The sequence below is a fragment of the Talpa europaea genome, assembly GCF_964194135.1.
Source record: "Talpa europaea genome assembly, chromosome: 4".
NCBI lineage: Eukaryota > Metazoa > Chordata > Mammalia > Eulipotyphla > Talpidae > Talpa > Talpa europaea.
The window spans coordinates 4,793,849-4,936,254 of NC_140070.1; the positions used below are offsets into that span (position 1 = coordinate 4,793,849).

General features: G+C 50.1%; 5 protein-coding genes and 1 pseudogene across 6 annotated transcripts; 2 read left to right on the forward strand and 4 right to left on the reverse strand.

The window, feature by feature from the left end:
* Positions 1 to 8,305: 8,305 nt before the first annotated feature.
* Positions 8,306 to 9,752, reverse strand: LOC311169833 (tripartite motif-containing protein 60-like; the record flags this gene model as incomplete). The annotated part of the gene is made up of 1 exon (XM_084232091.1): positions 8,306 to 9,752. One exon carries the CDS (start codon positions 9,750 to 9,752, stop codon positions 8,367 to 8,369), a length of 1,386 nt encoding a protein of 461 aa, XP_084088217.1. The 3' UTR covers positions 8,306 to 8,366.
* A 4,626-nt stretch (positions 9,753 to 14,378) lies between these two features.
* LOC311169834 (tripartite motif-containing protein 60-like) lies at positions 14,379 to 15,764 on the reverse strand (the record flags this gene model as incomplete). Its single annotated transcript, XM_084232092.1, has 1 exon — positions 14,379 to 15,764. The coding sequence occupies one exon, from the start codon at positions 15,762 to 15,764 to the stop codon at positions 14,379 to 14,381; it is 1,386 nt and encodes a 461-aa protein (XP_084088218.1).
* A 3,290-nt stretch (positions 15,765 to 19,054) lies between these two features.
* Positions 19,055 to 20,446, forward strand: LOC311169835 (tripartite motif-containing protein 60-like; the record flags this gene model as incomplete). Its single annotated transcript, XM_084232093.1, has 1 exon — positions 19,055 to 20,446. One exon carries the CDS (start codon positions 19,055 to 19,057, stop codon positions 20,444 to 20,446), a length of 1,392 nt encoding a protein of 463 aa, XP_084088219.1.
* A 7,313-nt stretch (positions 20,447 to 27,759) lies between these two features.
* LOC311169836 (tripartite motif-containing protein 60-like) lies at positions 27,760 to 29,228 on the reverse strand (the record flags this gene model as incomplete). The annotated part of the gene is made up of 1 exon (XM_084232094.1): positions 27,760 to 29,228. Exon 1 carries the CDS (start codon positions 29,155 to 29,157, stop codon positions 27,760 to 27,762), a length of 1,398 nt encoding a protein of 465 aa, XP_084088220.1. The 5' UTR covers positions 29,158 to 29,228.
* Positions 29,229 to 32,605: 3,377 nt separating this feature from the next.
* Positions 32,606 to 33,268, reverse strand: LOC311169837 (protein FAM204A-like; annotated as a pseudogene). The gene has a single exon. The product of its transcript is annotated as a protein FAM204A-like (transcript).
* Positions 33,269 to 39,453: 6,185 nt separating this feature from the next.
* On the forward strand, positions 39,454 to 114,042 carry ENPP6 (ectonucleotide pyrophosphatase/phosphodiesterase 6; the record flags this gene model as incomplete). The annotated part of the gene is made up of 8 exons (XM_084231228.1): positions 39,454 to 39,984; positions 76,137 to 76,316; positions 91,100 to 91,211; positions 96,894 to 97,035; positions 97,777 to 97,956; positions 101,712 to 101,849; positions 109,378 to 109,501; positions 113,837 to 114,042. Exons 1-8 carry the CDS (start codon positions 39,744 to 39,746, stop codon positions 114,040 to 114,042), a joined length of 1,323 nt encoding a protein of 440 aa, XP_084087354.1. The 5' UTR covers positions 39,454 to 39,743.
* Positions 114,043 to 142,406: the final 28,364 nt, after the last annotated feature.

Sequence of the window (142,406 nt, forward strand, 5' to 3'; positions counted from 1 at the left end):
GGGTGGAGTGAGGGTCCAAACTATCTCTGGAATGCAGTCTTTTCCCGGGACAGCAAGACCTGCAAGACCTGAAATTCTAAAATGGCAGTTACACACAAAATGACAAAGCAATGGCTAAGAATACTTATGCTTGGTTCCACATTCCCGCTTTTTTTTTTTTTTTTTTTTTTTGTAAAAACTGTTACAAAGCAAAGCTATTTGAATCATTAAGAGGGAGGGGAGCATATCGGGAGTGGAGGACCATGAGCTGAATGGTTTGCAATTATGTTTCTTTTAAGGAGATTTTTATTGATTTAAGGGCAGATACTGCTGCCTCAAAACACCATCAGCGGCCTTCAGGTACCCAGTCTATTCAGGCACAGCTGACTCGTTCACAGCATTCCTTACAGGTCTCAGTGGAACTTACTCAGTCTTACTCATCTGCAATGTCATCATCAGGGTATTTTTCTGTTATAGGGCAGCCCCGATATAAAACAGGTTGTCTTTTCCCCCTAACATTTCTACTACAGAAGTAAAAAGTTCCTCTAACATCAACTAAGATTCCCAGACCTTAAAATATTATTCCTCCTGTACAAACACTAAGCCATGCCAAACCTTTACATAACCAGAGTTCTGTAGTATCGGGCCAAGCACAAATTTATTCTATAACACAGCTACCAAGTCTTTTATCAGTAGGTCAGTCTCAAAATTATGGTTAAGTTCAGCCACACATAATGTGCTATCTATTGTTCATTTACAGCTTTATAAGTCCAGCAAAGTTGAAAAATTGTCATCTTTATACAAAACATTGACTTTTTTCTGGGTCGTCTCAGACCACGACCTCTGAAAATCAGACGCTAAACCATCTATCTAGTCAGCAAGAGGTATTATCTTCAGTTACAAATGAGAATTACTCTGCTCAAACAAGGGATTTCTCTTCAGTCAGCCAGTCACAGAGTTATTCATCTGGTCACTAAACATCAGCTACTGAATAAAACAGGCTGCCGCCACCAGTCTTAATACCAACCCCTTCTCATTTCCTCCTTGCATAGGTGAGTCTGCTGCTCTAATTAAAACACTCTCCGTTATCACTTGAAGGAAACCAAGGCCAACGTTAACACATTCCTTCAGTTGTTTTTATCTCTGAAGCCTTCCTAAACTCTTCAGAGGTTCCCTCCTGCACTGTCCCTAAAACTGCCTGATTACCCTAACTTGTCCTATGTCTTAGTCCTCCCCTTCTGCGAATGGAACCCTTAACTGCAGTCAGGGAAAGGGGCGTCGTTCTGATCAGTAACTGCTTCCTGCTGAAAGTGGGCGATGAGGGGAAACAGTCAGGGCTCCACCGCAGGGTGACGATCTTAGGGACCTCGAAAGGACAGTGGAAGAGTCATAGTTCGATGGTCTCCAGGCGAGAAATGACCTAAACGAAGGCATTGAGGATGTAAGGCCGAAGCAAGAGAAAAACAAAAACAAAAGATTTTAGCTCAAGAGTGATGAGGTTCAAGAGTAAGGAGGTCACAAATTTTTTAACTTTAGCCATTAATAGGTCTAGGGCTTTAGGGTTTTATACATACTTAATTTTACTGTAGTTATCAAAATGTGGCCCTTTAAATGTTAGTACATAAAATATTAAATTTTAACATAATAAGGTAATTCTTCAAGATGAAGACTTAGGACATCAAAACTTTGATTATTATTGCACCTATTTTTACAGAAAAATGGAAATTTTACATTATAATTTTTTTAAACGTGAACAGACAAGTTGCAAAATCACAGACTCACCGGTACCAACCAAAATTTACAATGAACAGTTCCTGTGCATCGATGCTCAACATCAATGCACGACGAGACCTGGCCAACCATGATCATGTAAACAAAATTTTTTTACAATTATATTTTTATGTTTTATAAAACGGTCTTAAAAATATACCTGTATAAACATTTCTGGTGCAATTTTGTCAATGACAAAAAATACAAAGCCATTTTGTATTTTATTTAACCACTGAAAATGTACAAACAAGTAGAACAAGGTAGTAGTGCTGTAAAGTGTCTTGGCTCAGTCTGGCCATTTGTACTAGTGAGGGGGACAATCGACCAGTAGGTCAATCCAAAGAATTGGAGTAAGGCAGAGCAAGTGGCCCCTTATTTACCAAAAAGATGATTTTTTTGTCTGCCACTTCTAGGGTCACCCGAGGCTTATTCATATAAACGGTAAACAGGGGAGCTTGTCTCACCTCTGGGCTTCTTCAGAGAAGGTCTTCTCCTGCACTGGGTTCTTCATCAGACGCAGCTGACTGTCAAGCCTGTCCTCCCATTCTGGCCCATGGTTTGGGCTGGCCCCCTCCCTCTCTGGAGAGTGGGACAGTCCCTCTTTTCAGTGCCCTGTATGATGGCACTGAAGGCATGGCCCTGGGGACAGCTTCTTGCAGCTGAGGTGTCCTGGTTGCTGCAGTGGAAGCAAGCTGGCAGCCCATGAGAGGTTGAGGTCCCGAATGCCCTAAGGCTCATGGGGCCTTGGGTGAATCTGAGGTGGCAGAGCACTGTGATGGCAACTGCCATCTACTGGGCCCTTTTCTTGCCTCTCTCCCTTTTTTTTTTTAGTCTAGCTAGTCTCCTTCATATTACTGTAGGCCTTGAAGGCCATATCCAATAAAAGTGTTAAAAGGATTTTTTTTTTTTTTAGGCCCTTAATTTAGTCTCCAGAGCCTGCACCTGATGTCAGAACAAGGCTGGCTAAAACATACATATTTTAATCATGCATTTTTATAGGTTTTATACAGTCTCTATAAAATAGAGACTAGAGACCACTTGGATATTAAGTGACACCAAAACAGTAAATAATATTTTTTTAATTCTGAACAATTAAACATTATAACATTTTTTTACACAGTGTGTACATATAATACTGCAGAGAAAAATACAGGAAATGCAAAAGTTATCATGCTGCCTCTCTTGTGAACAAGTTAACTAGTTTTCCACCATTTTTGTCATTAACTATAAAACAGGTGTTTGATATAAATTATTTCACTTTACCTTGTTCACCTGTCCTGTGTCTAAAATGCTACTATTTCCCACATACACACTTTTGCATATAACACCTCTTTGCCAGGGGCACATGGGATAAAAGAGTTGGTTTTTTTTTTTTTTTAACCAAGCAATGAATAGGCAATTGCCAAAATCCAGCAATGCATTACCAAAAAGGCAAGGGATTTCATAAAATACAAAACTGAAACTTTTAAATTTACTTAAGAAGCTAAAATTTTTATACTAATTTTTAACCAGAGTCCAGACTATTTAAAACAATCATTACATTATACAGTTTGTAGAGTCAAAGCCAAAATACAGAGATACAGGACTCCTGGGAAAAGAATTTAAAAAAAAACACACAATAGTATAAGGCACTACCTTTACTTTTACTTGTATTTAGAATTATTACATCCTGGTTTCTAATCTCTGCATTGTAAAACATCGTAATAGCTGTTTATTATCTCTTTAGACTGCACAACTTAGACATATTTTAAAATTTTTTTTTTTTTTTTTTTTCCTTTAGGCAAGCACTAGATACATTACAGGGCAGGGAAAGGAGCAGCCCAGACCCCGCAAACCTGCCTGTTTTAAATAGGTTTTGCCATCAGCTGCATCAACACAAAACATATGAGACTTTAATGGGAAGGAACTTTACTCCAATTAGGAAACAACATAGGAAAGACAAAGAATCTAGTTTCTAAATTATGCACCCAAAGTTACCGGTTCCTTCGTGGGTGAAACTCCGTCCAAATGGGATTGGCCCAGAGCAAGGCCCCAAATACTGCCACAAGTCTAAAGCATCTTCCAGTGGGGACCCACAGAAAAGGGTTAGAAACAACCAGACAAGCCCGGAAGGAAAAGAGCAAAATCAAAATCAAGATAAAAGTTGCCATTGTCTCCTCCCCACGGGTCTCACCCACATCTGTGTCACCCCGTCCACGACCAAAAGGCAAGTGCAGTTTCTTCACTTGTCTTTAGGCTCCATGCGCCTCCTTCAGGTCTCTTTTTGGATCTTCATCCTGCTTTCTTCTTCCTCCCTTGGGTGGGGTAGGGAACCTGGAACCTCCCCCTTTCCTGGGGACCACCCTGATACAGATAGATTGACAAAAGCAAGAAAGAAAAGAAAAAAATAGATACCTAATACCATGTACATTTTTCCAGTAACTTGTCCATATGGCTTTAGGTGTTACCTTGAATTTTGTAAAGAAACCTAGTCATTTACTGGGAGACTATATATTGTTTTCTCCAAGGGGAAAAGACAAGTAGATCAGTCTTCCTGGAACAAGATCTTATCAAGAGAAGTTTAGATAAAAGCCTAGAAGTAAGTTTATTTGTTAGCATAGGCCAGGTTAATTATTATTTTCCTCGTATAGCACAAGTAAACACATTTAAACAAAGCAAAGCACCAAAAATTTTTAACACTCAAACCTTAAGGCATATATGCTTTAAACCATTAAATTTTGAATTAGTTTTTTTTTTTTTTACCACAATTTTAGATCACGATTTCAAAATTTAGGATTTTCTATAGGCGCCATTTATAATTAATCCTCCGGAGGCAAAACGCAAGAACAAAGAGATCTTTTAATTCATTTAAAATTTTTGGCCGCGTGTAATTTTAAAGAAACAGTTATTTTTACCTATATTTGCAAAAACACTGAGAAACTACAATTTAGTAAACTCCAGTTCTTTAATAACAATTTTTTTAAAAAAGTTTGACACATCCATGTAGGCAAGTTTTAATATTTTTTTTTTTATCAAGCAGGTCTTTAATAACAGAAGTTAGAATTTTTTCATAGAACAAGTATTTAATTTTTAACCCTTATTTTAAAACCTAGAGTCCAACAAAGATCACAATTTCTAAGTTAAGCAGTTTGTACTAACTTTCTTAAATAAGAAAAACATTTTGAGTTTGTATTTTTAAGTAATTATTATTTGGCTTCACATTGTTTTAGTTCTGTCTCACTGAGACTAAGCACATTTTTAAAACAAAAGACAAATTTTTTTGTTGTTGTTGTTCAGACAAAGAAACTCCCTCCGCCCTATAAACTTTTTCCCGCCATATGCGGCTTCACTAACCCCCACCTTGGGTATGTGAGGTCTGCCTGGGGTGCAATAAATTTTTCTCTCCCTTGAGAAATTTAGCCTGGCTCTCCTTTTCTTTACCACACCAAACCTTTCAGTTAGCAAGTGCAAAGTAACACAACAGTTTGTTTTTTTTTTTAAAGGTGAACAAAGGGAGAGTCTAATTTCCCCACAGCTGGAAGGCAGCAGAGACATACCAATGATCTCAACACTGGAGAAAATGTCCAGGCAGCTGCTTATTGAGATTAGAGGCAGTTTTTTGTTTTTTTTTTCACCAGCCAGCTGTGGTGGACCCCTTTACTTATTAGTCCCCAGCATTTTACTTTTAGCCTTGACTGTGACCAAAGACAGTGGAGTAGGCATTGCCTGACCCATGATTACGAACACACAAACGCAACAAGGACAACAAACACCAGGAACAAAACCAGAGGTCCCTGGGTAAAGACAAACACCAAAGTTACAAGAAACGAACCAAAAACAAATTTTTTTAAACGGGCCCCTTACAGGTACTCAGTACAAACACAAATGCTACCCCAGTGCTGCCCCACAGGGGATAGCCAATCAGGTGGTCCGGGGACGTCTCCCACGGTCCACGCCAGAGGCTCCCTTTAGTGCATCCACCGAGCCTCTCCTGGCTACAGGTACTGAGCACAAACAGCTTCTAAACAATCAGGTGGTCCGGGGATGTCTCCCGCGGTCCACGCCGGAGGCTCTCATCAGTGCGTCCACCTGAGCCTTTTCCGGCTACTCCACAGGTACTCAATGCAAATACAGGTATGCAGACTAGAAACAAATCTTACCTGGGCGAGTATTGGCACCCACCCGTCGTGCACGCTTTAATGGCTCCCTTCAGCTGCTTGGTGGTTGGGTTCTGTGCTAGCCGATCCCGGACGAGCCCCCAAAATGTTGTGCCCAAGGTCAGCAGACTCGGCGAGCATAGCCTCCAAGAACCCAAAGACAGCTGATGCAAACACAAAAGGGAGTTTATTTCAGACTCGAGTCCGGGTTCAAGGCATCTACCAACGCAGTGGCAGATACCGAGAGCCCCGAACAAAGGAAGCAGGGGTCTTTTAATAAGGTTAAATTATTCTGGCAGTTACTCATTGGCTACAAGGATGAGTTCTCCAACTTTGCCAGGCTATCATTCTAAGCTGACTGGCCAGGCCAAGATGCAGCTCCAACCTGCAGCTCCAATTACAGCAAGTTCACCCTCATTGGTGACCAGAGAGTAAGGGTGGAGTGAGGGTCCAAACTATCTCTGGAATGCAGTCTTTTCCCGGGACAGCAAGACCTGCAAGACCTGAAATTCTAAAATGGCAGTTACACACAAAATGACAAAGCAATGGCTAAGAATACTTATGCTTGGTTCCACATTGAGAATGAGGACCTGTATCATTGAAAAAATCCCTGTTGAAGGGGCCTCTCAGTTCACACCTGTGTGGTTCGGGGGTCCACTGTGCTCCTATCTGACCGCCCCACACAGCGCCTCTGAGGCGGCCATGGGGGGCCTGTGTGTTTTTACTTTGTCAGAGCTTCTCGGGTGACTCTGTGACAAGGGTAGAAACTGCCCAGAGCAACTTCTTCTCAGACTCTGCCTCCTGGTGACGACCCGCAGGGCCTTCAGCATGTGAGGGCCTCAGAGTCCCCAAAGTAAAACTAAACCTTGAACCACAAAGGGGTCAGAGGTGCTGACATGTCTGCTTGTACCCCACGGAGACCACCACCCTGGGCGCTCAGTTCCCACATGGCCGACCCGTGAATGTGACCAGTGAATCCTCTCTGGACCCTTACATGGAAGGGGGTGTGACCCCGAAGCATATCACCCACAGCTGCTCAGGGCCCTGGCATTGCCCGGACCCGACCTCAGCTTTCCTCGGAGATTCAGCCAGGACCCCCGGCTCCACGCCCTGTTTTTGAGCTAGTTGTAGCCAGGCTGGATTGTAGCTGATACAGGGCCCCAGGCCAGGCATTGTTCTCTCCTTCTTCCCCAGCACATAGCCTGACCTTGGGGTGTTCGCTCCTATTTTTAACAGGCACTTAGCTTAAGCTCTGGCTTCTGTTAGTGTTCATTTGCTGTCTTAGTTTGAGTCCTGATGTGGAGGGTTGCAGTTGTTTTGAATATCCCAGCCTTGGCTTCGAGTGACAGCCTCTTCTGTGAGGAGACCAAGGTCATCTGGCCGGTCTCACCCTTGTCCTCAGTGATTGGCTCCAGCTGCTCTATATTGAGAGTCTCAGGCACAAGCCAGTGCCCCTCGGTGGGGATGCCGCCTCCTGTAGCTCCCCACGGTGAGCCCAGATTGTCCTGGGTGCCTGGTCTCAAGATTTCCAAGTTGGTGAGTCCCCTGAGTCAGCAGCTCCGCAGGGTTTCACACAGCACCTGCCCCTGTCTCACTGGTGTTTCCTACCCCTTTCTGCTGAGCTGTTGCTCCGAGTGTGAGCTGCGATTGTCTTTTTCTTGGTCGATTTTGGCTTGTTCCGTGGTGTAGTTGCGACATACAGAGGAGGTGAGCCCAGCTTCTTAACTCTGCTGCTCTATTGCTGGACCCTTGCTGTATTTATTTTGATTATTTGCCCATGTAAACCAGTCTATTCAATTGGTTTTCAATGTTCACTTCCATGGGAATGTGAAGAAAAATGGAAAATATCTGATAATTTTTTTAATGGGGCGTTCTAATTTTATTTTTTGTAACTATTAAAATTGCAGGGAATTTGTAATGGATTCTTATGTCTTCCTCAAGAGAATGGCATCGAGAAATACAAGGTTATAAATTCTGAAGACAAGTGAAAATTTTCTAAGAGTATTTGGGGGGGATAAAAAGGTGCTTCCTGGGATATTAGCATCCCCGAGTTCGTCTGAGATGATTCATATTCTGGTTACTGTTATGTTCACCCCACACAGGGAACATGCACCCCAGTCAATAGTTCTGGTGTCAGGGCTGCTGAGGCCACAGACACACCAGGAAGGGAGAGGTTTATTCCTCACTGTGGGGCTTTTTTGGGGGTGGAGGGAAGGGATGTGTTGGGCCAGAACGGAGAAGGTCACACAAGGTTAATGTGGTAGGGAGTTCTGGGGGGTGGAGGACTTCATAGAAAAGAACCCCTAAGCCTAAGGAGCATCAGGTTTCCTGACAGTTTGCCCAGATGGGGGCAGAGGGTGAGGCCACGGGGGAGCGGGGAAGACATGAGCACTCAGACACCAAGAATGGAATCAGACTCTTTATTTACAGAACATTCCATGCACAGAGGAAGGACCCGAACACAGACCCGTTTACAGGGGTTCAGCTCTCATCTGTGACTAGAGTCATGGAAAATGATAAAGAGGAGGGTCCAACAGAGAAATAGGGGATGAGCCTGACTGTGAACGTGTCCCTCAGCGTCCACAGATGGGATCTGTTATTCAAATTGTAAAAGGAAATCTCTCCCAACTCGTAGTCCAGGAAAACGCCAAGTCGAAGTTTCACCACTGGGGAGTGGAGGCGTGTCCCCGTGGACCGCTGAAACTGCCAGCAGCCATTGCGGGGGGAGGGAGGTGCCAGGGCATCCCTGGGGAAAGATTCCTTGCACACACCCAGGGACCACACACCCGCGCCTCGGATGTCCACCTGCCAAAAGTGCCTGCCGGCCTCGAACCCCTGGGCGCTCAGGACAGCCTCGCGGGAGGTAAACGCCCTGGGATGAGCAACGTCGTTCGGTGCCACCCTTTCGTAGGTAAAGATGGCGGATTTCCTGTCCTGTGAGATAATGAGGTTGTGGTGCGCGGTCTCGGGGTCTAGAGTCAAATCCACCTGAAACGTGTCCATGATATTTTGCAGACCAATGTAATGTGGGGGGAGACTACAAATCTGCTTCTTGAATTTGTATTTAAAGGCCGCTGGGATCCCCAGGTGAACACACCTGCTCCACCGGCGGTGGATGCTGCTGACCCCCCTCAGCAACTCCAGGTCTGTCTGCACACGCTGGGTGCTGATTGCACTGAGCAGACTCTTGAGTGTGGAGCCATAGTCTGACATCTGCTGTCTGCTTTCAGTGATTTTCTGTTGAGCCCGGGATACCCGGTTATCGGTGGCATCCTGGTCCTTTTCCAGGAAACACTTAAAATGTGCAAATTCAGAGTTTAATGCTTTCCTTCGAGTTTCTAGCTTCTCTCTTAGTTCCTGTGTTCTGAGGATATACATTTCTAACTGCCTTTGACCATCTTCCGCCTGCTTCCTGAGGGGCTCCAGGGAGCTCTTGAGCTTCTCCCTGTGCTGAGCAGCAGCTTGCTCCAGGGGTACCAGGGGGTGACCCCGGTGGGGGGAGGAGGCCCCGCACTGGGCACACAGCAGCTCCTGGTCCTCCTCACAGAAGAGGGCCAGGGCCTGGTGGTGCTGGGCACACAGGGTCTCTTCCTCCTGCCTCTTCCTCTTGTTCCTGGCAGGGGGCAGCTGCCTCAGGAGGTCAGTGAGGGCACACAGCTGGGGGTTCCTGAGGACCTCCCTGGAGGGGCAGTGGTGCTGGCAGACGGGGCAGGGGAGGACGTCCTGGAGGCCTTGCCAGCGCTGGCGGAGGCAGGGCCCACAGCAGTTGTGGCCGCAGTGGAGGGTGACCGGGTCTCGCAGGGGGTCCAGGCACACGGGGCAGCTGGCCTCTGCCTGCAGCTCAGCCAGGGAGGCGGCCAGGGCCATGGTGCTGGGGGCTTCTGTCTGAGGAGCCGCCTGAGGAAGGCCCGGCTCTGCAGGAGCGGGAGGAGAGGCGAGGCCTGGCAGCCTCCCCTGGGCTGCTCACAGGCTCCCAGGAGGGTCCAGGCGCTGCAGGGAATGAGGCCACTCAAGGGGCCGCTGCTCCTTCCTGTGACTCTGCAGCCCCAGCACCCTCTGCTCCTGGCCTGGCGCGCGGCCTGCTGGAAGCTTCTGTGGGTCTTCTCGGAACCTCAGGGCGCAAGCTGGACGGAACCTGAAAGACAGCGACCCCCCGTCAGGTCCAGGGCTGTTCTCACCCCACTCCCCCCGCGCAGGGACGGCGAGGGCTGGGGCCGGGCCTGGCTCCCCACGCGGCCCGGGCGGGGCTCCGGCTCCGGCGAGAACCCCCAGTCACAGCCCTTCCCCGGGCCTCCTGGCCGGGCGGGAGCGCGGAGCCCGAGCTGAGCCGGGCGGGCGCCCAGAGCGCCTGGCGGGCCGGAGCCGGCACCGGCAGGTCCGCCCGCCCGGCCCGGCACCATCGCGCCCCGCCCCGGCGTCCTGTCCCGCCGCGGCCCCCGACGTCCCTCTCGGGGCTCCCCGGACACTCGCCCTGCGCGGAGGCGCCGCCCCGCCGCGCGCAGCGGGGTCGCCCTCGCCTGTCGGGGTGCGCCCGCGACGCTCTGCTCGGGGCGGCTCGGGGCGGGGGGCGCGGGGTCCCGGCGGGGCGCCCGGGCTCCCCCCAGGCTGCCGAGCCGCAGCCGGCGCCCGCGCGGGCCGGGCGGGGGGCGCGTCGTGCCGGGGGGGCCGGGCCGCCTCGTCCGCCGCGGGCGGGTCTCCCGGGCCGGGATCCGCCCCAGGACCCTCCCGACGCCGCCCTCCCTGCGGGCGGGTCCCGGGCCGGGGCGCCCCGCCCTGCCCCACCCGCGCCGATCTCCGGGTGCAGCCCGGCCCGGCCGCGCCCTTGCGGGGGGTTCGGCTCCTCCCGGCCGCCAGCCCCGCCCGCGCCCCCCGGGGTCGGGGCCTTCTGTGTTCCCAGACTCTGTCCTGGTCTGTGTTTTCGGGGTTCACAAGCTCATTCAGCGCTCTCAGCCTCCACAGGCCTCAGAAGACCCGCCCTGGGCGCATTGCCCCCCCCCCCGGTCCCCCGTACCCCCTGTGCTGTCGCGGCGGGGAGCAGCCCCAGGGGTCAGGCCAGAGCAGTCGGGAGCCGCCTCCTGCCGAGTGCGGGGTTTCGGGTGCGGTGGAAGTAAACCCACCTGGTGCTTCTGACCCGGGGGAGACTCTTGGGAAACCGCACTCACCTCCAGGTCTGACCCCAGGGGCCTGTTCACGAAAAATGCAGCTGCATCCTGCGAGGCTGCAGCCCCGTCCCGGCCTGTCCCTTCCCTTCATCCTGGTTTCCTCCCGAACCTGCTGGGGCTGAGGAAGGGGAAGGTCCGGGAATCCCTTCTCAGAGGGATCCAGGCCCCTCCCCCGCCAACCTCCTCCTGTCCTTCCCCTTCACCTGCTCCTGCTCAGAAATACCTGTTGCACACATAGGGATCTTAGGTTTTTGCACAATAATCTTGCTCCCGTCGCCTTTGGCCTTTATAATTTCTGGATTCTTTGGCTTTCCTAGAACCCCAACAAGGTGACCCACGTTTTTAACAAGGGTAATAACCAAGCCCCGACTCCGCCCAGCAGGCAAGCTTGGGAGGTTGAGTGGATAAAGGAATCACTGGGTTGCTATGGGAACGGCCCTAAGACTGATAACCCTGACCTTGGCCTGCAGATCCCCAGGCACTGGACGGAGCAAGAGTCAGGACACACTGTGTGAAACATCAAAGCCCAAGACTAGACATCGCAGCAGACAACTGGGGCACACGGACACCCCAAGAGTATAAAAGGGGGCCTGAAGCCCTTATGGGGGCACAGACAACCTCTCCCGACTCACCTGCTGCCCTTTTCTGCAGTGAATTCAATAACTCTGCTTTCCTGGTCTCCACTCTTGTCTCTGGTGATTCACCCTGTGCCTCTGGCCTCCACCCCAATATTGCTACAACAAGCAACCAGCTCTTTCTAAATGGTTTTTGTCCTGCGTCAGCACGTACGTTTCCAAGTGTGTCCGGTGTTAATGAGCACAGGGCATGAAGGAGCCGAGTACCCTGCAGGCTGCCCCTGCTCCAGGGCCATGTACCCCGATGGGTGTGCCCATCTAATCGGCTCTCCGAACACAGCTGCGCAGAACAACGAGTAAGTCCGCAGCTCCTGATGAAGGCGATGGCCTTGGGATTATTGTGGGGTTCTGTTGTAACAGGGTGGTCCCCAGGAAAGGGGGAGGTTCCCTGCCCCACCCAAGGGAGGGTGGAGCTGAGCAGGAAGAGGAGAAGCTGAAGAAGAGACTGAGGAAGGAAGCAGGATGGAGCCAGGAGACCTGGAGGAGGCACATGGAGCCTAGAGACACGTGAAGAAACTGCGCTTGTCTTTTGGTCGTGGACTGGGTGACACAGATGTGGGTGAGACCCGTGGGGAGGTGACCATGGCAGCTTTTATCTTGATGTTGATTTTGCTCTTTTCCTTCCGGGCTTGTCCGGTTGTTTGTGACCCTTTTCTGTGGGTCCCCACTGGAAGATGCTTTAGACTTGTGGCAGGCCTTGGGGCCTTGCTCTGGGCCGATCCCATTTGGATGGACTTTTACCCACGAGGGGACGGGTCACTTTGGGTGCTTGATTTAGAAACTAGACTCTTTGCCTTACTTGTATTGTTTCCTAATTTTATTAAAGTTCCTTTTCATTAAAGTCTCCTATGTTTTGTGTTGATGCGGCGGATGGCAGAACCCATTTAGAATAGGCATGTTTGCGGGGTTTTGGGGTGCCCCTCTCCCCGTCCTATAACACCGTGACGGCACAGTGCACCCTGGAGAGGGCTGAACCTTTGCTGTCTTGCCTGTCGGGGGTGTGTGGTGTTCTTTGACATTCCTAATGGTTTCTTTACTCTCTTGCACTGTATGTTGATGATTTTCTTATACCCTTCCCAGTCACTTCACAGTTAGATGTGTTCCTAGTTATTTCATTTTTTTTCAGAGATGTATTTATTATGCATACAAGAACTGAGGTACAGGCCAGAGGTCCGGCGAGGGGGTTGAGAGGATTCACTAGAGACAGAGTGGGGAACAGACTGACAGACTGACTGAAATACACTGCTGAGGGGAGCAGCAGGGAGTCAGGAGAGGTCTCTGTGCCATGTGGGTCACTTCCCTGGCTGGGGATTGAACTCATGCTGCAGTGGCTGTGGATAGCTTCACAGTGCTGCGTCTTAACTCCTTGTGCCACCAGGGAGGTCCCTAGTCATTCCATTTTTTGCTGCAGGGTAAGAGTCACTTCAAATATTTCCTTTCCCTTTACCTGCTCACACACGGATATACTTATTTGTTGCACACATAGGGATATTAGGTTTTTGCACAATAATCTTGCTCCCGTCCCCTTTGGCCTTTATAATTTGTAGATTCTTTGGCTGTCCTAGAGGACAAGCGTATCTCTTACAGATAATGGTAGTTTGCTCCTCCCTTTCAGTGTTTATTTAGCCCTTTTAAGCCTAGATTTGTTGACTGGGTAGCATCTTGGTGGGGACAGTCACAATGAATTTCTCAGCCTGTCCCTACCCTAAGCCAGTGCTCAACCTTGGCATCACTGAAATGGAAGCAACTGGACATTGAGAGTAACCTTTTCAGATGCTCTGTGAATCCAGTCACCAGTGAACTATCATTACCAAACCCCTCTAAGATCGGGGTCCATTTGCCCAGTGACCTAAAGCCAGAAATTCAGAAAATAGGTTCATTTTAACAGACCAAGAACTTGACTGCCTGACAAGCAACAGAGAAGGGAGAACTTAGGTTCAAACAAAACTGGAAAAAAAGCAAATCATGAGCTTTGTCCCCGAGCTTCAGGGAGAGCCCCCGCTACTTAGAGGGCTGGTAGCTCATGAATTCACGGGCAGACTCCATGGTCGTGTGCAGAAGTTCTCCTCACACACTCAGCACTCTCCCCTTCCCAGGGGTCAGCCGCCAACTTAGGAATAACCAGCTGGGTCCTGCTCTGTGGTTGCCACTGTCCTGTCTCCACTCCTGAGAAAAGGCACAATGTGGTGCAAATATTTCACTTCCCAGCACAAAATCCCTCCTCTGTTTTATTGAAATATTCATTCTTTTTTTTAATATTGTGCATATACACACACACACACACACACACACACATATATATTTTAAGGATATATTTATTTATACAAGACTGGGGTACAGGCCACAGGTGTGGGAGGGTGAGACAATTCACCAGAGAGAGTGGGGAGTACACTGCTGAGGGGAGCAGTGGGTGAGACAGGAGAGGTCTGTGCGCCATGTGGGACTCTCCCTGGCCGGCCGGGAGTCCAACTGGCGCTACTGAGGCTGTGGACAGCTTCACAGCGCTGCGCTCAACCTGCGGAGCCACCAGGGAGGCCCTAGACGTTCATTCTTGAGGGGCATGGGTCAGAGGTTGAGACCTCTGACCGTGGGGAGGGGAGAGAGAACATGAAACTGAGACACCAAATGTGGACTCAGACTCTGTATTTCCAACACTTTCGTGAAGACAGGGGGAACATGGACGCGGTCACAAGGGCTCAGCCTTCATTGACTAGAGTCATGGAAAGTGATGAAGAAGTTCCAACAGAGAAATAGGGCACAAGCCTGTCTGTGAACGTGTCCCTCAGGATACACAGATGGGATCTGGTACTCAAATTGTAAAAGGAAATCTCTCCCAACTCGTAGTCCAGGAAAATGCCAACCTGTACTGTGCGGGGGGCAAGACGTGTCCCGGTGGACCGCTGAAACTGCCAGCAGCCATTGCGGGGGGAAGGAGCTGTGAGGCCATTCCTGGGGAAAGATTCCTTGCACACACCCAGGGACCACACACCCGCGCCTCGGATGTCCACCTGCCAAAAGTGCCTGCCGGCCTCGAACCCCTGAGCGCTCAGGACAGCCTCGCGGGAGGTAAACGCCTTGGGATGAGCAACGTCGATCGGTGCCACCCTTTCGTGGGTAAAGGTGGCGGATTTCCTGTCCTGTGAGATAATGAGGTTGTGATGCGCGGTCTCGGGGTCTAGAGTCAAATCCACCTGAAACTTGCTCATGCTGGTTTTCAGGCCAATGTAATGTGGAGGGAAACTAAAATCCCCCTTCTTGAAATCATATTTGAAGGCTGCTGGTGCCTTTAAATTAGTGTACCTGCTCCACTGGAGGTGGCTGCTTCTGACCCCCCTCAGTAACCCCAGGTCTGTCTGCACACACTGGGCGGTGATTTCCAGAAGCAGACTCTTGAGTGTGGCGCCGTAGTCTGACATCTGGTTTCTGCTTTCAGTGACTCTTCGATAAACACCTGACATTTCCCTCAGTAACTGAGTATCCATTTTAGCATGATCCCTTCCCAGTAATCTCTTCAAGAGCTCTAGGTCACAGTACAACTCACTCCTTCGAGCTTCCACTGAATCGCTTAGTTCCCTTATTTTGGAGACCTGTGTGGCTAAGCCCCTTTCGGCATCTTCCACCTGCTTCCTGAGGGGCTCCAGGGAGCTCTTGAGCTTCTCCCTGCGCTGAGCAGCAGCTTGCTCCAGGGGTACCAGAGGGTGACCCCGGTGGGGGGAGGAGGCCCTGCACTGGGCACACAGCAGCTCCTGGTCCTCCTCACAGAACAGGGCCAGGGCCTGGTGGTGCTGGGCACACAGGGCCTCTTCCTCCTGCCTCTTCCTCTTGTTCCTGGCGGGGGGCAGCTGCCTCAGTAGGTCCGTCAGGGCACACAGCTGGGAGTTCTTGTGGGCATCCCTGGAGGGGCAGTGGTGCTGGCAGACGGGGCAGGGGAGGACGTCCTGGAGGCCTTGCCAGCGCTGGCGGAGGCAGGGCCCACAGCAGTTGTGGCCGCAGTCCAGGGTGACCGGGTCTCGCAGGGGGTCCAGGCACACGGGGCAGCTGGCCTCTGCCTGTAGCTCAGCCAGGGAGGCGGCCAGGGCCATGGTGCTGGGGGCGTCTGTCTGAGGACCCGCCTAAGGAAGGCCCGGCTCTGCAGGAGCCGGTGGGAGATGCGAGGACTGGCAGCCTTCCCTCAGCTGCTCACAAGCTCCCAGGAGGGTCCAGGCGCTGCAGGGTGTGTGGGCCACTCAAGCTGCAGTCGCAGAGTCACAGGATATACAGGCCAAACATCCTCAGCTTAGTGTTATTGCACCTCGGGTGCTAGGGGTCCCTCTTCCAGAGACAGGCAGGTCCCTGGGGTTTGGGACAGAAGGCACAGGAGGTCTGTCTGCAAGGACTGTTCTGTGCAGAATGTGAGGGGCTCAGCTTTATATACCCTGTAGGGTGTGTCTTTCCCCACCCTCCTCCCCCATTGGCTAGAATGCAAATCCCATCAGTTTCCTGGGGAATTTTTGGCCCCAGGGCACTACCCATCATCCTCTCTGATGCATCTTCCTGCAGGGTGTGGTCACTCTCTCCTGTCCCCCGCCCCGCCCCCTTCTCACCCTGCACTGGTTCTCCTCTCTCTGAGCTCAGCAGTGATCTGGTTTCTGGCCACTGGGTAGTGAAATGGCCTCGTGTTCATCACAATGAAATGGCAGGACAGCCCTGACCTGAAGCTGTTGTTTTAATACCGTCTGACCCTTCAAGCAGGGGTGTCCAGCATGTGTGTGTCTTGGTTGTCTGATTCACAAGGTCATCTTGACCTCTCCGTCCCCCTTGGCTGTTGGAAACCAACTCTGAGATCTAGGGTGGATTCATTGGAGGACTCTCAGCATGGAAAGTTCTGGTCACAGATGCCTCATTTCAATCTTGCGGTGAGGACACCATTAGGCTAATCCAGAATGTGTGACATTAAGAAAGCAACAGGCCTGAGGGCCTCATAAAATTCAAGGTCATGAAAGCAAAAAGTGAAGTGACTCAAGAAAGCTCGGGGCCCAGTGGGGACAGGGTGGCGGAGCACGTGAAAGGCATTTTCTCGAGTTGTTCTCATGCTTTTTTACTCTGCTGGATACTTGCTCGTTCGGAGATTGCTGCCGAGTCTTTAGCAGGAAAGTGTTATGGGATCGGAAACCTTCAAATGATTTTGCAAAAGAAATGTATAGATTCTCTCTTGTGAAGGGGACGGAGGAGTCTTGGTCTCGGGAGCTGGGCTCCGCTGCGGGCCTCGGCGCTCGGCCCCGCGCCTGACCGCAGTTAGAAGGAGAGAGGACAGTCAGAGCAAAGCAGGCTGTGTGCAAGGACAGGCGAGCTCAGGCTGCCTTACACAGTGCCCAGCACTGCGACAGAGCCTGGTCTGAAGGCCGAGAGAAGCTGCCTGAGAAAGAGGGAAATTAAGCCCAAGGTTTACATGGAGGGGACGTCAGAACTCCCAGGAGAAAGCATCCCTTTGTCCCCTCTGGCCCTTGAAGCTGAAAGCTGATCCCTCAGTGAGAACCAAGCTCCCCCCAGCAGCTGGCGAGGAGCAGGTGCGCACAGGGTCTTAGAGGCAGAGGCCGTGACCAAAGGCCCGTGGCCGCGGGAGGGGTCCCGGCCCGCGGCCGCCTCGGGCAGCACTCTCCGTCCGTGCCTGTCTGTGCGCGTCTCTGGATGCTGGTAGCAGGAATTTTGAGAAAGGCCGTGTAGGTGGTCAAGCTGACCGACACCGCGCTGGGTTTCCTTGTTTGTTCTTCCCTCCGTGAAAGGACAAAGTGTTGCCAGCTGGCGGCCTCCTCTGCCCAGGAACTTGCCAACAAAGATTCTGTGTTTTGTCTTGATTGCATCTTTCATCGTGGACATGGAAACTTGTCTTGGACATTTTTACAGATTGTGTTACTCAGCAAGAGTGTCCCTGCACTTTTATCTTCCTCAGATGCACGGAAAGTGACAGACACAGGTTTCTGATCGCGGAGGCCCTTTGCCCTCAAGTGGAAGAGGGGCCGCCCTGGCCCTTCCAGTGCCTCTGCCTCTCCATGAAGCAATGTTTGCACAAAGGCCAGGGGTGGGAGCCTCAGGCCTTCCCTGGCCCCTTCCAGCAGACACATGTCCGCTGAGTAGACAAGGGCAGGTCAGCATGAGCGCACTGGTCTCTGGCCAGGACACTGCAGCTTGGTGAGAGCTTCTGCAGGGGAGCAGATGGCCCCTGGGGGGCTGGTTTGGGTGGGAGGCGCGGCTCCTCCTGAAGACAGAGGTGGAGCCGATTCCTCTAGGGCAGCACTCGCGAGCCCTGGACAGTTAGGGCAGAGCACACAGCTCCAGGGACAGTGCAGGTAGCAACTCCGGGGAGTTCATCAGGCTTCTGAGATAAGGACAGTAAATTCAAAGAAGTGCTCACCAAGATATACTCCAGAGATGAGGTCAGAGAGTCCAGGCGGACTAAACAAAGTCCAGAGCACAAGGAGCCTCTAAGGGGGCAGCATGCCAGGAATGGAGGTAGGGGCTCTGGGCCTGCCTGGTGGTGGGAGGTAAGTTCCTGTGTCTGAGGCCTGGGAAGGCCTAGGTCAGGTACCCAAGCAGAGACGACAAAGAAGATGGTGCCCAGGTCCTGACTGAATCTCTAAAGAGGTCGGGTCAGAGCAATGCCGGTCCTGACCAGCTGTGGGTGACAAGCTTCAGTGCCGCACCCCCTTCCATGTCAGGGTCCAGAGAGGATTCACTGGTCACATTCATGGGCCGACCATGTGGGAAGTGACACACAGATTCTGGACACCCCTGCTTGAAGGGTCAGACGGTATTAAAACAACAGCTTCAGGTCAGGGCTGTCCTGCCATTTCATCGTGATGAACACGAGGCCATTTCACTACCCAGTGGCCAGAAACCAGATCACTGCTGAGCTCAGGGAGAGGAGGCCCAGTGCAGGGTGAGAAGGGGGTGGGGCGGGGGACAGGAGAGAGTGACCACACCCTGCAGGAAGATGCATCAGAGAGGATGATGGGTAGTGCCCTGGGGCCAAAAATTCCCCAGGAAACTGATGGGATTTGCATTCTAGCCAATGGGGGAGGAGGGTGGGGAAAGACACACCCTACAGGGTATATAAAGCTGAGCCCTTCACATTCTGCACAGAACAGTCCTTGCAGACAGACCTCCTGTGCCTTCTGTCCCAAACCCCAGGGACCTGCCTGTCTCTGGAAGAGGGACCCCTAGCACCCGAGGTGCAATAACACCAAGCTGAGGATGATTGGCCTGTATGTCCCCTGACTCTGCGGCTGCAGCTTGAGTGGCCCACACTCCCTGCAGCGCCTGGACCCTCCTGGGAGCTTGTGAGCAGCAGAGGAAAGGCTGCCAGTCCTTGCCTCAGACAGAAGCCCCCAGCACCATGGCCCTGGCCGCCTCCCTGGCTGAGCTACAGGCAGAGGCCAGCTGCCCCGTGTGCCTGGACCCCCTGCGAGACCCGGTCACCCTCGACTGCGGCCACAACTGCTGTGGGCCCTGCCTCCGCCAGCGCTGGCAAGGCCTCCAGGACGTCCTCCCCTGCCCCGTCTGCCTGCACCACTGCCCCTCCAGGGATGCCCACAAGAACTCCCAGCTGTGTGCCCTGACGGACCTCCTGAGGCAGCTGCCCCCCGCCAGGAACAAGTGGAAGAAGCAGGAATTAGAGGCCCTGTGTGCCCAGCACCACCAGGCCCTGGCCCTGTTCTGTGAGGAGGACCAGGAGCTGCTGTGTGCCCAGTGCAGGGCCTCCTCCCCCCACCGGGGTCACCCCCTGGTACCCCTGGAGCAAGCTGCTGCTCAGCGCAGGGAGAAGCTCAAGAGCTCCCTGGAGCCCCTCAGGAAGCAGGTGGAAGATGCTGAGAGGGGCTTAGCCACGCAGGTCTCCAAAATGCATGAACTGAGAGAGAAGGTGGAAGCTGGAAAGAGTGAGCTGTACTCTGAATTTGCACATTTCAAGCGCTTCCTGCAAAGGGATCATGTTAGCCTTGATTCTGAGGTACTGAGGGAAATGTCAGGTATTTCTGAAAGAGTCACTGCAAGTAGAAACCAGATGTCAGACTATGGCGCCACACTCAAGAGTCTGCTTCGGGAAATCAGCACCCAGTGTGTGCAGACAGACCTGGGGTTACTGAGGGGGGTCAGAAGCAGCCACCTCCAGTGGAGCAGGTACACTAATTTAGAGGCCCCAGCAGCCTATTCATACAAGTTGGAGGAGGTGGTGTGCAGTATCCCGCCACATTACATTAGCCTGCAAAATGTCATCCACAAGTTTCAGGTGGATTTGACTCTAGACCCCGAGACCGCGCACCGCAATCTCATTATCTCACCAGACAGGAAATCCGCCATCTTTACCTACGAAAGGGTGGCACCAAACAACACTCATCCCAGGGCGTTTACCTCCCACGAGGCTGTCCTGAGCGCCCAGGGGTTCGAGGCCGGCAGGCACTTTTGGCAGATGGACATCCGAGGCGCGGGTGTGTGGTCCCTGGGTGTGTGCGAGGAATCTTTCCCCAGGGATGCCCTGGCACCTTCCCCCAGCAATGGCTGCTGGCAGTTTCAGCGGCCCACCGGGACAAACATTGACCCCTACACACTCTGCATTCGAGTTGGCGTTTTCCTGGACTACGAGTTGGGAGAGATTTCCTTTTACAATTTGAATAACAGATCCCATCTGTGGACGCTGACGGACACGTTCACAGACAGGCTCATCCCCTATTTCTCTGTTGGAGCCTCTCCTTTATCATTTTCCATGACTCTAGTCACAGATGAGAGCTGAACCCCTGTAAACAGGTCTGTGTTCGGGTCCTTCCTCTGTGCATGGAATGTTCTGTAAATAAAGAGTCTGATTCCATTCTTGGTGTCTGAGTGCTCGTGTCTTCCCCGCTCCCCCGTGGCCTCACCCTCTGCCCCCATCTGGGCAAACTGTCAGGAAACCTGTTGTTCCTTCACTGGCTTACGGGTTCTTTCTGTGAGGTTCACCCGCCCAGAACTCCCCACCACGTATGCCTGCTGTGACCTCCATTCTGGCCCAGCAGAGCCCCACAGTGAGGAATAAACCTCTCCCCTCCTGGTGTATCTGCAGCCCTGACAGCGGGACCAAGGTTGAGCAGGTGTATGTTCCCTATGGGGGGCAACCTTGACCTAGAATATGTGTCCTCTCAGAGGTCCCCCTCATTCTGGGGATATTCTGATCACAGGAGACATGGCATTTTTATTTTCCAAATACCGTAAGACAGACAGTTTTCAATTGTGTTCAAAAATTATCTGCACTATTGTGTTGTTGGTGCACATTTCTCTTGCTAGGGATGGAACTCCATCACAAATTCCTTGCAATTTTAATAATAAACAATTAAAATATTACATTCCTGGTTTATCAAAAATTTCTCCCCAAAATTATTTCCCTGTCTTGTTTTTGCCCAGGCAGAAGTCAATGTCTATAAACTGCAGGAGAAAGCGCTCGCACATTCAAACATCGAACATAGTTAAGTGGGTAAAAGCAAAGGACACAGCATGTTCACAGAGTGAAATACATGAGAGGTAAAACTTTCTCCACTCATATCATTATAGGACTAGAGTTTCCCAGAAAGACCCAGAAGGAACTTCAGGACGGTAAAGCTGGATCATAGCCTGGTCTGGGTGACATAATCTTTAGATATTGCTTTAAATGGTTGCGGGTGATGCTGGCGCTTGGGGCACCCTCTTGGGAGATGCTGTTCCTTGGGAAGTGCTGCTCTGGGGGTGGCCCCAGCTTTGAATGCGAGTGTGGGCGCTGGAGGAGGTCGCGGCGAGATTTGCCTCTGAGGTGTGGTGCGGAGGACGCACCTTGTCACCTTCACTGTGGCCTCTTGTCACCATGGCCCCGTCCTTCCACGGTGTCTGTGACCATCTGTCTGCGGCGCCCAGCGCGCTCGGCCTTCCACGGGCTCTCCCCCTCTCGTGGCTGGTGATTTTGATTTTCATTTCAATATTAAACCTTGACCGTTTTTCAAAATCAGAATGTCCTGATGGATTGGTTGTGTACAAAGCCGTGTAGTTTCCAGAGGACAGCGTCAGCCCTGGACGTGCGGTCCAGCTTCCCGCAGCACCCACCTGGCTCAATGCCCCATGGCTTTGAGGGCCTGGCTCAATGCCCCATGGCTTCCCGGGGCTGACAGCTGAAGGGCTGTTTGTGGCATTCCCCAGTTTGTTTGGGCTGCCACGCGTGCACCCCTCCGCTGCTGTTTTCGCTCCCGACTTACTCCACTTGGCTTCCCTGCTCCGTCCAGGTTGCCGCAAAAGGCAGCGTTCTGTCTTCTCCAGGAGCTGGGAACCCCAGGGTTCTGTACCCCGTCGTCCGCTTGTATATTTACATCGATCCAAGTCTGGCGTTCGTGAAACGATGCTGCCGTGAACCGGGGCGGGGCCTCTTCATTGTGGTGCTTTCCTGTCTTTAGACAAAGGCCTGGCGGGTTCGGCCTGTGCTCCGGGGGGTTCCGTTTCCAGCTTGTCAGGAACCCCCGAGCTGCCTTCCAGCCCCACCAGCAGCGAGCAAGGGCTCCCTCCCCACCCAAGTCTCTGTGATACTTGCTGCAGGCACAGGGGTGCCTGGAATCCCACTGAGAAACCTCACATTTTTGTGGGGAATATGTAAAGAATCGTTGAAATGGAAATATCATTAAAGCCCATGATTTTTGGTAGCACAGAGGATGTACTTCCTCATCACAAATTCTGGAATGAGAAACCAACCCCAAGGGATTCTTGCGGGAACTCATCCGACATCCTCAAATGGGCCCACGAAGGGGTGGGTGCCCGCGGGGCGGGCAGCTCGAGGCTGGGTGACGAACAAGGCGCAGAGGCCTCGAAGGTGGGAAAGAAGAAGCCCGCGAGGGAGTCCAGCCACGGCCTCAGCTCACTCTCCTCTAGGCGAAACCAAGCGCCTTCTCATCCTCAGCTGCAAAAGGCCAGTTGTAGCCACTGTTCCTGACAAACGGGGGGCCCATGGTAGGTATCCCCCCAAGATGGCCACATCCTAATCCCTGGCTCCATGATAAAAGGGAGTTGACGAACCAGGAGGCAGGGAAGCTGCCACGAGCTTCCCTGGGTGATCTGGGCGCCTCCCGCGGCACCCCGGGGTCCCAACACATGGAAGGGCAGGTCGGTGGGACTTGGGGTAGGGGGGCCTGAGCTTGCTGGCTTGGGGTGCTGGAACAGAGGCGGGCGTCGAGGCCAGGGCTGGGGGAGCCTCGAGGAAGAAGGGGAATCTCCCTGTGAGTCCTGGAATGACAGGGCCCTCGCCCCCCTGTCGGCCCCAGGGCCTGTCCTGAGCTCCGGCCTCCAGCGGTGAGAGACAGCACATTTGTGTTCAGCCATAGATTCGTGGTCACAGCAGCCGAAACAGGAAGTGGGGCCCTAAATGCTCCACTCGGAACCGTGAACACGCAGGCCTTGGCGTCCTCTCGTGTTCAGAGAGGCTGGTCCACGGCCGGGCAGACTCAGATGGAGGGAGACGCAGAGGGAGGAACAGGGACCTGGGGGAAGAGACGGCCGTGCCCTTCTCCCTGACCCGGCCTGGCAGGGCCCGAGGGTGAGCACGCGTCCTCTCCTGCAGAAGGGCAGGGCTGTGTCTCAACGCTCTGTCCCGCTGACCCCAGCCTCTGAGCCCCGCAGTCTGAGCATTTGGCTTCAGCAGCTCCACCTGCCCCATGAGGCGTCCATGCAGCCCCAGGGCTTCTGCAGAAGCCTTGTCAGACCTTTAGCTGGTGGGGGTGCAACCCTTAAGGCTGGAGAGGGAAGGGGGGAAACCAGGAGGTGGTTGCAAACCACCCAAGCCACCCCTCCAGGCAGCGCCTCCTCTGGGCTTCTGCAGGGCGAAAGCACTGCTCACAAGGTCACACCTGCGGGCCTGAGGGCAAGTGTGAGCAGACGTGCCCTCAGGGCCAGCAGGGAGGCGAGGCTGAGGTCCAGGGGCTGTGGCTCGTGGTCACTGCTCCGAGACGCCTCACTGCTGGCCTCCTTACTAGGTCTCCGAGAAACCCGAGCGTCACCCCTGCAGGGAGCGTGCCACTATTTCTTCCCCCAAGACCCCAGTCACCGCCCGGTGCTGATTGACGAAGCCCTTTCTTCTGGGAGGTAGTGTCTGGAATGAGCTACCACGACTCTGTCCCCAGGCCGGCTGCTCTGGCAGGCCCCATGCTGGTGGCCCCCGGGTGACAGTGGAGGCCCACCAACTTTGTGGGGATCCCTGCCCCACTGAGGCTATGCCTCTGAGTGCTTTGCCCTGGGTATAATCTGCACCTGGCCTGCGAGATTGGCAAATACGCTCTGTAGCCCTGACAAATACCCTCTGTGGCTGGGGAAGTTCACGTGGGCCTGACCCAAGCGCATCTTTTTGCATGGAGACCCAGGCTGCTCGCGGGTGGTAGGGGGACCCCAATTCTTATCCCTCCTTCCCGGCCAGCTCTCACTAAAGTGCACTTTTACCTGCTCCAGGTGTGGCATTGGCTATTTATTTATTTTTTTAATATTTATTTTTGCGTATAAGAACCAGGGTGTAGGCCAGAGGCGTGTGTGGGGTGAGAGGATTTACCAGAGGCAGAGTGGGGAGCAGAACAGGCAGACTGACTGAAACACACTGCTGAGGGGAACAGCGGGGAGACAGGGGAGGTCTGCTGTGCCATGTGGGTTGCTCCCTGGCCAGGGATGGAACTCAGGTAGTCACAGTGATAGGGCTGAGACTTACCTCCCATGCGCTGGCCATTTATGCTCTTGGCTTCTAGGCTTCACCTAAGAAGGTGAGTCACCTGAGATGAGATACCTGCCAGGGAGTAGGGGGAGGCGTGTCCCCCGAAGAGAGAGGAAGGAGCTGAGGGAACTTGCATCCTCTCTGGGATTTAGGATCTGCTCTGTGGTTTGATTGTCTTGCAAATCATTGATTTCTTGTCTACACCTGCGCGTTCCGGGTACAGGGCACCTGGCTGTCCACACGTGGGGACACTGAGGATAACATTAAAGTGCCCCACCCCCGAGCTACCCGCATGCCTGCCCTTTTCTAAGAGCTGCAGCTTCTCTGCTTCTCACAGCCGGGAGAAGACCGCCCTCCCCTGCCCGTCTCCGCGAGCCATCTGAGCATTTCCAAGGCCGAGTTTGTGTCGCGCTGGCTCAGGCGTCCTGGTGCAGGGGAGGAGTCCGGACGCAGGGGTGAGACCTGGCCCGAGGGAGCTAGACAGTCTCCTGAGTCTCCACATTCCTGGCTTAACAGGGACGGAGCCAGGGCTGGAGGACCTAAAGCACAGGATTGGGCATTAAGTACTAATTGAGCTTAATTCATTTATAGGAATGAAATAAGTTAAATCACGGGAGGGAATAATTGCAAACGACAACCGTGAGGGGGCTGTTCTGTGTCATCCCTCGCCTTGGACAGCAGAGGGTCCCTGAGACACCCCAGAGCTGCAGCGAGGGTCCCACGGGGGCCACAAGGGGGCAGCAGAGCGGGTGTCTGCGCTGGTCTGCGCTGTGAGGACCCAGGCCCCAGGGGCACTTGTGGAGATTAAAAAAATAAAATCACCAAAATGCAACCCCAAATCTTAATTTCTTCAGGCTATTCTTTTCAGTTATTTTAGAATTATTGTAGAGCAATGAATTATCTTCCAAATATTTCATTCCCAGATGGATGCCAGTTTTCAACTGAGGAAGTGGTGAGCCCAGCTCTAAGAACTATGGCTGGGCAGAATTTTGGGTTAAACCCACCCACTTCAGCATCTAGTTTCTAGCGCCCACCTGGAACACATTTCCATGTAAATCCCAACACACACCAGACAGACACAGGCATTGCCCTGACCCCGGGGTCTCCAGAGCTTTAGCAACAACCCCTGTGGTCTGGGGGCAGCTCAGGGGGCCAGCCCCCCAGGATGTTTGATTTCCAGAGGGAAGGGTGGGTGGGAGCAGGTAGCAACATGGAGGGGCAGACTAGTGTCTCTCCACGGACGCCGAGTGTGGGTCCTCGGCTGGCCACAGTCCCGGGGAGTCCCAAGACACCCAGGTGGCCGCCCAGGTGGCTCGTCAGGTCAGGGACATGAGAATTTTCATCGAGGGTGTGGGCCTGAGGCCCAGGTAGCAGGTGTTTGACTGTCGGGGAGGACCATGAAGTCGCTGTGGAGACCGGCGGGAGGCTGGGAGCAACACGGGACTCAGGTATGGACTTTGTGGGTTCATTTGAGAATGAGGACCTGTATGATTGAAAAAATCCCTGTTGAAGGGGCCTCTCAGTTCACACCTGTGTGGTTCGGGGGTCCACTGTGCTCCTATCTGACCGCCCCACACAGCGCCTCTGAGGCGGCCATGGGGGGCCTGTGTGTTTTCACTTTGTCAGAGCTTCTCGGGTGACTCTGACAAGGGTGGAAACTGCCCAGAGCAACTTCTTCTCAGACTCTGCCTCCTGGTGACGACCCGCAGGGCCTTCAGCATGTGAGGGCCTCAGAGTCCCCAAAGTAAAACTAAACCTTGAACCACAAAGGGGTGAGAGGTGCGGATATGTCTGCTTGTACCCCACGAGACCACCACCCTGGGCGCTCAGTTCCCACATGGCCGACCCGTGAATGTGACCAGTGAATCCTCTGGACCCTTACATGGAAGGGGGTGTGACCCCGAAGCATATCACCCACAGCTGCTCAGGGCCCTGGCATTGCCGGACCCGACCTCAGCTTTCCTCGGAGATTCAGCCAGGACCCCCGGCTCCACGCCCTGTTTTTGAGATACTTGTAGCCAGGCTGGATTGTAGCTGATACAGGGCCCCAGGCCAGGCATTGTTCTCTCCTTCTTCCCCAGCACATAGCCTGACCTTGGGGTGTTCGCTCCTATTTTTAACAGGCGCTTAGCTTAAGCTCTGGCTTCTGTTAGTGTTCATTTCCTGTCTTAGTTTGAGTCCTGATGTGGAGGGTTGCAGTTGTTTTGAATATCCCAGCCTTGGCTTCGAGTGACAGCCTCTTCTGTGAGGAGACCAAGGTCATCTGGCCGGTCTCACCCTTGTCCCCAGTGATTGGCTCCAGCTGCTCTATATTGAGAGTCTCAGGCACAAGCCAGTGCCCCTCGGTGGGGATGCCGCCTCCTGTAGCTCCCCACGGTGAGCCCAGCCTGTCCTGGGTGCCTGGTCTCAAGATTTCCAAGTTGGTGAGTCCCCTGAGTCAGCAGCTCCGCAGGGTTTCACACAGCACCTGCCCCTGTCTCACTGGTGTTTCCTACCCCTTTCTGCTGAGCTGTTGCTCCGAGTGTGAGCTGCGATTGTCTTTTTCTTGGTCGATTTTGGCTTGTTCTGTGGTGTAGTTGCGACATACAGAGGAGGTGAGCCCAGCTTCTTAACTCTGCTGCTCTATTGCTGGACCCTTGCTGTATTTATTTTTATTATTTGCCCATGTAAACCAGTCTGTTCAATTGGTTTTCAATGTTCACTTCCATGGGAATGTGAAGAAAAATGGAAAATATCTGATAATTTTTTTTAATGGGCTGTTCTAATTTTATTTTTTGTAACTATTAAAATTGCAGGGAATTTGTAATGGATTCTTATGTCTTCCTCAAGAGAATGGCATCGAGAAATACAAGGTTATAAATTCTGAAGACAAGTGAAAATTTTCTAAGAGTATTTGGGGTGGGAAAAAGGTGCTTCCTGGGATATTAGCATCCCCGAGTTCATCTGAGATGATTCATATTCTGGTTACTGTTATGTTCACCCCACACAGGGAACATGCACCCCAGTCAATAGTTCTGGTGTCAGGGCTGCTGAGGCCACAGACACACCAGGAAGGGAGAGGTTTATTTTTCACTGTGGGGCTTTTTTGGGGGTGGAGGGAAGGGATGTGTTGGGCCAGAACGGAGAAGGTCACACAAGGTTAATGTGGTAGGGAGTTCTGGGGGGTGGAGGACTTCATAGAAAAGAACCCCTAAGCCTAAGGAGCATCAGGTTTCCTGACAGTTTGCCCAGATGGGGGCAGAGGGTGAGGCCACGGGGGAGCGGGGAAGACATGAGCACTCAGACACCAAGAATGGAATCAGACTCTTTATTTACAGAACATTCCATGCACAGAGGAAGAACCCGAACACAGACCTGTTTACAGGGGTTCAGCTCTCATCTGTGACTAGAGTCATGGAAAATGATAAAGAGGAGGGTCCAACAGAGAAATAGGGGATGAGCCTGTCTGTGAACGTGTCCCTCAGCGTACACAGATGGCATCTGGTACTCAAGTTGTAAAAGGAAATCTCTCCCAACTCGTAGTCCAGGAAAACACCAACTCGAATGCATACTGTGTAGGGGTCAATGTTTGTCCCGGTGGACTGCAGAAATTGCCAGCAGCCATTGCTGGGGGATGGTGGTGTGAGGGCATTTGTGCGGAAAGATTCCTTGCACACACCCAGGGACCACACACCCGCGCCTCGGATGTCCATCTGCCAAAAGTGCCTGCCGGCCTCGAACCCCTGAGCGCTCAGGACAGCCTCGTGGGAGGTAAATGCCTTGGGATGAGCAACGTCGATCGGTGCCACCCTTTCGTGGGTAAAGGTGGCGGATTTCCTGTCTGGCGAGATAATGAGGTTGCGGTGCGCGGTCTCGGGGTCTAGAGTCAAATCCACCTGAAACTTGTCCAGGATGGTTTTCAGGCTACAGGAATGCGGGGCGAGACTGAACCTCTCTTTAAGTGATTTCCACGAATAGGCTGCTGGTGCCTCTAAAGTAGTGTATCTGCTCCACTGGAGGTGGCTGCTTCTGACCCCCCTCAGTAACCCCAGGTCTGTCTGCACACACTGGGTGCTGATTTCCCGAAGCAGACTCTTGAGTGTGGCGCCATGGTCTGACATCTGGTTTCTGCTTTCAGCGACTCTTTGGTAAACACCTGACATTTCCCACAGTACCCGATTATCGATGACATACTGCCCCTTTTCTAGGAAGTGCTTAAATTGTGCAAATTCAGTGTACAGCTCACTCCTTCGAGCTTCCACCTTCTCTCTCAGTTCATGCATTTTGGAGACCTGCGTGGCTAAGCCCCTTTCAGCATCTTCCACCTGCTTCCTGAGGGGCTCCAGGGAGCTCTTGAGCTTCTCCCTGCGCTGAGCAGCAGCTTGCTCCAGGGGTGTCAGGGGGTGGCCCTGGTGGAGGGAGGAGGCCCCGCACTGGGCACACAGCAGCTCCAGGTCCTCCTCACAGAACAGGGCCAGGGCCTGGTGGTGCTGGACACAAAAGGCCTCTTCCTCCTGCCTCTTCCTCTTGTTTCTGGCGGGGGGCAGCTGCCTCAGGAGGTCAGTCAGGGCACACAGCTGGGGGTTCCTGTGGACATCCCTGGAGGGGCAGTGGTGCTGGCAGACGGGGCAGGGGAGGACGTCCTGGAGGCCTTGCCAGCGCTGGCGGAGGCAGGGCCCACAGCAGTTGTGGCCGCAGTGGAGGGTGACCGGGTCTCGCAGGGGGTCCAGGCATACGGGGCAGCTGGCCTCTGCCTGCAGCTCATCCAGGGAGGCGGCCAGGGCCATGGTGCTGGGGGCTTCTGTCTGAGGCAAGGACTGGCAGCCTTCCCTCTGCTGCTCACAAGCTCCCAGGAGGGTCCAGGCACAGCAGGGAATACGGCCACTCAAGCTGCCTCTGTTCCTTCCATGACTCTGCAGCAGCAGCTGCTGGAGCTGCAGGCCCAACACCCTCTGCTTGTGGCCTCACTCAGTGGCCTGATGGAAGCTTCTATGTGGTCCTCTTCTTAGGAAAAAGTCCAGCACAAGTGTGAGTGATTTATACAGAGTAGGGAAACAGATGGAAAATGCAGCCGGCAGACAAGTGGATGGAAGATGCCTCAAGTTCCTGCAAGAAAACAAGGAAAGTGGGTGAGGAACAGTCACATTAGGAAGAAGATAATGGACGCCCCTGACCATACTTTTCCAGGGTTCTGTTTACCTGCAAATACACAAGTCTCCCCAGAAAGGTAACCGTGGGGCTGGAGGCGGATGAACTCAAAGGCTCAGCATCTCAAGGCTCCCCTGGGAAAGACACATTGCATGGTACCCACACCCCTCAGGATTTGCCTGCCAAGGTCGAGGGGCAGGAAGCGCGGGCCTGACTCGCTGGGCGTGCACATTGGGTGCCGGCAGCTGAACAGTGCAAAGAAGGGATAATAACATGGTAGCCACCCGGAAAGGCAGGTATCTGATGATAACCTAAAAAGGCTGTTTATTGTTTCAAGTAGCAATAACGGTGTTAGACAGCTTCATTTAAAAAACACCTCTTACATGCACAGCTTGTAGCTAATTCCCCCAACCGCCTCCTTGTCAGAACCCCCCGTACCGTCTACTCTGCCCACCAGGTTATCGCTGATGGCTCCAAGGGCCACACTTGTCACCTCTGAAATCCCCCAGACCATGCAAGGCGGCCAGTTCCCCACTGCTGCCTCACCTTACAATTGGGCACCCTGCCAGGTAACCCAGTTCCCGTAGGGGCCAGCATGCTCACCCAGTCACCTGTTTGCTGGGTGATGCACCCACGATGCTCTGCTCGGGGCCAGGCTTTGTGAAGGGGACACTGCCCAATTCTCAAGGTTGGGTTCTGGGGCCTCCTTGAGAACTTGGGACCAGGGAAGTCTGCTCTCCAGGGACTGTTCAGGGCAGTGTGAGGAGGGCGCATTTTATACATGCTGTTGGGCGTGTCCTTTCCACTCTCTCATTGGTTAGATTCCAAATCCCATCAGTTTCCTGGGAAATGATTGCCGTGAGGACACTACCCATCATCCTCTCTGATGCACATTCCTGCAGGTGTGGGCGTTTATCTCCTAGTCCCCCGCCCACCTTTCCTAGTCCTGCGCTCCTTAAGCTCATCAACGATTCAAATTTAGATGGTGGCCTGGGGTAGGGGCTGTGTGGGGCCCAAGTTTGTTGGGTGCTCTCATGGCGCTTTTGCATAGGTGCGCCGTGTGTGGTGGGAAGAAGGTGGAATCTTTGCGTCTGGAACAATGGTCTTTACCTGCCCGTGAGATCATCCCTTTCTATTATGCTTTTGGGATGGACACGCGTCTTTGGGGATCTTGAATGATTAACACGACATGGAAAGATGTTTCGGAATCTCCTTCCGTGGAGGTAGATTTTTCAGTTTCTGCCAGTTCTTTAATTTTGCTTCATTTATCTGGAGAATATATTGCAAGTTATTAGAAGATTAGAATTAATCCATTTTTCTGGTGAACTGAAACTTTTCACTATGCAGCCTCTCTAACTCTCATTGTTTTCTTATATTTTGTTTTGGCTGCTATTAACATCTCCACATCTTTCGACTCTTGTTTAGAACCCACACTTTACAGCTTTTCTTACCTTTTCATTTTCATCATTACTGTAGCCTCACATTTTAAATAATCTTATAAATGGCATATGGTTGAGTCTTCAAAATCCAATGAGAGAATCTTAGTCTTTAAACAGGAGACTTTAGTGCAATCATAGGTTGCAAATGACAATATCCCTGCATCTGTTTTTTTTCTTATCCTTTTTTCATTTTCCTATTATGCAACTTTTCTAGGTTTTTCTCTTCTTTTTGTGATATTTTGGGTTGGCTATTGTTTTCTCACATTTCCGACCCTCTGCTCATTTTACAGTCGTATATTTTAAATGCACACTTTTAAATTTGAATATGAAGTAGTCATTTAAAAAGAAAGCCAACGATGGCTTTAGCTCTTGTTCGGTTTATAAGGAATTGCTGGGGTGTATTTCCTTTTTTGACCATGCGAGAACCTGTTATCAGCTTTATGGTCTCTAGCCAGCACCTCTTGGGACTTAGCCCACGCTCACCATTTTATTTTTCCCTGATATTTCTTGCGTCTTAGACTTTCAGGCTCTGCTGACTTGCTTGTGTCTAAGGCACATCCTTTAGAATCTCCTTTGGTGAGGACCCATGGGGTAAACTTTAAAAATACTTTTATTTTACACTCATTCTTGAAAGTTCTTGCCTCTGATTCTAGGTTAATCATCAACACCTGAAGATGTTGATCTATTGACTTCTGTCTTCCACTCTAGCTGTGGAGGAGTAACCTGACTCTTTGGTTCTTGTTGGGTAATCTTTTACTCTGCAACTGCTTTTGAATATTTTTATTTTTGTCTTTGGAGTTCTGCAGTTTTACTATTATCTTTTTAGCTGAGTATTCCTTTTTTCCCTCAACTTTATTGAGGTATAATTAGAAATGTATCTATTTAGGGCATGATGTGATTATTTTAGGAGACTCAAAGTTATATTTTTTAAATTATACCCATAATATAATAATGTAAAAAATGACATGGCTGAGAGAGATATTTAGGAAGGCATAACCAGGCAGAGTTAATTTAAATAATCCTCCAGATAATACATTGTGTTTTGATTGTAGTATCTGAGGATATGCAAAAATTAATCAACTGTCTTACTTTGTGACTGAGATATCATCTCTACTGTTTCCTACAAAAAACCAGTACTTACTATTATAATATTAAGATGATTGAAGTAATTTGCAGACAATATCAATTGAGACTTTCTCACACTTATCTCAATATAAACAAATGCCAATGTAAAAACACAATTCCAAAATAAGTCATACTGAGTACAGATAAGAAAGTACAAGGAAATCATTGACTATTATACCACATGGATGAAAAGCAAAATTGATTTTATACTGATTTTACATTTATTTATGTAAATAGATACTTTTTTTCTAGTTGTCTGCTTAGATTTCTGGTAAAAATCACAGAATGCTTCATTCTAGTCACTTTAATAGGATGGGCACTATAGGAAAGAGCTGAAAAGATTTTATAGTCGACTCTGACATTTTATGCTTATGTTTTCGACTTCCAGCAATTTCCTGATGTATTTAATATTTAACATAAGCAGGAACATCTTTTCAGTAAATTGAGCAATTGAAGATTCAAGTGAAAAATCAAGTAAGGACTCAACTCTCGAGAGTTCTCGAAAGTCTTGAACTCTGGCAAATCATGTGACTTCCATGTTGCTTTTGCCATCCCAACTCTTCTTTGCTTCACACCCGCAAGCAAATTTCTTCTTTTTTCTAGCAACCTGTGACACTTCCACATCTATTTTGGCTTTTAACATTGTTGGGTGCTAGCACTTAGGTGATCTTTACACCAGACTCTTCAGTAGCTAACAGATGGCTGAGCTCCTCAGGCTTCTCCATGCCCACTCATCCAAGAACATCTTCTCAAATTTCTTCTTTCTAACAGGGGGATCAAACATATCAGTGATCCCAAAATACCAAATAAAGCTCCTTCCACTGGATTTCACTTGAGGACTGACTATGAGATTCTTCTTCACTCTTCAACTTCCTTTTCTAGAACATTTTCCCCTCTGAATCATGACCTTAAGGTTTTCTTCAAAATGTTTTTTATGCAATTCTTGAAATTTATTCCACACAATTAAGAGACTTCCAGAGATATATTCTTCAAAAACATTTACATTTCTTTCCAGTTCTTTTTTTAATGCCACCTGTAGGGAAAGCTGAGATGTCTGCCTTTCCAATGGCTCCATCTTCTCTGTCTTCCTGTAAGTTAAGCCCAAAGTTCTCTGATGTGATTTCATCTTTAGAATTCCACTCAGCATCATTTTCATTTAGCCCAGGAGGTAGCACTCACTCCACATATTTTCCTGGTCTGGAGCTTACCTCCCAGCAGCCGCAGTAAGACCCTGCCAACATTAGGGCTTCTCTGATATACACAAACATCGAGCAATCATTACCACAATCAAGTTAATTAACATATCATCATGTCACATAGTTGATCATTATTTTTTGATCGATTATTCACCCCACATAAATAGCAATCTGTTGTTTTCTTTGACCAGCAAATCCTTATTTCGTCCCACCCTCTAGCCATGGGAAACCACCATTATTTTCTCTTCTTTTATGACTTCAACTCCCCTCCACCCCTGTTTAGCAGACTGTCCTCCAGGTTCAGCTTGGGAATTTTGCTTCTTATTTATCCTATTTGGATAGGGCTTCTTGAATCAGAGGCCTGCTAATCTCTATCCCTTCGGCAAAATGCTTTTATCTTTTCGAGTATTACCCTGTCGCATTTTCTCCTCTATTTTATGAATTCTATTTAAATGTTTGCTCTGTCTTGCCCAGTCTAACCATTCCTCCATATTGTCTTTCTGTAGTCATAGAACTTGAATACATTATTCAAGTATTGAATACAGTATTTATTTGTTGTTGACTAATCCTTTATTAAAACTTCCTCCAGGTTTGAAGTTGAATTTATTTCACTTTTAAGTTCTCAGGTTTCTATTTGGTTAGTTTTCATATCTGCTTCTGTTTTGAATTATTTGTTACTCCTTGCTCTTAATTTCCACCCCTTCTTTTATTTCTTAAGCAGGTTGATCATATTTATTTTATATAATATAACTGATAATTCCAATTTCTGATTCTTCTGCTTGTTGCTTCTGATGCCAGTAAGCAAATAGCCTTGTTTCCTTATGTTGTGAGTGATTTTATGAGTGTGCATGTGTGTGTGTTAATCTAGGCTCCTAGTCCTTGCAATTTTATATGTGGGAATTTCCCGAGTCTCAAGTGCCAGGTGAATGACCTTCAGGAGGATTAACGTTTGCTTAGTCCAGGTACCAGTGAGCATGTTCAACAGGGGGGACTTACAGCCGAATTCTTCTCCAGACTTATTTGACCACATGAGAGCTTAAATTGGGGCTCAAAATCACCTTAGGGCTGGATTATGATTAAGAATTTTCATGGACTCTTTCTCCACTGGGCACCCAATTTTAAAGCAGTTTTCGTTTCTTCTTTTCTCAGTGATGGCCATGGTGATTCTCTCTCTCTTTCTCTCTCTCTCTCTCTCTCTCTCTAACAATTGTTAGGTTCCTATCTTCATGACTCTAGACTCTCTACCTGGTCTAGGATTTGTCTTTTACTCCAGGGGCCTGGAGTAAAGCTTCAAAAGGCCAATCTCTAAATCCCTGCAGTTTCACAAACGCACCAGTGGTGAGAACTGACCTCAGTGCTCTGATCACGCTGGTTTCTTGTGTTCACTTGGTTTGGGGGCCACAATTCTGCTCATTGTAAAGTGCATTTACAGATGTTCAAATAAATCATTGGCAGCTTACTTATTCTCAGCAGGCAGGTCCATTTTGATATCTAGTTTGTTGTGGTCCTAGAAATTACACTTCCAGCTCTTTAAGGGTTTTCTTAAATGATTTTTAAAATTACCCCTCAGTTGCAAGCAGTGGCCATTAACTTGGGTTGTACATTATGTATGTGTGTGTATGTGTGTATATGTGTGTATGCACATATGTGTGTGTGTGTATAAACTTTAAAGTCAGAAAAACAGCTCAATTTCCAAACATAGCTGCTTCGAAGAGTTTCAAATGAGGAATTCAATTCAACTGAGGGGTTATAGACCTGAACGGCTGAAAACTCATTCAGTCGTTGTAATAAAACATTTAATAAATATATCATGGGCCAAAAGGCGGGTGGGGTGAGAGGAGAGGCAGAATAAATAAAGTTGGAATCTAAGTGGAATCTTAAAAAGCATTCACATGGGAGGTGACACCTAGACTCTGTCATTACTTACCTCCATGTTCCCTCAGGGAATTTCCTTCACCCTTTGACACTCAGCTTTCTGGTCCCCTGAAGGAAGCAATCAAGATTGGATTATTTCCACACTCCCTTCCCTGTTTACAGTTCTAGAACACTGTGCTTCTAGTTCTTTTTTTCCAAGTATTTCCTCCCATCTGGAAGCAGCCAAGATGTGGCCATTCGTTGTCAAGATATTTTCATGTTCCTTCCATATATCATATTTTAAATAAAAACTAAACTATATCCCTTTGACTAACCATTTGTCTTAGGAGAAAAGGTCACCAAATGGTTTCTATTGTTTTTGAGTGAGCTTTTACATTCAGCGGTTGCGTAATTATTAAATAATCCATTTTGCCTCCCTCTGCATGTACATGATGATTTCTATTTATTCAGCAAAGACATAAAGGAAAAGCATTAGGTCATTTGGACAAGGGGCTTTGAGTCAGTGCTGAGATCACTTCCCTCCTTCTAGTTTGAAGATAAAGTTCCTTTGTTACCTGGGATCATGGTTTGAATTAGGGTAATGTGGGTCTTCTTTTCTGATTTATGTGATGAGGTGATTGCTTAAAGATGGCGATTCTGCAGCGCGGGTCTTGACAAATGGCCCCACTCTGTCAGCTGGGGTAGAGCCTTGGGAGTCTTCCAAAGCCCTTCCCTCTCCCTTGCCACCCACACTTTCCAGTCATCACCAAGACCTGCTGGATTTTTTCTTTTTAAATTATGTTTCTGTTTCTGGCTTACAGAAAATTCCAGAGCATGATATCGATGACCCACAGTGTGTGACATTGTAGCATTTTGTCAAATAGACGCACTTCAGGTTTTTGGTGCTTGTGTTTTGCTTTGTTTTCAATAAATAAGACATTACAACCTCCCAGTGGATCCCTCTCTGATTTCATCTTCCCTCTCCTTTTCTGGGCAACCTCAGTCTTGATTTTTGGTGTTTGTCATTTCCATGTGTCTGCACTATTATTATATATTGTGCTGCATGGTTTTTGCATTACTATTTTATGCTATATATCTCCATCTGCAACTTGTTTTTCACACTCAACAGTATTCTTGAGATTCATCCAAGAACTAGACATTCAAGTCTAGTTCATTCTTTGAACAGTTCAGTTCTATGAATATCGTCACATTGGATACTTAGATTGTTTCTGACTTTTTGCCATGACAAACACGGCTGTAGTTATTATCTATGTACCTATTTCCTTGCCAAGCAAATATAAGAAAACCTTGCTGGCGCACAGAGGATTATCCTTTAAGTGGGTATGAGTGTATCGAGATTCTATTCTCTACTGGTGAGGCAGGTGGGTGGACCTGAGTCACAGAAACATCTGGCTTTCCCTACTCTTCTTTGGAAGAAAGTCACTAGGTCTCCCTGCCTTGGGTGGGGAGAAGGTGGGGGTTAAGCCTCACCTCCTGGAGTGTGGGTATCTACCTATGTTACTTGGAATTATTTTGTAAGGAAGACTTGTGACTTCTCCCTTATTCATTCATTACTTCCATTATTTATTTATCTCGGTCTGGGCTCATATATTTCTCTTATCCTTTGGGTTAATAGTCATTACTGCAGGGTTTATTCTGTGATTCAAATTGTTTTGACTTTGGTCATTGGGAGCTCTTCCTGTTTGGCTCTTATGCCCCTGTGACACGCCCCAGCCTTTGGGTTTTTGGTTTTTTGGAACATGTTCTTGCTTTCTAGTTCTCTTGCTAATTTTAACATTCATCAGGGGATGTTGCCTGCACGAGGTATTTCTGAGTGTTAACATAGTCAACATGTGATCATTCTCACTCACACCTCTTTTTTTTTTTTTTTTGTCTTGTGCTTAGGTAAATATTTGGTCGGATATGGCCAGTCACAGCTTTCAGTTCAATCCCATCATTTTATTCCTTCATAGAAGCACTCCTACTTTGGATTCTAAGCCTTGAAACATACTTCATTTATTCGAACTGGGTTTGTCTCCATTTAAGACAAAACTCAATAAGAGTTTAAATAAGAGAGGTTCATTTCTCTCTCAAGTAAGAGACCCTGTGCTCAGTGGGCTGGCAGAGTGTCCGTAGTCAGAGGACTCAGTTCTTTCATTTTGACTGCCCATCATTTTTCAGTACATGGCTTTCTCTTCAAGGTCATCCCGGCACAACATGGCTGCCGGAGCTCCAGCCATCTTTTAAAAATTACACTCAAGGAGGAGAGGGAAGAAGAGCAGACCAGTTGTACCTCCAAGATGAATCAAAGCTGTTTAAACAGACTTTCTGGAACCACATCTGAGGACCTGCTCTTGTCTGATCCACCACTCTTGGTTTCTGGGAAGCCGGGATGTCATTTTGCCTTCTCCTTCCTTGAGGTCCCCAAAGGGTTGGGTGAGGCTCACCCATTCTAGTGAGGGTGGGTCTTCTTTACAAGGTATGCGGGTCTCTTCATACACAGACACGAGAGAGAGAGAGAGAGAGAGAGAGAGAGAGAGAGAGAGAGAGAGAGAGAGAGAGATCCATCGGCCCTGTCAACTTGACACGCAAAGTGAGCCATTGCGACACTCACAGTACACTACTGAATGCATCGTGTCTGCTTTCTGGGCTTATATCAATGAATTTTCCCTGATCCAACTTTATTCCACATCCTTATTATCCATTCCTGCAAAATCTCATCCCCATGGCAACAGGAGACAAGGGTTATCTTCATTTTCTTCTTGGTACAAAACACCTTGGTAAGTTGTTTTGTTTCTTAATTTGAAAACTTACATAATTGATTTTTATAACTTTCTTCTTTCACAATGTAATTTTTTAAAGTTTCAATTTCCCTCTAAACACTATTGCATACAACTAATGTCAATAGGTTATTATCATCCTGTTCAAAATAATTTCTAATTTTTCCTTTTTTACCAATGGATATTTAGAAATGTGTAGTTTAATTTTAACTCTCTGACATATTTTTCACTATAGTTGATTTTTTTATTCATATATAGACAACAGAAAGTTAAGCAAAGCTTCATTAACCTGTAATTAAAGGATCCTTGGTTGAACTTTTTTTTTTTTTTTGGTGAAGAAGAACTGGGGTGTAAGCCAGAGGTAAGGGGGTGAGATGATTCACCAGAGACAGAGTAGGGAGAAGAACAGGCAGATCTGCTGAAATCCACTGCTGAGGGGAGTAGTGAAGAGACAGGAGAGGTCTGCTGCGCCATATGGGTAGCTCCCTGCCGGGGGATCGATCTCAGGCCATGGTGATCATAGCACTGAGACTTAACCCCTAGGCCATTAGGGAGGTCCTTGTTTGGATCTTTTAACTAATGTTCCAGTGTGACACTAAAAGGATATGTCATCCTCTCCTTGTAGATATCATGTTGATTTTTAGAGTGATTTTTCACTCTGTTCCATTATAGTCAGAGAATACAGATTTCAATATTCTGAAATTACTGAGGCGTCTTAGACAGGAAGATGCTCTCTTTACCAGGCATTCCCCGGTTCTGACTATCATATTCCAGTCATTCTCTCCTATCCAGTACACTTAGACAGAAAATGTCTGCTGTTCTAGGGCATAGTATTCAATAAATATCAACTGGGTTGACCTGGGTGATAGTCTTGAAAAATGAAACAGGAAACATTGCATATAGAGGCATTAAAAAGAAAAAACCCAAAAACTAGTTGCTGAGATATGGACAGGTAATTTCTTTTTAAATACCATGCGGGGGTGGGGAGGGTGGTCTCCCTGGTGGTGCAGGGGTTGAGTCTCAGCAAGTGCTATCAAGCAATCACCAGCCACTGAAGCATTAGTTCGATCCCAGCCAGAGAGCGGACCCACAGGGCGCAGCAGACCTCTCCTGTCTCACCCGCTGCTCCCCTCAGCAGTGGATTTCAGTAGATCTGCTTGTTCTGCTCCTTACTCTGTCTCTGGTGAATCCTCTCACTCCCCTACCCTTGGCCTACATCCTAGTTCTTGTATGTATGAATAAATAAAAATAAATCTTTAATAAATCTTTAAATAAATAAATACATAAATACCATGGGGATGGAAGCACTGCTGGAAAGTTCCTGAATAGACCCATCTGGATGTATTGTCTCTACCGAGTTAGAGGTTCACCTGACCTGTCAGTGAAAAGACAGTGAGCATTTAAATCCGGTGAAGATGTGGGGTAACAGCAAATTAAGAGATCACCCTTTCCTTGGTCCCTCCCTGTGGTTAGGCCAACTGCACCGTCAGCCTTGACTTCTGTCATCTCTGAAAATTCCGCCTCTCTGTGGGTTCTTGTATTTCTGGAACAGTCACCCAAAATAATAAGGTTGTGCTCTCTCCCCTGGTGTTAATTCTGGCTTGTCTGGGAACCCAGCTTCTCCAAAGGATCTGGTCTCTTGACTTTCCATTAGAGTGAGCATAGAGGTTTTGCAAAGGGGGTGCTGTACCTTTAAATTCTGAAAGTGATCTTGGCTCAGGAAGGCCAGCAGTCGAGGTCCAGCCCCTAGAACAGAGAAGAGCTACAGATTCTCCATCCTAGGTCTTTGCGAGGGGACGGTGGTGCCAGCCGGGCTCTGGCGTCTGGCAGCATGGGCGGGAAGTTGGGGACCCTCCTGCTGGTCCTTGTGCTCAGCCCGGCTCAGCCAGCCTGGGCCGGCCGGAAGCTCCTGGTGTTTCTGCTGGACGGCTTTCGCTCAGACTACATCAGCGATGAGGCCCTCGAGTCCTTGCCTGGCTTCAAAGAGATCGTGAGCAGGGGAGTAAAGGTGGATTATCTGACCCCAGACTTCCCCAGTCTCTCTTACCCCAACTACTACACCCTGATGACTGGTGAGTACCAGCTCCCCTCCTGGGTGGGAGGAGAGGCTGGAGCCCACAGGGATCAGCTGGCTCCGGCATTGGCTTCTTATCGGAATGTTCAGCTTCCCCTTGTCCCTTGGGACGTCAAAGAGGGACGGGCGGTGTTCTTGTCTGGGGAGATTTTTCAAGGTCGTGTTGTTCCCCAAAAGTTACCCCGAGGACCTGCTTTGGATTCGCAGTGTGCAGAACAGAGACCTGTGTGAATGAATGACATTAAAAGTGGTCCTTTGTTTTACAGATTACATTTCTAGCCAAGTTCAAGTTTAAAAAATTCAACAGGTCTTCACGTGTTTGTACCAAATTCCTTCTGCCCCCTGCTCCGCACTCGCTGGTGGTCCTGGAGGCGTTTTGGTTTCTCTGTCAATGTGCTGGATGCTGGAAGTCACACGTGGGGTGCTGGGAGGGCTTGGGGGAATTTTTAGGGCACATTCTAAGTGTTACCTAGCAATGCCACTTGTCCCTTCTTTTGCCTTTTTGGGTCAGATAAAATGACAGGAGAAGAAAAGAAATTGCTGTATTAGGTCCCATTTTTAACTTCTAGTGTCTGTGAAGAAAAAAAAAAAAAAACGAAACAAAACGGAAATAAAAACAAAACAAGCCCAACTAACCCAGTCAGTGCCTGGCGTGGGGAAGCTGCCTGAAGATGACCTTCCCCTGGGGCTGCCAAGTGTCAAATGCGATTTCCTGAACTTGATCCCATGGGTGCAATAGAAGGTCCTTCCTGCTCACGCCCTAGGACCCCAGTTTCCAGATTGCTTTTCAGTTAACCTCTGCAAGGGCCAGCGAGTGGCTCTCGGAAGGAATGTGCCAGCTGTCCAGGGAGGCTGGAAGAATGCGCTGTTGTTGCTGTTTGTGCAGAGCCGAGCTGTGTGCTCCGGCGCAGGGCGGGCCTGTAGCCTGTGTTAACAGGAAGGGGACGAGCCCTCCTTGTCTCACTCTGGATCTCCCCTGAACATTCGAGTTGGCATCTGTCTTCATGCACGGGGACTGTGTAGATGCTGTAGAATGGAAGGGAAGACACTTTGGAGAATTAGAAATGAAGACAGAGAGGAAAAAAAAAATCAGTCTGCAGACAAGGAAAAGAATTTGTTTCCTTGTTTTCTAAAATTTCTCCCAACAGACACACAGCCAGCCTGTCTCCTCCAAAGTGGAGGAACAAAGGTCCCCAGCCCCCTTGGCACGCTTGTGCCCGGTGGCGCAGCGGCTGCAAGCTGCTGGACCACACAGATCTTACTGTGTGCGCGGCCTGACTTGGGCTCTGTCCGGGAGCTTCACCGCCTTTCAGAGCCGGGGTGGGAGACCTGATTCATCAGCTGCCACGTGCCGTTCTCAGCCGGCGTGGAAAGCGAACACAGCCCATCTTAGACAGCCAGACTCCAGCGAGTCAAAAGGCACCATCACCAGCCCCCCGTTGCCGCCCGGCCGATGACACGGCCTTTTGTTGCTCAGCCCACGCGCCTGGTGTTGGCACCGGGGAGAATGTGTGCAAAGCTGCGGTCACAGGGACACCTTCTGTCCAGGCTGTCGGTGGCTTCTCTTGTCTGGGCCTCAGAGACGCCCCTCTGAGGCAGCAAGCGGCCCGGGAAGCTGCGAGACCTCCGTAGGCGCTGTCTTGTTTTCCTGTGATTTGATCAGGAAGCCTGTTTGGAACTTCAGCTGCTTTCCCCGCGTGCAGAGCGGCCGTCAGGGGATGCGGCTGGCAGAGCTCGCGTTCGGCGGGTGTCTTTGGAGGGGGGTCTGTCTTGTATCGACAGAGTGAGCACAAGGGCTTAGAGGGGGGTCGCCGGCTCGTGTCCTCTCCACTGCCCGGGGACTGACTCAGAGCCAGATTTACACTCTCTCCCCCAATATCCAGGCTATTTCCACCCAATGCTGACAGGTTCCTCTTTTTTTATAGAAGGGTTTGGAAATTGTACTTAAACCCATGGTTTGAGCATTAGGACCTTTTATAAATGGACAAAAAAATCAGGTTCTTTTGGTACCAGGAGAGACGGCTTGAAGGTTCTTCAGAATCTGTTACATGAATCGTTTCCCACAAATGATTGCGCATCTCTGCATTGTGAGCAATAGTGGGTTATCGGGCAGAGCCCTGGTTTTAGAGCTGGAAGAACTCAATTCACAAGGTCAGGGCCATGCTGGAAGACTCCAGAAGCCACCACACTGCCCTGGTGCCTGTTTCCTCAGATGCCAGCTTCTCATCTGGCCAGGGTTCCCGGTGCTGCCACATGCAGACGTGAAAGTAAGCGAGGCATGAGGGCCAAGAACCAGTTGGGACTGGACCCTCCTGGGACCCTTCACAGGGCTGACACCCTAGAGAGGAGCATTCCCTGGGAGGGCACGAGGTGGCAGTCTCAGGGCTGGCAAGGAGCCATGAAAATCACCCAGCCCAGTCACTGACCTGAAACCACTGCCATCCACCCCCCTCCATCAGGTACATTTCGCCTCAGCACAGATGGAAAACATTTCCAAGTGGTCAAGAAGATCCAGCAAATGGTGGATCGCCGGCGACACGAAGGATCTCTTATCCAGGGAGCCTGCGATCCAGGGGGGAGGGGAGATACCTCTCAAAGGAATGACAAGGGGTGAAGGACTTTCACGTGTTTAAGTCCCAACTCCCCGTACCCCAGGGAGCATGTGAAGAGGAGGTCTTTAAGAGGGGAGCCAGCTAACACGAGGCCATTCCAACGGGCCTTTACATAGGTCCCTTTAGAAGAGAAAGAGCCCCTGTAGATGAGGGAGCACAGGCAAGAGACCAGGCGGGACGCAGGGAGCGGCTGTGGGCCAGCCTCGGGGAGAGGCCGCCCCAGAAACCAGACCTGCCCACACCGGGATCTTGGACTTCTAGCCTGTGGGGCTGTGAGAAATCATTCCTGCCACGTGGCCCCCATCTGTGGCCCCCTGTTTCCGTGGCCCGAGTAAACACGTAGGCACGGAGCCCCAGGGGGAGTTTGCGGACAGGCTGCAGAAGACCAGAGGCTTTCCTCCAGCCGGAAGCCTGTGACAGCGTTCCGAGGAGGTGGGTGCCCGGGGGGCGACAAACCACCCCTGCAGGGGGTAAATCATTAGATCTGGTTTTCTGCGTCAGCCTTTCTGGAGATGCACCTTTCCAAGGTGAACCCACTTAATGTTAGTTAAAGCACAACCAGAGTGTAACTGCTGCTGCGATCCGTTCGGGCTGAACCCGTCTCACTGTGGATGTTTTTGGCCGGGGTTTTCTGTCTTTGGGGTAGATCTACATTTGATTTAGACAAAGTCTGATCTAGGAATCCAGGGGAGAAAAACAATGACTTGCTCGGTTTGTTCGGTCCGGATCGTGGGTAAGAGGGACGCTGTGTGTTTGGAGCAGCTGAGCCTCCAGGGCTTCGCCGAGGCCGAGGGTGGCAGCGATGCTGATTCTTGGCCTTCGGGAGTCTGCGTCAGCAGCTGGGCAAGCGGCCCACATGTCCCGAGTGGCAGGAAATCAGTCTAGAACGTCACATGTACTGACAATGATCTCCCAAGAGAACATCTAATGAGACGGGTATTGCTAGATGGCCCGTTAGTTCATGCTACGTTTAGAAACTAGCAAATAAGGTGCAAGAAGGTTGTCGCTTTGCCCCGGACCATGAAGAATACCGTGTTGGGGCTGAGGTCAGAGAGTCTCTCCCACCCAGCAATTAGCAGAGCCCTGACCCAAGACCAGGAGTGCCCAGGAGGCCATGCCCTGTGACCTGGGGCCCAGGGACAGAGGCCTCTGAGCCCAGTCCAGGATGCAGCAAGGGCCCAGATCAAGATTTATGAACCATCTTCTGGAACCAAAGCCGAGCAACCGTGTTAACTGCCGAGGCTTGGTCACTGCTCAGCATTCCCTGCTGCGCTCCTCGAAACTACAAGTGAAACAGATTCCTCCCGGATAGCGAGGACTCAGCATTCTGCAGCCAGAGATTACAGGGCGATTTATGCTTCCCCAGCTTTTAAGAAAACAGCTGATATAAATGAGAACCGGCTGTCAACTTGGACCAAAGGAAATCAATGCAGAAAGCACTGGAAAAATCTTGTTTTGAGAAAAAGCCCACATCCTCAGCCTCAGGAGAATGTAGCTGTCTCCCCGGGCCTGCCCGAGGGTGGGTGCACACCCCCGGCACCGGCAGCATGGAAGTACCCCCCATCAGCCTCTGCACAGGGACACCCCAGCATGCCAGCTGCCTTACGCTCAGATTCCCCCTCAGGTACATTATACCTGCTGTGCCCCGCAGTCGCCACTTCTCTCTGGCACAACGCCAGTCATGCTTTTGTCCTCATGGGTGGCTTCCTGGTGGCCAGGGGTCCATTCCCAGGCTGTGCCGGGACAGCGGCTGGCACAGCTGGGCTCCTTCTTCCCGATGCCCCCTCGGCTTCTGCACATCCGCCCTCGCTTGGTCTCCCCTGACTGCTGTTCAGAGACACTTTAACCAACACCTCCTGGAGTGCCGGGGTCTCCACCTGTGATGGGGCCCTGGGCAGCGTGGCGCCACCGTTCCCCTGTGCAGCGTTTGGCTCTTGTTGGATATTGAGTTTGATCTTAAGCTGCTCATCCCTGCAGCCCTTCCCTGGCAGGGAGAAAGGCCGGGGAGCCGCAGGTGGCAGGCACATCTGGACATGGGCCGGTGACGGCGATCAGCTTGGGTCTGTGGGCTAGGGCACCTCAGATATGTCACCCCTTATGGAAGTAGCTGCCCCTGGGTGAGCTGGTGCTTCTGGGGCTGCCGGGTCTGGGCCAGGAGGACAGGTGGGTTGTAGTAAGAGAGCATGGACGTGTCTATAGCGACATCCCACAGTGTGTCTGCTGGGTCAGCAACCATTACAGGAGGGCCGGGGGGCCAAGTCCCCTTGGCACTGAGTGGCCTTATCTGTTCACCCCCTTTCACCCCACCAACATGTCCGAGTGAAGCAGCTGGCAAACACCAGTTGACCAGAGAGAGCACAGGAGGCAAATGGGGCAGATTTCTTCTTCGGCTCTGCCACAACCCGCTGGGACAGGGGATGCGCTTCTTCCTTATAGTCTGAGCCCTCAAGGCTGAGGTCCGAGGCGTAGGCAGGTGGGGGCTGGGGTCAGCTGTGCACTTAGTGAGCGCCGCATGTGTGCTGGTAGTGCTCTAAGTGGTGGTGGGTGCTGAGAATACCACGGTGAGGCTCCCCAGAGAGTCGCAGGGGCCACCGGTGGGGGGTAGCAGGCAAGGGTGCCTGGGGAGGGGGCTCTGGCGAGACACTCACTCTTGCCTCTGTTCTGGTCTCAGCATCCGCGCTGATCCCCTTTGCACACTTGGAGAATGGGGTCTGTGGCCAAACCCACTGCAAGCTGAAGGCCCCCTGATGAGAATTTTAACTGAAGGGAAGTATGGGGAGCAACTGAGGAGGTCCCCTGTTTGTGGGTTCAGTGGGTAAGTCACCCTCGGTTTGCCTAAGGCCTCCTTAAACCTGGGGCTCTTCCAGATTCTGCACAAATCAAGTAAGTTGGCTCACAGGCTCTGGAGCATGTCTGGTTTCCCTGAGCAATTGTCTGGATGAATGAGGATTTGGCTTTTGAGAAATTCTGCTCTAGTGGTTGAAGACAAAAAACATCATACATAGGGAAGAAAATGTTGTTTAAAAATGAACAATGTTGTAAAAAATTAAAAATTAAAAAAAAAGCAAATCCCATACATAGGTATTTGGGAGGAAATGTCAAATACTGAGCTTCTCCGTCATCCTCCGGCAGACCATGGGCGGTGCTCGAGGGCACACTCCTGCCCTGCACCTCAGTGGCATCCCCAGGGTGATGGCAGTGCCCTGGGAGGTGCTGCTAGTCACTGAGCCTGAGGTGTGCCCAGCAGCTGGGCCTGCGCTGTGTGGGAGCGGCCAGTTACCCAAACAGCTTTCAGTCATGTTCCCTGCACCCATCTCAGGGCACAAGCACGCCCTGGTGCAGAGGTGGCCCCCCCAACCTTTGTCCCTCCAGGCGGCACAGAGCCCCCCTGTTGGGTGGCAGCACCCTTTAAGGTCAGCAAAGGATGTTTATGGATTGGAGGGAAAACATATCTCGCCAATACATGCGGAGCCAGGAACCGTGCTTACTCATCCCTGTGGCTGATAGGGACCAAGATGGGCAAAAAACAATTCTTAAAAATTTTTTATACCCTTTATTATGGGAAATTTCAAACATACACAAAATATGGTTTCATTTATTATCGATTTATAATTTCCTGTCCACTATGCCTTTAAAAGCAATTATTTTAAAGGCACCACTCCACGTCATTGGCAAATGTGTCGGTATTTGTACGTGAGACAAGAACTGCATCCAGCACCACGGTTATTAGCGCCTCTAAAACTTAACCACAATCTTCATGGTGTGTTTAGTCACTCGTAGCTGACCCTGGTTGTCTCACAATCGTTTTCTTTCCTTGTTTGAACTGGGATCCAGTGAGTCCCGGCACTGAGACTGGTCGATCCTCTCTTCAGTCTGGACAGGGAGGTTTTGCTGCTTTTCATTTTGAACAATATGACTTGTCTTTTCAAAATATTAAATTAAGAATATATCCACAGCCGGTGGGCGCTGCTCATCGCCAGCCGAATAAGCAGCCCGTTTAGCTGAATATTGGTTAAATCTCCTGTTTTCGTCCGCTCAGCTGCTCGAAGCACAGCTGGCGGGCAGCGTATAAATAACAGCAGTGTATTGCCGCGCTCGTGCACACTGGAAGTGCAGGGTCCGTGCGGCCTGGTGGGGTTCTGGTGGGGCCTCCCCAGGATACGGTCACCTGGTGTCTTGTTGCCTCCTTGTGTGGCAGGGGGTCTCTTTCTTAAGGTTGCTAATCCCATCCCCAGGGACTGCACCCTCAGGAGCTACTCACCTCCTGAAGGCCCCCCTTCTAAGATCATCACACTGGGGATTCGACTTCAATATGTGAGTTTGGGGAGGACGCAGTCCATCCTGGCCCCTCTGTCCATTTCAGAGTCACATGGGAGGCGTGTTCCCTGTGCTGTCTCCCAGCCTAGCGCACAGGCAGGGGCTGGCTTGGTCATGTTGCTCAGCTGCACTGCAGATGGCTACAGTCGGGCCCAGGAGCCACACAGGGAGGTCCCTGTCTCCTCTTTCCATGAACAGCCCCTTGAGGGGGGCTTCCCCCACCCTCTCCAGGAGCAGGACTAAAGAAAATGGGCCAGGTCCCCCCTGTGTGCCCAGCCTCTGAAGAGTTTCCGTCCTCACAGGCCCGGCCAGCCCACACAGCAAGCTACTCTGCTGTCCGCCTACACTCGCTCTCGGGAGGGAGTGTGGACGGTCTCTGTCCGGCCCAGTGCTCGCTCAGAAGAGAGCCTTGCCCTGGGTTTGTTGGCTGGTGCCGTAGCTGGAGGTCTGGCCATCTGCACGGGGGAAGTCGGGTCTTTTCCGTTTTCCAGGGGCCCAGAGTTTGGTGTCTAAACTCTGCCTTTGACTGAGGTTCCTCTGCTTCTTGACAATCCCCGGTTCGTGCTGTGTTCCTCTTGTGGGACTTGTGAGTCCCTCTGGCCGCACTCCAGAGGCCTCTCCATTCCTCCTTCGTCTTCAAACCAGACATGCTGCTGCTCTCCGCCCACAGCAGCGCCTTCACTCACCCCGCCTGCCGCCCCAGCCTTGCCGCAGCCGGGACCGCGCCGGCCGCTGGGCTCTGGGGGCGGATCTGATCCCAGGCCCACTCACTCCCAGTCTGGCCCGTTCCCCTGCAGCTTGGCCAGCTGGCCTCGTCCCAAACCATCACACCCTCCCTACACATGCCTGTGTGGCTTGCGCGGGCCACTTCAGCATGTGTTTGCTGGGTAAAATGAAACACTCAAACTATGTGAATGAACTTGGGAATGTGGAACAAAACCCGCTAGATCCCAAACTCCCCCAAAGACGTTCAAAATCACAACATGTGAAAAGCAGAAGCTGCCTTGGCGATGCCGTGCACTTCTTTGTCTTACTCTGCGAAGTAGGACACCAGGGCCTGGGATTAGGACCCAGCAGCCAGGTCGGGGCAGAACCTCACGGGCTTCCGGCCTGGGCTGGGGGGGACACCCCGGCATCCTCTCTGTTCTCCCCACCTGTCCATCCAGCTTGGCCACTTGGGCGCAACACTCCACTGGCTCTGAGCCCTCGCCCCCTTCCCTGGGTGGGCTTTCCCGCCTGGGTTGCTGGCACTTCTGTTCTCATTTTCATCAGTCCAGGATGCAGAAGCTGAGAGGGAGATGAGAGTCAAAGACGCTTGGGTGTAGCTTCACCCCAGATCTGGTCAGGGGGAAATAGAACCCTCTAGAAGATAGGGGATCAGCTCAGCCCTCCTGCCTGCTTCCCAGGGATGAGATCATCAAAGGGTCCTTAAAAACTTGAAATAACCTCACCAGACCTCCCAAAGGAGTCACTCCCAGACAGTGTCCATCTGTAATTCAAGACGGAGCTAAAAACTAGAACAATGAAAACAGAAATGACTTTATTTATCCAGTTCTCGGACACCTGCTTGCCTGTCTTTGGAGCCTCCCGGCCAGCTGTTGGGTGTGCTGCGCATTCACCCCAGGACATTCCCTCTGTGGGTGTCAGGCTGAATCCTGGCCTTCAAACAAAGGGATCGTCAGGCTTCCATGGCCGCTTGAAAAACCCTGCTGGAATGGAATTTTGAAGAACAGTCTCTTCTCTCTCCCTTTTCACCTCCTGTTTTTATTGGAAGCTGCTCTGGGAGCTCTTCAGTCCTCATTGTCTCTGAAGAGCTCTGCTGTGATGCTTCAGGAAACCCCGAGCTTCCGCTGCAGCCCAGGCCTCACTTCTCTCCCCTCATCTTCTCTTTCAAGCCTAAATAAGACGTCCCTTCTCTCAAAGGCCTGGACTCGCAGGTGGCAGCATTTGGAGCTTTGAGAGCCTATTTTCGCCCATTTCGCCATCTAAACCACAGAACTGGGTCACGGCGCTGCCATGAGGCATCTAGGACCAAGCTCTGCTGCTTGGGTGGGAAACCCCGTCCGTTGACGCCGGCTGCCCTGCGTCTGCCAAGTGTCAGTGCTCCCGTGAGCTCTGCCACCACGCCTGCGTCCTCTCCTGTTCTCCCGGGACCAGCAGGCTCTTCCTTCTCTCCCTCTCTCTGGTCTGGAGAAAAAGTTTCCAGCAGGGCAGCTTCAGGGGTGTGTGACCCCTGGTGCCTCCTAGCTGTTCCCCGTTTCCATCTTCACCCTGGAGGCATAGAGTCCATGTCCTGTTTCTCCTGTCCTGTTTCTCGCTTCTTTCACTGAGCGTCATGCTTCCGAGGGCTGTCCGTGTTGTACCAGCACATTATTCATTTTTATTAGCAAGAAGCATTCCTTAGTATGAATGGACCACATTTTGTTTATCCATTTACCAGCTAATGAATCCTGGGTTGTTCCTATTTTGAGGGGGGAGGGGTTGTGAATAATGTTGCTGTGAACATTTGTGTACAAGTCTGTGTGGACATACATTGCCCTTTCTCCTGGGTATGCAATTGCTGGGTCCTATGTTGTTTGTTTAAATTTTATTTATTTTTGCACAGAACTGGGTGGGGTGCAGGCTAGAGATGTTGGGGGTGAGAGGATTCCCCAGAGACAGAGTGAGGAGCAGAACAGGAAGATTAACTGAAACACACTGCTGAGGGGAGCAGCAGGGAGACAGGAGAGGTCTGCCGTGCCATGTGGGTATCTCCCTGGCCGAGGATTGAACTCAGGCCATCACGGTGATAGTGCTGAGATTAACCCCTAGGCCACGAGGGAGGCCCACTGGGTCCTGTGCTAATTCTGTATTTAACTTTTTGAGAAATTGCCAAATTTTCAAAATTGCCATTTTTCGAAATGGCTGCACCATCCAGCATCCCCAAGAGTGATGCGTGAGTGGTTCCATTTCTCTCCATCTGAGGATAACGCTCATCATCATCTTTTTTTTTTATTATATCCATTCTAGCACCCATGAAGTGACATTTCCTTGTGACTTTGATTTGCAATTTCATGATGACAAATGATGTGCAACATCATGTGCTCATTGGCTATTTGATAACTTCTTTGGAGAAATATCTGCTCTCATTCTATCATCTGCTCTTTAAAATTCAGATCGTCTTTGTATGAGTTGTAGATGATCTTTATGTATTTTGGATACATATTACTTATGATATATAGGATTTGCAAATATAATTCTACCAGGTGGAGGGTTGTCTTTTCAGTCTCTTGCTGGAGGATTTTGAAGTGCAAAAGCACTTAATGTCGATGAATATTTATCAATTTTATATTTTATCACCTGTACTTTTTGTGTTGTATCTAAGAGATAACTGCATGACTAATAGAACATCATAAAGATTTACACCTGTGTTTTCTTCTAAAGGTTCTATACTTTTAGCTCTTGCATGTAGGTTTCTCATTCATTTTGTGTTCATTCATACAGCTCTATATATATAGTGGAAGGTGACTCTGTGGCATTTATTGAAATGTCTGTTCCTTTCCACTGAATTTTGTTGACACTTTTGTTGAAACTCAACTGGCCTTGAATGTTAGAGTTTGCTTCTGGGCTCTCAATTTTATTTCATTAATCTATATGTCTATCCTTATGCTGGGTCTATACTGTAAATATTACTGTAGTCTTACCATTAGCTCTGAAACTGGAGTATATGCATAGTTTTCACTATTTGAATCACTTGTATTTTCAGTGAATTTTAGGATGATCAGTTTAGAAAAGACAGCTTAGGATTTTGATAGGGATTGTGTTGTATCAGTAGAACAATATAGGAAGTATTGCCATCCTAAGGACAGTAAGTCTTCCAATCCATAAATTTTGGGATGTCTTTCCATAAATTCTGGTTCCAAATTCTTTGTGCTATGCTCTATAGTTTCAGTGCACATGTCTTACATTTCTTTTGTTAAATATGTTTGAGTACTTTATTCCTCTTGACACTATTGCAAATGGGATTTTTCAGAGTATGACAGAGCCACAAATTGGTGGGGTTTCTATCTTATATTTAACTTCTTGTTTGTTTGTTAGTTTTAATAGTGTTTCTGAGGATTCTCTATATACAACATCTGATTCCCTGAAAATAAATACATCTTTCTTTCTAATCTTGATGCTTTTAATGGATCTTTCTAATCACCTTGGGAGTTATGGGAGGGCATTTTGCAGATAAATTCAGTCTAGAGATCTAGAGTAAGCAGCTTGTCTAAGGTCACCTAGACAGAGCGAGTAAATCAGGCCGGGATCAGAGGCCTTGGTCCACCCCCCCCACCCCCACCCCCCGGGGCATCTCCACCACCTGCCCGCAGTGTCAGGCTGTGAGAGACAATGGATGGCCTGTATCCGGCATCTACTGTCTTCCCTTCCTACCAGCCTCCGGATTCAGCCCAGCAGGGAGCAGCATGTCCATTGCCCAGTGCCCGCCCTGTTCTGTACCCTGAGTTGGGGTAGGCACTTTCCAAAACTGCTTCCAGCAGTCCTCATGCCGCCCAGTAAGGAGCCACCATCATTCATCTTACAGAAGAGGAAGCCAAGGCTGCGAGATGCTAAGTCACTGGCTAAGGCCACAGATTCTTCTCAAAACTGTGAAGAATCCTGTGCTCGTCCAAGGACATCAAAGGGCCCCTTCCCTCCTGGCCTCAGAGACCTGCTCTCAGCAGCGCTATGTGTGTCTGTCCCTTAGACCATGACCCTGGGCTTGATTCAGCACAGGGCATGTGTCTGGACTCACGGACACCCAGGGTGGTGACTGACCGCCTCCCCAGGTCTCTTGCAGACAAAACCATCTCATGGGCAGCTTGTTTTAAATCCTTCTTTGTGCAGCTCAATGGACAATGCGAACAATAAACACTGCTGGGGATGAGTATGAAAGAGAGGATTCAACGAAGACATCAGCTACTTATCACAAATGGTCAGAGCTGAACCATGGCGAGAAATGGTTTAAACAGGCCTCTTCTGATCCTCCACATCTGGGACACAGACCATGGAGTGGCAGCTCTGGTCTGATTGTTTCTAATGCCATTGGGTTCCGGGGGCCTGGGAGGGCAGGGATGTCCTGACTCCATCCCCCTTGAGGCTCTCATGCTCCCTGACACTTAGTGAAATTCTAAAAATCCCTCTTTGAGTTTGTTTTAAAGTTACTTGGCCATTCCTTTGTCCTCAATACTCAGTTTCCTTTTAAGATGCTCTATCTTGGGGCCTCCCTGGTGGCGCAAGGGGTTGAGATAAAACCTATGAAGCTGTCTGCAGCCACTGCAGCACGAGTTCTATCCCCAGCCAGGAGCTCCCACATGACGCAGCAGACCCCCCCCTGTCTCCCTGCTGCTCCCCTCAGCAGTGTGTTTCAGTCGATCTGCCTGTTCTGCTCCCCACTCTGTCTCTGGTGAATCCTCACCCCCCGCACCTCTGGTCTGTACCCCAGTTCTTGTATGCATAAATAAATACATCTTTAACAAAAGAGATGCCTCTCCCCCCACTTCACCCCCACTTGGAACAAGAAAGGGGCTTTCGCGAATATTCCATCTGGGGGACATCTCAGCCTGATGCAGATGAACGTCCCACGCGGCGGTCAGTGTTTAGATTCTCTTCACCTCCTCTGCCCAGAGCCGCCCACACCCAGCCCAGAATAGGCGCTAGGAACACGACCCAGAAATGGGTGTAATTAAGTATTTGGCCAACTCCGGCAACTACTGTTCGAGAGGCAAACAGACACTGAACTTAGACCTCCGAGGCCTTGCCTTGTCCCTTAATTCCAGACTGGAGAGTGATCCAGTGCTCCGGTGCTTGCAAACAACTTCTGTCATATTCCCCAGAGAGTTTGGGTGGGGAAGGCTAAGTCATTTATAACCCAGAGTCTGGAAAAGTTCTCAGGCCCGGCGGCTCCCTCGGGCAACGAGGTGGGAGGCGGGAGGCAGCCCAGGGTGGCCGTGTCCCCTTCCAGGTGGTTTCTTGGTCAGCGGGAGAACAGGAATTTCTTAATAACGCGAAAGAAGCGGCGCAGGCCTCTGCCAAAAGCGAGATTCCCTTGCACTTCCCTTCACCGCGTTTCATGTTTTCTTGGTTCGTCGCCAACCCGGCCCCTCGTCGGCCTGCGACTCCCTCCTCTCCACATTCAACCCGATCCTGGCCTGTGACCTGGCCACTTCTTCGTGCCTTGGAGACCGGGGCCCGGGGACGGCCAGGGGTAGACACGGGACGCAGGCTCCAGTCGCTCTGGCCCGCAGCTCTGCAGCCTCCCCTCTACCTGGGCTCAGTTTTGGTTTGGTTTCCAAAGAGCTGAGGAGGGGGCACCCTCTGAGACGAACTCAGCCGCTCCACTATGCTCTGCTTGTCTCTGGAATGCCTGGCCTTGGCTCACGTCAAGAACAGGCAGGCTCTTGGGTGCCTCAGCCCTGCCGTCGGCCCCAGTCCCACCTCCCCGCTGAGCACTGGCCGCTACACAACCCCAAGCTCACACTCCCGACTTTTCAAAACACGCCTCCCGTGTTCCCAGGCCCCTCTCCCCTGTCAAGACCAACATTCTGATTGTATAAAAATGCCCTGGTTTCGGGGCCGGAGGCAGGATGGATGGAAACAGAAATGCAGGCCAGGATTTTCTATTTAAAACCCCATCCCTCACGACCAATTTCCCTGCGGAACAAAGTGTAATTCTTTGGGGGAATCTCTGATGGCCGCCACCCCCGGGTTTCACCAGAGTAAGCCCCACACAGCGTCAGGCAGGGAGAGGGGAGGCGTCCCCGCAGCACCTCGAGGAACTGCTTGCCATAGCTCCTCCGGCCTTCCCCGCGCAGGCTGCTGTGGGCTCAGCGGGCAGGGCGCCTGGGCCAGCCTCGGCCCGTGGGCCAGCCTGACAAGCCGTGGCCACAAGTGGGAGTCCAGGAAATGAAATCTTAAAAGACTGGCAAAGGCATGTGCTTGTTTAATCACTTCCCTGTCATTTTGATTCCTATCCGTCTTTCTAGATCTATCTGGTTTCAAGTTCAGTGTTAATGAGGTCAGTGGTGGACTTCTACTTGGAAGTGAAGACTTCTATCACCTCCAGAAGCAAATGATAAGTAAACATGGGCCTTTGAAGTGGGCCCAGGGGGGCAAAGCTTAAGCTCTAGTTTGTTTGTGGGTTGATGTCTTGATTTCTGAAATGTTTCCACCCTTTTTTTCCCATGTAGACTAATTTTTCCAATAGAAATCTACCAGGAGATCCCTAATATTCTGTGAAATCAGCCTGGCTCTTGCAGGATGTTTCCTCGGCCATCCAGTTGGCACATGTTTTCCTGAAGCTTCTCTTTGGTGCTAAATTGTTCCTAAATGTTCTGACCTTAGAGCTACTTGGCATCCATTTTCACACGTGGTCCTTTCTGAGCTCTGTTTAAGTCTTCTGGGAGACGCCTGCTCCCCGTGACCCTGTGGAGAACAATCCTAGCGACTGCCAGGAGTACAGAGTGGCCAAGCCAAGGTGCAGTTCAGGACAAAAGCTTCTTGTCACATGCCCACCGATGACACAAGTGGAACCCGGGTCCCCAGATCTTTGGCTCCTGTTGGGAGGGGTGAGCATGGCAGGTGGTGGGGAATGACCTTCCTCACTTGGAGCAAAAATCTCAGACTGTGTTTGATTTTGTTCAGTAGAATTGGGTGGCATGTCTAGAAGATGTTTGCTTTGTGAGTCTTGGAATTTCCCCCACAGAAGCCAACCTCAGTGAATATTTTTGTAAGGAGACACCACTGGGAAAGGCTTCAGACACAATAGAAGTCAAACACTTGACTTCTAGAACTGAAACATAAACACAAGAATAAAAACAAAGACCACTGGGCTTGTTCAACCCAGAGACAGTTTCATTTTTTCTTGGGATTGTCCTATAAGAAAGAACAGGTCATGATCCATGACAACCCTTACACCCAATAATCCATCTTTTATTTTTATGAAAGAATGTGTGCTCCATGGACAGCAGAGACTGTCTTATTCAGCGTCGTATACCCAGCTCTGGAACAGTGTCAGATCATTCACTCACTAAATGAATATTCTCAGAGCATTTGCTGGACATAATAAGAATTCATCATTCATTTATTTTTTTTAAAAGATTTATTTATTTATTTGTTTGTTTGTTTATTTATTTATACAAGAACCGGGGTACAGGCCAGATGCGAGGGAGGGTGAGAGATTTCACCAGAGACAGAGTGGGGAGCAGAGCAGGCAAACTGAGTGAAATGCACTGCTGAGGGGAGCAGTGGGTGAGACAGGAGAGGTCTGCTGCGCCATGTGGGACCCTCGCTGGCCGGCTGGGATCAAACCAGCGTTGCAGAGGCTGCGGACAGCTTCACAGCACAGCACTCAACCGCCTGCGCCACCAGGGGAGGCCCGATCATTCATTTATTTAGAAAGTGTCTTCCATGAGGTTGGACATACGCTCTGCTAAGCCCGAAGATGCACTTGGACAAACCAGGGAAAAGCTTCTGCCCTCATGGAACTTACATTCCTGGGAGATATCACAGAAAAATAAACAAATAGACGTGAGTACTGTCAGGTGGTAACAAATTCCATGGAAAAGAATTAAAGAAGGTCAAAGGGAATACGTGAGCGCCATTTTATACGAAACAACCTGGATGCTTGTGATAAGATGGGATTTGAGCGTGGATATGGGCAGATACTGAGAGCGAAGCAAACCAGGCGGGGGAACAGCCAAGATGGAAGCTCCGAGCCGGCGCTTGATGGGATGTTGGAAGCACAGCGAAGAGCCAGTGCAGCTGGAGCAGAAGTGAGTAGTTGGGAGAGTGGCAGACGAGCCTGAGAGGCACCCAGGGGTGTGGCACCAGGAAAATGCCCCGCTCAGGGCTCTCGCCAAGGAGAGCAGTTACCCCCCCATCCCAGCTGCTGCTCCCTGAACCGCCATTTTGAGAGTGCTAGGCCCAGGCTGACTCCAGCCCGTGACCGAGCAAGGCTGGGGGCCTGTGCAGGCCACATCTCCAGCAGAGCACTGGCTCAAGGATCCCCGCCAAATTGGCAAAAATTCTAGAACTGCAGAAATCATTTCTACAAGATGCAGACCTTTACAAAGACAGCCCTCTCCGGCCACCTCCTGCTTCCTCCCCTTTTCTGCAGTAGGGGCCTCCCCCAGCGCGTGTGTGCGTGTCTATTCTTGTCTCAGCGTCTCCATCTTGGATGACCTGAACTTACACAAGTGCACGGAGGTACCTGGAGCCTGGGGCTCTGTCTGACACTGAGGTGTGGGGAAGAGGAACCATCCAGGGCAAAGAGAGAAGCAGGGGCCCTTTAGCGGCTCAGCTCAGGCCAGGGTTGGGCGAATGTATGAACCGCGATTTGACTTTGGATTTCACCCTTCTACTTTGGCGGTCTTCCTAAATTCACCCAAGACTTCCCCATAACCAGACTCAGTGGCATCTTTCCACGTTGTGATGTTTGCCTTTTAACCATTCCTGCCTTTGAGAGACTGTCTCTTTGCTGGGGTTGCAAGTTTCTCTTCTCAACCTACCTTCCAGAAACGTCCACTGCCAGTGCTTTCATATTGGGGCTCCTCAGAGTTTGGTCTTTATTCCTTCTCTTTTATTATCCTTCTCATCTCGGTGGTCTCATTCCTCAGGAGGTCGCTCTGATGTACATTTATGATTTGTTCCCGTTTTTCACCATCTCTGTCCCAGAAACTAACCTACTTTATGTCTTTTAAGCTTTGGCTTTTATGAATATTTCACAGAAATGGGGTGATTCAATCTGTGGCCTCTTGGGTCTTGTTTCTTTCACTGAACACCATATTTTTGACGTTGTAAGATGTATCCACATCTGTTCCTTTTTATTGCTGAATAATATTCTATCCTATGGCTAGCCCCCAAGTTTTTATAAGAAATCCCAACACTACAAAAACATCGCAAAAGTCTGATGACTCTCCATGTGCTCTTCATGGAGGCTCTCCAATTGTTAACTTTTGGCACTTTTGCTTTACTTCTCACTTGAGAAATATAGATTTCTGCTCTGTGTCCTGCTTTTGCTAAACCAGTTGAAATTAAGTTGTTGACATTGGGACACCTAAATTCGTGAGCACGCGTGGACCATTGTGCTAGAAACTACCATTCTCAGATTTTCTCAAAAAAAATTATATATATATATATATATATATATATATATATATAAACCCTTTTATAACATTTTTAAAATCCAAAATGGAATCCGTTTGAAGCTGAACTTGGTCTCTGTGTTTCTTTGCTCTCGTGAGAAGGAAAGCTCTTGCTTTTTGGTTTGGTTTGGAGTTTCACGATGCTGACATGCTGGCAAGGCCAGCCAGTGATCTTGTAAACTGCCCGCATTTTGGATTTGTCTCATTTTTTCCCTTCACGATCAGACTCCAGTTAAACCTGTTCTGGCAAGAACACCACGTGGCGGGAATGCGGCTCAGACGCCACGTACCTGGGGCTCCGACTGGGCAGTAACCGGGGGTGGGAGCTCAGCTCCGGCTTTTTCCTGCTTGGCAATGGCTTTGCCCACTCCCACCTCCCCCCCCCCACACACACACACACAAGGGATGGGATCGAATGCCTTTGCTGTGATAATGGCCCCGAATAAAGGACTTTCCTGCCATTTACCCTTGGCCACAAGTCAGTAGCGGCGTTGAAGGGAAGAGAACGGGGCAGTTGTGTGATTTGGTGATTAGTGTGTGATTCTTTTACCTGAATGTGTATCGTTGCACTAAGAGGAAGACAATGACATGATTTTGAAGGGCTTGTGGTTCAAACTGTGGAGACAGGAGATGCTTGTGGGTTTGCAGGTCAGGGAATAAGCCAAGGGTGAAAGAGAGAGATGGGGGGCCTCCCCGGTGGTGCAGCAGTTGAGCGCTGGGTTGCGAAGCTGCCCGCAGCCTCTGCGGTGCCGGTTCGATCCCCGGCTGCTCCCCGGCCACCGGAGGAGGGTCCCACATGGCCACAGACCTCTCCTGCCGCCCGCTGCTCCCCTCAGCAGTGTCCTTCGGTCCTTCTGCCTGCTCTGCTCCCCGCTCTGGCTCTGGTGGATTCTCTCACCCTCCTGCGCTTCTGACTATACCCAGTGCATGTATAAACAAAACAAACAAATAAATAAATAAAGCATGCCTCTATTAAAAAAAAAAAAAGAAAGAACGAGAGAGAGGGGGAGGAACAAGGGACAGCTCTGGCAGGGGGAGTCGGGAGAACTGGACCTGGAAGGGGTGTGGAGTGAGTGCGGTGCGTAGTGCATTGTCAGGAATCTCCCCTAAAGTGTGCAGCGCTCGATAGTGATTTTGTGGGAGTCAAAAGCATTTCCGGTGAGTGGAGAGAGGTGGTGATCTCTCCAACTTGTTATGGGGCGGGAACAAGAGACGGCAGCAGCTCGAGCAGATGTGCGGGCCACGTTTTACATGTGAAGAGACTGGGAGTCCCCCAGATGGCTGGTGGAATAATCGATGGAACTGGGGTTCAGCTCCTATGGACTTCGAGGCCAAATGGTCACATAGTATGAAGAGAGCCCAAAGTCCGCTGGAAACTGCCCCTCGCCCCGTTCGGTTTCCCCAGGGAAACTGCCCTGTGTCTCTGAACACGAGCAGTAAACACAGGTGCATAGACTGCATAGAAATTCTCTGAAGACCCTGTTGGCATTCAGGTTAAACATAGATGAGTTCCATCCTCTATAACTCCCCGGTGCTTATAAGCTGGGGTCACTGGGCTAATTTACTTCCCCCACCTGAGTCTCAGGCCGCCCATCTGGAAATATCTGCTAACTATGGCAAAGGTGAGGCTAGGACGAGATGCTTCTGGAAATCTCTCCACGCAGTAGGTGCACACAGAGCAGCTTCTGTTCTCATGTGCCCTGTCATTTTGGCGGCAGGGACAGTGTCTCTTGGACACTCCATCAGCATCGGAGAGAAGCATCAAGATCTCTTCTATTATTTTGTCATCAATGGGTTGATAAATTCATCCCGATCTTATTTCAAAAAAGGGCTTGCAGCCTCTTCTAAAGCCTTCCTCCTTCTTGAGACCTCGCTCCTTCCTACCCAATTTATTCTCATGTCTAACTCAACTAAAATTTCACTAGCACCTGAGCCTCGGTCCTCTCCATTCCTCAGTTACACCTGTAAGCCGTGCTGCCCCTCACACTCCTTCCGTGAGATGAGTCCTCGCGCGCATCCCCACACAGGCTACCCCTCCCCCAAATCCCCTGATGCTGGGACTTTCCTTCTGGCATTTTCCACGTCAGCCTTGGGGGACATTTTGCACACTTGTCTTATGACCAGCAGTAATCCATCGTGAGGCCCGTAAAAGGACTGCCTCGTGTGCTAGCATCGTGCCTTGAAAACCACAAACTCTCCAGAAATGGATCACTGGAATGTTTAATGGGGGCTATTCTGTGATGTCCCCCTTGAACCTGCACGGGTCTTTGCGGCAGCACTGACTAAGGCAACAGAAGTGACTCTAGGAGATGATCTGGGTCGTCCAGAGGTCGAGGGTTTCTCCACACTGTCTTGCGCAGCTCAGCCTCGGCACATGGCCCGGCGGGGGAGGCTCAGCAGCCGCAGGGAGAGGCTGGGGTAGCTGTGGGCCGTTGGCATCACGGCCTACGGGTCACTCCAGCTGCCAGCTGTCAGTCTCCCCAGCCTTGGAGCTGCCCCTGCGGATGCCACAGAGACCAGAGAAGAGCTCTCCCTGCCAAGCTCTGCCCAAACTGCAGACTTGGGAGCTGAGCAGATGCTGGCGGCCACGTAAGGCTTGTCACGCAGCGAGAAGACCGGCACATCCTCTGAGTCAGTGTCGGGGCAGCCGGGCCAAACAAAAATTCCCAGACGTGTCTGTTTCCTGAAGATAGTTTTACTTGAGAAGAGAAGGCGTTTTCCACTCTTGTGAAAGCAAAGGATGTAAATGACATCATCAGCGGTTCCAAGCCATCAGGGGGGATTTTACAGCAAGTGGGGAGCTGCCCATCGTCCATCTTTTTTATGTTTTTTTTTTTTAAGATTTTATTTATTTATGCATAGAAGAACTGGGCCGTAAGTCAGAGGTGCAGAGAGTGAGAGGATTCACCCGAGACAGAGCGGGGAACAGAACAGGCAGACTGATGAAATACACTGCTGAGGGGAGCAGCGGGCGAGGCAGGAGAGGTCTGCTGCGCCATGTGGGTAGCTCCCTGGCCTGGATAGAATTCAGGCCTTTGTGATGGGCCTTCCCGGTGGTAGCACTGGGAATTAACCCCTGCACCACCAGTGAGGCCCCATGGTCCATCTTCACGAAGAGCAAGGTGGTGAGAATTTACCTTCTATCACCTGGGAGCGAGTCCGCAGCACCATCTGGCACAGGTGCTGGCCTGGATCTAAGCAGCCCTTTAGACGGAGCCAGTGGTTTGCAGCAAACACGGGCGACAATGGAGCACGTTACTAACACCACAAGGACATGGCTTAGCCAGAACAGTTGGCGTTTTCAGACGCCTACTGACCTAGTAAATAAATGAAGACTCAACAATGGAATCAAGACAGCCGTTCTCGGCTAGCGGAGACTGAGGGCTGACCAGGCCAACGTGTGGGAAGCGCTTGAACCTGGGTTTGAAGAGACTCACTGGACACAGACGTTTCTGAGACTATCAGAGGACTCTGGGCACACAGGTGCCAGGTAACCCCTGCAGGTGCCAGGCAGTAGCAGTCACTGTGTCGGGTGTGAAACCAGAGTGGGGCTTTTGGAAAAGCTCTTCAGTAGAGAGGCAGGCACAGAAGTATTTAAGATTTAAGATGGGGTGGATCTGCTTTAAAATACTCCAGTGGGGGAGAGGGAGCCGCGAAATCAGGGCAGAATGTTCTTTGCTGTTGTTTATCATAGTGTTTTGTGCCTGGAGAAATCTCCACCCTAGAAAACTTGTAAATTGCATCTAAGCTCTTCACCAAAGGCAGCCCGAGGCTTACGCCACCAGCCTGAGGGAGTCTGAGAGTTGCCACAAGTGCCTGGGCTTTGGGGGAAGGAGCAAAGCGAGGCAGCTAAGGGCTGGCAGAGCAGTCCTCACCTCGGAGGCCCAGACCTCGTCCTACAGAGGCTCTGAGGGGCCCCCCACAGCAGGGCCACCCAATGCTGTGAACTCAGCTTGGAGGGAGGACAGAGCCCTGAAGCGCCCCGGAGCCTTGGCTGGCTGCAGGGAGGCAGTCCTGGACAGGTAGAGGGTGCAGGTGGCAGGGACCCAAGGCTGCTACTCACCGGCTTAGCAGGGAAGGCTCTGCACCCCCCACTGGGGCCTGGGGGTCGGGGGAGAAGAACCAAGGAGTAACCCGGCCAGGAAGCCCCGCTCTCTCCGCTGGCCCCTGCCCACCGCGGGGGTAGAGCATGCTCCCGGGGAACCTGCCCACACAGGGGCGTTGCTTCTCAGTGCGGTCCTGCAGGAGGAAAAGGAGGGAGCAGCCGTCACTGCGGCCGGGGCGGGCACCCTAACTGGCCCGGCTCGGCACAGCTGGCCACCTCTTCCTGCTCCCTGTCCCTGGAGCTCCAGAATGGACCGCGTGTGGGAGGGGGCTGGAGGATGAGGAGGAGGAGGAGGAATGCCCAGCAGGACAAAGGGGTGCTAAGGCAGCTGAATGTCCACAGCAGTGGCCGCTGGGACCTGGGGTAGAAAGCAGGCGCTGACCTTAACGGAAAAGAAGAGGCGGGGGATCAAGGATGATAGAATACCAACTAAGAAGCAAAAATCCTAAAAAGGAAGGGGAAGCAAGCAAGTCACCGAAAGGGGCGGGGGGAGGGAGTCTCCAGTGAGGACAGGGCACGCCGCCGGGGCCTTAAAATGAGTCCATGCCAAGGAGGCACCCCGGGGGTCCCCTCTGCTGCAGCTCTGAGCTGGGGCCGCCCGGGGGTGCGTCCACCCGGCCCCCCTGGCCCCACTCCCTCGCCTCTGGGCAGGTCCGGCGTCCTCGAGGCAGCCCCAGGAGTCCTGAGAGGGCCTGGGTGTGAGGGCCTGGAAGACACGACGCCCAGGCGGGCTCAGCCCCTGGCCGCGGACCCGGGTGGCAGCAATTATTCTCGGCGCCAGTAGAGGGCAGTGTGGGGCCAGGCTTGTGCCAGGCGCTCTCTGGGTTGCGGGGAGCCCCGGGCTGAGCTGCTGAGTTTCCTGAGCAAGGCGCGGGTGGCCGCGCTCCTGTCCCTTCCTTGCAGGGACTTGAGAGTCTGCCCCCAAAAGACGGTGTGCAAGCACCCCCAAGAAGCAGGCTGTCCGGCCTCAACTCCCCTTCGAGGTCAATGAGAACGACTTGCAGCCGAGGGTGCCCTTTTCAAGGGGGTTTAGGGGGTCATGTGCATTGAACAAACACCTACTATGCGCCAGACGCCATGTAAAGTTTTGACTATCCCCAAATTCTTTTTTTTTTCAACTTTATTTTAGATTTATTTATTTACACAAGCACTGGGTACAGTCAGAAGCGCGGGAGGGTGAGAGAATTCACCAGAGCCAGAGCGGGGAGCAGAGCAGGCAGAAGGACCGAAGTACACTGCTGAGGGGAGCAGCGGGCGGCAGGAGAGGTCTGCGCGCCATGTGGGTCCCTCGCCGGTGGCCGGGGATCAAACCCGCGCTGCAAAGGCTGCAGGCACCTTCGCAGCCCAGCGCTGAACCGCTGCGCCACCAGGGGAGGCCCTGACTACCCTCAAATTTTTTTATCCCTGTAAGCAAGTATGGTTTTCTCCGTTTTTCAGACCAGCAGGTGGGGGCTGGCTAAAGTGGTGACTTTTTGAGGTCCCATGGCTGGTGTGTGGCTGGGATGGGACGCAGGTGTTGGTGGGTGGCCTCGGGGTTGCTTCCCGCCGCCCCAGCCTCCCCACAGGGCCTCCCCTCCCGCCGCCCTCATCCTGAGGCTGCTTCTGTGTTTGTCTCCCAAAGCGCCGCCATCCCAGCGGCGTCTGCAGCTCGGGCTGGGAACCCAGCGGTGTAGCAGAAGCTGCTTCTCCCGCCTGCCTCAGGACCAGCTGCTCCTTTGAGTGACTTTCATCCCAAAGACAAACTTCCAACCCATTGCATACTGCTCAGCGCACCTTAGCAGATTATACACACAAGTGCCTCGGTGGGGCAGCATCTGCTCCCAAGCCTGCCTGTTTATACGCTGCTGCTCGCTGGTCACGGCGGGGAGGCTGTGGCCACCCCGAGGACGGCCTGCACTTGCCTCCTGTGGCTGGAGCCTGGCCTCGGCCCTCGCGGCTGCACAGCCCAGGGCAGAGAACCTTCCTCAGGAGCGTCACACCTGGCCGCGCACGTTAGCAGCAGCAAGCGAAGCTAACGGTCCTGACTGAAGCCCCTCGTCTTCCATTTGCTTCCTGCCCACAAAAGAAGTGGGGATGACGATGTGCTGGTCTGGTTTGGTTTCTGCGGGAGAGTCACAGACTCCTTGAAGGCGCGGCGACCTCATACTTCTGAACCGCCGCGTTTGATCCTTCCCCATCAGTTCTGTATTCATTCCGCATCCACGGTTGCCCCAGCGATGTCTGTGTGTCTGGGGTGCTGCTGGGGGTCCTCCGTCAGCCATGCCAGGTTCTGCACCAGCTAGAGGAGGCACCTTTTGTTTTTATTATTTATTTTTTTACAGCATTGAGTTCCCCGACTTTACCCCCCACTGCTGCCTAGTCGCAGAGGGGTACTGAGACCTGGAGCAACCCCGAGTTCTGTCCTAAGGAGTTAACGGGAAGGGAATGCAAAAGGGTCTCCCACATGCAGGCGCCAGGACGGCAGGGTCTGCGACTCTTTCAACCACCCCAACTGGAGTGAGGAACACGGCCCAGCTGGTGCACAGGGAGGGAGCCCAGTGGACAAGGAGAGGTGAAGCGATTTCCATAGGAAGAGGGTGGAGAACCCTCAAGGTTGAGGGCTGGCCAAATTTCTCTCGCGTGCGGAAGCCCCATGGCTCAGAATCAGCAGCTGCCCCCCAAGCCCCTTCCAGCCTCAGTCCCTAGAAGTACCCGGTCCGGCGGGGCTGTATCTGCAAAGAGAGTCCATCTTCAATGCAGTCCATGGTCAAACCCTTCCCCATCTTTGGGGAGTTGAAGCTAGATCAGGTTGTTTTGAATCTCCGAGCTTGGATAAAAAATTTGCTTTCCAAAAAGAAAAGCCGTTTCGATCAAAACTTACATTTTTGTCCTTTTGCTGCAAAATCAATTCTGTTTTCTCGTTGTTTAAATAATTGCACTAAGTCGGTGAGCTCCAGAAAGATAAAACCGCATCCTCCGGAGTCCGGTGACCTGGAAACTACAGGTGTGAACATCTCTAATCAAAAATATCTCCCTTTTAGCAGGCGGGGTTATTTCTGGGGCAGGCCCTCCGCTGCACACCGAAGTCAAAGCCGCGGCCTCGTCTGGCGGCATCTGTGACTCAGCCTCGGATCGTGTCTGTGTCTGGCACATACATCAGTAGTTGCACTTCAAGATGTGCAAATTGTGAACTTTTCTTTCAACTTCATCTCACACAGTTCCTCTGAAAGCATTTCTTCGACCAAATTCAGTCTTTGAACAAATTCAGAAAATAAGATGGCGCCCCCCCCCCGCGCCCACCCCAGCCCCCGCAGAGGTGACCCCCAAACCACATCTCCACCTGTGCGTCAGGCGGTGAAACCGGCTCTATGAATTCTTTCCAGCCTCTTGGGGCGCAGGCAGTTCTATAAACTCACCGTCTGCACCAGATCTAAAGCGATGTCTCCGCCGGCCGAGGCTGGAGGGAAGGCGCCGGGGGAGCCCAGTAGCGGGACCCTGAGTTCCTTAATGTTCTCAGGCTGTGACCCTGGATGGAGAGCAGCCAGCAACGTCTTGGAGCCATGTCAACGTGAGGGGATGGCTCTAGTCTCCCAGATGCACCCCTTGAGACCCCAGACTCAGGCCTTTGGGAGCCTCCTTTTCATAGCCCATCTGCTTTGCTAAGCCCTCCTGTCTGGCGTCACCCCGCCGTTGTTGCTCACTGTGGTGAGCTATCAGCCGGTCCCAGCAGCCAACAGGATGATGAGGCCATGTGGAGAAAACGACCAAGCCCTAGTGGGCTGGCGGGCAGTCCAGTGGCTGAGGAGCCGGAGCCAGACAGGCCCAGCTTTGAACTGAGCCTCTGGCCCCCTCCCCGCTGGTGCCTTCAGCCTGGGTTCCGCCACCTGCATGGGAGGAGGAGGCCAGCTACCTGCCCACGTGATGCTGAGAAGTCTGTGGTGGCACAGAGCCGATCTGTGGGCAGTGCCCAAGAACTGGGACCAGTCCTCTGAGCTGATCGGCAAGCACCTGTGGAATCACCTCAGGCCTTTCACCGTCAGACTGTGACCCCGCAGGAATATCACGCAGCCCCTGGCCAGTGTGTGCTTCCTGGGGGGCTGGCGTCTGCCTCTTCTAGGCCCTGACATCATCCCGGCCTTTACGGGCTGTGCAAAAGCAGTGGCCGCAGCCACCACAGCTTCCTTTTCTGTGGGCTCGCTAAGCCCTGGGGTCTTTTAGGACCAAGTACTAGGTCTCACCCCATGTTTCGGGGCCTGGACTTTGGACCCAGACTTCTCGAGTTGAATCGGAGCTGCAAGCGCTGATGGGCATGAGACTTTAGACAACAGACCTCCCCGGGCCTTGGTAACGTTACCTGTGAAACGGGGGCAGGTGAAAGCCCTTCTGCCTTGGGGTTCTTGCAAGGAGGGGGCGCTTCACAGGCTCCCAAAGGTCACCATAACAAGGTGACCAATGGTTGTCTGGTGCACTGGGGTCGGCCAGCCCACAGGCTGGAGGCCAGAGCACAGCGCCACAGCTCAGCAGGCTCCTCCGCAGGTGCCAGGTGAGGATGGCTCCTGGGCTCTCCCAGCTTCTGGCAGCCCCAGGTGCCCCAGGTGGCAGGTGCCCTCCTCCTCCTGTGTGACCCAATTTCTAAGTCAGTTCATATTCTGAGACACCTGGTGTTAGAGCTTCAGCAGGTCATTATTTGGGGGTGGGGGGGGCAGATGCAGGGAGGGGCGGTGCAGTTCCACTCATCACAGATGCCCTTAGAACAGCGCCTGGAGCACAGCAAGTGTGACAAACACATTAACTCTTTTTATTTCTAACACTCACGCCATCCAGCCAGGGAACTGTTATTCCCATTTAGAGAGGGAAAGTGAGGTTTTGAGAAGTTAAGGACGAGACTCAATTCTCACAGTTACAAGTGGGGCAACGCCGGTTCAACCAAGCCCCAGCGGTCTGGCCACACACCTGTGGTCTCTCTCCGCCCACCCATGGTCTCTCAAGGTGGATGAGGCCCACCTGGCCCACAGGGCCCGCTGCTCGGCGCTGTACCCCAGACGTCCAGCAGGGGGCTCTGTTGGCCTGCTGCCACTCTGGACGGCCCGTCTGTCTCCGCATGTTCTGAAAGACTCTCTTCCCAGATCCTTTCTCATATTTGTAGCCAGTCTATAGAGCCATGTTTTCACTAAATTGATGTACCTGAAATAGTACTTTATTTTTCACTCTCACTTTTCAACCAGCAGCCACATTCATTTAATGGAAACACACATGGACTTCAGGAAAACAAAACGCTTGCTCTAAAAAGGTTAACATTACTTCTCAAAGGTGAGTATACGCCAGCAGTTGAGACAGCTTTTATGGAGTAATTTCTCCCTGCTTGGAGCTGCCCTGATGCTATAACCACCTCTCCAGCCCCGTTGTTTATCTACAAAAAGGCCAAGAGTTCTCATCTTAAAATAGACACCTACTTCTGCTCCAGCCTGCAAAGATGCCCTCGAAATCTCCCGGGGCCTGGAAAAGGGATGGTCAAAGAGCGGTGTATGGGGCCAGGAGATCAAGTTCAAGTTGCTCTTTCCCCCTCCCTCCACCCCAGCACCTGCCTGTTAGCAGCGTGACCTTGGGCAAATGGTCAACCCTTTTACCCTAATGTACAGAAAATGCAGGGTGTGATCCCACCTCTGGCTTTACAGGGAAAGAGAAGGCCAGAGGTCCTGCCATTTCTTCTGTGCGTGGGGACCACAGACGCCCACAGGCCTGAGCCCCGGCATTAAGTTCCGGGGGTGTGGCATGTAATTAAGGACCCTATCCTTGCTCCCTGGGGAAACTGCCATGCTCTTGGGCTCTTCTGTGGCTAGTCTTTCTAGCCCCTGCTCTGCCCACCTGCCCTGCCTGGAGCCCCGGAGGGTGGGTAATGGCAGATTGCTCCTCTGGATAGTGGAAACAGCGAAGCTGAGGCTGGTTCCTGGCTTCCGGCTGGCCACGCTGAGCCCCACCTGCTTCCAGCCCAGGGAGGGCGAGGGGATGGCCTGAACCCTCGGCCCTGCTCCTTGGCCCTTCACCACCATTTGTCAGTCCCCTGCAGCCCAGCACCCCCGGTGGACAGGCCCGTCAGCTTTCCCTCCTCGTCCCACTGAATCCCCAGTACAGTCCACCCCACCCGTGAGTGTTCCATGTGAGGGGCACCAGCTGCTAAGCAGGAATCTCCAGGAGGAGGTGCCTGCAGTGACAGGAGTACCCTGGGGATCTTCAAGCTCATGGTCACTCACCTCTTCCACCCTGATAGCGACTGGCATCGCCCATCTGTTATGGCTCCAGCACAGACAGCAAAGCCGGCGATGATGTTGCCTCCTTGTCTCTCGGCAACAAACCCACACCATTTAGCTTTAAAGCACCACAGTTACTGCATCATGCCCCTGGCCCCTCTGCATCTCTTGGACACTTTAATAAAGATGTGAAAAGTTGCTTTTTAATACAAAAGCAATTTCAACAAGCTAACAACGAGAGCAAGGACTTATTTCAACATTTCATGCCTGTAAATTGGACCGTTGGGTGCTGCCGTGGGGATCGTGGAATTGCTTTAACTGCGTGGGAAGAAGTGTCACGGAAAGCCCTCAAGCCTTGTGGCAGCAGGGAACAGCTGGCTCTGGGTGAGTCTCGAGGCAGAACATTCTAGTCCCCTCCCTCCACCCGTGCCATCAGCTGCAGGGTTTCCAACAAATGCCTGTGGAAGCACGTGGGCTACCTGGCACTGGCGCCATCTGAGATCGAGGCCTGCAACCCAGGAACCCAGTTCACTCCGGGGAGGTGAACTCCCTGACGTGAATGGGGAACGGACTGGTTGAGAAGAAAAGGATGAAGTTAGCCTGGAGGAACGACACCCGTGAAATCCTCACGTGGAAGGAGTTCTCCGCGGTAGTTCATGACATGGAAACTCAAAGGATGGTGTGTTTGAAATGAACCCAACGAAGCTCAGGCGCGACCCTCTGCCAAGTGTGGAAGGACACTCGTATGTGTTACATCCGGCGAGGACGACGTGGTGCTCTCCAAGTCACTCCCAATCATCCCCGACTTCTCGTTGTTTCTCATGCTTCCGACGGCAATTTACTGCACATGGTAGGATGCACCTCGGAGGTGTTGATGTTACTGTTTTCTTCATTTCTCTCTATGCTTGTAATTTACAGCAAGAAAGTTCTTGATATTTTGACAAAAGGGCTTCAAAGGCCTGGAGCTATTGCCGTGGCTTCCCACGGACTATGAAGGCCACCAGTGATGGCCATTTTCAGGGGTCCACGAGCCCCCGCAGAGGAAGGACCGGGCCTGCGGCCCACGCGGCTCCCCTCACGTCCTCTGCTCAGAGGAGGAAACTGAGGATTCAGAGTCGAAGCCCCAGGCCCGAGGTCACAGCAAACATAGAGTCTGCGTTTGAACCTAAGACCCGGACTCCTGGACGTGTCCTTCACCCCGCTAGCATCTGCCAGCCCATGAGTCTTTCTTTCAAAGACTGGGGACATGTCTTCTCGTCTCCTGTGCCTGGCATGTAAACATTATTTGGTAAATGTTTGTTGAGTGAATAAATAAACGAAGCAGGAAACTGTAAGAGAAATTAACATTTACTAATTGAAAATATGAGAAAATAACAAGACTGAAGACCACTCCGTAGCAGCAACCTGCTTGTCAGCAGAGACGGAGCAGACAGATCCCCGGCTGTCCCATCTGATGTGAAGGCAGCCAGGCCTCACATGCTTGGAAGCAGACAAGAAGGAACAAAGGTGCTTATAAGAAGCTTCGGTTGATGGTCACTGTGTCAAGATACTGCAGTTGGGGGTATCCAATGCTGGGGTCTCCTGCCCATTTCACCAACTGTTCTAGGTGAGATGGGGGGCAGGGATGGGCGTCGGGGGCCCACCGCCCCTTCAAGCACCAGGCTGATTGCCACATTTTACGTTACTAGGTGTGTAAACTCTTGGGTCTTAGAAACAAGGTAGGGAGGAGAAAAATGTCCAACTACGTTCGGAAATGTTCTACCAGGGTCTGCCTCCAGTTCCCCAGTGAGCACCGCACCCCAGGAGAGTAGAGCCTTCGGAGCTGCTGTCTGGGGGAGGAGTTGGAGAAGCAGAAGATGGAAGATTCTCCTTCCATCCCATATGAAGGCTACCAAGCTGTGTGGCTGGTGACCAAGACGGGAAGGGTCTACTGAACCTTGGGCAAAGGGACCAAATAATCAAACCACAGCTGCTCTGTTTGGAAAGCCCCACCCGGAGTAAACTCAGGAAGAGTTGCAGAGCTATAAAAATAGATGTAGGTCAGGCAGAAATACGGAGTGTTCTGTTCCACGCTTTCAACCACCGCTTTTACCAGGGAGGTGGAGAGACAGGGTAGGTAGGACAGCTTGGAAGCTTGGAGGCAGCAGCACAGGCTGTTCCCGCACAGACGGGCCTTAATGTATTCATGGAAGGGAACTCGACTCAGCTGGGAGAGAAGATTCAGAGCAGATGATGAGGGGGTGGGGTCATCCCGCCTCCTGCTGGCTCCCAGGAAAGGCAACACTTCCCAGAACAAAGGGAAGCCCCTGGGGCCTCACCCAGGCCCTGCCTCGGAGCCTTTGGAGAACACAAACTCCCATTTCAGCTCAAGGCCCAGCCCGCAGAACGAACAGACCCACTTTCAAAGGCCCTGAGAAGCCCTCCCGCTGAAAGAGCCCCTCTCTGCACTCGGAAGCTCTTCAACTCAGATCAGGCAAACTACTGGTTCCGGAATCTTCTTCAGGTGCCGTTCACTCTAGGAAGAGAGCAGGAGTCTCCATCCCAGGCCCTCGCTTCCCACCTTTGGGCCCCAGGGCAGTGGGAGTGGACGACTTCCCTCCAGAGGTCCAGCCCCCTCAGGACAGGGCTTCTGGGCCCACACCCTGGTCGGCCTAAACCGACTGTCTGCCGTGGGGTCGGAGCCTCAGCCATCTTTGGAGTCCTCCTCACAAAGACGCTTCGAGAAACAATACCCTAGTTAAAGTCTTTGAGGCTCACTTGAGTCAACCTCACCAACAGATGCGTTGGTGTGTGGAGCTCCTGTTACAGGGCAGCCCCGATATTGAACGGGTTCCTGGCTGTGGGTCTGTAACAGGGTGGTTCCCAGGAAAGGGGGAAGTTCCAGGTTCCCTGCCCCACCCAAGGGAGGGTGGAGCTGAGCAGGGAGAGGAGAAGCTGCAGAGGAGACTGAGAAGGAAGGAAGCAGGATGGAGCCAGAAGGAGACCTGGAGGAGGCACATGGAGCTGAGAGACATGTGAAAAAACTGTGCTTGCCCTTTGGTCATGGACTGGGTGACAGAGATGTGGGTGAGACCCGTGGGGAGGTGACCATGGCAGCTTTTATCTTGATGTTGATTTTGCTCTTTTCCTTCCGGGCTTGTCTGGTTGTTTCTGACCCTTTTCCGTGGGTCCCCACTGGAAGGTGCTTTAGACTTGTGGCAGGCTTTGGGGCCTTGCTCTGGGCCGATCCCATATGGATGGAGTTTTACCCACGAGGGGACGGGTAACTTTGGGTGCTTCACTTAGAAACTAGACTCTGCCTTGCCTGTATTGTTTCCGAGTTTTATTAAAGTTCCTTCCCTTTAAAGTCTCCTATGTTTTGTGTTGATGCGGCGGATGGCAGAACCCATTTAGAACAGGCAGGTTTGCAGGGTTTGGGCTGCCCCTCTCCCTGTCCTATAACAGGTCCTCACCCGCGCGCTTACAAGGGACTTATGAATACTCCACTACAGGCACACACAAAAGGTTCATAAAAGGTTTATTTACCAGGGAAAAGGAAATAAGGAAAATGTACAACTCAGGGAGAAAATAGGGAAATAAAGTCTTTCATGCGTCCTACCCGATCCGCCGACCTGGAAACCCAAAGGCACTCTCTGAGCTGGCCGGACGCTGCGAGCTGGCGGAGAGTCAAAATGGGGGACCCTCCAAAGCCCGCGTGTCTGGCTTTAGACCCACCTGGCTGCTTAACCCCACCCTCAGGTCCCAGCCACCTTCCCTTGGGTGGTGATGGGATTTGGAGTTCCCAGTGTCTTTGGCTTTGGCCTGGGGTGGGGGTGGCGTCCGCAAAGCCTGCATGGAATTAGCTTGAGGACAGCCTTTTCCCCCTAACACTCCGACGCTATGGCAGTGGCTGGGGAAGGAAACGCAGCGCGAGAGAGGGAAGGGGCTCAGTCACAGGAAGCAAGGTGTCGTCACCAGGAGATTTAAACTAGGCTGGAATTGTGTGTGAACTGCAGGCGCTAATCCCTGCTCTCCTCCACGGGGGCTTAAAATTATGTGTGTGTAACAGATAGAGGATTTAGTGTAGCCAGAATTCTCTGGAAGAATTCTCTCTCTCTCTCTCTCTCTCTCTCTCTCTCTCTCACACACACACACACACACACACACACACACACACACACACACACTCCAGTCATGCAACAGTTTAGTTTAGTTCTGCAACAACCGGTAGGAGGCTCCCCATGATCTTTGACCCACAGGAGGAGGGAGGGCTGGGTTGCTCGCGCCCTCTGGGGTCTGAAGCGGGTGAGTGTGGAAGGGGAAAGTCTAACGCACGGTACTGCGGGGTTTCTGGAAGACGCAAACCAAGGTTTTCATATTTTCAAAATCATTGTCAGTCACTTCATGCTTCTTCGAATGCAGCGCCTCGCAGGGCTGACTCACGTGAGGCTCCGGCTTGTATGTGGCTCCAGGTGTTTCTTCTAGAATCGCCTGAACCGTTCATCTCGGGAAGCAGAGATTCTCGTAGGCCCCTCTGGGTGTCCCTACTGTGCCTCCCTGGTCCTTCCAGGTGTCCCTGGTCCTTCCAGGCCCTTCCTGGGGATTCAGTGGTGCCTCCCTCTCCCCTTCCCACAAGCACCCCTCCTCGGGGTCTGTGCACGCGGGTTTCAGGCGCGAGACCCCCACACCAGAGGACGGGAGAGAGAGGGCATTTCCCAACGAGGGTTACCTGCCGATCTGGCCTGGTGTGCGGGGCGAGAGCAGCAGAGGATGGCGAGTTGGCTCAGAGACGGAAGGCAGCGCTGGGCGTGCAGGAGGGGGGTCAGGACGCGCCCGCCAACAGCTGCCCTTCCAGCCCCTCACCTTTCATCTGATAACGCCGCTGGGCCCGAAGTCTGCGGGGCGCATCCTCAGGGGGGTCCTCAAGTGAAGGGCGCCCTGCTTTTCCCTGCAGCCAAGCCCCAGGAGGCCCTTCTCTGCGAGGGTCCTCTGCTGAGGATGAAACAAGAAACACCGCAGGGTGAGGGTTTGCACATTTGTGTCCTACTCCTGCCTCAAGGAACAGCCCGGGGAGCAGTTCCTAAGCGTGACTGGACGTGCTAAGTAAAACTGATACATTTTAAAAAATAATAAGTAATGATGTAAAAACATATAAATAGGTCTGGAAGTTCCGGCGCCTCCGCTAGCGCAGGGGCGCCCCGAGAAACCTCCGCACCCTCATCCACAGGGTCTGTTCCGACTGTCATGGCCACCAGCCACAGGCTGCCGGCCCTGAGATGAGAAATGTTCCCTCAGAAGGGACGGTGTCATTTGAAGACGTGGCTGTGAACTTCCCCTGGGAGGAGCGGCAGTGCCTGAGTGAAGCTCAGAGGACCCTGTACCGGGATGTGATGCTGGAGACCTGCAGTCACCTGGTGTCCCTAGGGCATTGTGTTCCCGATCCTGAGGAGAGCATCAGGTCGGAGCAGGGAGTACAGCCGTGGTCTGTGGACGATCCCCCAAGCCGGGACCTCTCAGGTCACAACCTCAGGAGATTGTTTAAGCGTGATATGAAACCACTGCCATCCATGGAGGGCCTGGAAAGATCTTAGAATATTGTCCTATGTCCTTGGGCAGCTTCTAGGAGCAAGGAAGGCAAACAGAGTGTATACTGATGGGAGAAGAGACGGTGGTACTAGAAGACACTTACGAGCTAAGAAATATCTGGAGGATATGGAGAGAGAAATCACTGCGCCTTCCAAGATGATTCTGAACAACCACACAAACTATTCTTTAATGCCCAGAAATGTATGGCTTCTTCTACTTAATCCATTTCTTCTATACAACGTGAAGAAAACAAGTGCAAAGGATAGACTAAGGTCATGGACTACAGGTGCTTTGCTGGTTTCTAAATTCCTGCTATGAGTGAGACCATCCAGTGTTTTTCGTCTTCTTTCTGGCTTATTTTGCTGAGCATGATCCCTTCCAGCGCCATCCATGTTGCTGCAAATGGCATGAGTTTGTCTTTTTTGAATGCTGAGTAATATTCCATGGTGTATATGTACCACATCTTCTTGATCCAGTCATCGATTTTTGGGCATTTGGGCTGTTTCCAAAGCTTAGCTATTGTAAACAGTGCTGCTATAAACATAGGGGTGCAGGTGTTCTTTGGAATTGATGTTTCTGTGTCCTTTGGGTAAATACCTAGGAGTGGAATTGCTGGACCCTATGGAAGCTCTATGTTTAGTAGGTCCAGAAATCTCCACACAGCTCTCCATAGTGGTTGGACCAGTTTGCACTCCCACCAACAGTGCAGGAGAGTTCCTTTTTCTCCACACCCTCGCCAACATTTGTTGTTGCTAGTTTTTTTAACATGTGCCATTCTCACTGGTGTAAGATGGTATCTCATGGTAGTTTTGATTTGCATTTCCCTGATGGCAAGAGATGCTGAACATTTTTTCATATGCCTGTTGGCCATTTGCATTTCCTCTTTGGAGAAGTTCCCTTTTATCTCTTCTGCCCATTTTGTGACTGGGTTATTTACTTTGTTTTTTTGAGTCTCTTCAGCTCACTAAGAGCATTCATTATTCTATGAGGACATCAGAAGTCTGCATACTTAAATCTCTAGAAACTTCTAAATATTGATTTTACACCCGATCATCACCAAAGAAATCTTTCAGGATCAGTACAATCCTGATTACTTTCTGAACTGTGTAGGTTTTTCTTCTGATTCATCAATGAAAAATACTTTAGACTTGAAAAATCCCCATACTTTGCCCCCTCTTGTCACTGATGAAGACATGGAGGTGCTGCTGAAAGCCATCTTCCCTCAGCGCCCAGGGGCCCTAGGAGGGGAGGGGAGGGGAGGGGAGGGGAGGGGAGGGGAGGGGAGGGGAGGGGAGGGGAGGGGAGGGGAGGGGAGGGGAGGGGAGGGGAGGGGAGGGGAGGGGAGGGGAGGGAAGGGAAGGGAAGGGAAGGGAAGGGAAGGGAAGGGAAGGGAAGGGAAGGGAAGGGAAGGGAAGGGAAGGGAAGGGAAGGGGTAGTCTCTTCTGACTTGCTGGAGAAGCAGCTGTCAGTAGTTCTCCTGAAGCCTCCTAATAAAGGTTAAAGGCTCCATTTAACTAAGCTCCTGGCGGGGCCTCCAGGATGGCCTAGGGGTTAGTCTCAGCGCTCTCACCGCTGCGCCCTGAGTTCAAGCCCCGGCCAGGGAGCTACCCGCAAGGAGCGTGGGAGCTAGCCCCCAGAAGGGGGCATGGAGCTAGAGCGCATGTGGTGCAGCAGAAGGTCTCTTCTCTCTGTGCCTGCTGCTCTGCTATGATCTGTGCTTCTGATCTCCCCTCGCCCCTCCTCCCCGGCCCTGCCCCCCCACAAGTCTTCCTAATAAAAAAATCTGACACTAGGGGAAAAAAATATATAAATAAATTATCTTAAAAACTGATGCATTGGCAACATTGTTCAGTTTTTATTTCACTTTATTTTTTGAATGCTATCAGCATGTGAGAGCTCAGGTCAGAGTCAAAACAACAACTCGAAAACCCTTTTGTTGGGTCCTCTGGGCTGTGAGCTCCAGGCTTGGGTTTTTGTGACGAAATGGAATCTTTGCCCTTTCTGGTATTTTTGGTCTCTAAATTCCAAGAGTTGTATTTTATGAACTTTTTGTTTTTGTTTAAAAATAAAGTGCTTGTGGGGCTGGGGGCGTGCGGGGAGAGGGAACAGCAGCATCCACCGCCAAGGCCGCTTGGACGAAGCATGTTCCCCCAGGCACCAAAGAGTGCACTAAAATTTGTGGCCATTTTTGATGCACTTGCCAATGTTTGTGTTATTTTTACTTTAAAGCTGTAACAGATTGCTCCAAAATAAACAATCGGAGCTGAATGTTTCAAGAGAATCCAAGTGCTGCGTCTCTGGCTTCTGGCTTCCCTTCTGGGACGAAGCGGGCCCAGAGGAGCGACCCTCCTTCCTGCAGAGTCTTCCACGTGGAGGCTGGTTTTCTTGCTTTGTTTGTCAAAGTTGCATCTATTTCTGGCCATTCTGTTCCAATGTCATAGGTTCTGTGAGTGTTCAGCGCAGGAACTGGAACAAAGAAAATCAACTCTATGGCATCTAGATTCGTGATCTTGTGGGAGGAGGGTTTGTTGTTTTTATTTAAAGATTTATTTTTTTTTTGTGCATGCAAGAGCTGAGGTCCAGGCCAGAGGTGTGGGGGTGAGGGGATCCACCAGAGACAGAGTGGGGAGCAGAACAGGCGGATCCACTGAAATCCACTGCTGAGGGGAGCAGCGGGGAGACAGGAGAGGTCTGCTGCGCCATGTGGGTTGCTCCCTGGCCGGTTAGCTTCATAGTGCTGTGCTTAACCCCTTGAGCCACCAGGGAGGCCCAGGAGGAGGGTTTGGAAGAGGCATAGGGGGAGCTCTGAGTGAGGATGGAACGCAAACCCCCCACCCCACCTCTGCTTTGTATTTGGACATCAAGCCACGAAAAATGTGAGAAACTTTGCACACAATGTCCTGAGTGTTGCTTCAGGCGTGACATTAACTCCTCCCCAAACGACCCACCCTCAAATGTTGGACTTGCCTCTGGATGGTTGTTTGTCTGTATGATCTTATCAAAGACAAGAAACATCTAGGGTGAAAAAAATCAAAAGCAAATGTGCATGCTGTTCTGTGCTTTCTAAATGAGCGTGAATGTCTTTAATCATAGAGAGCAATGAGTAAACTTGAAAACCATCAGGATAATGCACTGATCCCTGTGTGCTCTCCTCGGCCCAGGCCGCCACTGTGAGGTACATCAGATGACGGGGAACTACATGTGGGACCCCGACACCAACAAGTCATTTGACATCGGTGTCAACAGAGACAGCCTGATGCCGCTCTGGTGGAACGGGTCGGAACCGCTGTGGATCACCCTGACCAAGGCCAGGAGGAAGGTCTACATGTACTACTGGCCAGGTGAGTGCTGCGGCGCAGAGCTCCGTGGTCTTTGAAGCCACAGGATGGGGAAGTCCTGCTGGGAGACTGAAGCCAGGGCATGCAAAGTGGAATCTTTTTTCGAGAACTTTGTCTTAGACCAAATACATGGTGACATCCCCCCAATTCCCTGGTTCAGCGACATCTCTGCCATCTAGCATGCAAAAGCATGGCTCGGGGGGAGAGATCCTAAATGCAAAATCATGGCTCGGGGGAGAGGTGCTGGATCCCACGTGCAAAACCTGGAATCCATAGGAGAGGCCAACAAAGAGGTTGTTTATTTGCCTTCCTATAGATATTTGAGCTCCCCAACAATACTGAAAAGAGTATGCCAACCACCCACACTTCTGGGAAGTGTATGAAAGGGAGCTCCTTTGTATTAGCGTTCCTCCTGTGCACCCTCGATCAGTGGGACACTGAATTACCTCTTGCAGTGAGGTGAGTATTGCACATACTCCCCTGGCTGCCAGGGAGGTGCTCAGGACACTCAGGTTGGTCATGGCAAATCTCTCCTCAGGATGCGAGGATTCCTTGTTAACAAATGAATCAACACGCCATTGTCTTCCTGGGGGTGGGTTTCACTCTCTAGGTAAGTGGGTGACTTGGCTTTTCCGTGAGTGTGACTGTAGACACTTTTCCCGAATTCTTAGTGGTATAATAGGATGATGGTCCCTAGGGAAGAAGACAGCAGGCCAGGCCTGGGAGAAATGGACCGATGCGCAGGGAGCAGCTGCTGAGGGCACCCCCCTGCCTGGCTTAGAGGGCAGCAGCCTGCTAGGATGGTGAGCGCACCGGGTTGTGGCCCACGGGCGCGGGGGGAGTGGAGACGATGACTCAGCCCTGGCTGAGTCACAGGCGGCCTCACCAGGAACATGGGGTTCGGCAGGGCTCGGAGGAGGCTGGTGGGAGGTGGTCATGTGGAATTGCCCAGGGCCCGGAGGCTCTGCCAGCTCTCGGAGGGGCACAGAACTCAGGCAGATGGAAAACAGCCCCACAGCCCTGCTGCTGTCAGTGCCACGAAGACTGCCGCAGAGTAGAGACTGGCGTCCAGGGTGCACTGGGGAAGGCCAGAGCAGGGTGCGTTCCTTCAAAACTGGGCGCGAAAGCAGAAGGCCCAGGCCAGCCCTATGGAGCTACAGTTTCTGGGGACCGGGAGAGTTCCTCAGACACACCTGGGATTCTCTCCATGGCAACCGTCCTGCTGACGCAATGAGAAGCAGCTTTCAAGCAAGGTAGGGAGAGCCCATTACTGCCCGTGGAGACTCAGCTCACGGAGCCAGCAGCACAGGAGGTCAGAAACCAGCGGGCCCTGCAGCCAAACTCATCGGCTCCCTGGGGGCCGGACTCAGCGCCCAGCCCTACGCGCCGAGGGCTGCTGCCAGAAGGGGCTGCTGGCCGAGTTTGTCCTCAGAAGCCTTGTCATTACACAGCAAGGACGGTCCGGGACACAAGCGGGTCGGGCAGGCTGCCCGAGGGCCCCGTGGAATAAACCTCAGGACCGTCCAGATGAATATTGCCCCCTTGGGGTCCGGCTTTCACGGCAGCCGCCTAGTTTAACTTTGTGCTTGGAGTTCGCTCTCTTCCGGCCCGGGAGCCCTCCCTCCTCATCTCTCCAGCCCCCCACGGCCCTTCTCCACATGTGACTTCCTGCCACTGACCTTTGGATGCCGCAGGTGCTCTAGCGAGGTGGGGAGATCCTGAAGGAGGTGGCGTCACCGTCAGGCCTTTCCCCGCGGCTTTACAGAACGCTATTCTCTGATTCATCCCAGGGCTTCTGGCTCCCCAAGGCTAACAAACAGCTTGAATTGGGCCTCCCCAGTGGTGCAGGAGTTCAAGTCTCAGCACTGCCAAGCTAGCGGCAGCCACTGCAGCACGAGTTCAATCCCTGGCCAGGGAGCTACCCACATGGTGCAGCAGACCTCTCCTGCCTCCCCGCTGCTCCCCTCAGCAGTGTATTTCAGTAGATCTGCTTGTTCTGCTCCCCACTCTGTCTCTGGTGAATCCTCTCACCTCTCCTCACTTCTGGCCTGCACCTCAGTTCTTGCATGCATGCATCAATAAAAATAAATCTTTAAAAAAACAGCTTGACTTTATATATCACTGATGGTCAGAACAGCCTCAAGGCTAATTTGCACATAAAGTATCTTCAGCTCCTTCAAGGCAGCTCCTGGAAGGCCAGACCGGGCCAGTGTCTTCCTTGGTTCACAGCTCAATAGCCGACCTGGCGGGGCAGGAGCACCTTGAGGTCAGTGTGCAATGCTAAGTATGGGAGGCAAGATGCTGAAAAGACACCGCCCAGAGTTTCCTCTGGCCTGCGTGGAGACCAGCTGAAGCGCAGAGCTGAGCCTCGATGGCGTTTGGCTGAGGCATCCACGCTTCTCAGATACTGTCCAGTCCTGCTGAACTGGATGCATGAATAAAGCTCCCCGTAATTTCCAGATGGCCCTGTCCCCAAGCCCGGGTAGGGGTGCTCTGGCATCTCGCATTCTTGCTGGTTGGCAGCTGAAGCATTGTGCTCACCGTCCTCCCCCGCAGCCAGCTAACAGCCCAGTGCCCTGCGGTGCCATCCCCTCTAGACATGACTTGATTTGATTTTCTTCTCCAACCCTCCTCTGCCTCCTCCACCCTCCACAGGACATTGTACAGACCTTTCCTCGAGGCCTGGAAAATCTTCATTGCTCCAGTGAGCTGTGTTATGACACTTTGAGTCTCGCCATTAAGTCAATATTTAGAAGTGCAATTTAGAAATGGCAGTAGTTCAAGTCTTCCTGTCAGGTAGATAAAGCAGCAGACTGAAAAATTGATCAGTGGTGAAGAGTCCAAAATACTCTACCTCAAGTCTTGAGAAATTTAATATTGTAAACAGATCCTTTATGACCCACACCCGATGGTGCCATGGAGCTTTCTGAGAACTGTCTGAGAACTGTGCCTCGGGGAAGGAGCTCAGGTCCTAAAATCAAGTCTTCCCCTGGAAGACCCAGGGAAATCAGCCAGAGGTGCATATCAGGGACCTGGAAGGTTCTGCAGAGCAGGTGAACCGCCAGCGCCTTCTGCCAGCACCTCCCCCTCTCCAGCTCTGTGTTTTAAAGTCAATGGACTTTTGTTGAGGGGGGAAGGGAAGAAACTCTAGCACTGACTTTTTATTGAGAGCCACCCAAAGCACAGAAGGAGCCCTGGAGGGACGGGAGGGTGAGGGAGTGTCTGGAGATGGAGTTTGAGCCCCTCGGGTACTGGGGCTCACACAGTGGCTCCTGTTTTTAAGTTTATTCTTATGGCTATCAGGAAGGACAAAAAGGAGCAAAACTAGCAACCTTTTGGGGGGTCTGTGCTTCAAACTCTTGGGAGTGTTCGAAGATTCTGTGTCTCATCTTTTATCACCAAACTGCAGAGCTAGCTCCGGAAGCCACACACCAGGGAATTAGGCAGCGCCCCAGGCCCGGGACAGGGCTCTTCCCTTGAGTATCTGGTTCAGGGGCTCTGGTGCATCACACACCTGCAAGTGGGGAAAGACACAACCGCCCCTCAGTTCCTCTCTCCTGCTTTCCAGAGGTGGGCTCAGTGGGGAGCTGACTCAGCTTCTATCAAGTTTTGGTTGTTACAGTGGAAGTGATTTCACCTGGGCAAGGAATCCACCACACACCGGCAACTGCTTAACATTATGGATCATCCACAGCATCTTCCGCTTCTCCCAGGGTGCACCGCTGCCAACCTGGCTGAGCTGAGCTCTGACGCCTCCACTCAGGCATGGGGACACTAGCTGCCCAGCGACACGTGTGAGTCCGCAGCAGGGCCGGCCTTCACCGCCTCTGTGGGCAGGACACCAAACATCTGCATGAACACTGGAAATATTTTTTCCAGCACATATTTGACATTGCAAATACAAGCATCTGGATTTTCCCTACATTTTCCAATAATGTCACCAATTTGATTTCAAGAAATGTGTCATCTTAGGACCAGAAGAGGCCTTAGTCAGTATGTAGTTTGCTGGTTCCCACCCTGAGCCAAGAGCATCCTTAGGAGACCAGCCACAACTATGATCCCTTTCCAAAAAAATACACCCGCATGTACTACACCCACAATTGCTCACATCAAACAAAAGAAAAATGATGACGACTGCCAAGGGGTCTTTGAGGGACAATGCGTGTTCCTGTGATCTCAAATCGACTTGATTTTTTTTTTGATGGAAACTGTTACAAACTCACCCACGTATCCACCAAAGCTCTTGTAATGGACGCTGTCTGTTAAGAGTGGGCTTGGGCAGAATTCTCCAGGACTCTGGGTTGAATTCAACTTGAGTCATTTCCTTTGTTCGTCGGCAATTTGGCAAGGCTGAATCACGGATGGTGTCTGGGCCAGCGAGGGAAAGATTATAAATTCACTTCTCAAGTATGAGGTTGTCTCAAAGAAAATGATCTTCAAAAGCGTTTGCAGGGTTTCCAGGTGCAGTGCCGTGGAGGGGGTGTGGCCTCTCTAGATGGCTGCTTGCAGAAGCCATGCCCCTCCATCCCACTTTGGTGTCTAGAACCTTCCATGCTTCTCCCATCCCCTCCCGGACCTTCACGCAGGCTGTCCCTTCCATCCACTGCTTGCAGAAGCAATTCTTGCAGCGTTGGGAAATTCTCCTGGGTGTCCAACCCCAGCCTGCCTCCTTTTGCTGGATGGTGTCGTAGCCCAAAGAGCCTCTCAGCCCTTAGGCTAGTTCGAAGGCCTTCCCGCCAACAAGAAATCCAGGGATGAACTTTCATTCTTCCTAGATAATGCAAATCTATTTCTTCATAAAACATCTTAAAGGGTGGGACTCACGGGGTGAAGACAGTAAAGGAAGCCGAGCTCGTAGTGACCTCGTCCAGTGAGGGGTCTGGTCTTCTGGAAAAGGAGCTGCCCCGAGGGAATGGGCCCGGGCAAAAGGAAGGAGAGAGGCTCCGATGTTCCAAGAACCTGCAAGAGTCGAGGATGGACGCGGCGTGGGCGAGGCGGACAGAGTCTAGGGCCCAGCTGAGGAGTGTTTCTATTGGGTTTCAAAATGGCTTTTCCTGATGAGAAGTTGATTCTCCAAATAATGATACAAACACTACTGGGGACTATTCTCCCCAAAATTGTATTTCAGAGCCCTAATCCTCAATGTGATAGTACTCGGAAGTGGGGTCTTTGGAAAGAAAGGAGGTTTAGCTGAGCTCTTGCTTGAGGAGGGGACCCGAGCTCGCTCTCAGCCACACCTGCCACCTGCCACCCAAGAAGAATTCCTCACCGGGCTCCGAACTGCCAGCATCTTGAACTTGGACTCCCCAGCTTCTAGTACTGCTAGTGAGAAATAAACGATGGTTCAAGCCACCCAGTCTACAGTAGCTTGTAGCAACCCGAGTGGCCTGATGCAGGGGATAGGAAGGAAGGTGAGCAAGAAGGGACAAAGGAGGCGTGAGGGCAGATCTGTTGGGGAACAGGCAGAGGTGAACAGTCTGTAAGACTTGGGGAGCACAGGCTCAGCGTGAGGGCTTGCAAGGGAAAGGCTCTCTGGATCGGGATTTGGGTCCCAACAGAAAGTTCTGGGTGGCATCTCGCACCCCGAAGTTGCCCAGTCTGCTGTGGACCAATCCCCAGGCAGCCAGCTGTTCTCAGGAGGATGTACGGGGGGCGGCGTGTAGCGCCGAAGTGGCCGTGACGTCCTTTGCAGGGAGCGTGGGGTCACCGTAAGCACGTGCAGGTCCCGATGGGCAGGGTGTGCGCCAGGGTGCCGGGGGCAGCCTTCATATCCCCTCACTGATTGCCCCCCTGGTCCCACCCGGCAGGAAAGCCCCCTGGTGCTGGGCCAGGGAGTTCCCTGTGAGCAGAGGAAGAGATTAAAACCCACCATTGACCTCTTCATGCCTTGCTGCAGCTTCAGCGTTCCTCCCCAGAGGGGAGACTTGGCCTGGGACAGGCAGGTGTCCGCTCCCACTTGGATGTCCCATTTGTCACTCCTTACACCCAGTGAGTCATTGTCGCTGTGTTTCCAGAGTCCGTGCTCATGGACGAGTCGCTTCTCCCTCTGCCCCCGCACACAAGGCCAGTCTGTGGCATCCTGGCCTCAGGCTGGCCCTGTGTCTTCTCTGGACATCACGAACCAGCTGCCACCAGAGGTCCCAGCCCCGGGGGCCAGCCGACCTTGGAGAAAGGGCTTTGAGATCAAAAGTCAACCCCCACCTCCCGCCTCCCCACCAGGACTTGTTCCCACAAGCTCCTGTGCCTCAGATGTATTTTCCTGGAAAAGGTTACATGTTTCTAAGAGAGTTAATTGGCTTAGCTGTTTTAATAAGCTCTCTTGAGACACGTATTCAACAGTTGTACACCTGCCTCCTATCACATAAAATGCAGCTCACAAGGGTTATTGTTACAAGAAGTGTCACAGTTGGCAAGCCGAGCTGTGCTTGGCAGGCAAGATCTGTGCTTAGGAAGTTTGGAGAAATGTGATTTTTATGGACTCGACTTGGTGGCCCTTAGAGAGGGTCTCCGGGAAGCAGAACCTCACGCGGGAAAGCTGCGCGCTGGGTGGAAAAGTACCAGCATTGGAAAGGGATCACCAGCAGGCAGGGAGACCTTGGGGTGGTCACCTCTCCCTTCGGAGGCCTTTGTTTTCTCAGCTGAAAATAGAAGGGCTGACATCAGGCCGCCGAGCGCATCTTGCGCCAGGCCGCCACCTCCCGGGGGATGTTGCCCTCATCACATACGTCATAGATGTGCACGTCTGTTTCAACAGTTTTTGGCTCCTGGCCACCAACTGCTGTTGTGACAAAGTAGGTTTATTAAAATAATTTGCTGGTGTATGGAAGTTAAGTGCTTTGAAAAAGAAATGCATTCAGTTGTTTTGCACAAAGATGCACGGGCTCCTGGGGGGCCTTGGGTGGCCCCTCAGCTGCCTCTGACCCTGTATCTTCTACTCAGGGTGTATCTAGAAGGCTCTAGAAGAGGCGACTCACTCAACCTGAGCTGGGGCAAGACAGAGGCTCTAGACAGAGATAAGATGAGGTCCTAAAAAGTGAACCCTAATTAAAGGCAGTTTCCTATGGAGTTCCCTAGGGATGATGAGGCAACAAGATGGAGTAAAAGTCAAAATATGCCCTCAAAGTTTTTGTGACATCTTAATCCAGGGAACCTGCTACATCTTTGAAACCCGGGACCCTGCCTTTGCTGTCTGTCCCTGCACAGGCAGAGATTCAGAAACCCCAGCTCTCCGCAGGCGTGTTGGGGCACAGGGCTGCAGTGCAGCCTCAGCTCACAGGCTCCATGATCCCTGCAAAGACGGGAAAATGGCCCGCAGGCAGCAGCCCAAGGTTGAGCAACGCGCCCGCCTCCACAGACGGGGCCGTGGCAGACGCGGGCCCGGGGCCCACAGAGGCCTGATGAGAGAATTCTCTCGTGGGAGCCGCGCAACGCAGCCCCTGCCAGCTGCCCCCGTCCATCAGATAAGACAGGACAAAGCAAAGCACCCACACGGGCTCACCCCGGAATACTGAGCCGCGCTCGGAGATGGCCAGGGTCACCGCTCACGGCCCTTGCTCTGTCGCTGTCACGTCCTGGCTGCTGCTTTCTTCTCACTGGGTTTGCAGCAGAGGGAAGGCGAATGTTTCTGCCTTTGGAGATTTCCCCACGGAGAGGCCGTTCTCGGCAGGCCGAGCAGAAGGGCTGCAGCTGCCCCAGCTTCTGTCCACTTGGCTGCTCAAAGGCTCGTGCGGGTGCGGTCACCGTGTCCAGATGAGCAGCATCTGCCGGACTTGCCGCCGGGCCTTCTCAGAGGAGTGAGACGTGCCCTTCTCGCCCCACCGTCTGGCTCTCTGGCCACCTGAAGAGAGTTGATGACGCCATTTGCTCTGCTGTCGGGCTCTCCCCCTCGCTGCTCTGCTCAGTGGAGGGACGACCCAGAGGAGCGAATCCCCACCATCCTCATCTCCTGCCCCCCCTGCACGGGCCACTTTGTGCTCAGTGTTTTCTGAACGTCAGTGTGCCACAGAGCAGAGCTAGCGCTGCTGGGCCAGGGGTCTCCAAACTGCGATCCCAAGGGCTTCCAAGAACAAGATTAATTTTAAGGCCATCAATTTTAAGATCTTCAACTTTCACATCTATTGCAAAACTTGTCCTGACTAAACCCAGAAGCTGTTAGGCTGTGTGTGCGTGTGCGTGTGCGTGTGCGTGTGTGTGTGTGTGTGTGATGGATCAGAGACATACTAGAGAAACAGCTGTATCTGTATCTGTATCTGTAAGACCTAGAGAAACAGCTGTATCTGGCAACTGGTAACATGTCTCCCCTTAAGTCAAATACTGGTCTCAAAAGCAGCCATGGAGAGGCCAAGAGACTGAACTGAGCTTTTGACGGAACCATATCACGAAGGAAATGACACAGGTTGGAATTCACAGGCCACCGAAGAGAAGAGACCTAGTAAGCACCCCAAAGTCGTCAGAACAATGAAGGGTGACACATGAGGAGTAAAATAAGTTAGAAATAGACAGGAGTAAAAACTTCTTGACATTATCATAAAGATAAAATTGAGCTTTGAATCCTATTAGTCTTTGATTCAATTCACTCTACAATGAGGTGGTCATTGAAAACGCCTTTGCTTTCTACAAGGAGATACAGTGTGTGGAGTGTCAGTGACACCTATAACATGGGACATGGACCGCGTGCACACACACACACACACTCTGCACATTCAGTTGTAAAAATTACCCAGAATAGAGAAGCTTTCCTCTCTCTCAGTAATAAGAGATGGAACTGGAGTCCTGAGTTCAGAATGGCTGGCTTCACTAAAAAAAAAAAAGGTCGACCAAACCAGTCACTTGGATTTCCACTCCTTTTTAGACAAAAATATGCTTGAAATATTTATAAAAACAAGATGCTTTTTTCCCACTTAAAATACGATGTCAATAAATACAAATAACTCAATGGTGTGAAAGCCCAAGTGGCATTTCTCTGCTTCGACACGCCATAATTTAACCACACCTGTGTTGCCAAACATTTAAATTGCTGCTTAACTCTCTATCGTAAGTGATACTGTAATAAAGATGCATGTACGCACAACTTTATTTCCTCAGACTATGCTCCTGGAAGATGTTTGTGAGGCAAAGCACATGTACAGTAAAAACTGTAAGAAATTCATGGCCTCACAGCCGCTGTCTCAACAGAGGAGAGTGACTCAGAACCCACTCCTGAGTAGACGCCTCACCTTGGTGTTTTCCAAACACAGGTCTTGATCCAATCAATTCATGGGTTGCTAATTGGTGTTTTTCTAAACCGCCTAGAACAGAGCCCACTACAGTAGAGCAGGGGAGCATTAGCGCACCTCGCTGCAGCTGGTGGTCCTCCTGTCTCTGCCAGTCCCAAAGCGATGTATTTGCCACGCCCAGGCAGAGCTGAATGGTGTGCTGTGGGGAGCCCCCAGGCATACCCCCTTGACTCCCAGCACTCACTTTCATTTCTATTTCTCGTTAATTGCCTTGATGAGAAGCTCTCTAACAGCAATAAATTACAGTGGTGAGGGCCACTTTCCTGATTTGCCTCTGACCTAAATGACAATGCATCCCAGGAAGTTTGCAGTGTAGAATTTTCACTGCTGTTAATAACTAGCCTGTCAGCAAAAGTTTTTATCTCCTCTTTACATCAACTTACAGAATGGTTTTCTTTTTTATTTATAAGGAGATGGATTTATTTTTACTTAACTATGATGATTAATTCCTAAGACTATTCTTGACGGTCAGATACTATGCCCGATGGCCTGTAACATTTCTGCTTTTTGGAAGTTACTGAGGTTTTCCTTATGGGCCCAAAGAAGATAAAAGTTTCCAACCGTTATATTTGAAAATGATGCATATTCTATAAAAAGAGAAAATTTTCAGTATCTGTGGAATCTGGCATATTAATACTAACATTCAAATGCTCTATATCTTTCTATAGCTGCATCTATGTATTTTAAATAGATACACCTTATCTATTTTTTATTGTTGATGTTCTAAGTTATCTTTAAATTCTTTCACCAAGGTTGAAATTTTTCACTGTACATTTCTAAGACTTCTTTGTGTGTGTGCGCATTGTATAATTGTGATCTGTAAGCAATCACACATGTTGATAGTGTTCAGTGTGGAATTGGATCCATTGCAGATAGCTGACGCCATCATCTACTTTGGTGCTACTCACACACCTGATTTTTGGGTTTATCTTTGGGGGTTTTGGGTGATTCTTTTATCTCTAACTCTTCTGTGTCTGTTTCAAGTGTCAAGTTTGTAAATAGTTTGCAGTTAGATTTTCTTTCTTGCTTCATTTTTACATTCTCTTATAGTAGTTTTATCATTTAATTTTTGAGATACAATTTACATACAATAAAATGAAAAGATTAACATTTATTTTGAATGAATATAGTCAGTCTTCTTTCAGATAAACATTTCCTGGATATTTCCTCCTTTTCTTTTCTCTCACTTTTCATGTACTTTGATGTTTTCTTCCTTCAGTGATTTGGAAATTATGCATACATTTAAAAAAAATCTATTCCAATCTTTTAAAGCAACAGCTAGGACAAAAGATTATGTATTGGCACGCCCCCCCCCCAAATAGAAACACTTTTGCTTCTTTCCCACGCTTCCTTAATTTTTATTTAATTAATTTGGAGCTTTAGATCCAGATTATCACTATAAAAATTTACATATGCTTCATATTTTTCAACAAAAATATTTTCACACATTACCTTAATATATATCACTCAGTCTTCACTAGTCTGCCATCTCCAGCAGCAGACGCTTCCTGATTTACATTGTCTTCCTTGAGCATTATGCCCACCCAGGCTCTGTACAACTGGAATCATACTTTTTAAAAAAAATATATATTTACGCATACAAGAGGTGGGGTATAGGCCAGAGGTGTGAGGGGGCGATGAGAGGATTCACCAGAGACAGAGTGGGGATCAGAACAGGAAGACTGACTGGAATACACTGCTGAGGGGAGCAGCAGGTGAGATAGGAGAGGTCTGCTGCGCCTTATGGGCCAGATCCCTGGACGGCTGGGGATCGAACTCCTGTTGCAATGGCTGGCGAAAGCTCTTGGTAGCACTGTCTTTAACTCATGCACCACCAGGGAGGACCCTGGAATCATACTTTAAATATTCCTTTCCTCTTCTTTTTTTTTTTTTTTTTTTTAGAAAAGCCTTGTTTATTTTTTCACAATATAGGCTTTCTCCCCTCATGTGCGGTCACAATGAGATGCCATCTCACACCTGTGAGAATGACCAACATCAAAAAAATCCCACAGGAGAGTGCAAACTGGTGTAACCACTATGGAGAGCTGTGTGGAGATTCCTCAATCTGCTAAAATGGAGCCTCCATATGATCCAGCAATTCCACTCCTAGGTATTTACCGAAAGGACACAGAAACATTAATTCAAAAGGGCACCTGCACCCCTATGTTTATAGTAGCACTGTTTACAATAACTAAGCTTTGCAAACAACCCAAATGCCCAAAAATAGATGACTGGATCAAGATGTGGTCCATATACACCATGGAATATTACTCAGCATTCAAAAAAGATAAACTAAAAAAAAAAAAAGATAAACTCATGCAATTTGCAGTAACATGGATGGAGCTGGAAGGGATCATGCTCAGAGAAACAGAAAGAAAAAGAAAAATACCGGATGGTCTCACTCATAGCAGGAATCTAGAAAACCTAAATAAGGGACCAGGAAAAAGACTAATGATAATAGAGTAAAAATCAAAATCAACAAGCAACTATAAACCAGAGACACACTATGGGGTGGGGTGGGGGGCTGAGAAGGGGGTAGGATCAAAACAAGGGTGGTGGGAATTGTATGGGGGCTATAACCAAGATGAAAATGCATACATTGTGCAAAAATGAAAAATGATATAAAAAATATATAAAATAAAAAATAAAATAAATTTAAAAATATTTTTAAAAATCCTACATGAGCTGCTGCGGGTGTGCAGCAAAAGGAGGCCTATTCCACTGTGGTGGTTTGTAGACGGGCCCAGCCCTGTGGAAAGCAGTGTGGGGATTCTTCAAAAGAGTAAATGGATCTGCCCTATGACCCAACAATTCCGTCCTCTGTCTTCTTTCATTCAATGGTTCTTCACACGCACTGCTGGTGGGGCAACTCCCAGTAGCTTATTTATTTTTTTTACTGTTGAGTAATATTTCACAGTATAAAGATATCAGATATTGTTTTCTCAGGCTCCTATCTGTGCATATTTGGGCTATTTCAATTTGGAGTTATTGTGACTAAGGTTACTATAAATGTTCTTATAAAAGTCTTTTTGTGGACCTGCTTTCACTGCTCTCGTGTGAATGCCTAGGGGAAAAATTGCTGGCTCATGGAGTAGATGTATGTCTTACTTTATAAGAAACTGTTGAGTAATTTTACAAAGTGGCCAAGTATTTTATTTCAAGCGTTGCAGTTGCTCATCTTCACTTTCAGTTGATGTTTTGTAGAAACCTACTCAGGCATAGAACTATTCGGTTGTCGGAAAAGACATGATGTATCTTTTTCTATGTTTTTCAAGCAAAAATGCATCATGACTTTTCCAAAGGCCCAATACATCAAGTTGCTAATTACTGTGTGGTCTAACTTTCTCTCCAGCTTTTTCTTTTTAGCCAGTTAATGCATTTACATTTAATTTTTCTCCTATAGGTAGCATATATTTTGGTCTTCATTTTGCATCCAGTCTATCTCTGCCTTTTAAATGAAGTGATTTCTATTTGATATAGGTTTCAGCCTCCTGTCTTTATAGTCAACTTTGTCGTAACTGTTTTTATTCCTCATGTTCCTTTCCTGTCCTCTACTTTAAAATTTTTATTATACATTTTCTATTGCCTTTAGTTTATATTGTGGTCTTTTTCTGATGGTTGCTCTGGCTGTACCAATACGCATCCTTAACTTATTCATGTTCTTCCTTGAAATAACACAATTATTGTTTATTACTTAAAAAAATTTATAATTTGATATTAATGTCAAACATATATGTCACAATGTCAAAAATATGCTGTTTCTTTCATCTGAAAACCACTGCCAAATTCCATTAGTCGCAAGTGCACACACCCATGTGCCAGAGGTGCCAAGAACAGACACCTGAACACGCTGTGCACAACTGTTGATCTCTTGTAGATAGGTAGTGGTTTGGGGTGCCAGCACTGAGCACAGGGGGTACAAAGTCTGTCTCCTCAATCAGGGTTGAGTGCACAGCTTTGAGATAGCAATAAAATTCACAAATAACCTTCAACAGGTCAAACACAACTGTCTATACTATGGTGACCAGTCACGATCCCACTGAGTATTTTCCTAGAACATAAGCGCAGGATTGAGGTCACCTAGCCTGTATACCCTAGTCAATAAACAAGTCTTGGGATGGCAGCTGCTGCCTGGGAGGCACCTCTCAGTTGTCCTAGATAACCTTGCTTTCTGCGAGCTCACGATGTCTGGCGGAGAGCGGTGGCGTCTCCCATAGCGCACTCAGACCTTGCTGTGTCACTCCAGATGGAGGAATTCTTCCTGGAGGATGTCCCATCCTCTTAGAAATCAACTGTCACCCCTGGAACTTGTACCCAGGAGTGATGTGAATGCATTTCCTGACACACATGTTCTTTTTTCCCTACACGCCCACCCTGTCCACTGCCACTCCTTGTGGCCACCTTGGCAACCACTTTCTCTGTTCTACACAACAGCTCACCATCTGACACCCCTTGTCTAGAACTTCATGGTGCCTACAGCTCCCCACACATACCTTACTGCCGCTCATCTCTGAATCTTTGCTTCTGCTCCTCTCTTTCCTAGGAATCTCTTTCTGCTCCCCACACTTTGCTCCAGCTCTTCCTTCCACTGGCTAAGCATCATCAATAAGACTGAACCCAACATGGAGGAAGCCTTCTAAGAGGAAATAATACCTAAAATGAAGTTTAGGTTTTATCTATTATTTAATACCTAAATAACACCTAAATCTGAGTTCCCACGACACCAGTACAGATGCCCCTCACTTTGGACTTCATGGACCACAGACTAAACTCTAAGATACTCCACAGACCCCAACAAACACATTTTGGTTGCCACCATGTCTAAACATAGCAACTAGTTCAGAATCAATGGCTCATAAGCAGACTCAATTTCAAGACAATCTCATCCCTTTCCTGCCCTCTATTCTCATAATAAGGTTGGGTGCCTCTTCCTCAGGGCAACCACTTCTTGTCCAGAAGTCCTGGGCAGAGAAGCTGAGGGCACAGCAGCTCCTGACACTGAACACCTGTTACACTTGTTCTTTATTCTGGGAGAAGCAAGGTTGTGGCTCTGAATCTTTGCTTGAAAGCAGTGATTTGAGGCTCACTTAAAATCAGTGATACTAGTGAAAAATTTGTTCTATTAATCCTGGGCCAATCAGATACTATCTAATGCTCCATTGCAGAACAGGCAAAGATGCACTAGAAGACTTAGAAGTTATGAAAAATCTGTATGAAGGCTCTTTTAACTGAGGCATTTCTGTGTAATTTCTAACCAATTTTTGTTTTTTCAAATTGGGAAAAACAAGATATTCACCCATGTCTGCTAGCGCTTGTCTTGATTTGCATTTGAGAACTTTGGCTCTGTCCAAATAAAATTACAGTTACTACACCTCTCAGCGATAAGTTACCGTTTTACATGGAAATGAACAAACATTGCATTCTGATGACTGGGGCTTGCTTTCAGAAATAGGCTCATCCCCCTACCTTGGTTCTGAAGAAAGTAACCATGACCATCTCTTTCCTTCTTAGGCTGTGAGGTTGAGATTCTTGGTGTCAGACCTACTTACTGCCTAGAATATAAAAATGTCCCAACGGATATCAATTTTGCCAATGCAGTCAGCGACGCTCTTGACTCATTCAAGTAAGTGTCCCAAATTCTCAGCCACACCATTGCTCTCCCTTGTTTCTGGAACCAATGATGATTGCTAACGTGAACCAAGAAGGCTTGGTATGGGCGCAGTGATGTCTGAGGTGGGAGCCTCTCACCTGGTGATTGTTAGCTATGAGAGAATAATTGTGAGCAGATCTCAGGCAGGAGCGCTCTTGGAAATGCTGAATTGAGAGCAAGAACATCCTCAAGGACTTGGAAATTTCTTTTTTTAAATTGATGGACAAAAAGAAACAATATAAATGTTGACCTTTTTCTAATCATGATTTACTGAATGCTTGTACCTGGGGAGATAGTAATAAGTATTTGGCAAAAAATACTCTCCCCAAAGGAAAGATCTGTGGTGGAAAATTGCCTCCTCGTCCCTCTTCTTGGAACTGTGCAAAGGCTATTAGCATATTACAACACAGAATCTATTTTGCTTCCTTCCACCTGGATACATGACACAGAGCTTGAAAAGCGCAGAGGTAGGCGATGGAGTCCTGAACAGCACCTGACTCTGTTAGGGAAACCGCGCAACGAGAGGTCAGGACAGAGCCTCGGGTCAGTCTCAGCAGAAGTGGAAATCTAAGGGGAGACGGGGCGGGGGGCTGGGGTGGGGAGCAGGGCATGGTCTGTGCTAGGAATTAGCAACCATGAGGGTGAGGATGTTGGGGGTTTCTCCAGGGCTGGACTGGAGGTCACCTTGGCTGCTGAGTGGGTCTCCTGGGTAGAGTCGGGCAGATGACACACCAGAAGCAGCGAGGCCCAGGGAGTGTCTGCATCCTCCTGATGGAGGTTTGAAGTGGGACAGAACCCGAGAGCCAGCTTGCCCAGGCCTGGTGCTGTTACTACCACTAACCACAGAGACTGACCACTTACGAACCCCACCCCAAGCATCATGGGTGCAGCCATCACCCCCACAGAGCTGCAAAACTGGCCAACACTCCTGTCTTTGCTGATTCTTAGAATGCTCCCGCTTCCATGAGAACCCACCAAGGAGGGCCTTCAGGACACACGTAGGTTCAGGTTCTGGTGAACAGATTGGAGAGAAAATAGGTCTAAACACCTAAAAACGGAGAAGTAACAGATTTTTCAGTTTAGATTATTTTTCTGGGGAGGGAGGAGGCTAGGTCAGGGTCTGGAGGAAGGAAACTTGATATAAATATTCTTTAACACATGGTTTGTAAATCATGTGTGAGGCGGGCCCCTGCCTCCTGCTTCCTTTTCATGCCTGTAAATGCTAGAAAGTCACACACACGACGCATTAGGATATTGTGTTCCAGCCTCGCGTGCGCGAGTGAAGCAGAATGGCACGGGGCACGGGGCACGCAGCGGATGTGCTAGGCTGGAGCTCGGGTGTAGCTCCATGCCCATGCAAGGCTGTTGCCAACACACCAACGCAAGCCACCCCTCCAGGTGTGGCCATCGCTCGGTGGGCATTCGGAACACAGCCGTCACACAAATACCGATGCCCCAGGGTGTAATCAGTTCCACATTCATCTTACCTGGACAGGTGAGTGGTTTCTCGCTGTCTCCCACCGGCAAGTCACAGGTACAGGAGCCTGGAACACTAGGCCGCAAGAATCCCAGGTCAGCGCTGGCCCCTCTGAAAGAGGAGGAAGCCCCTTCTTCAACCAACCTATGCCCACCCCCACACACGCTCAGCCCTCTAGAGCTGGAGTCAAGGAGAGGATGAGGGTGGCTTCTCTGCAACTCTCTCCACCTGGGCCTGGGGCTCGCCGGGCTGAGGTGGAATGGCAACTCCTGTGGCTCAGCAGGTGGAGCCCTGACTCCACGTGAGCAGACCCCTCCTGCTACATCCCACTCACCTGCCAAAGAAGTCAGCTTGTGTTCTGTTTGTAGGATAATCACACCTCAGCGGGCAGGAAAGGTGTCTGGCACGAGAGCCAAAAGAACTTGGGGAACTCACCTGGGGAACAGGGGTGCAGCTCGCAGCCACAGTGGGCAGAGGGAGCCCGCTCAGTGTGCAGGCCAGCTGGCGCAGCCGCATACAGGGCTTGGCCTGGAACCACTGGGCGCAGGAAAGACGGACAGGGCTGCTGTCCTGTGTCCTGCTGTCGTCTGTCCTGCTGTCCTGTGTCCTGCTGCGGGCGCGCTGGGCGACGGCTGCCTGCAATGCGTGTGGTCCTTTACTGTGACACGGGTGTTGAGAAAAGAAAAAAGCTTTCATGCAAATTAAAGGAGGCTGCACAAAACCTCCAATGTGTCTCCCTGGTTAAGAAAGGGAATAAGGCTATGTAGGCTTGGGCCCTGGGGTTAAGAACAAAGGAATTTAATTTCATTGGCTAACAAGTGGGCTGAGGGCAAGGAAATGTGGACTTGGCTGGTTACGGGCCGTTCATACATGGGGAGGCATGAAGAGACGTGTGAATTTCTCTTCATGTAGCCCCTTCCCTGTGCACTGGCGTCTCCCAACCCAGTCAGCCTGGGACTCAGCTCAGGATGAGTTGCTTCTGCTTAGGCCGCACCATTGCTAAGCCCGTGGGCTCTGTGTTTGTGAAAGCACACACAAAACTTTAGGTGTTTTTTTTTTTTTTTCCTTTTGTGCTCTAGGGTCTGAGAACAATTTAACCATTGCACTTTGGTTGCAAGGCTCAGAAAACAGCTCCCAAGGAATTCTTTCAAGATCCAGAACCTCAGTGCTGCTGGGGCTAATCAAGGCCTCGATGGGTTATGTTCCTTCCACAGGCCACGAGACAGCGGGCCCCCGTGCGGGGCACTGTCCCTCCTCCCTGGGGACTCAGAGAAAGAAGGAGCGACAATGCAGGCTGGCACAGATGGGTTCTCCTCTCTGCTTGGCACAGAGGGAAGAGCCTTTTGGGACGTCTGGAAGTAAATGGGAAATGGAAAATGTTTCTTTCCCTTTGCTTCCCATTCACTGTGCACCAAGCACTTTACAAACATCGGTTTGCTCGGGGCAGGTGTGGTGCTTCAGGCGGAGAAACTGGGGCTTAGAGATATTTCTGCTGTTCATTCCAGACACTCAGGTTAGTAAGAAGAGAAGCCAGAACTGGAACCCAGATTTGTCTAATTTGCATGCCCTGTCAAAGAATGCTGCTAAAATAAAACTTTGTCATGTGCACATTACGGATATATATGAGGATTGTGCCAAAGTCCAAATTAATTTATTACCGAGGGACTCAGGAGAGGATAAGGCAGGCTCAAAGAAAAATATAAGAAATCTCTAGAAGGATGGTGAGTGATTGGATATGATTAGTGTTTGATGACGAAAAGCTTGGTGATTTAGAAGATAATCAAACCATAACCTCTGCAACTGCTCTCTCCAGCAGACAAAAATCATTTTCATCTGATCAGTTTCCTACACATTAACAGTTACCCTTACAGAGTTTGGGCTTTAATCAATAGTTCAATCTGGTGACAACAGCAGGCGTAGTCAACGTTGCTCGACGCGACAGTGGAAAAAGGCAATTATTTTTTGGTCTTATTTCTAAGTGTTGTGTCATTTTTCTTAACAATTAACAATTTCAACCACCCTTTAAATGACCTCCATCTCTCCCTAATTCTTCTCTAAGAATCCTAGGGTGATTCGGGTTACCTAAGGGTAACTGGGTGTCCCTAAATCCCTCAGCTGGGGGCCCCTTGCACTCTCACTCAACTGCGTGAATGGCCACAGGACCTTCTGGCTTGATTCCTGCGCCTTAAAGCTATAAATGACCAATAACAGCTGCAGGCATTTCCACCATCGCTCCTCGCTCAACCACTCCATTATAAATGAGCTGCCTTGTGAGGGAGACCAGACCCATGTGGAAAACAGCTGGCCACGAAGAAGTTGTCAGCTAAACTCCAAACAGGCAAGAGCTCTCAGCCCTTGAAGACACAAGTCCCTAAAGAATCCCTGAAATGCCGGCATAGAAACCTTTCACAAAACGCACGTGCATAAATCCCTGAATTGCAAACACCCCGAATCTACTGTTCCTGGTGTTTGGGTTGACAGCTTCCTGACACAAAGCCATCAGGTCCATCTGTGGTGCTTAACTGGCATCTGACCACAGGGCACCGTGCCTTGCCAATATGGCGAGCAGCCTAATGAAGCCAGGCTAGTGTCTGCTGTGTTCAGGTGAGGCGTCTACGATGTAGGACCTCAACCTCGACATCATGGGAAACCTTGTTTGTGGATTTTTCCCCACATACAAACCCCACCCTGGAAGTGCTCACATGTCACATATTGTGTGAATTAGCACAATATGAAGCTAATCTGAGTTTTGTGAAGGCTCTTTACCATATTGGTACACCTTGTTCTACCGGGCTTCCTGGGGGTGGAGGATCCTTCAAGGAACCACTGCAGCAAGAGCAGGTGGGCTGAGAATGCCATTCCGGGGACTTGGCCCATGAGCTCTCTCGGAGGTTCGGGGTCGTGCTCAGGACGTTGGAGGCGCCAACCTGGGTTTGGGTCTTGGCTCCGCCTCCCACTTGCTGAGTGATGCCAGCAGCTGCATTAGCTGCCTGCTCAGCTCCTGTGCTCCTGCCAAACAGGGCTGCTGTGCGGGTTAAATAAGATAATATAGGAGAAGGCCTCAGCGTGGTGCCTGACGCAGGGTAACTATTGTTGACTGAGCACTTGCTAATAGTCCCCAGTCTGCGGCAGGCACAGAGCGCCTCACCAAAGCCTGCGCTCCAGCTGAGAGCCAGGAGAGGGCGAACCCCCCAAGGGTCAAGTGATCTTACAAGGCAGAGCCGGAGGACATCGAAATGGACAGTACAGTGCAGGGCAAGAAATCCTATCCCAGAAATGAATCTGGCGTGCTGTGGGCCAGGAGGGCCACCCGCTGAGCCTCAGGGCACGACCACCACCACATCATCATCATCATGATGTTTGTTCTGTCTGGGTGTCTTGCAGGGAGGTCATAGGCAAAGCTAGAGCGGAAGAGGGGGGTTGGGGTGGACGCACCCAGGGAAGGCGGGGAGATTATTGCAGTAACATCCTCGCTCCCTGCCTCCATAAGCCTCTTTCTCCAAGTGATGCCACTAGTTCCGGTCACTCTCAGCCCAGCATCCAGGGTTAAATAAGTGGGTTTTTACCATCATCACTCTGGCCAAGAGCGGGAGATTTGCCAGAACAGGGGTCTTCCTGGGGTCCACAGAAGTGCAGTCACCACTGGAATTCACACCCTGGAGCACACCCCGTGTGTCCCCCTAGAACAAGGTCCCAGGAGTGTCAGCAGGTATCACGCCAGGTTGTCCACAGAGTGAAGCTCGTACTTATTCTCGCCAGGCAGTTCAACACCCAGCCTAGTGCTTTATTTAGAGACTTGCCAAAATCAAGTAGCGTGAGTCCAACAGCCCTGGTGTAAGGGACCGCATCTTGCTTTTCTGATCTCCAACGGCCGCGGGCGGCGAGGGCGGCGCTATGAGAACTGGCGCCTGCTCCTCAGCACACCTGCCAGCTCCCTGGCCAGGGCGAACAGAGCTGTGGGGTGAGGTGAGGAAGGGACACATCGCATGCTCTCCGCCGCGTCGCGTCCAGCCTTGGTGCTCTTTACCTTCTCTCCCTTGAAGATGTGCCTTATTTCATTTAGGGCGTCAGCTTGGCTCGGGGGTGCTGATGCCTTCCCCGAGGACTGGCTGAGAGGGGAGCGCGCTGGGGAGGGCAGGGACTGTGTCAACCCTGCCTCTCTCCCTTGCCCGCCCCAGGAGTGGCCGGGCTGACCTGGCAGCCATCTACCACGAGCGCATCGACGTGGAAGGTCATCACTATGGCCCTTCGTCACCCCAGAGGAAAGACGCCCTGAAGGCTGTGGACACCGTCCTGAAGTACATGACCGCGTGGATCCGGGTGAGCTAAGCACGCATCTAAAACATGTTCGCCATCTTTCCTGCCACTCTCTGCTTCTTGCCTGTCACCCCTTCCACGGCTTCCTTCCTGCTGTTGATAGTGACCAGGCCAGTGGAAGGCTTTGGGGTCTATTTTCTTCAGGAACCAAAAGACCCTTTTTTTTTTTTCCACATCCAGGCCGGTGGGGTTGACATGACGGAGGTCTGTATCGTTAAGCCTGAATTTTCTGCAAAGAGGGCTCCATCCTTTACCAAACGTGCTAATTCTGTAAGCAGCTTGGCCCAGGAGCCAGACTGAGGTTTGGTCCCTGAGCCTGCCACACTTTAATGACATTAGGGAATGATCTTATGCAAGTTCTTCTTACTTTAAATTTTCCAGTGCTTTATTTTTCACATCTGTTAAGCATATGAGTGATCACTGCCACGTTACCACACAAGTGTGTCTCAAACTTGAAGACAGAGAGGGAACCGTCCTAGCTGTGAGCCCATAGGTATGATTTCCAGCACAACTGGCGCAGGAGTCTTCTCTCCTCCCTGCTCCTCCACCCCAAGTGTTGCTGTGGTGCTCCTGAGCTGTGGTGCTCCTGAGCTGTGTCTCATCAGGGCAGAATGGCAGGCAACTCCATTCAGAGTGGAGACCGCATTCTGCCTCCCAGAGCTCGCAGCCTGTCACCCCTCTCCAAGACTCCTGGTGCAAGCGCGTCTCTCCATTGGCACCATTTTGACTTCTGTCTGCCCACAGGAGCGTGAGCTGCAGGACGACCTCAACGTCATCATCTTCTCAGACCATGGAATGACTGACATTTTCTGGATGGACAAAGTAATTGAGCTGAACAAGTACATCAGCCTGAGTGACCTGCTGCAAGTGAAGGACCGAGGCCCAGTTGTGAGCCTGTGGCCTGCACCCGGGAAACACTCTGAGGCAAGAGGCGCCATGATGGGATTGAAGGGTGGCTGGAAGGGCACGGGGCAGGCGGGGTTCTCCGTCCGTCCACATTCACCCCCACTTTGTGCTTTAGCTTGTTCTGGAACTTGAATACTGACATTCAGAGCTCCAAGTCCAGAGGCAGTGGACTCGTCTGCCCTCAGCCATGTGGTTCATCCTCTGGTGGGCATGGAAAATGGGCGGTCATTGGATTTTAGTGGAATTTAAATGAGGTCAAAGATATGCAGGATTTAGCATGTTATACCTTTCATCCTTAATAGGTTTTTTAGATTTTTTAAAAAGATTTATTTATGCATACAAGAGCTGGGGTACAGGCCAGAGGTGCAGGGGGTGAGAGGATTCACCAGAGACAGAGTAGGGAGCCAAACAGGAACACTGACTGGAATACACTGCTGAGGAGAGCAGCGGGGGAGTCAGAAGAGGTCTGCTGTGCCATGTGGTTAGCTCCCTGGCCGAGGATTGAGCTCTTGCTGCAGAGGCTGCGGACAGCTTCATAGGTTTGATCTTAACCCCTTGCGCCACCAGGGAGGCCCTGCTTGTTTGTTTTTTTTTAATTATTGACCAAAATGCAGCACTTCTAGGGCAATCTGGGAATACTGGATGCTCACCTGCAATGCTCTTTCTTTCTCTTCCCTTTTACTGAGGTAACATTCCTTTACAGCACTGGGTAGGTTTCAGGTGTCAGCTTCTCTCTCAGCAGCTGTGTAGATCACACCAGGCCACCACCAGCTCCTGGCCACCGTCCATCACCACCACATGCCCCCATCTTTTCCTCGCCCCAAAAGCTGCCAGCCTGATCTAGTTTCATCAGAGAACTGAAGCCAGAGTGAACAGGCGAGCACAGACTGAGGCCCTGTGCATAATGACTGAAGTCCTTATCTCAGGAGCCGCACGCTTGGGTTCCAATCCCAGCTCTGGAAGGGATGATGTGAAAGAAGCCAGAAGGAGAGAGATACATCCTGGATTTATCACTTATATGTGGAATATAGTGACAATATCACACATACGTGTCACTTATATGTGGAATATGGAGAAACCAGACAAAGGGTCAAACAAAGAAAGACTTTAAAACCAACCCTTGAAAACAGACTGTGGGTGCTTGGGTGCTGGGGCACTACAGTGACCACCCCTAAGGCGAGAAATCCTTTGCTGTCAAGATATTCACAAGAATGTGAAACAATGGAACTTCATTAATAACAAACAAACAAATCCCAGCTCCCTCATCATGTAGTAACCAGGTAGCCCCGTCCCCTGGCCCTTCTGCTCCTTCTCTGTCCTTGCTGGCAGAGATGCCATCACACGCAACCCCCTGGGCTGCTGCCAGGCACGTGGAAGCTGCTGGTCTCACTGCCAGCGCAATGTACCTGTCTGCTGTGTGCTGATCACCATGGAAGGGCGCTGTCCCAAGAGGGTGATGTGGGGTCCCCACTCGGCTCCCACAGCCACTGCCCTGCAGAAACTCAGTACCCTGAGTTGACAAGAAATTACAGGTACCTGTTATAAGAAATCATCTGTGGAGGTGCCAACCCCAAGCGTGGTGGGAATAGGCCTCCTCCACCCACCCTCCTTATTGGTGTGTATGGAGCACCAGCAGGCCAGGGTGAGCAAGAGAGATGAAAAGGGCGAGACCTTTGGCCCAGAGAGAGCGAGACCTTCCTCTCCACCCGGCCCTCTCTCATTTATGCATCTAAGATCTCTCTGTCCTGGGTTGACCATGGCCAACACGCTGCACCTGCCCAGCCTTACTCCATCCGCAGCTTGGAGGCCCCCTTTTTCCTCAGGCCCCATGGTCAGGAAATGGAGGTGCTGAACGTGTTTTCACAGCGTCCCCATGGACTCCCTAAATATGGATCAGGGAGAATACTTCACATATTGGCAGGTCCTTCCGTAAGTGCCTTCTTGCAAAGAAGCGCTGTTTTCCTGGCAAGCAAGAGCGTCATGTCTCCAGCTTGGCTCTTAGGGACACGCTGTCTCCAGAATGCGGAGGAGTTGAGAGATCCTCCAACACGATGTTTAAGTCAGGCGCTTGCAAGCTGCCTCGAGCAGTTGGCAGATTAGTCCAACGTGGGGGCTGTGTTTGGGTGACACTTTGTCATGTGACGGACACAAGGATGTGTGAGTCCTGTTCTGTGCCACCAGATTCTTCACTTACTCAAAATCTGCAAATGCACCGGCTTTCCTCAGGAACTATGGATTTTCTTAAATGGGCGACCAAACTCACGCACCTTCTGAAACCTCCACCAAATAGCTTAAATGCTAATTATTTTTCAGTGTCGCACCGATAAGCTCAATTTTTATATTCCATTCTACCTAGGAAAATAAGCCTGATTTGGCTAACGACCAACAAGTCAACATTAGCCAGTTGGTTTTCATTTTAGCCATAAGCATGTAAGCTGCTGCTAAATATTGGAAATATGTACAAAGTTTACATCCTCAGCAAGAAATTAGCAGTGTAATTAATGCAAACAGTTACAAGTACATTTAAGATTCAAGCGTAGGTGGATGTGCTCTAGGTCAAGTCAAAGAACAATTTTCTTTCTTTGAACCTGGTGGTAATGAACATTAGGCAGATTGACTCATTTGCCTGTTAATTTTATCCTATTATGTTTGACATAAATACATCTTTATATCTTGTTCTTTAATGATTGAGTAGATACCAAAAGTCTATTTTTTAAAGATTTATTTATTTATTTATACAAACACTGGGTACAGTCAGAAGCGCGGAAGGGTGAGAGGGTTCACCAGAGCCAGAGCAGCGAGCAGAACAGGCAGACTGACGAAGTACACTGCTGAGGGGAGCAGCGGGCGCAGCAGGAGAGTTCTGTCACTCCATGTAGGACCCTCGCCGGTGGCCGGCTATAGAACCGGTGCTACAGAGGCTGCGGGCAGCTTTGTATCCCAGCGCTCAACCACTGCGCCACCAGGAGAGGCCCGATACCAAAAATCTATTATGAAATCTGTATAAGGTGTAAAGTGTAGTGTTACAAGGGATACCTTATATTCACTGAAAGTTTAAGAATAGGACATCACCCCACCTGTGGTATCTCCTGTGTCCTTCCAGATGCCCCCACCTGGAAACTTCCCTCTCAGAGGTAACCACTGCCCTAAATTTTGAGTTTTTATTTTGATAATTCTCTTATAGTTTGACCATATACATTCCTTAGTTTTGTTTTCATTAGCACTTTATGTAATGAGAATATTATTGTTTGTATTCCACTACGACATGCATTTTAAAAAGAAATCTGAGAGCCCAGGGATTCTTCCAGGTATTCCTTCGAACTACAATTTATCTCTCTTCTCTGCTACATAGTGTTCCGCCTAGAAGCCCATTGTGATTCATTTTTCTATCCACTGCTACTGGGGAGGTGGGCTGCTCTAGTGCACAGTGTCTTTCCAGCCATGTGTCTACAGAGGTACATGTACGAGGGGTTCACTATGTTTCCAGGGTTAACTGGTGAGGTCACAGGGTATGTGGAGCTTCAGCCCTACTAGGTAAAGCCCAATGTTCTCTGAGACATACAGAGACATTCAACTACATGTTATTTTCATGTAGTTAAATCTATCAGGGGGTTTGGTAATTTCTTTCTTTGATCTTATAAAGTCTAATAAATATTCACATGTACTTAAGAAAAACACATCCCTGTTTTCTTTTTTGAAATTGAAATGACATTGCATTATAACATATGGGAGGTTCAGGTGCTCAGGCTTGATATTTTTGGTTTTCTTTGCAGATCTATAGCAAACTGAGTTCAGTGGAACACATGACTGTCTACGAGAAAGACACCATACCAAGCAGGTTCTATTACAAGAAAGGCAAATTTGTCTCTCCTCTGACCTTAGTAGCAGATGAAGGATGGTTCATAACTGAGGTAATTATCAAATATATGACAATTCATTCATGATGCAAATTCTGTCAAACAGTCTAAAGAGAAGTAATAGTTAGTATTGATTTACCCTGAAAAGATTTTGTTTTCACATAAACATCATTCATTTCATGATTTCCTTCTGAGAGAATGAAAAATCTCGGTCAGGTGACTTTCTAGACACAAACTATAGACCAGCATCTCGGTTAGACTTCAGGGCTCCAGACTTGCTGTATTTTAACAAACGGCCTTAACTCAATTACTCAGGCTTACAATGTAACCTATTCAGTTTAAAGTGGAACAATTACTGTGAACCCAAGCAATTGCTTTAGGGCAATGAAAAGCAAGGGGAGGCTCGGTTTTGCTTTCACCTTTAAGAGAAATGTTTGGCAAACAAAACTCCATAGATCCAGGTCCCTGGCTTGCCAACCTGATTTTACAGAGCAAATTATTTTGTATTTTGGGTCCAAACCCTAATTGCCTCATGCCTGAGTGCCTGCAGCAGCCTCCTCCTGGCCTGCCTCCTCCCAGTTCACCAGGCTCTCTACCAGCTCCTGGTGGTGAGCCAGCCGGTGTGAGAAGACCCCCGCCACACAGGGAAATCTGTTACATGCTGTTGGCATTCGGTTCCTGGAGAGGGCATGGGTTACTGCAGATATGAGCTTGAAGGTAGGCTGCACATAGATCGGGTGAAAGATGGCAGGTGTTGGCACATGAGAGTCGTTGGTGGAAACCAACAAAGCATAAGATCTAAAGCATTATCCAACCTGCCAGACCTCAGGGTCACAATAAGGCTGCTGCGACCCCAGGCATCACATCCCCTCATGTCATCCCAGAGCAGGAAGGAAGGACGTGGCTGCTTCTTGGAGAGCCCCTACTTTTATTAGGGAGCAAAATAGGTATCCCAGAATCAGAGGCAGGGGAATGTTTTGTGGAATTCTGATGATTATAAAATTTAGAGAAGGAGCTCTTTCTTTAAGAAAATAATACGTCATTATGATTTATAAATATATAAAATTAGGTGCAGGGACTTGGAAGAAATCCCTGTAAGTGAGAAGCCCTTAAAACAGTTTAAGCTTCTTTAACTGCGCCGTGATCCACGTCTGTCCAGAATGCACTGGCACACACCCTCTTCGGTCTCCTCAGTCAGCTCCTCAGTCAGTGTGGTTGGTGGATTCCCGCCTAGGACCCACTTCAGACCTGAAACCAGCCTAAATGCAGTGCAGGGGGCCTCAGTCAAGACAAAAGCTGGGAGTTAGGCAGACAAGGTGTCTGCAACTTAGACCATGAGAGAAAAGGAGGAAAGAGGAAAGCAAAGACCAACACCACCAGCTGCAGCATCCCGACTGGCCGCCGCCAGTGACCAGGCTGGTTGGGCCTCCACCGGCCCCAGCTCTGCCTCCGTAGCAGCCTCCCCCAACCGCCCAGCATCTACCTCCTCCTCTGCTGAGGGGCCGAGTCCCACCTCCCCTGCAGGAAACTGGCAGGTTCCAGGGTGTTCCGAAGGGGAAGCCATATGTTAATTCCCACTATGTGGAATACGATGTGGTGTCTGAGATACAGTGTCTATTCTAAATTATATTATGTCACATCGTATCACATTACATTATAGCGTGTGATTTTTCATGTATCACACACGTATTTAATCTGTGTTGGAGTAAATCAGAACTAAGTCAATTAGCAAAGGCTCCCCGGTATGTCTTTGCCTGGCTTAAGAAGGAGGGAGAAGCCGCAGAACGACAAGGAAGAATATAACTATGGACAGTTACTTGAACAGCATTTTCAAAATACGCTATTCTTTCAAAAAGGAGATTTGAAGTCATTTTAAGAACTCTTGAAGCGGAGAACTTTTTTTAAAAAAGAAAGAAATCAGAGGATATAAATAAGGTGTCGAAAATTTAGTTAGTTCTGAAAGATGAGTGTGAACTCTCTGAGCAGAGAGACAGCCAGCGTGCACAGCTCTGAGTAGTCGCAATGGGCGCTGTAAGCTCATCTCCATTTATCCCGCCTGGATCAGCGGACAATTTAGAGTGATTCCTCTCCCAAAATCGCAGTGATGTGAACATAACATTATTTTACCTCTTGCTGATAATAATTCTATCAAGACAAATATCTTAAACTTTTGGGCAACCCTAGTGACAACAGCAATCTATATTAAGTCCCCCCACCCCATTACTCTTGATTCCTCAGGGCCCCCACGGTGCAGATATCAGTAGTCCTGAGAAAAACATCCTGCAGCATCAAAGGGAACACAGAGTTGGTTCTGAGCTTCCTAGTGGCCAAGACAAAGGGGAAAGTATGATCATGCATTGTGGATGGCATTACCCCCATTCTGGCTGCCCACTGTTAAATGCCTTCCTGAAGGTTCCAAAGCAATGACAGCTAGAATTGGAACCTAAGGTGGCCAGGAAGCCCCCAGAGGTCCAGTTCCACAAAGAACCTCCGGGTCTTCCACCACAAGGTCCCATACATCTCTGGTTTCATGTTTGAAACTCACACTACTGATTCCTGAGGGGCCCAGAGACGAGTCCCAGCTCTTGCCCATGAGCAGAAACAGGCTCTTACGTGACGGCCATGAATGCTCTTCTTGCTCTAGTGGCCAGCCGCTCACTCTGCTGCTCTTGCTCTTCTGAACCTCCAGCCCTCCCTTTTCCTTCTGTCAACATGAGTGATTTGCACATACGTGAGCCAAAATTATCACAATTGTGAAAATGAATGTTCCAAGGTGAGCGTGAAGTGCTGGGACTGAAGTGGGTGGGAAGGAGTAACTGCTGTCCCTACAAGCTCCACGTTCTCCTGCCTCCACAGGGTCCGGAACTCAGCGGGGCTGCAAACACCAGAGAGCCCAATAAAGAGCAGTATCCCCAGAATACAGTCTCCTCCACAAGCCCCACCTGTCATTTACACCCAACTCAAATGCCATCTTGTCCATGAAACACCCAACTCCCAACTGCCACCATCTTCGAATCCTCATAAAAACCTGAATCATTTCCTTGCTGCCATATTTGTTTGTCTGCTTTTGTGCTTTCTCTGCCTGGAGTACAAGCTCCTTGAGGGCAGGTCTGTGGCATCTTGACCTTTGTTTTCCTCCGTGAAACCTGGTCCATGGCAGCTCCAGTGGAATTGTCCAGGCCTGAGAAATTGAGGTCCACAATTGGATATCGCTTGGTTCCCATTTGTGACTGAATGAATTCATAAATAGAGAGTTGATTCTTGGTTACTTATCATAGGTTGATCACTCTGTAGGCTTGTAAAATAGTGAGTATATTGACTGAAAGGTATGTTAATCAGGCATTTGGCTGAAGTTTAGTAGCCCCAGAAGAGTTTTCATGGAGTAAAGGAGTTGAAGCCATGCAAGGCAGTCTCCTGCTTGACCTCCCCACAGTGGAGTCCAGAGTGCACACAGTCTGGGTCCTCTCCTGGACCATGTACACCGCCTGCCACCATGCTCCAGCGGGGGGAAAGTCACGCCCTGGCGAGGGACAGTGAATCACAGTGTTTCCTGGTTAATCTTCCAAACTCCTATCTGAGTTTAGAGAAATGCAACAGATTTACATGCAAGCTTCTAAGGGAGGCCTATATTTTCCTCAGTTGAAAAGACCTATTTAGAAAACCAGCAAAGGCCATGAAATGCCAGGCTCCATTCTAAGGCCTGTGGTTGAATGGCACTTAGGCCGCCCAGAACCTAAATATTTGGGGAAATCAAGACAATCTGGAAAACATGGCTGAGCTGTTGTGGCTGCTCCAGAGCCACTGGCCAGCTTCAGAAAGTGGGATGTTGCGTGCTGGAGGCAGCCTGCTCTCCGGCGGTAATTAGGGCCACTTGCGTGGCTGTCAGCAAGCACAACCTTAGCCACCTCACCCCTGGCAAACTTCAGAAAATGCAAATCTGGAAAAGGAAAATAAGGAAACCCCATTCATGGAGGGCGCTCCTCCAGCACACCTCCACACCAAAACATCTCTCTGGCATTTTCCTTTTCAAGGGTTAGACCGTGTGGCCAGGGGCTTCCCAGGGTCAGACCAGGACCTGCGGCCTGAGCAATTAAATCCTGTTGGAGAGCGAGGCGGCCTTCTAAAAGAGAGGCCAGGAGCCCGCGTCTCTCTGCAGTGGCTGGTGGCGAACACACATCTGAGGTTCACAACCACCACCCCCAGGGCTCCCAGGACACATGCCAGCAGAAAGGCTCCTTGGAGGAGAATTTGGAGGAGCATTGCCACAAAATCTGAGGAGCCATGATCCGTAATAGGAGCCACAGCTCAACCCGCCTTAACTCTGGCAGCCAAACCACCAGCGCCAGCCGCACTGTCGTCACCTCCGCAGTTTTAATTGAAGCCACCCCAGCCTCAGACATGACTGGGTGCCTTCTCCAGCCTGAGATGATGTCAGAAGTTTATTGGCTTTTCGGGGGGCCCACGGAGGTCCATCATAGCCATGCCCTCGGAGGATACAGTAGAGGCCTGCTTTAGTAGGCCCCTCGCACCCCTTGGCAATGGCTCACGTATTTTTTCTTTATTTATGTGTGTATTTTCTGCAAGTATCGTTCTGTTGATTTTAAGGACACACTTACATTTCTCTCCAACATGAATCACCCCCCAAATTAATGTTGATGACAGAATTATATATGAACTGAGTGGAGAAATGATGCACATAATGTTGGCTACCAGGAGTCGTTTGGTTGCACTAGCGGCTCTCAGTGAAGGTGAAATGAGCAGACAGCAGCTCACAGAGCCTGCGCTTCATCTGTGTCCCCTCGCCCTGGGAGCTGGCGTGACGCCTCCCCGAGAGAAGGAGGAGGGGGGACACTGGCCCAGAAGGATTATGCGCACAGTGGTTGAAGGGAAGGGTTATGGGCCAAAGAGAGGATCTTCCTCTTCAGGGAGGATCACGTCGGTAGGAAGGAAGACAGTGACAGCCACTGGGAAATAGAAGGGCCAGGAGACCGTGCGCCATTTTAAGTTCCGTGGGTTGTGCATCCGCACCGTGACCCGCTCCAGCACGGACACACACAACAGCTGGCGCTGCGCACAAGCAGCCTGTTCATTCCCCCTTTTTCAAATGCACCAGAACAGTTGTTTCGCTGGAGCCACTGTCCTTTTCATAAAAGCCGGTGGGTTTACCTGCCATCAGACGGCCCCAGCTAGCTCCAGGGCCTGCGGCCCGCTGGCTGTCAGCCGTGAGCCTCCCTCGCCTTTCACCTGTCCCTGTGTCATGGGACACGTGTTCTCAGGTTTGTAAAGTCTTCATAACAAGATGTTCTACCTGGCGCTTCAGGAATCGCTGGCTTGTAGACGGCGCGAGGGGAAGCAACACATTCAAGTAACTGATGCAGCTATATTGGGATGTGTCGTGGCCGTCACCAGAGGTGGATACAGAGCAAAGAAGGATAACACGTTACAGATGCAAACAGCTCTATGGAAAAATACAAGCTATGGCTGGAGAGGGGTTGAGGGGTGATGGGAGTCCAGGAAACTGGGGGGAGGGGGATGCAGCACCTTCTGGAAGCAGCAGTGTCAGGGAGCACTGGGGTGGGGTGTGATCGGGGTGCAAGGTGCAGTGGCAGTCGAGGGAGCACAGGAGACTCCCTGTGACCATGTCTGCTGGCTGGGGCACCCTGGACATCGGTGGGAGTGGACCCGGCCATGTGTTGAGCAGCCCTTGTGTGTCAGCCCTGGGCACACAGTCCTGCATCCCTCAAGAACTCCGAGAGGCAGGAATTAAGTAGCTCAAAGCGGTTAGGAAACTTGCCAGGGACCATGCAACTCAAAAGTAGCCAACTGGGGTAGAGCCTATCTCCAAATCAACACCCCAATCTCTTTATGGTGTGACTCGCCAGCACTTGGTGATAAGGTGATGACCTTGCTGTCCAGGCTCAGCAGGAGCACAGCCGTGACCTCTGGCTGTGTATTGGCCAAAGACACACAAGGAAAGGGAGACAGGACAGACCCCCAGGGTATCCAGCCCGGCCTTGCCTCCAAGACCTGTGTGACTTTATGAGTCTCACTTAACCTCTGGGCCTTTGCTCCTGGCAACAAAGTGGGTGAATACTGTGCTCCTTGCTGGCAGGCTGTGCCGTTGAGTGGACGGCATGTGGCTCTTGGTGACTGTGGCCCCACTGGGCGGGGGGCACGAAGGACTCTGAGCCCTGCTGTCACACACATTGCAGGGCTTAGATATCTCCACTCACCAGTCACCGCCTCCTGCACTGAAACATGCATCCCGTTAAGCCCGGCAGAGCCAGAAACACCCAGAATGAACGGCTAGTCTGCAGGGAAGGACCGGGGCTGAGTCCAGCTGGCGGCAGCCGCCTCAGGACTCACACAGCTGTCTTGGGCCTTTGTCTTGCAAGTGGGTCTTGAAATCTGAAAGAATTCGCTCCGAAGGAAAGAAGTGATAGGTCTGGAATGGAGACCAAAGGAAATGCGAGTGACCAGCCCCGCTAAGAACACGGACGCCATCGTCAAGTGTTTGACTAAGTGGAGGAGAGGGACAGAGTGTTTACGGAGCTGCTCCCAAGGGTCGGGCGGGAGGGCGCCCTTGTAGAAAATGGGGACTCGGTTAGAGCTGCTTCCAGCGGCTCTTGGGGGTGACCACCAACGCAGTTCTCTGACTTCCTGCCCCCCCCCCGGGCTCACCCCACACGCGGCAGACTCGGTGGTCCCACGAGGTTGCCCCCTTCACGCCTCAGCCACAAATTCGGGCCCTCTGGCTACCAGCGCTGTGTTCGACTTGGCTACAAATTTGAGGCTCCTCATGACTTCCCCATCAGGTTCGGGAATTCCCTGGCGGGGTCACAAAGCAGACTCCTGACAGGAGTCTGCTGAGAAGGCTCTGGAAGAGGCCCGAGGAGGGACGTGGGACAGAGCGGGCACAGAGGGTCGCAGAGCTTCCTGGCTCTCGTGGGGAGCAGCCCCTCCCCACACATCACCCCGGAGGGGAGGGGTGTTGTTTCAGAGTTTTATACGGCCTCATGGTGCAGGCAGGAGTGAGGAACTCGCTGGCCATGTGGCCGAGCCCCCTGTCTGGTGCCCCCCAGGCCATCAGAGGGCGAGGCTGAATGTTCCAACCCCCTCAGCATGAGCTTGCTCCCTGGGGTGAGTCCCCATGCCCCGTCCTGAAGCTCTCTAGTCACCCCGGCCCCTAGGAGTCATCTCATTAGCATAAACTCAGATTTGGGGAACAGGGGCTGCTTGGGAATAACCAAGACATGCCTGCCAGGTGTCGGGAGTCCTGCGCCCAGAGCCAGGAGCAAAGGCCAAGTCTAATTTTTATTATACCACAGACGCCTTTACCATCCTTGTCCCTCGCCTGCTGTATTCAGCGGCTGTGGAATGGATGGAGCCACAGTTCCGCTCGCGTGGGAAACAGCCATGTAGTGGGCTGCCCCAAAGGTCTGGGCTACCTCGAGTTGAAAGCCATCCGGCCGTGGCTGGTGACGGGGTCGGGGGTGCGGAGAAGGAAGCCCTCGCCTGGGTGCGCGCGCTCTCGGCACGACGGCCCTGCTCAGCCTAACGTCACTGTCCTGCTGGTTTTCAGACGCGAGAGACGCTGCCGTTCTGGATGAACAGCACGGGCAAGCGGGAAGGCTGGCAGCACGGCTGGCACGGCTATGACAACGAGCTCATGGACATGCGGGGCATCTTCCTGGCCTTCGGACCCGGTAGGCAAGGAGCGGCCAAGGCGCCGCCGTTGTCCATCCCCAGGGCCGCGGGTCCAGTAGGGCCGAGGGGCTAGCGCGGCTGCCGTGATTTCTTTATGGACCCTCTTTATGAGCCAAGCTGAGCCAGCCCAGCCGGTCTCCGTGAGACGTCTTTTGCTGGCTTCCTTTCAAATGCTTCTTGGGTTTGGCAAATGTGACCAAATACTTTTCCTTGTAAATTTCTTGAGTGCCGTGAAGAAAATGTATTCCACATGTTTGCAATTCATTTTTTCACCGAATTCATCAAAACGTTATTTCACAGCTATCTGGTGTCCAGGAAAGCTGATCAGACACCAGGTTGCAGACAGCTGTGTCCCGAGGTTGACACGGTGGTTTGAAGGGTCGGCTCTTCCCTGTTCCTTTCTGTCTGCAGGGCCCACCCCTGGGGGGTCTTTCAGGTCAGGGTCCACCCAGAAGCTGGGATGCTGTAAGGGCAGGCTAGGAAATGACCTGGAGGGTGTCTTTGAGAATGAGCCAGAATGACTAGCGATGCCTTGGATGAAAGCCTTCCTGGACCAGAGTAATTTCTGGAAGAGAGGCGACTTGGAGAGGATCTATTTGGCTATTTGCCATAATTAGTAAATCACTGTAAATTCACATTTTGGAAGAGTTTATCAAACACTCTGAAGTTCATGCTATTATCTGAACACTCTCTTCTTCAAAAAAACGGGGGGGGGGTGCGGGGTGCCATCAACTCTCAGCTGGCTTTGAACTCTCTTTCTCACCACTGTCTGTCCTCCTTAATAAATACAATGAGCTCCTCCTCACAGACATATTCCAAACATCTTCTTCTGGATGTCGTTCCAAACATTTTGCTCTGTAGGTCCATACTTCCTTTCAAATTAGAGGTCAGGCCCAGAACGTCTGCTCTTTTCCTCGATGAAATAAGACAAATATATATGTCACTCACCACTGAACAGCTGCTGAGACTACAAGGTGTCAATTTCGACACCCTCACAGATGCCAAAGGGAATCTGAGCTCAGGGAACACGTTGAGTCAAATCCCTTCCCACACGTGACCAGGGTTCCCTGTCCTGAAGTAAGCACAGAGCCAGTAGCAGCAAATGTGCATAGCGACAAACTGGATTCGTGACCTGAGAGAGCTCAGAGGGTACCAGGCATGCTGCCATCAACCAGGAATAGCTGTCAGTGCCCACTGCAGCCAGGCTCTGGGTGAGATACTCAAAGCCAAAGAGTTAAGGGTGGAGCTTTGGGGACTTCGTTGAGGTCCACTGCTAGATCCATTTGGTGTGGCTTTCTTGAGGAGAACGCTAGACAGCAGGGCTTTCCTTCAAAAGCATTGCCTCCTCCTTCCCCAGAAGAGAGAAATAAGGTCATGAATGCAAAACAGTTGTCAGCTGAAGGAGAGTTTATGAGCCACAGTCTCAGGCAGAAGCCAGTCTAGCCTTAATCCAACATTTTTAAACAAAATATCCAAAGCTGCATCAGTTTAATGTTAAATTCAGCAGGGAGATACTGTCCATGAAAGAAGGCCTCTCTTAAACCAATGCTCCCTTAAAACTCAAAGCCTAACTCTTTTATAGACAGAAAGATGAGCCGGCATGGAAATAGACTGGGCTAATTGCAAAAATGTTTCCAGGCAGACCAGCCTTGAGAGGCTCCCGCAAACCATCCGGTTGCTGGCTCCAGTTCTCATAAAAGATTTGAACAGCTTTGCTCAGAAGAAAATTTAAGAGCGAGGCCATGGCTACCATGGCTACTGGTAGCCATCTAGCTGTGCTTGGAGATAAAGGTGTGCCCTCCTGATTAGCTGTGTGTGCATCTCGCTATGGGGGAAAGCTGGCATCTGTGGCTGCCGCTCCAAACCCCGCAAACAGTTTTCAAAGCCAGTCGGTCTGGGCCAACAAAGAGAAAATCATTCTAGAAGATGGCCTTGCTCTGGTTAATCCCAGATTCTAATTTCAACCACCTAATTGTGCCCTGGAGAATTCCACATTCAAGATAAGGCAGCAGGGCTGTGATGCAGCGTGCGGCCTGCCAGCTAGCCAGCCTCCCTGGAGAGCCATCTGCAGTGGCCACACAACCAGAGGCCATGGAACCTTCTCTCTCTAGGAGAAATGATTTTAATAGCTCCCAAATTTTAAACCCATGGAAATAATTTGAATTCCCAATTTGGTGGGAATCTCTTCTTGAGCTGGCAGAACATGCCCGGGACCTCTCAAATTGGATTATGTATTGTTTTGCTATTCAGGAATTTTCTAGAAGTGCTCGCTGCAGTCTGGATCATCTATTTCTGCATTGGGCCCACAGTCCCAGCCCTGCAGAATAGAAAGTATTGAACTAGATGCAACGGGAAAGGAAGGTCAGTTACCCTTCCTGCTGACCCAGGGTTGGATTTTGCACTTTTGATGGAAAAACATCTTTTCTAGCATTTTTGTCATAAGCGCTTAATCTGTTTTTCCTGCCAAGTGTTCAAGAAGTGGATGAGGCTGGGGAAGGTCTGCAATTGTCTGTGACACCCTCTTAATCCACCCCCCCAACCCCCAGCCACACACATCACAGCCATTCTGGCATGATCTACCCTGGGACTTGACATCCATGCCCATGTCAAGCCAGCTGGATGAGAGGAGATGCTTCCAGCATCTTTGGGACAGCCTTTGACTTCTCAGGCTGTGGATGATTCTTCTTTAGGGAAGAAAAACCACCCACCTCACCTCACTGTAAACTGCCTTGCTAGTAAGAAGGGCTGGCATTTTGCAGGCATCTCCCTTCTCCTCTTGATTTTTTTAAAACTAGTTCTTACCCTGAGGTGATGCTAACTCTAATTATCCTCCCCAAACAGGGGACCCCGCCAAATAATTTACAGGGTGTATATTTCCAATCTGTAGTTTGCTCTTCACTGGGCACTTATTCTGTGTGTTTATTACTAATCACGGCTTGCCTGGAACTAGAACCTTGGGACCATTTTCCTTGCCAGTTTCTTGAGGTTGTCCAGCTAATAAGCGCTGCAGGCTGGTTGCAGAGTCCATGAGCCTCTTTTTCCTAAAATCAAATTCTCCAGAAGTAGCAACACCCATCATTTGGGAAGTTGCCCCAGATCTAACACCGTGGCAGAGTTTTCTGTAACTCCCTTCTGTATTTATAATTTCAGGGTTAATATAAGAGCCGAATAGAGTGTTGGCACTTCTGGGTTATGTTGCTGTCGGTGTTTGCTTTTTAAATAAAGTTTATACAATCCTTTTAGCAAAGCAATTATACAGCTGTTTTCTAAGAAAACAGAAAACTTGGCTCGACAGCCTCCCAAACAACCTATTTCCTTTAAAAATCTTAGCTGGACTAAAAGCACATGTACAGGCCTTTATTGATGGAGAAATCTCTTTCTTAAATTCAACCTTAATGTAGCTGTGAGTATTTTGTTGGAAGCTGTGGATGCGGAATGGTAAACTCTTGAGTTTGCACCGAAACAGATAGTTGCTTGGCCTTCAGCAACTTATCTGTCTCCTGCTGAGCAGGGGGAGGTATGGTCTGGGTAGAAACCCCTCCTTCCAGGCCCTCACTTGTCACCCTCTCTTTCCTTTCTATTCCAGCCTAGAGCTGAGTGTCTTTCACTGATTTCCCAGCCTTCTCTTGGCTCCCAACGGCAACAATGCTTACTTCCCAGGGAGCTAAGTAGCTCACTGGCCAGGGATCAGCTCCCAGTGCCCCGTTGATCTAGGCGCATTTAGGACACCATCCGGGTTGTCGTGAGTTAGCCAGCAAGGAAACACTACAGTTTCAACTTCACCAAGCCCTGGGGCCTCAGTGTGCAAGGAAAATGGAGAAACGTTCCCGAGATGCTGCGGGTCACCCGCAGGGGAACCGGCAGTCTGGCTAACCGGTCCCTGAAGATAGGGGTTCTGGAAGATACCGTTTAATTGTGTTTGGGGGAGCCCAGTCAAACAGCCAAACTTTGTGACCACCAGCTCTTCAGGGCTCTGCAGAAATGAGCATTGTCGGGTGGTCCTTCTGGAAAGCTCTGTTGTCACAAAGGGAACACGGCAATACACAAAGACAGTGTTGATTTGTCTTTGAAAGAACGTCACCTCCTTGAGTCATCAGCACTACTGCCTTTATAGCTGGTAGCTCGCCGGTACTCTCCCAAGGGTGCCCTTCACTGGCCAGCCCCCAGAAGGCTGATACTCCAGTCCCAGGGTTGCCCTTGATTGGCCCCGCCTCCCAGAAGGCTGAGTGTCCCATCCCAAGGCTGTCTGGAGCCCAAGCTAATCCCCCCATATAGTGACTCAGCCCTTCTCCGCCTGGGGTGACAGTGACAACTTGCTTGCCTTTCCCTTTCAGATTTCAAATCCAACTTCAGAGCTGCTCCAATCAGATCCGTGGATGTCTACAATGTCATGTGCAACGTGGCCGGCGTCCCGCCCCTGCCCAACAACGGCTCCTGGTCCAGAGTGCAGTGCATGCTGAAGGGCCAGGCCAGCTCGGCCCCAGCCGGCGCCCCCCACAGCTGTCTGCTGGCCTTGCTTCTCCTGTGGTTCTTGGTGTAGCCCCTCCTGTTGACCCCACTCAGCCAAGTATGTCCCCCAGAGTGGGGTGGCTGCATTGTCCATTTGAAATTTGAATAGCTTCATTAACACAATCAAGGTCATAAAATTGTAAATATATTATTCTTTTATGATTCTATACATGAAGTCCTACTTCTTTGAGAAGAGAAAAACCCAAGTCTTTTTTCCTGGAGGTAAGGAAGAGGCTGGCACTAGTTTTCTCTAGGGGGCCCTTGTCTTCTCTGTCCACACCCAGCAGCCACCTCTGGGTCTGAGGCCACCGTCCTGGCTGCTCTCCCTGTCCCCAGACACGGAGGGGCAGCAACGGCTGCTGTCGCTCGGCAGTGCTCCGGCTGGCCGAGTCTCTTCATCCTTCCAGAGTCCAGTGAGGACGGGCCTTAGCTTAGATCACCAACCAGTCAAAATCACAAAGGGCTGGAGACCTCACAGAACAAGGGGAAGACACGGGTTTCTCCCGAAGTCTGCCGTGTGCAGCAAACTTCCTTCCTTGCCTTAAGGGGCAGAAAAGCTGACGTAGCTGGAGATTCTGTAAGATTTAGCGCAGCTTGGGAAGCCTTGCTCAGAGCAGGCCCCGCACGTTGGGGCTGGATTGACATATGGCCAGCTTACCCAAGACTGTCCCCTCTGGGTCCCCACGTGGAGTGTAGACAGGAGCGACAGACGAGCCGTCACAGGCTGGGGAAGGGAGGCCTTGCCGTGAGAATCTGGACATAGCCACAGACACCTCAGCCCCGTGTTGGGAATGGGGATGCACAAAGCCTTCATCTTGTGTCCCCAGAGTCCTGAAGCCAGGCTTGTTTAAAGTGACAGCAAGGGGAGTCCCCAAGTGACCCAGAACTCCAAAGAAAATGGTAACAGGAGGATGGGAATGGAGAAAAGGGGATGATTCCCTGTCACCACTCAGCTGGCCATGTGGCTCGCAAACAGGCTGCTCATGGAGCACCCGCTGGGGCCCACATCTTTGAAACCCTTGAGAAGAGTCATGAGCCCTTGAAATGTTTTCGGTTCATCTTCTTTGTTCGCTGTACGAGATCTTGTGGTAAAACAAGGGATAGCTGCATTTTTAAGCCACCAGAGCCCCATATCTAGCCACAGGCTACGAGACAAGGGCATGTGCGCCTGGGATTGTGCTGCCACAGCGAATGAGGAACATCCATAAGTGAGACTGTCCATCAGGACAGACAACACCCAGGCCCAGCCTGCTGAGACCTCGGATGGTGTCCCCTTGAGAAGCGAGTCATCGCCTGGTTCAAGGAGGCTGGGGGTCCCCTGTGCCTGGCTTCATGAGAACAAAGGATCACTGCTTAAAAGTACTGAATTTATCTTCACAAAAAACTTCTAAAGATTTATGTAATATGTGTTCAAAGTGCCAGCAAACCATGGAATGAACTGGAAAGGAGACAAGGAAGCCCGTGTTGCCTGGCTGAACAAGAGAGAGCGTTCGCTCCCCGGCTCTGCTGCTAAAGCAGGTGCCTCATACTCAGAGTGTCCCTTCTCCCCGGTGGACAGTGTGCTGGTGAATTCAGTCGAGCCCACCTGCCTCCCTCAGAGCTACCCAAGTGATTAAAAGTGGAGCACCAGGACCCAGGGGGGTGTCTGCACCCAGGTCTCATTTGTCTTTCCTGCTCTGTTCTACCCTTGTCCCTCCTTCATCCTGAAAATCAAGTTACATAATAAAATTTCAGTATTTGCCTGACAATGTGTAAGTTACTCAATCAATAATCCTAAATAGATAAGATTCTTTTGGAATCATGAAAGTTGCTAAATAATAAAGCAAACTCAGGGACTGAATAAAAAAAAAAACAACCCTGGGCATAAAACAATGCATGCAGTTTAGCACTATTTAATTTTTCCTTTGATTTTTGTTTAAAATCACATTATTTTCTCCAGGAATAGTCTTTCTTTAAATGTGATTTGTCTCATAGCAGAAAAATCTGTTAGGACACCTTTCCTCCTGGATTTTTTTGACTACTTCACTCTGATTCCAGGAAAAAGATCCATGGGTTGACCTGCAAATGCTGACGATGAATGAAAGGAACACTCTTGAAGATGAGCTGAATGGCTGCTTTCTCAGTTCATAAGCCTAATCTCCAGAATCCAGTTCAATTAAATTCAGAAGACTTAAGTACTAGGAGAGGCCCCAGGAATTCTTTCTAGCCTACAAGCTCCTGAATGCTAAAGTCCCAATTCCTTCTTTTTAAAGGGCCCTTGGAACCCCATGTGAGATCTGCATTCTGTTCTAGAATAACTTAAGTTTGCAAACTTTCCAAGACCATTGATTGTCATCTGCCCACTTCCAGAGATGTAGGTTCTCAGGGAATCGAGGTGCAGTATCAGAGTACACTTTGGGGTCATCCTGTCCTGGGGGTTGGGTTTGCTCTCAGAGAAATGAGTTCTGATTTGACCCTGGTTAACCTGAGTCCCCTGACAGCTACGTCACAATTAGCCAGTTTCTCCAGCAGCCCTTTGCTGGCACTGCTTACGTGTCCCACCTGGGACAAGCTCCCAGCTACCCTTACACCAAAGCATATGTGCGAGTCCCAGGGGTGGAAGAGGAGCTGAGAGAGGCAACCTTGGCCTCTCCACATGCACCCCCTGTGGGTCTAAGATGCCCAGTGCTGCTATCGGATTTTATGAATTTTCTAAGAAAGTGTTTTTGCATTTCTGTAAATATCAAGCGAGTTCCAAATATGATTGTATGTTCGATCTTTTTAAGCAATTTGTGATAGACCAATGCCAGCTCTTATAAACTGCTTGTTGGAAGGAAGGGAGGTGGTATCCTTCGCAGACAGGCAACACATTTGAAACTTGGTCTCAGCTATGTGCTGCAGAGCATAGGCGTTTGCGTAGCATGGAAATCATGAGATCACACCCAGTGCAGTGCCTCAAATGTTTCATGAATGCCCCTATCTACTTGTTGAATGAAAAAGAATATCATTAAGGAGGCTTGTTTACACCTCTGTATTCCCTCTCTCTGTCTGTAACTCCTCAAGTGAAATGAACTTTTCCCACTGAGCTTGCGATCTTCTCACATCACCCAACTGACAATATAGTCATCATTGATTTCATGAACTAAACATATTCCATCCCAAGCTGATAAACTTAAGGAAGGAGGCTTGGGGGTGCAGGGGCGGGGATGCAGGGAAGGAGACTGGATTTAAAATATAAAGTAAGCATATTTACTTTAAACAAATATAACAACATTATGAAGATTTCAGCCTCACACACACCACACCATCCGTTTAAACGCAGTGAACAGTTCATGGCTTTACACAGTCACAGGGCTGTGTAACCATCACCATAATCAATTTTAGAACATTTTCATCACCCCAGAAAGGACACCATCCCCATTAGTACACGAGCAGCTTCTCCCTACATCTTCCCAGCACCACCTCCAGGCAGTCACCAAACTACACTCTCTGTCTACACGTCTGCCTCTTTGGGATATAGAATCAGACTGTGGTCTTTGTGCACCACCTTCTTCCCCTCAGCAGAGTGTTTTCAAGGTGACAGCTTGAGTCAGTACTTCATCCTTTTTATTTTCCCATAATGGTCCATGTAATATAATAATTTGAGTTCTGAGCTGTCATGGGAACAACTTGCCTTGTGTGGAATGGGTCCCTCCAGAGAAGGTTCAGACTGGAAGAGACAGAATAACAGCACATGCGACAACCTTTGTCATGGGTTCAGTTGTGCCCCCCAAAAGAGGTGCCCAATACACCCACACTATGGGATACTATTCGGCCATAAGGCAAGATGGAATGCAGCTACCAGAGCAAAATAGGAGTTGAGGGAGCAAGGTGTGGTAAAGCAAGTCGGAATGACAAAGCCCAAAACTGGACATGCAGATGATTCAACAAAGTAAAATAAAAAAAACTAACAGATATTGATAAACAAAGTGAGGCTTCCTAGGTTAGGAGGGAGGGGAGAGGATAAAATGGTCAAGGGAGATATGAAGTAGTGGTGGGGGTATAAAAAAGAGAGGTATTGAGCCCTAACCTCTGGTAACCATGAAAGTGACCTTATTATGAAATAGAACTTTGGCACATGTCATCAAGATGAGGTCACACTGGTCAGGGTGAACTCCACCCCAGCGACGGGTGTCTTCGAAGAGGGAAATATAGTCCAGGAGACCCAGGGACAGAGACCACATGATGAAGGAGGCAGAGGCTGGGGTGAGCGTCTATAACGCAAAGAACACGCAGGACTATCAGCAGCCTCCAGTCACTGGAAGGAGCCAGGAGGGTCCCACCAAGAGCCTCATGGAGACATGCCGCTGCTGACCCTGGATTTCAGACCTTTGGCTTCCAGAACTAGGAGAGAGAACAGCTCAGCTGTTTCAAGTGCCCCAGATGGTGGCACTTTGTTACAGCAGCCACAAACTACTAATACACCTTTGACATAGCTTTTGGAGCCACTCCACAGACAAGAAGATGAGCATCACTGTGCCCAGGGAGCTCACAACTCAGTCATTTTATTTCTTCCTTGTCGAGCAGCGTTGAATTCTCATTTCCATGGAACAAGACGTTTTGGTCGCTATGGCAATGCATGGAGGGAATTTCATAGCAAACAGGAGGACGCAGGAAGAGGTCACTGGCTGTGGAGCAGAGAGGCTGGTGCCCGGAGGCTGACCTGCCGGACACCTGACAGCACCCTCCCCACTGGCTCCTTGGGACTCCTGCTCTTAAACACCTGGGGTTGGCCAACCCCAACCCCACTGCCAACCCCACCGCAGTCTGCTCCACCTTGTCTGCAGTGATCTCAGCAGAAGCTGGAGGAGGCTGTTACAAATCCACCCCCATCTCTCCTGCCTACATACAGAATTAATCCCAAATCCTCCCTCCATCCCTGCCTAAGGTCTGACTTGCTCTCCGTGCTCCCCACCAAACTCGCAGCAATCTTGCGTTGGCTCTGTGTCTGCAACCCCCTTCCCACTCTGTCTAGCAAACTTCTATTTCTCCAGCATGGCCTAGATTCTCTGTGAAGCTTTGTGCTTCATATTCTTGCATTGTTTCCTTGATTACCAAGCAAGTCACAAGGCGTTGTCACAATTTGTTTGCAAGTGTTCCGCGAGCAGCGAGCAGGCTGTGAACCAAGCCGAGTGCCAGGGCTGAGTCTTCTCATTTTCCAAGACTCTAAACCAAGTCTGGCGCCCCAACAAAATCCACCTCCAGAGAACAATCCTCGTCTGCTGACTCCAGAGACGACTGGAGAAAGAGGAGCGCTCGGACCCTGGCCAGAAGCTCGCCTGCGTGGGAGCCCTCCGTCCCAGCGAGGGCCCGGGAAGAGGGCTGCAGGCAGGGTTTGGTCCAGAGACGCAGGACTTGAGAATGAGCAGCGGTGTCCGCCCTCTGGACGACAGGGGTTTCTATCCCCCTCCCTGGCCAGGAACAGGGGGATGTGGAGCAGACGAGAGGGCAGAGAAGATAAATGAGCTCTGCTGTCACCATGTTGAATCAGACTTTTCAACGAGACCGGCAGCAGCTGTGCAGCCGCGGCTCCGCAGCCCGGGGCACAAGGGGAGGCCTCAGGGTCTTGACACCCAACACGAGCACGCGGAAGAGCCGTCGCTGGCACCTTCTGAGTCCCTTTGCCGTTGACACTGAAGGGTGAAGACACGCAAGTGGGGAGTGTGTGGTGGGGGCCAGGCTTTCAGAGAGAGGACAGGGTGTTTAGGAAAACCCCTCCTGCAGTGACCTCGTCACCTCTCTCTCTCCCTGTCCTCCTGCCCAGGAAAGTCTGACCCTGAGGGGGTGTCAGAAGGACAAGCGGGAGCAGAGCCTCCTCCGCAGCTGTAGTGCCAGGATGGGCACAGAGCAGATTTCTAGGCTCCGAGCAGACAGGCGGGTAAAGGAGAGTCCGGGAGCCCTCGGTGGCTTTCTCAGGTTTTTATTGAGCTTTTCATGCACTACAGCAACCAGGTACACGGCAGGCAGGGGCGCCAGGGGGGCCAGGAGGCCAGCAGGCCTCCAAGCCCCGGGCAAGTCTTCACTGGGTTTCTCTGGCCTTCTTTGGCCCCTTCTCTCTCCTGCCTCTTTCCTTCTTCTGCTTCTCTTGGTGACTCTCAATACCCCTGCCCTGGCCCCCAGAAGTAAACAACACAACAATGTAACGACTGCAGGTGCCCCATCAGGCAGGGCAATCCTAATGGTGGGAGGCCAGAAAAGCCTGAAAACCGTTTACCAAACCATCTACCCTACAGTAGCCCAGAAAGCAGTGGGGTGGGGTGTGGGCAGGAGACAGGAAGCCCCCGGCAGCTCTTAGGGTAAAGGGGCAAAAAGAATTCTGGAGGCTCATCCCGTAGAGCCACTATAGCAGCGCTGTTGGCAGGGCTGAGTCTGGAGGAGCTCACACTTCCCCAGGGGGCGTGGGCACCTGCCTAGAGTGCGGACAGCTTCTGGGAAATTTGAGCATTTGGGGATCCAGGCTGCTCTCTGCATCTGAAACCCTAAAACTAGCTTCTACCTGATGCTTGGTGTTACGAGATGCGTTTTATACCGTGTCTCAGGTAAGACAGGAGTCCAGGAGCCCAAAGATTCAATGATGGGCCCAGGTCACCACTCGGAAAGGGACACCTGGGTCCACATCTCAGGGCCGGAATAGAAGCACCAGACTGACTCCACTCTCTCAGCCCCTCCACCCTCCATCCCGCACCCCAGGCTTCCTCCCCGCAGATGCAGGTGTGCCAAGTCAGGGCAGGGGTTTGCCATGCAAACAGGGTGGGGCTATTTTTTAGCACCCCTCCCCAGGCTGCTCCCCATGGTCCTCTGTGCTGTTTCTGGAGCTGCTGCTGACCCCAAAGCCCCATGGCCTGGCCTCTCTCAGCTGCTGCAATACTACAAGTATGTCCAGTGCAGGCGTCAGAATCCCAGCGCAGTTGATCCTTGAATGATGAAATTAGGGGCCGACCCCCACCCCCATGCAGCTGAAAATCCCAGTATAGCTACTGACCCCAAACAGTTAACTATGGTCATGCTCCTACCTGTGGATGCCAAAGTCCACAGACGCTCAAGACCCCCTCAGCTGATCCTGTGTGCTCTTGGGTTCCTCATCCATGGAGTTAAACTACCTACATCTGCAGCGGGTTGGGTCCGTAAATTAATGTGTATAATTGTGCGGCTCAAACCTGTGCTGTACAAGGGCCTGCTCTGTGCCATTTAGGGCACTGGCTCTCCAAACCTGCCTGTCCAGGATCACCCGAAGGAAACTATTTAAAGGTATTTAAAAATGTCGGCGACCCAGGCCTAACCCTGAAGATTCTCGAGGCTTTGGTATTTTGAAAAAAAATCTCCCCAGGTGATTCAAATGTTCAACCAGAGGGGAAAACACCCAGGAAGGAGGAAAAAAATTGATAAAAGAGGAAACTATTAGAAATTAGGCCCTTTAAAAAGGCCCCCATTGGGCATTTCTGGTTTACATAATTTCAATGTTGGAATTTTTCTTGATGACCAAATGCACTGTGCTCTGCTAGCCGTGTTCTGCCAGCCACGAGGAGTATACGGAAATCAGTCTCTGCAAGGTCTGTAGTGCTTTATAAGAAAATACCAAAGTAACAAAACTGGTACAAAACGGCTTGCTTTGAGAGAGACCCTGTGGCTAATGAACATCCTCCCAGAGTGAATCACACTGACCCAGGACCCTCCCCGCAAGCTGACGCTGGGTCCTGCCATCCCCAGGGCTCAGGCTGCAGCCAGGGCTCAGCCCCAGACCGAGAGGCCAAGGCGCCGGGTTTGGGCCTCACGATATAAAATTTTGTGGAAGAGGAAATCTGATTTGTCTCTGGGTCTTTGGGGGAAATTGCCTCACCTGGTTTGCTCCCCCATTTGAAAACAGAAGATCTAATGTAGCAATTAAATAAACACGAATGCACTAAGCCCAGCATACCAGACAGCACGGGGTGTGATCGACCTTCAGAGCGGGTACAGTTCACCATCCCTGTGCCCAGGGACGAGCTTTTGCATCTTGGAAGGTCAGGCTGTGCTTTCTAGGGAAAGGTCTGCAAGTCTCTCCCACGTGGGCTGGACACCACCGCTAATCACAGAGCTGCATCAACCAGGCACCCCAAGAGGAGGGGCCCCAGAGCCCAGGGAACAGCTGTGTCAGGCTTACCCTCTCCTCTGATTCATCCTCAGAGCCTTTGAAGGTCACACAGTAACCTGCATGGGGGATGGAAGCATCTGTTTATTTCCCTGTAAATATAGAATGTCCTTATCCTGGCAAAAAGGCTGCTCCCCCAAAGCACGTGTAGCAAAGAAATGTTAGTCATCAAATCTTTGGACACTGTTGTGGGTGGTGGGTGGGGGAAGATGAACTTTTAAAGCTTAAAAGTGGTGACAGCAACCATAAAGGGAAACATCAAAAATTGAGAACTAGGGGGCCTTGGTGGTGGGTGTGGGCTGGTCAGATACATCTGAAGAGGGGTGGACTTGAATTCCTAAATCCTATAGCATGCTGTAAACCAAGGTTACCACAACAAGCATGAATAAATAAATTTCTATGTGGAAGAACTAAGTAAAATTAAGTTAAATGAATTCCTAAACAAAAGGATACACTGGAAAGCACTATAGTAAATATGATGAATGGAGATTGCCCTTAATCTTTAAAAGCCCATAAGATGCAATAAGAAAATTAAAACCCCAGTAATTAAATGGACAAAGATTATTATATAAAAATGCTTAATAAACAGATGGAAGCTATAATGCATGGAAATATTCCTGAAATTTTAAAAAAAAAAGTCACTACATACTAAAAAAAAAATCCACTACACAAGAATATCAACCAAAACCTCCAATATCAAAATTTAAAAATATTGGATTTTAAGACAAAATCTTTGGGCATCTAATCAGAAAATGGAAGTGATTGATAATGGAAAAGACTTGACACACAACACTTGATGGCAGAGGAAAATGGACTAATATATTTGACATGTTAATGGCAGGAGAAGGTAAGCCAAGGGTTTTACAACCAGCAAAAATGGCTTTCACACGTGGCAGTTCCAAACTGTTATCAATGTGAAAGAGTTTAGAAAACATTGTCCTCACGAGTTTTCCTGATGAATTATGGAAGAACAAGTTTCAGACACCAACGTGACCAGGAGTGAACATGAGCTACGTAGTTACTGCAGAGCCAAGAAGCGTGCAGTCTCCACTGCCTACATGCGTGGACAGTGTAGACAGGGTTCAAGTAATTCAAAATTGGGGGAGAGGAAAGCGAATGAGAGAATATGAAAAAATGAACTGTTTTCAGTATGCCTATTGGTGGTTGGAATATTTGTACTGTTACTCTGAGATGATTATGTAAATAATGTCGTCTCAAGTATATGAGTTAATATGGGACATTATATTTGCATAATTTCTGCGTCTTTGAAAACCAGGATTCTCATGGAGGAGAAGGAGGTGCAGATATAAACTAGAAGAGGTTAAATAAAACCTCTACATCCTGCATTTAAATTAGAAGTATCAGTAACAGCTCTTAGAGATTTTATTGTTAAATATTTATTTTCTTGCTCTGTGCACTAGAAGGACTAAAAACAATTATGAAATTGCAAACATCTAGATTGTGTTTTCTGAAATAGCGCATTGCACTAAATGAAACCAGGGCTACTTAAAGAAAAAGACGATTTGGTATCATCTCAAATATGTACCCTTCCCCGCACCGCCCCAAGAAAAAGGCAAGGAAAAACCTAAAGAAAATACACCCGAATAGTAGTGGTTAGTTCTGCAGGGAGGGAGTAGAATTGTGGGTGGTTTCAATTTTCTTCTCTTCATGTTCTGTATTTTATAAGTTTTCATAATGAGCTTATCCTTGAACAATAAACAACCATTAAAAAAAGACAGAACAAAATTGTGTTATGAAAAATACATATAAAACTGTATTAAAAGATTTGTTTTGAAAGAGGAGCACCCATCAGATGGAAGACTGCAATTCAAGAGCTTTTCTAAAGTCACCCTTCACTGAAGGCACCATAAACACGGTGCTTCTCTAGGTAGGCAGCCCCTCCAGTCACCAGGCCGATGGCCTGGGCTCAGCCTAAGCAGCCCAGAGAGGTCATGGGATTGGATCCCCCCTTTGCCCCACTCCAGTCAACAGTGCCCTGTCAGCTCCATTGGGGAACTTGACATGCGATTTCATTTCAAACACTTATCACCTGATTCCAGGGAACTGGGATACTTGGCTCATCTCTTTCCAGAAGACAAAGTGTTCCAAGAGAATAGGAAACAGAGGAGCGTGCCCTCCGCGGGAAGTCTCCCCACACACGCATAAAATCACCCCTCTCTCAGCAGAGGTAGGCAGTTGATGCCCAGAGTATCCTCAGGGAAGTGTTTTCATCAAACACATTTAATCACAGTGGATTTCAGTGGGCAGCAAAGTGGGGCACAAGGATGGCCTCCAAGCAGAGAGGCCCCCATTTACTGCAGACCCGAGTTTTCTACTATCTGCCTCGATTCCCCTCCTGCAAAGGTTGGGCCACCTCACGTGTGCACTCTCTTCCAGGGGTGCAATGAAGGCTCAGGAGAAGAGCGTTATCAATACCCCCAAAGGCCCTGGGAGAAGAGCCGTTGCATAGCAAGAGGTGTCGCACATGCGGCGCCATCTCGACAGACATAAAAATAGAGGAAGAAGTTCAAAAGGAGAGTTTGAGTCTTAAAAATACCCCACGGAGAGGTTTCTCAGTTGTGGTGGGTGTTATGTAGGTCTCGGGATGCAACCGGCTGAGAGTGAGGTGATTGTAAAATACAGGGCAGAGATTGATCAGCCGCCTCTGAGAAGGTTCGGGAAGCTTCGGGTGTGTGAGATGCGACTTGTCACATGAACCTGGACAAAGGCCTGAGTGAGTTAGGTCGCAGGTTCAGGCCTGAGTTAGTGCAGGTCGCAGGTTCTAGAGAACCTGGACCCTCAACCTGAGGGTCTGTGGTCATGACCTCAAACTTCAGATTGCAATCACGTGATGATTTCCAGACTTCACTGACAGAAATTATCACCTGGACCATGGTCTGGAGTTCTGGCCTAGGGATCTGCATTTAAATAAGCTGATTTTTATCATCCCCAACTTTGAGAGTCAGTAGCCTAAATCTGACATCCGAAGGTTGGTAGTGAATTGACACATCATTGTTTGAAGGCAGAATGGGCTGGGGTGATGGAATTCTGACACTGGTTCTAGATTTGGTTCCAGAATCAATGGGGAGAAGACAGAGAAAGCAAAATTTTCTGTGCAGACTTCACACCTTTACTAAATACAGACATCCATGTACCCAGAGCAGCAAATAACTGACAGAGGTTATGTAGTTATTGTCGCCATTATGACGGCTGCTGAGCACTTAAGTGCGGCTAACCATTACCCTTAATGTAAATTTACCAAATTTACACTTAATGTAAGGGGAAAAGAACACGACAGATTTCGAAGGCTTGGTGCAAAAAAATGCAAAATATTTCATTAATTTTTATATTCATTACATGTTGAAATGATCCTATTTTGGAAATAATGTGTTAAATAAAATACATTATTACAATTCATTTTACATGGTTTTTTTTTGCATTTTGTAAATGAGGTTCCTAAAAAAGTTTTAATTTCTTATATGGAATTACTTTAATTACTTATACTTTAATTCCTCTCATTGTGTTTCTATTCGCTAGTATTGTTCTAGATCAATATACTCTCTCGGCCTTCATTTATAGGGTTCCTTAATGTGGGAGGGGCTCCTTCCTTCTAACACTGGTGCCAAGAGCCCCTTCTTTAATGCTGTCTTGGGAAATGAAAGTAGGATGGCCTCTCAAGAGAGAAAGGGGAGACAAGCTTGACCCTGTCATTTCAGAAAGGCTGCCAGACAGACCCCCCAATAATACAAGAAGAGACAAAGGGTATAATTTGATTAATAAAGGAAAAGATAATAAAATCCCAAGCCCTATAGCTTGGCGTGCTGTAGGGTAGCCCTTATCTCCTGGAGTCCCTTCCCATGGGGAGGATACAGGGATGGGGGGGGGTTGGGATCCCACCTCTAGAGAAGCCAGAGCAAATTTGGGGTGACTCATTTTCTCCTTGTCCTTGATGGAAGCCTACCAAGTCCTATCTGCAGTGACTTGCAAATACATTTTCAAAGAATATTTCTCTCATTTAAAGCAAAGCATGACATTATCAATCACATTCTTTTATCACAGGCCCAGATGCCCCAAAAGATACAATTAAAACATTGGCAGAATTCTTCCAGATGACAACAAGCAGAGATAAATTTGTAGGTTATTTGGGAGCATGACAAATTTGACACCTAGAAAAATGTGTAAGAAGAAGAGTTTCTCACCTTGTTAACTAAACTAGAACTGAAAATAAAGAATGCGTGTGTTCTGACTTCTATGGGTGGGGGCTTAGGGTGCTATGTGGCACCCCAAATTCTGAAAGTCTCACCAACCTCCATCTTCTGGTGAGCTGCCTTGACTTCCTCTGATTGGTGCCCTGCATCCTGTGGTGAGCAGACACCCTCTATGGCACTGCCAAGCCCTCAGTCTGGACCCCAAAAAGCTGGAGGAGTCAGTGGACATCCACCCCTAAGTCTTGAGTCAGTGGCCAGAGAGGCCGACAAGTGACCCGAATTGCAGCATCTTTCTTGTTCCCCAGAGCTGTGCTGCATGGGAAGAGTCAGTAAAACCAGCTTCTCTGAATGCAAAGGCCAACGTTCATGGCATCTTGTCAGCCTTTGTTTCAGGGGTGGCCTCAGCACCCAGGAAGGAACTGGACCAGACCAGCTCTGCCCATCACAGAGCAGGCATCACACGCCCTTGTCCGGACCTGCCACCTCGCGGGGGGACTCAGGGGTTCCTCGGCGTCACTGTCCCTCCTGCTGCACCCCCTCATTAAAGATGCCCATCTATCCACGCAGGGACAGGAATGCCACAGCTGTGCATCGGGCACACACCCACGTGACAATGACTTATTCCCAGGCCAGAGGGTCTAGTCTCCCAATTCCACCATTTTTGTTGTTCTTATTGTAGATTTTCTGCCAGGAAACAGGGACTTGGTGGGTAATTACCAGGCAGACAGATAGAGTTTCCTCATTAAAGTCTCATAAAACCATGAAAATAAATCATTGCAAATGGAGAGAGAATGAAAATCTTCTGTTTAGACTTTCTGTGACCAGCTAGTCCATTAGTTTTCATGTCCCGGCCCCATCACTCTCTTTCCAGGGCTCTAGCAGGGCTTGATAATCAGAGGAAAGAATTTGGAGACCTCACAGAACTTTCCCGATTTCAAGTTAATGGCTTGGTGTGTCAAGGACAGGCCGAGCCTGGCAGAATTAATTACGAAAGCACAGCTGAAGAAACACAGCAGAGGAAACCCACATAGTATATGGCTGTGGAGATGATATAAACATAAATAAACAGCAGAGTTTCAAGAAAATTGAAGGGGTCCGTTTGGCCTGTCCTGGGGATCAGAGCTATTAGGGGCTCATAGGAACCATCAAAGTCCTGGAGGAGGCTGGACAGAGGGACAGACCAGCCTCCCCCACCCACCTGGGTGTTCCTTCCTTTTCTGAGCATCAGCATCAGGCATGAGGTGCCTCGTGCAGCTCCCTCCTCTTAGAACCCCTCTTCAGGCATTCCTCACTCAGTGTCAGCCCCATTTTTTAAAAGATTTATTTATTTATGCATACAAGAACTGGGATGTAGGCCAGAGGTGTGGGGCGTGAGAGGATTCCCCAGAGACAGAGTGTGGAACAGAACAGGCAGATTGACGGAAGTAAAACTGCTGAGGCGAGCAGCGGGTGAGGCAGGCGAGGTCTGCTGCACCCTGTGGGTAGCTCCCTGGCCGGGGATCGAACTCGTGCTGCAGTGGCTGGCGATAGCTTGATAGCACTGTGTCTTAATCCCTGCCCCACCAGGGAGGCCCTCCAGGAACTTTCATTTTTTTAGTATAGTTTCTCTGATCTTCAGCTCCAACCTCTAGCATTTTGCTTTCTCTCGTGCTAGTCTGACCAGCCCATTAGAAGGGGCAGTGTGTCAGCAATGGACTTTAAAGTCCAGCCAGGATTCCTGACAAGCATTTGCCCCTTGGGATGGGACAATTTTCGCCAGTGGAGACAGTGCCCATTGCCCACTCTAAAGTGAGGTGAATTGAAAGGCCTTCATGCAGAGCTTGCCCATCGGGGTACATCCTGAGCAAGGTGCTCATGGGCTGTCTGTGGTTGTGTGAGTGTCACTGCAGGAACCTAGATGGTATAGCCTGTTACACACCTACGCTCTCCAGAGGGACCACTATTGTGGCTGAAACATCTTATGATGGTCATTTCAGACTGAAATGAATCCAGATTACTCATGAACCAAGTTATTAAAATGAAGACATCCAGGGAAGATCACTAGGTATCAGGGTGTCAACCATCAGGGTTTGTCTGGTCTTAAGATAGGATTTTTGATGATAAGAACAGCAGGTCTGGAGCAGTTCCTCCCCAACTGAGTAGCCCAGAGACATGAACTGAAATCCAAGTCACTGCTCAAGTCACTGTTTCCGAAAGGGCTGAGATGCCTTAGGCAGTGACCACCAGCGACCCAGACATGAGCAGGTGCTAACTTTAGTCTGTGAGCCAAGCTCCTCACATCTGATGGCCAGTACAATGGAGTCATGAAGCACCAGCTGAAAGGCTCCCTCTGTCTCTTAGTGTCTCTGCAACTAGAGAATATTGTCTTAGTCTGCACAGGTGGTCTTCACAAACTACCAGGCTGAGTGGCTTCAACAATAGACATTTTTTGCTTATAGTTCAAAGACTAAATTCCCATGTCATCTGCTTTCCAGTGAGGCTGGCAGACTACCACCTCCTTGCTGCGTCCCCCCATAGAGGGTGAGAGAAAACCAAGGCTCTGTTGTCTTTCCTTGTAAAGACACTAATCCTATTGGGTTGAGGCCCCACCCTTATGACCTCATTGAACCTTAGAGTCTCCATCTCCAAATACAATCACACTTTGGGGTGGGCTTCAACATATGAATTTGGGGGAGATACACATATTGAGGCCCTAATAGTGATGTCACTCAATCAAAAGAAATGAGCAGTTTAAAATCCAGGTCCTTAAAGATCTGCAGAGAAAATGATTATGAGGACCCAGGTAGACCAGAGGCCCTGTACAGGCTGATCCTACTGTGAAGATTGGGGTGATGGTGATCAGCAGGGTGGCGCTTTCTGTCACTTACTAAAAACACCCATTTGCTCTTTTCCACATTGATAGGTGTTAAGCAATAGCTTCTGTCTGCTCCTGTCACCATCACCTGTGCCCTCAATGTCCCCTAGACCCAAATTACCTGTCCCCACTGCTGGACACACTTCCTTCCTTTACATGCTGCCCTCCCTTCTCTGTCTTCACACTCCGGAGCTACAGCCAGAAGGATGGGTAGATGAGAGAAAAAAAGCAACACTCAAGTCCAAAGTCAAGACCATGCTTCCCTCTTTGTACCTGACAACACTCCCAGATGCTCTGTCATTGAGTTTGAAGCTCCCAGCCTAGACAGTTATTTTGCACATAATTGTGTGAAGTCTCCTGCCCTGCTAACTTTATTCAATTCCCTCTCAGTCTTATTTGATAAAGGGATGTGTCTATTTTCTTCTCTTCAGAAGGCTTTATAATGACACAGTACAATGTTCAGGAAGTTTCTCACCGAAGAAGTCTGGAAGTAGATAGACAAAGGATAGCGAAGGGGGTGCTCCAGGGCATCACCTGTCCATCATCTGAATCTCACCTGCTACCCTTTATCTCTAATTGAAAACATCCAGGAAAAAATGTATCCCCAGATCTAAGTGTCAAGACCCAGCATGACATTCACCTGAACTTTCGGGAAAACAACAGCAAGGCTATTTTCTAGGTTTTTGCAGCTAGACCTCCCAGACTTGCAGTACCTGCTCTGTATTATATAGACTTTCTGTTTGTTAATGGTTGGGTGTGACACTGCAGAGGAATGAGTCCTGTTCACCACAGGGAGCTTAATAATCAAGATGAAGGATCCCTACAGAAGGCCAGGTCCATTGTCAGGAATGTTTTTTGACTGACTATGAGAAGATTTGACTTGCTACTTGCTCCTGCATGCGTGCTCTTCTTACTGGCTGTGATTTCATGACTGATACAACTGGGAAGAGTTTGAAATAAGAGTTCAAGCAGAGAAGAATGGTTGGCTATTCCTGAGAGGGGTTTAGCATCGTAGGTGCAACTTTGTCTCTCCTGTCAATTTCATGACCACCACTTCTCCTGGCAGTTGCATCCCTGCAGCTTCAGGTTTGGGGTACACACAGCCCCTGAGCATGTTTGCTTGGGTTTGAGTGGCTGCACCACTGAACAGACAGGAAGGCCATTCAGGACTCCAAGGCTGTGACCACATAAAACACCTACTTAGTCACATAAGCAGCACAATGTGGTCCTGGGAACGAGAGTTTGGCAATTTTAAAAAGTCAAAGGGGGACAAAAAAGTAACTTTAGAATGGAGAAGCTGACAAACATAGCTTCGGGCAGGAGGCCAAGGTCGGGATCGACGGTCATAAATTATGTTGATTTGTAACCTGAATATGATGTGCTGAAAATGGGCTTTACAGCTATGACCTTCCTTTCAGAAACCCATGACCCCATTCTAATCACGAGGAAAAACATCAGACAAATTCCAATAATGGGGCATCTACAAAGGACCTGACCAGTACTCCTCAGAATAGTCAAACTCATCAAAACAAGGAACATCTGAGACACTGTCACAGCCAAGAGCAACTTGTGGGACCCGAAGGTAACATGGTGTCCCAGGTGGGACCTGGGACAGAATAAGAACATTTGGTCAAAACTGAGGAAATCTGAATAAACAGCACACTTTGCTTAATAATAATGTCCAACATGGGCTCATTATTTGTGATCAATGTCCCACGCTACACAAGATGTTAATAAGGGCGAGGGTAGGGGGGGTGTGGGGGGTGGGTAGAGGAACTCTGCACATTACCTGCTTACTATTCCTGTAAATCTAAAATTGTTCTAAAAGCAAAATCTATTAACAATAATAAAGGACACGTTGGGCAGTGGTACTAGTTTGCCAAGGCAGAGGGAGGGCAGAGGAGTAAATACACCACCTAATTCCTGAACAAGGAAGTTGGCTCAAGCGTGAACACTTCAAATTATCGTATTAAGTTCAATGTTCTCGCTTTGTCTACTTCGTAATGTGTAAGGCAGTGTTTTAAGAGAATTAGCCAAGAACTCAGACACAAGGTCACATACTGGACGATTCCATTCACATGAAATATTCACAATGGTCAACCGGTAGAGACAGGCCACGGATGAGCGGCTGCCGGGAGCCAAGGGGCGGAGGGAGTGGTGAGTCACGGCTGATGGGAGCGGGTTTCCTTCTGGAGCGATGAAAATGCTCTGGAACCAGCTAGAGGTGATGACTGTGCAGCGTTAGGAATGCACTAAAGGCCACGCAACTGTTCACTTTAAAACGGTTCAGTGAAGCAAATTGTACCTCCATCGAAGATCATTAATGATAATTTCAAAAACCTTTTAAAAGAAGTTAACAATGGCAACACGGATGATAATAAAAATAATTAATAACAGAAAGGTAATGCTTTTTGTTTATTTGCTATTTTTTTCTTTGTCAGAAGGCTGAATGTTGATAGGGCATCACAGTGAAACTGAATGACCACATAAAATAACTCATTTTCATGTGGTAAAAAAAAAAAAAAAAAAAGGTCAGGAGGTAGTTTTTTTTTTTTTTTTTTTTTTAATATTTATTTATTTATTTATATGTGCAAGCACTGGGTACAGTCAGAAGCGCGGGAGGGTGAGAGAATTCACCAGAGCCAGAGCGGGGAGCAGAGCAGGCAGAAGGACCGAAGGACACTGCTGAGGGGAGCAGCGGGCGGCAGGAGAGGTCTGCGCGCCATGTGGGACCCTCCTCCAGTGGCCGGGGAGCAGCCGGGGATCGAACCGGCGCTGCAGAGGCTTCGGGCAGCTTCGCAACCCAGCGCTCAACCACTGCGCCACCGGGGAGGCCCCAGGAGGTAGTTTTAAGTCAGAAAGGGAGTCTGACTCCGGGACATTCATGGCGACAGACATGTCAGCCTCGTGGCAGGAAGACTGGGCGAGGCGGGCCTCCCGCTGTCTCCTCAACCTCACAGTTCTCACTGTCTTAGTCTGGAAATTGAGGGGCCAGGGCCAGGGTGGACATGACAGAACTGCTAGGGAGAATTCCAAGGATTCTCAGGCAAAATCTCAGCCCCTTGGCATGTGGGGCACTGGGGGCAGGGCGAGCACAGGCCAGGCCAGCAGCTGATTGGCCACGGCTCTGCTGAAGGTCTGGCTCCCTGCAGAAGGCCAGTTGTTTCAGCCTCATGAAAATCCAGTGGGGAGCCCCAGCCAGGCAGTGTGAGGAATGTTCAGGCGACCAGCGTCTCTAGAGACGCTTTGGCCAGGACAACCAGGCCCTGGATGTGGCAGTTTTCTATAGAGCAAGTGGGGAGCAAACATGTTCCTGGGCCCGCTATCCCGGTCACCTCTGTTCTCAGCAGCCTCTGCAGAGGGCCAGTGGATGGTGACACAGGTGCCACGCTGGGGCTCGGCTGCTCTTCCTGCCCCTGCATAGCTAGAGCCGACCTATTGTGTGGAAAGGCCTGGAATGCAGGGCTGGGCCTTCAGGATCGGCTGTGTCATCCCTCTCTGCTCAGCATCTCCTGAGCCCTTTTCTGGGTGGGTGATGTGGAAGGGCGGTGGCTGACCACCATAAGGAGGGGAGTAGAGGTCTCAGGTGAGCCCCCACGGTTGGAGCTTGGAGAGCTTGACCCGGGGGTGTCTTACATCACCAGAGGTCTCCTCCTCCACACACAAGGCCCTACTAGGGCAGGGTGTGCAGAATGCCTGCTCCCTCCCAGGAGCTTTTCCATGTGACATGTGGCAAAGCCCTCTGCCCTAGAGGCTTAAAGCCAAGCCAAGCTGCCCCATCAGGGCCTGCCATCGCCCAAGCCGGAGAACCCTCTGCTGTCATCCTGCTAAATACCGGGACTGGGTCTGGGAAGAGCAACCTCATGCACAGGTGCAGGTCAAGGAGCTGATGTGACATCTCTGTGCCGATAGCAGTGAAGGACACCTGCAACCATGGCAGGAGCCGGGCAGGTCCTACAAACGCTGCCCGCTAGAGGCACTTATAATTCACCTGCTGAAATGTGCCACCCAGAGTCTCCGGAAAGAGATGCACACAGCAAGCCGCCAGGTTCCTGTTCAGACTTCAAATGACCACAAGTCAGGGTCAGCTCTAATGGGAACAGGGTACCCAGGATCCAGAAAATCTCAAACACTGAACATTACCTTTCTTTCCAGGCCTGATGACCTGGTAACAGGGCGGCAGCTTTTAGATGTGGCTAGATTCAGTCCTTCATTTCCCAATATCCATGTGTCAAGGTTTGGGATGTGCAGATTGGTGGGGGGGGGGGTGGGAACACAGAGATGAGGGTCTCCACGGCCTGCCCTGAGAGTGGATCAGAGGGAGTGGCTCCACTGGGGACACAGGGTAGCTGACCCCCTCAGATGGACAGCACGCAGTAAAGACACGGGTGCAGGCTGCAGCGAGAACATGGGAAAGAAGGATCAAGCCCTTACTGAGTGGGGGAGAAGCAGGGATTCCTATTCCTAGGAAAAGAGACCCCACTTCTGAAGGACCTAACCAGGCACAAGTGGGGAGGTTGACACAGGACCCAGGCCCTGGGGCTAGACAACACTGGCACCAAATGAGGACCCAGCAGTACAGTACCAGGATGCACAGGGGGTCTGATTAGTTGGGTGGCAGATCTGGGCTGCAGATCTGAATCTTTCCAGAGCTGTGAAGATGGTGAAGCTAAACCTAAATTCAAATCCCATCACAGCCACTTGTCAGCCATGTGAGAAGCTTCCCACACACCCTCAACCCCCCATATACATATTGTGATAACATTAAAAAGTTTTCCTTCTTCACTTAGAATTAAGAGGTCTCAACAGCACCCAAAGGACCCAGGCAGCTTCCTGGGGGCTGGTTTTCATCACAGTGAATGCCCTGACCCACCTCCTTCCAGGTCTTCAAGTGTCACCAAGGAACTGAGTCTTGTGCACTTTTCAAATGCTGTTGTTTGGGTCATTTCACTTCCATGACAAGGTGCTTACTAGGGAATGGTGGGGTGAGGGAGGGAGAGGACAATGTCCGGAGTTGTATTGTTCCTGGAGCTAAGTATATTCCTTTTAAAAAGCTGCCCTAAATTCTGACAGTGTAGGGTGACCCCTGGGAGAGAGGTCTGCAGTGCTGCATGTCCTTTCTTTCATGAAATGATTGTAATAGCAGAAGACAGGAATTTTTCAAATGCCTTTTCTTGGCAAAATTATAATTTGGTCACTTCTGTCAAGCTTTCAGTTTTTATTTTGAACTGTTATTAGTTGGTGAAATCTCCAAGACTGGGGCTTGCATAGGTCATCTGGAAAAAAAGATGTGAGCTGTTTTTCAACTTTCTCTCTCCCCTTGGTCAGAAGTAGGTGAATCCTGAGGAATCTGAGATACATCCCCATGGGTATTTGCCAGAGTGGCGGAGGCTATGCCAGAGTAACAAGTTATCCTGCTAGGATCTCTATTATTAGGAGAAAAGAGGAGATAACAAATTTGGTGAGAATATGGAGAAAGGGGCACCCTTGTTTCCTGTTGGCGAGAATGTAAACTGGAGCAGTTGGTGTGGGAAAACTGGATGGATGGAGGGCCCCTGAGAAATTTAAAACACAATTACCATATGATCCAGAAATCCAACTTCTGGGTATATACACAAAGGAAATTAATCAGTGTCTCAAAAGATGTCTGCACGCCTACTCATGCAGCGTTTGTCACAATAGCCAAGGTATGGAAAAAGCTGTATGTCCATGGACAGATGGAGAGATAAAGAATGTGTGATGTGTGTATGTAATTTATGAGTATATTATATATATTACGTTGTGTTGTTTATATACATAAACAGACATACACACAGTGGAATATTATTCAGCCTCGAAAAGGAAAGAAATCTTGTCATTTGTAACTGAATGAACCTGGAGGTTACTGTCTCTAGTGAAATAATCCAGAGACAAATGCCGTCTGCTATCACTTAGCAGTTGAATCTTTTAAAAAGTTGAACTCAAGGAAGGTGCCAGGAGTTGGCTGCAAGGGAAATAGGAAGAGGTTGATAAAGGGGTATAAAATTTCTAGTATAAGATGGATAAAGTCTAAGATCTAGTATCTAACATGGTGACTGCAGTTGATAACACTGCATTGTCTAATTGAAACTTGCTGAGAGTGGAACTTAAATGTTCTCACACACACACAAGGTCAATATGCCAGGAGATGGAGGTGTCAGTAGTTCATCAGTGGGGGAATCCTTTCCCAGTGCATATTTACATCAAATCATCACTCAATAAATCCGAAGGGAAAAAATCCAGATCCTACGTATTCCTCTACTTGAGAACACTGATTTGGGATGGTCTGAAGCTGGCCACTGATATCTCTCACCTCGTAGTTAACAACTCTAAATGATCAAAAAAGGAACAATTAATCTATTTTAAAAGCTATCGAAAACACAACATCCTCAGATTTTTTTTTTACAGTAGGAAATGCGGTGGACTGCTAACTTCCTGTCATATAAAATAAGAGTATATTATATGCTCAGTGCCCAGAGAGATTTTGAAGCTGTTTTCCATTCTACCCACCTTCACTGAGCTCTGTTTTCCTTCGGCTCCAAAAGAAACATTTGACTTCTTTCCATCTTAAGGGTATGTAGATGCCAAGAAAACTTTTATTTAATAAACTAAAATGAGTTTAGGAATATCTCTAATCCAGTTAAAATCAATATGGGCCATCTCAGAAGGCAGAGACTAGGATGTGATTTAATAAGGGAACATGTAATCAATTGTAAGGTGCTTTGATTAGAAAAAGCCCTTGAACCAAAGCTTGACAGGCGGTGCTAAATAAATATTTTCCTGTGCACGGTTCAGCCACTGGGTGAACACGGAGTCCAGAGGAAGAGGAAAGGCCAAGCAGCCAGGGGTTGACAGGACGGATGGGGCACCATTCGCACAGAAACGAGGCTCCATGAACACATCCAGACAGAAGAGCTGTGAGGTGTGGCCTGCAGACACAAGTAACAGGCCACCTCTGGTTGGGGTGCAACTTCTCCCAAATGATTCGAATCCCTTGACCCTGAATTCTTGCTCATCCTCCTGTGACTCTGTTATTGCAATTCTCAGTTGAAATCCAAACTGGAAAAGAGACAGGGGCAGATGCACTCCGATCCCTGCAAAGGGAGGAGATTTGGGGAAGCGCTGAAAGATTTCACTGTGAAACAACTTTGGAACCGTGACCCAGACGCCTCTGTCTCCCCGTGTTGCTCTTTGCAGCTTTGAGGGCATGTAGGTGCCACGTTTGTTTTCATACTCCCTGCAGACAAGTGTTGATTCCCAAACCAGCTCTGAACTCTGGAGGCAATTTGTAGGAAGGTGGACAACAACAAAATCTGACTCACCCTTTTAACCACTTTTGCATCTGGCCTCCCTCCGCAGGTAATCTCTCTTACTCCAACAGAGGATCATGGTTTCTGCTCCCTTTTCAAGAACGGCCTATAACAAACACTTCAGCAGACGTGGCCGTGTGTGAGCTCTGGCCACCTGCTGCGGGACAGAGTTGCTCAGCGCCTCTCACCGCACACTGCGTAGCCACTGCCGCCCCCGTGCACCACATCAGACAAGTGGCGAGTCGGTCCCTACAGATCTAGAACATCGCTGCTCTGGCCCTGCAGTGAGAAAGGCACGTTAATTGCCTTGCTCATGGCCTGGAAAATGACTCAGATGACCCGCACAATGAGGATGTCAAACTGTCTTTTTTAATCTGACACCAGCCCTGGAAATGCTGGGAATCTGTGACACTCACAATTAAATACCTAAGATACCAACACAAGCCCAGACAGGGCTAATTCAGAAATTATTGTCAAGACTCTCTGAGGAACCATCATCATTTGGGAGAAGAAAAATGTTTAAAATAGCAAAACGCGCCACAGAGGGACCGAGGACATGGTTTCCCCATTTAGAGAATCGAAAGTCAAAGACATTCACTTTCTTTAGACTAATAAGTCACAAAATTGAAAGATGTGTGTGGTTAAGAAGAATCTAAGGAACAGGGATGTTTCCAGAGAACTACTATGTCTATGAAGGAAAAGGAGAAAACTAAATACCAAATACTCTGTTTTGATAAAGAACAAAGAATTCACCTCTGACTAATGTTTGGTGTTAAAGTCGACTTTTTGCTTAACACCCATGTCGACAGTTTTTGTGGCCCACACAGAATAAAATTTGAGGCAGGAAGTAAAAGACAAACGTGCCAGGGTGTGGGCTCAGACATGCTCAGAGTGGCAAGAAGCCCCCAGCACATCCCACCTCGTCCTGCAAAAAGCAGAGTCGACAGCCCCAGAGCAGCCTTGCACACCTTCCAGATGACGGGCACTGATCTCCCCTGCAGCCTCTGGCTTGACCGAGCAAAATCTCAGACTCATTTCAAGGCGATTGTCTGTGTCTGTTGCAATTACTCGTACCCAGAATGTGAACCGTATTTCTGAACAAGCCAACACTGATAGGACCGAAAGATCTAATCAAGGCAGAGGGAGGAGGAAGATTAATAACAGAACGTGACATGCCACAACCCCGGAGCGAAACCTGGCTGGGATCAGGGTGGGGTGGGGGAGCGGAGCCGGGGCGTTCAACAGCGGAGCTGCGTTTTCAGCTCAGTAGCTCCTGTTTGGACAATGGCAAGTTCAGGCCCATGCTGAAGGCGGGTGTGGCGCTGGAGGAGAAGTCGGAGGGGGGATTAGAACAAGAAACCTCTTGGCATGTGTTCAGTCATGACAGCGCCTTAAAGGGGAAGGAGACACTCATGCGGCTGAGGGAGAGGGAGGCAGACCAGTGTGGGAGGGAACCCGGCTCTTTTTTTTCCCCAGAGATTTACCACAAAATACCAACCAGGAGAAAAAGACCCAGGCCCACTGGGTGTCCAGAAAGGGCCTTCCCTTCCCAGGAGGGGCGCCCTGACCTGGACCCCGGGGCACTCGGAGGTTGGGGTGCCAGCAGCTAGGTTGCCTGTTTCCCCACGAAAACCATTAAAACGGATTTGCTTCTTGTTTTTAACATTCCTGTGACCACTTTAAAGCCACGGCGTCTCGCTTTCTATCCTCAGATTACCAGCTCAAATATCAAAATGCAGAGCATGCCGGGGGCAGAATCACCCACAGGCCAAGTGAGTTTCTTGGGTGGCCCCAGCTGTCTCTGTCTGAGATGTTTTCATGATGCCTCTCTTCTCTTGACTTTCAAATTTGTTGGAGTCAGCCTGCAGCACCCGGTGGCACTGGAGGACCCCGAAGGCTGAGTGGGGTGCGAGCCTTCGTGTTGCTTCTCTGCTCATGCGCTGTGGTTCTCAATCTTACAGCCGGGCCCCTCTCTGCAGGCCAGGGGCCTGGGGGAAGAGTGGGCCCGGGGAGGGTGTCAATTATAAGGGGAGAGAGCCCAGCGCTCAAATTTCAACGTGGCATTTGGAGGGAGAGCCTCACACAGCACAGAGAAAGGGACTCTAGTTCTTTGGGCCATGCTCTTGATGAGTGTGCCTTGTTGGGGGACTGTGTCTTGAGTATGAATATGTCTTGTTGGGTGACTGTGTCCTCCAAAGATAAGCCAAGAGCTGGGACTCAAGGACCCAGACAGGAGGCCTCATTTGTGTGAGGCCGTTTGAGCTGGAGCGTGATTAGCTCTGCCTTTCAGAGACCGGAGCCTGCGTGCCGGCCCCAGCCTGCTGGAAAGGGATCACAGGGAAGCCAGTGGGGTCCAGGCTTGGGCAAGAGCCTTCCAGCCCGTGCACAAGGGCCTTGCCCACCATGTGCACAAGGGTCAGCAGCAGAGCTCAGGGACACGAGACCCCGCAGAAGTTGAAACTGCAGAGATTCCCCTCTGGGTCACAACCTGGATCCTGAGCTTGAGATTCAGATTCTCAGCTCTGGGTTGGGTTTTATTAGAAGAACCTCCCACCCCTACCCCCTGATATTCCAGGCCCTTTTCTCCCAAATTCCTAACAAAACTCATACCTAAGGGGAAAACACTACACCTATTTAGTCAGCAAACAAGTTGTAGTCAAAGCTGACTGACAAGGCTCTGGGAATGTTCTGGAGTCTCTAACAGTGCTCACTCCTGCAGAGAGGCAGGAGACTCCCAATGGGGGTGCTACCTCCCCAACACCCTCTGTCAGTTCCTGTCTAGGCCCTTTCTCGGTTGTGAATGAAAGTATTTTGTCCTTTAAAGGAAGGAATATCCGATGTCACCAGTATCCGGGGCCAGTGTTCTGGACCCTCAGATCTTTGCAGGCCATTGTGGCCACAGACCCCAGCTGTTCCATTTCCTTGCTCCTCAGCACTCATCAAACGATAGTATTGAGCACGTTACCTGGTGGCTCGTTACCTGTGAGTAATTAACAGGCAGAAACTTGCCACACCCCAACGCCAGGCTCTTGGGTGCAGGAAGTTAAATCTAACAACTGTTAACAATCTCTTGCCACTAACAGATTGAAAACGACACAGCACAGCACAGACCTGGGGTGATACCCCGTACTGAATTACAATGACTTTCCTAGCCTTTGTCAGATACACCCCAGCAAAGCTCCATTCTGAAAGACAGGAGCTGAAAAGTAATTGTTTCCAAAAGGCAACACCCAGAAAGGAAGAGAGGGAAAAGGCAGGACTTGAAAGTCAAGAAAACACAAAGGTTTCATCACTAGAGATACACATCGAAAACCAGGACACCCGCCCCCACGTGAGGCCTAGACTTCCGCTCCGCGCCTCCCGACAGCCTCTGCCCATGACCAGTTCATCAGTGCTGGGGCACCTCAGGCTGGATGCCCGGGCCATGCAGATGCCTCTGCTTACGGAATGCTGAGAAAGTCAAAGAAAAATCCACGGCCATGCAACTACCAAATGAAACTGCACAGCCGAAATTAATTCAGGCCCATTAGATTCCTATTGTATTATTCTGCTAATACCTAACAAGTGCCTCAGATTTGGAGCATGAACACAGAAAATTTTTCTCACAGTTCTGGAGGCTGCCAGTCCAAGATCAGGCGTCAGCAGGGTGGGGTTCTCTGGACCTCTCTCCTGGATGCAGGCTGTGTCCCCCTGGATCTTCCAGGGTCTTCCTGCAGGGGTGCGTCATGCTGAATCCAGGCCCACCCACCTGATCTCATTTTACCTTAATCACCTCTTTAAAGGGTCCATCCCTGAAGAGTCACATTCTGAGACACTGAGGGTTACAACTTCAGCATCTGAATTTTGAGGAGACAAAACTCACCCTATAGTATTTACAAAATATATTATGCCCCATGTTCGTTAAATCTAGAATCCACAAACATTTATTTGAAATACTTGAAGGTTAAAGATCTTACTTTATAAGAATTCCTGGATTTCCCAAAGATTCCTTAAAAATCATACCTAATTAAAAATTAGACGAATTACCCCAGTCAAAGTTTTGCAGGAACGATTTTTATTTCTAGCCCGCACGTCTCTACTAATGTTCCCCAGTCTAATCTCGCTGCCTGTTTGATGTGTGAAGCGGAAGTGACGTCTCCACCCCAACAGGTTCGAGCCCTACAACCTGCCCCACCTGCAGCTTCACTCTCAGCGGCACCTGCAGCTGTTTGGCTCAAAAACCACGGAGCTCGATTCTGGATCTGCAGTTTTCTCTGAACCCAAACCTTATATGTAAGGAAATCCCACCGACTCCAACATCAAAGCATGCTGGCGTCTGAGCACTTCTTGCCACCGCCCCTGGGGATGGCTCACGTCCCTTGCCACCCTGCCTGATGGCTGCTTGGGTCTCCTCTGAGTCTCTCTGCTCTCATCTCGTCCCCCTCATTGATTCTCAACACAGCAGAGTCTGTGTCCTCACAAATTAATGGTGGTACAAGGGGTTAAGTCTCAGCACTATGAAGCTACCAGCAGCCAGTGCAGCACGAGTGCAAGCCCCGGCAGGGAGCTACCCACATGGCACAGCAGGCCTCTCCTGTCTTGCCTCTGCTCCCCTCAGCAGGGTGTTTCAGTGGATCTGCCTGTTCTGCTCCCCACTCTGTCTCTGATGAGTCCTCTCAACCCCCACACCTCTGCCTGTACCCCAGCTCTAGTATGCATAAATAAATAATCTTTTTTTTAAAAGCAGGTTAAGTCAGACCAGGTTAAACAGTGCAATGCTTTCCCATTTTACTCAGCATCAGAGCCGACACCCCAGACAGACCTAAGGAGCCCAGGTCCCCTGGCTCCCTGCTCGCCAGTGCCAAATGTCTCCCTTGCCCAGTCACAAAGACCTTGTTTTGCAGCATGTCAAGTGCGCCTGCTTTCACAATTCCTTCTGCTGGGAACATCCTTCCCTCCACAGAGCCAGGGCAATACCCTGATGTCCTTCAAATCTTAGCTCAAATCTATCCTTGTCCAACAGGCTGATCCTGACCGCCATGTTGCTATGGTAGCCCATCCCCAACACCTCATTGGGCGCCCCAATCCCCCCAACCCTGGGCAACTCTTCCTTCGACTTCCATCTTCCAGCATGATATCCATTTACCAAGTTTATTGCTAGGGCACCTCCACCTTCCCACTCCCCACTTGAGGGGATCCACATTTTGTTCATGAATGTACCCCCTACCCTGACTGAATTCAGCACAGTCAGCACGCAATCAGCATCTGCTGGATGGAAGAGCAGATGAGTGAATAAAAGTAGAAATTCTTTTCCACATTTTGGATATCAGAAAGTGCACTGCTATCCTATTTACTGCAGGACATGAAGGAATTTTAAAACATTTGCAGGAGGGTCTTGCTTCTAACAGCAAGAGGCCTCAGTGTCTGCAGCTTCATCTTAGAATCTGCTCTCTGCTCTGGGGTTTCATCTACCTGGTTCTTTCTATAAAATATTTCCAAATCCTAACAAACTGTAGTATCATCTTCTCATTCCTGAGATAACCAATCACTTTCTCTCTTTCTTCCTATTTCTCTAACTAAATAACTCTAGGGTCCAGGGTCTATCCCTCTTTTTTTTTTTTTAACACCTTTTTGTTGGAAAAAAACAGGTGTTGAAAAAAACAGCTTTGAAACAAAGTTGAAAAAAACAACTTTGCACAAAAAACATCCATCCAGAGTCACACCTCCTGGGTGTGTCCGCTGACTTCACTTTCTCACCCGTACCATGAAAAATATAACAATGATCTTCACATGACTGTGTGATAACATCAGTTAATGCAATTAATTAACATAAATTCCCTAGGATGGTGTCTCCCCTCTAAGAGTTCCTAAGCATTGGTT